This window comes from Saimiri boliviensis, chromosome 5, assembly GCF_048565385.1.
Source record: "Saimiri boliviensis isolate mSaiBol1 chromosome 5, mSaiBol1.pri, whole genome shotgun sequence".
NCBI classification, from domain to species: Eukaryota; Metazoa; Chordata; class Mammalia; order Primates; family Cebidae; genus Saimiri; species Saimiri boliviensis.
Window position 1 is genome coordinate 74,663,719 of NC_133453.1, and position 121,896 is coordinate 74,785,614.

Sequence of the window (121,896 nt, forward strand, 5' to 3'; positions counted from 1 at the left end):
TAATTGGAGGTGTTGTGCTATGAGCCCTGTAATTTCCTTGACATTATCTACAATTCAACCTTAATGGTCTTTCTAAAATACTGTACCCTTTTCTAAGTCAACTGCATCTAAAATGCTGCCATTCTTATGATCATCTAATAATATCTTACCTTCTTGAGAATCACATTTAAACATCTAACTTTGAATATCATAAATGTCATGATACATGATTAAAAGTTCCTAACTTCTTAATACCATTCTTAGATCATTCTCTTCCTGGTGAGACTGGACAACATTTCCTCCAACTTTCCATTTCATGAACGTGAAGTTTCTATTAATTGAGTTGCCAGTACCTCAGCTAAGAACAGGACATAAATTGTGTCTATGATAATGAATTTAATTCTCTTTTCTATAAATTAAATTGATTGATATATAAATAATTTATGTAAAGAACATGGAGAAAGGCACATAAATTAATTGTGGTCAGAAGGTCTATATCTTTGAACAAATAAATGAAATGAAAATTCAGTTTTTGTAATACACTTATTGGCGCGTATCTGTGCCCGTAAAAATATTATGAGCATTATAAATTCAATATTTTTCTAGTTACACCTAAGAAAACTGAAAAGTTTTGTATGCACACTACAACACTAAACGGTCTAGGAGATAGAATAAATGAATTTTAAGCATCACATTCAATGCAAATGTCTAAGTTTAGTTCAAAGAACTATTTGTTCACAGCCTTTCTCTGACATCTCTACTTAATATGTGGCATGTGTGTACTATTTAGAAAATCAGAGGAATAAAAAAAATCACAAAATGAAAAATAAAATCATTGCAGAAGTTAATTACAGGACATAGTTAAACTAAGAATTGGAAAAGGTAAGACTATATATATATAAACACAATTCCCATTAAAATAATACCTTTGTATTACTTACTTTAATTACATGTACATTGATGGATCTTCAGAAAATTTTACATTTTCTAATTTTTTTGCAATGTTTCAAAGTTCTTCATATGTTGAACTATTAATTGGCATGGAGATGAAATGAAAGATTCCTGTGCATTTGCGAGTTTCAGACAAGCTTCCCACTCTTACCCAATATGCTATTTGCTTATTTACCTCTGCTGTTCAGCTGTTGGGTACTCAGGAAATAAAAGTTAATTTTAAAACTTACCTAAGCAAAACATATTGAAAAAAAACCAGCAAAATCATAAAGTATGTCCAAAGTATTTTAGAATTCTCTGCTGCTATTTTGAATTATTTATTTCAATATTTCTCAGAATAAGTATTATTTCTGCCATAAGACAATGGATCGCTTATCAAGATTTCAAACACTAATACCAGGTAATGTTTTATGTTTTAGTGGCTCATTTTATCAGCAAATCAGAACTATTTTCACCATTAGATCATAAAAAAGAAGATATTTTATGGTTTGCAGAGTTTGTATCATTACTTATAAACATGTTTTTATCAAGGTTTTATTCATACTTTCTTTTCAATATCTGTCATCTAAAATATGACTGAGTTCTAACTTTTTGCCTTCATTCCATTTGGGAATTCAGTAATTTATATGATATTTATCGATGTCACGTTAAAATGTTTAAGATAGTTAAAGGGTATTACTTTTTACATTAATCATGGCTTTTTATTTTCTGTATTTATGATGTTTTCACATTGTGAAGTCTTGCTGACATGGGAAGAGACTGTGCCTAGAGATAGCAAACAATTTGCCAGGGACATGCCTGTTTTTTTTTTTGTTTGTTTGTTTTTTTTTTTGAGATGGAGTTTCACTCTTGTTGCCCAGGCTAGAGTGCAATGGCGCAACCTCGGCTCACCGCGACCTCCGCCTCCCAGGTTCAAGTGATTCTCCTGCCTCACCCTCCCAAGTATCTGGGATTACAGACATGCGCCACCACTCCTAGGCAATTTGTAATTTTAGTAGAGACGGGGTTTCTCCACGTTGCTCAGGCTGGTCAGGCTGGTCTCCAACTCCCTGCCTCAGGTGATCTGCCCACCTCAGTCTCCCAAAGTGCCTGCAGAAGCCACCGCACCCAGCCGGACACGCTTTTCATATGCAACCAATCCAGAATTCACACTCTCAGCCACCTCATTATTGGTGTCTCACTCTCTGGGCCACTGTCTTGATCATCCCAGGGCTAGGCACCAGACAACTGGAGACAGCCTCTGCACTTCGGAGCCCACTAAAGTTACTCAAACTAGCCAATTCTAAACCTGCTTACCCTACCCGACCTGTTCCCTCCTACAGAAACTACAATAATGGCTCTGGCTTTCATTTTCCCTCACTCCCCCGATCGCCCCCAGTGCTTTCCTGCATAGTCCTGCACGGCGTATGCCCCTCTCTGGAACTGTGCATAACAAACTAACTTTTCAATGGCAATTGTCTTCTGATCTGTTGGCCTCACCATACTTGAGTAACAATCAGACATACATTTTAAAACACATTACATTCCCATGCAATAAATATTTTTTTAATAAAAATTCTTTAGTTTTTAAGAGGAACATAATGTGAGATCTTGAAAGATACTTTAAGGGGTCATTTTCCAATTTAATTCACTACCGTTAAAAACATTAGCATTGTTTGTACTCCCTGTCAAAACAAGTGATTCCTATACCGTGGAAAGACATCACGTCCCCACTCTAATTCAGTTCTCTGAACTAGAATTTCTCAACTAGCGCGCAGCAAATGGATTACAGCCTGAGCAGACAGGGTACATTCTTTAGCCCTCATGGCAAATAGATGGGACCTAGAGTGACCAGGACTCTTGTGCTGGACACCTCTGGCTGTAAACATCCTCCTCAGGCTGTCTCTGCTTGCTATGTAAATATTATTTGTTATGTGCACAGCATTTGGAAAAGGTTGAAAGCACTACGTTAAGCCAATAATTCTTAGAGTGTTTAGACCATGGGGTTGCCACTTTCAGGTGATCCCCAGGCAGGTATAAAATGCAGGTAACAACAGAGACTCCCATGTATTTCCCATTTTCATTTTAAATATTGATCCACAATAATGTTTACTTACCAACACAAATGCCCGGCCAGATTTTTTGTATACAGTTTAAAAATCTCTCAAAACTCCTTGAAACTCTATCATGGCTAAAGGGATTTCATGATATGTCTCCTAGTTATCTTTGCAGCTGTCTTCGGCCAAGTCCCAGCAGGAGGAGAGAGGAGGGGTGGGGAGGGGAAGGGAAGGGAGGGGAGGGGAGGCAGGCTGAAACTTAAGTGGGTCAGGAAATTCCTTCAACTTTACTAAACTCACTCAAAATTCGAAGTTTGTGGACTTCTAATCAGACTATTGGCACTGGTTATGTGGCTGGTGATACAATTTGGTTATACATATACATATATCTATTTTTTCAAATGCGGTCTCACTCTGTTGCCCAGGCTGGAGTGCAGTGGCATGATCTTGGCTCACTACAGATATGACCCTTCTGGGCTCAAGTGATCCTTTCACCTTAGCCTTCCAAAGTGCTTGGATTATAGGCATGAGCAACGGCGACTGGCCTGGTTTGGATGTCTGTCCCCTCTGAAACTCATGTTGAAATGCAATCTCCAATGTTGGAGGTGAGGCCTAATGGGAGGTGTTTGGATCCTGGGGATGGAACCGTCATAAAAGGTGTGGCGCCCTGCCCACAGTAATGAGTGAGTTCTCCTCTACTACTTCACACAAGAGCTGGCCATTGAAAAGTGTGGCGGTCCACTTCTCTCTTTCTTGCTCCCTCTCTTGCCATGTGACGTGCCCCCTTCACTTCACCTTCCACCACTGCCGGAAGCTTCCCGGGGCCTTAGTAGAAGCAGATGCTGGTGCCATGCTTCTTGTACAGTCTGCAGAAGCAGGAGCCACAATGAAGCTCTTTCATTTATACGTTACTCAGCCTCAGATATTCCTTTATAGCAACACAAAATGAACTAACGGAAGTGGCAATCCTGTGTCAGACCTTCTCCAGGATTAAATTTGGAAAAAAGAAACACACACACACACAAAAGAAAGTTACAAATATAAGACTCTACTATGTAAATCATATGGTAATATTTAGAAGAGAATTTTTTAACTCCCTAGTAAGATAACTACATTTCTCAAGTTATTTATACATTCAAGGCTTTCAGAATTTTTTAAAAAAAATAGACTGATACAGTATGGCTATATTAATTTGGTCATTAGCCTCCCAAAATCTGTGACATTATTACAAGATGAGAAAATAAAAGTGAATTGCAAATTTTGCTATCTAAACTGTCCAAGGATTTAAAAGGTTAAAAAGTTAAATACACAAACCTCTTAGTGTCTAAAGGACATTTGCGGTTCTGAGAAAGATAGTTATTTTGTATTGGTTTTGGAAGTTTAAAGTCTAGCGAACCATGTATAGGTTTATCAGATATATACAAACAGTATGACCTATCTACACTTAGTTTAAAAAAACTATATTCATTAAATATTGGTCCTTCTTACTGACCACCCACTATATTTTATCATTATGTAATACGCATTAAGAGCAATAGGCTAGGTGCTGGCCAGAGCTGCAAATCCAAACTAATTTTTTAAATGGAAATTAATTCAGCAGTCTAGGAAAATACTATCACAAACAATGCCCTGCTGAATCTCATTAAATTAATTTGGAAAGACATATAGTTGGAAAGGTAAAAATAATAGATCAATAAGATTAAAAGGAAGTCTATTTCTTTACAGGAAATACAAGATTTATATTAACTGGTTGTTAAATGACAGGATTTTAAGTAGGACTGATTTGTCTCCCTTATACAGAAAAGCAGTTTTGAAGACTAGAGCAATATACTGTTTGCACATGGTCTGATTTGTACAAATTGCATTTCCCTCGGCAAGACTTCACTCCATCTTTAAAGATGGAGATGAGCTTCCACCAGAGGAGCCATTGCCTAGCAACAAGATGCTAAGAAAGCGAAGGCGAGCTGAGTCCTCTCTACAAAGAGCTCCCTCTCTCTCTCCCCACCACACTGCAATGATTTCCAGCACAGACTGATGCCCTTGAGGGAGTCACCTTAACAACCAGGAAGCTGTAAAAGAAGAATTTTGCTAAGATCACGATAAAGTCTAAGCTTCTTTTGTTTTTCAGCAGACATTCGGTGCTCACTCCTCTGTGCTTAGCCCTACACAAAGCATTTTCACAAACGCGTTTTTATTTTTTTTAAGCCCCTATCTGTCACCAGTATTGAGTCATATGACTGACTAGCTGACTAGCTGCAGACCTAAGGTCTAGCTGGTCTTACCTGAGACTGTCAAATATTTGCTGAGAAGCACTGATCATCATCTTTGCTATTGCCTCAAACGTTAAACTCCTACTCCTACGCAAAAATAGGCAGGGTGGCAAGTCCTCTTTTAACGTCTTTTTCACAGTTTAAATAGTTCTCTGCTCCTCCTACTCCCCACCCCCACCATCTTGATAAAGATTTTAATATTTATTGTTTGGTTTTCGGTGGGCTTCTGCTAAGTACATAGTACTAGGTACTAGAGATAAAATTAGGAACAAGAAATAGTTCCCATAGGAGCCTATAGAGGACCCTAGGTGTAAACAGGAGAAGCACAGAATGGCCAAGAAAATCAGGAAGCGGTGGAGAAGGCTGCCCAGAGATGCTACCTCTGTCCTGAGACCGGCAGTATGCCCAGAGGTCAGTCTTGCAAAAGGATGGGCATGGCTGGAAAGTGACCTGGGATGATGATGGGGAAAAGAACATTCTGGGCAGAGAGAACAAAGGTGGCGTTAAGTGATGGGGAGCCTGAATCTTGGGGAATATGTTACTGTCTATGCTGTAATTCCATAGTAATACTTTTTTCACAATATCCAAATTGACTCACTACCTTTTTATTGCAACCTAGAATACAGCCAAAGACCATTCACAATTATGATACAAAAGCTATTATTATCTCACCAACGTTTTATTCAAACTACACTTAATCAAAATGTGCTTCCATATGTAATAAAATGGCATCAGGGCGTGGACTATGCTCAAAGCAATTATTCTTAAGTATATAGGACAATATAACAGAGTGATTACTAAACAAATCTGTTGTCAAATGGTAACTACCCAAGAAAAATTAGAAAACATATTCTGGGCAAACCAGATACAACTCTTGCAAAAGTCTGTATTCACGTGTACTTACCTATTCTTGGATGCAGGTCTGATTCTTTTTTTAAAAGAACGAGTCGGAAAATCAATTGACTAGGATTGTTAAAAGAGATACAACATGGGATGTAATGTTTGAAGAGGTGTTCTGAAAACACTACGCCCAAAATTTGAGCTTCGGTCTCCCTGATTTGCTATTCAGGGGCTTCTACGCTGCCTCTCTGCTGCCCTCACGTGAAATGACGGAGTGTAGCAGCATAGAAAATACCTTAGAAACAAACTCACAGGGACCTCGAGGAAGTACTACGAAAAGGGAGAGATGACGTGATGAGCACAAGCCTTTCTCACAGATTCCAGGAATCTGGATTTGTTGTGACTCAATCACTGTGGGTTTCTACTGAATAATGTTTTCAGACCTTGTTTCAAAGACAGGACAGTGTTTTCAACATCAGAAGAGAGCTCAAAATGTGTATTTAGAAAGAGGAAGGTGGAGACACAGGATTTAATTGGCTAATTAAAGCTCCAACTTGTACAATTACAGAACAATTATTACTCAGCCAAAAACTGAACCTTACTGTATTTTTTTTTAATCTTAGAAGTGTTACACCATTCTCTTGCTAGTGGAATGATGTACATCAGGGACTTCATCTAACCTTCCTTGTTTACTGAAGCTAAATGTACCTACTTCCTTTAAAAATAAGCTTAAAAAGCCAATTTGTATTTCACACAAAATGTAAAAGAAAATTTCCATTATTGAGCTAACTTTTTTAGAGTGCCCTTCAAATATGCCAACCCTTTCTTTTTAAAAAATTTCTCTTCCATGACTTTGAGATTGTAGTCACTAGTCTCATATATTTACACTTCTGAAGACAATTTGCAAATGGCTTCCCAGCTTCTCTTATACTTTCAACAAACTTTGAATGTCTCTTCACAATTTGAAAATAAAATATTTCCTCCTGTCCTGAAACCTGCTTCCATCTTGATTTTTCTATATTCTTGAGCAGTCTCATCATTTTTCCAGGCTTACCACTCAGAAGTTATTTTCTAATCTCTTTTTTTCCTTTCCTCCATATTCATTTTCCAGCTAGTCAATGCTGGGAAACTTGCTATGAATTTACAACACATTGGAGGTTCCTGGTGAAAAGCAGAGGCTTAATACAGATTTACAGCATGTGTGACTTGATAGATGAATGGAAAGGAGCAGAGAGATATTACAAAGGTAATCATAATTTTGAACAAAGGCTAAGAGGGTAAGTGTGCTACAACAGGGAAATGGAATCTAATTCAGGGCAGGAGTGCAAAAAGGATAGGCTTCCATGATGAAGTGATTTTACGCCAATGTTTATAAGACAAGAAATTGGTAGCTAATAAGAAGGAGAAAGAAAGCATTCCAGACAGAGGGATTGGTCGGTTCTTAAACGCTGAGGTAAGAAGGAGCTTGACATTATCATAAAACTGCCGCATGGGCAGGGGGCCAAGGGAGCATAACGATTGGCCAGAGTGGAGTGCTAGTCGGAGTTCTTCTTTCCCTTGTTAACATATTTTTAATTTTGTTCTGTTTCATTTTTAATTGAATCTGAATTTCTTTTAACAGGAAATACAGATATCAAAGGCCCCACCATATTCTATAGTTTTACAAGTAGATGGATCATTCATTCATGCCAACTGCCTGTTTCCATCGGTATTAGAGGTTAAAATTATGTCTTAGAGTCCATGTGATAAGATTTTTATCCTAAGAGCAAAGAAAGCCACTGAAAAGTTTTAATGGGGAAGTGACACATTTTGATTTGAGTTTACAAAATACAGTAAAATTCTTTCAGAACACAGTAGGTGTAGTCCAGAATTTTTCACTACCATTAAATGTGGTGTTTTGTTATGGTAAAGTCAACGAAGTGACCCAGATGAGCTTACAAGCACAACGGGTTGTGAGTTACGGGAGTCCAGAAGAGCTGCCTAAATTCCTCCAAGTCAGGGTCTGGGTCCTGGCTTCAGTCTGGCACCACCTAGTGGCAATTGTCCACTCTAGGTTAAACACTGGTAGATTGGTGGGGATGATTCTGGGCTGTGTGGCTGGGATTTCTAAGATCACAGCAGCAGTATTGGGGATCTCTTGTTTTGTTGGTACTATGTAGGGAAATTGGACTGGAAGAACACTAGTGGAACAGAACTTCTTTATCCATTTCCCAAGACCGGATTTTCTGAAATTTCCTCAATGACCCTTGCATTCCCCCCTTTGCCCTCTTCCCCCCAACCCCCCAGCAAAGAATAAGAATTTTAGCTCACTCTTATTTAGAATTGAGGAAAGATGAGAAACAGCAACCAGTCACAAATCAAATTAAATCCAAGTTATCTTACTTACTGGTGTTGCTGTGGTCTTTTAAGGTAACAGAGCAGCTGTCACGAGGACACTGGATTGTAGGTGGAAGAGAGGCTGTTTCGTTAGCAAACATTAGGAAGCAATTGCAAAAGCTCAAATGAGAGATGGAAGTTTTTCAGACTAAGGTGGGCAGAAGCAGAAATGAAGTTAAGAGACAGTTTTAAGATACTTACGAAGCAAAGCCAGCTTCATTCTGTGATTGATTGGAAACTGGGGAATAGAGTAAGAAAGTATTGAGAGAGATTTGTGATTGCCCAGGTTTCTAACATGGAAAAAATGAGTAGATGATGGCTTTGTTTATTGAAATACTTGCGGGGAAGAAACTTTGAGGAAAAAGTCATGAACTCAGTTGTTTTGACCATGTTGCATTTGAAGTCTTATAAGATGTTGTATGTTCATTGGTTAAACAAATGGATACGTGTATCTAGAGCTCAAATACAGTGATGTGGCTGGAGATGCAAATTTGTTACGTATCACTATAGAGATGGTAGCTGAGGTAGTTATAAAGAACATGGATTTGGGAGGAAATAGGGTAGATTAAGAAAAAAATGAGTAGGACTCAAGAATGTGGAAAATGAAGAGAATATTGTAGTATAGAAGTCAGAAGAAGAAAGTTTCTAAATAGAATGGTGAGCAAACTGTACTGCAAGCCATTCAAAGGTCAGACAAGTCAGGATAGAAAACCATCTGACTTATTGATCTGGATGGCATTGGTGACCTTAGCAGGCATAGTTGTGTGGAGAAAGTGAAAGTAAAAACCAGAACCGAGTAATTTTTTTATTTATTTTAAAAAACATCATTCTCATTAAACTAACACAGGAACAGAAAACGAAACACTGCATGTGTTCACTTACAACTGGGAGTTAACAATGAGAACACATGGACACAGGGAAGAGAACATCACACACCAGGCTCTGTTAGGTTGGGGGGTGGGGCTTGAGGAGGGATAGCATTAGCAAAAATACCTAATGTAGATGACGGGTTGATGGGTGCAGCAAACCACCATGGCACATGTATACCTATGTAACAAGCCTGCACATTCGGCACGTGTATCTTAGAACTTAAAGTATAATTTTTAAAAAGTAAAAAAAAATCATGAAATCCAAAATGTTTGATTGTATATAATTGAAAAGCTGTAAGCAGCAAGCCTAGATATTTCTTTCAAAAAGCTTAGCTTTTGTTTTTAAGGTGGCGGAGATTTGAGAATATTTAAAGAAAAGGGTCCAAAGTGAAGGAGGAAGTCAGCATAAAAGACAGAGAAAAGATTCAACGTGTAATATTCTTGAGAAAGTGAGAAAAGATGATATTCAGAACAGAGGAGAGATAAGTCTTTGATTGGTGGAGGAAGAGTCTGCCATTGCAGTCAGAGGAAGAGAAGGGTGCAGATGGTCGGAGTCTCAGAGTTTCTGTGCTTGGCAGTTCAGAACATTCCTGTGTAATGGCTTCTGTTGATTCTTTGCAATGCCTTCATTCCCACTGTCCTCAATATTTTGGGTTTAGACTATTTTCTTCACCTTTTGTCTGCTCACCTTTCATCTAGACTCTCTTCAAAATCAAATGCAACCCACAACATTCAGCACAGTTTGATAAATAAAATATCATCAAGAACTAATTTAATAATATCACGTCTTCACTTAAACATCTTCAGACAAGGATACTGAAGAAGAAGCACTGGGTAATAAGAGTTAGAAACAGGTCAAAAGGGAAGATATGCCCTTCGCCCAGGTTTGGAGTTACCTAAATTCCTTCATCTTCTGTTTGTTTCTGTTTAGTCAAACTTTTTTAATATATGTATGCTTTCTTCCCTCAGCTGATGACACTTATGTCATGACATATCATCAATCTTCAAGGTTCACTTATTTTCTTATTTATTTTATAAGATACACTGATGAATCCTCATACATAGGGAAGTCCTGCACCACCCATACTTCATGTATTAATTTATACTGGAATTGAATTTCTTATGGCTTTGCCCAAAGCCTTCAAAGACAGTCACCACATTTTAATTGTTTGTTATATATAAGAGAAACTAGAAGAGTACCTTTTATATTACACATGCATAAGAATACATGTAGTATTTTGCAATAGTCACCAAGATAGGAAAACAGAAAATGAAACAAGGAGTCTTCAATAAATTACTCCTGCAACAGCATTTAAACCTCACAGCCACATTTCTGTAGAAGTGTTCAATGCATATTTCCTGATTCATTCCATGCATCCTTCTTTTGAGTGCACTTCCTCTTTAGGAGTTAGAAAAATTAAATTGCATTTAGTCCTAGTTTAGCTCTAATTAGTTGTTTGACCATAAGCAAGTCACTCCCCTCTGGGACCCAGGGTTTTCTCTTATACTGGAAGGGGAATTGTCTATGAAGCTCTCATTTTTCGGCCGGGCGCGGTGGCTCAAGCCTGTAATCCCAGCACTCTGGGAGGCCGAGGTGGCTGGATCACGAGGTCAAGAGATCGAGACCATCCTGGTCAACATGGTGGAACCCCATCTCTACTAAAAATACAAAGAGTTAGCTGGGCATGGTGACGCGTGCCTGTAATCCCAGCTACTCAGGAGGCTGAGGCAGGAGAACTGCTTGAATCCAGGAGGCGGAGGTTGCAGTGAGCCGAGATCGCGCCATTGCACTCCAGCCTGGGTAACAAGAGCGAAACTCCGTCTCAAAAAAAAGAAACTCTCATTTTTCTTCTAGTTTCTGACTCTATATTTTTTAATGATTCTGGTTGAATAGACATTTTATATTGTAGAGATGGTTCCCATAGGGTAATGGTCCTAAGAATTTATTGTTTTTTCTTTGTCATTGGCTATAGAAGTGAAAAAAATAAGAAATGCTGAGTGATGCTTTAAGTTTTGCCGTGAGCCATTTTGTCCTTACTGGGGAAATCCTGTTTCCACCTTTAGACCGTTGGACATGATGTGGTGAAACCACAATACTCTCTACAGCTTGCTAAGAAGTGATATTTGATGGTGATTATACAGGTAGTCCCGCAATATTACCTAATAGGAAAGAAATCTGCTTTTAGATTAGGCTCTAAGGAAAAAGCAATTCCTCCCACACAATCATAATAACAATGACATTGTTCTTATTATTGGATAGTAAATAATGACTAAAATCAATTATTTAGCTCCTCCAACTTGTAAAGGTTTCTATTTGTATAATCAGCTAACATTTTATAGAATTTATTGAAAAAAGCAAAACTTTTTTTTTCTTGGCAGAGAATCGCTCAGTCACCAGGCTGGAGTGCGGGGGCTTGATCTCGGCTCACTGCAACCTCCGACTCCCTGGTTCAATCAGTTCTTCTGCCTGAGCCTCCTTAGTAGTTGGGATAACAGGGATGTACCACCACGCCCAGTTAATGTTTGTATTTTTAGTAGAGACAGGGTTTCACCATGTTGGCCAGGATGGTGTCAATCTCCTGACCTTGTGATCCACCTGTCTCGGGCTCCCAACCTGCTGGGATTACAGGCATGAGCCACTGTGCTCGGCCAACAGCACCACTTTCAATAAAATAAATGGGTAAGATTCAGTTTATTCAGTGAATGAATGAATGAACTAATGGAGAAATAGAAAGAGCTAAGCCCTATTCATCAATGAATATTGAAGCAAAAACCAGGATTAGGAATTCTGTGGTCAGAAATTAAAGCCCTCAACCAAGGTAGCAACGTCCCAGCTGAGAGTGAGTGACACAAGGAACAGCTCGGCAGTGCCTGAAGAAAGGTCATTCTGAGAGTGACAAACATAACAATGGCCCCAGCAAAGATGTCCACAGTCTAATTCCTGGAAACTGAGACTGTGTTACCTTACATGACAAAAGAGACTGCAGATGTAACTGAATTAAGGGTGTTGATGGAGAGATTATCCTGAGTTATCCTGTGGGCCCAGCATTTTCACAAGGGCCTTTGCAGGAATGAGGCAGGAGGGTCAGAGTCAGAGAAGAGGGGATGAACGAATCAAGAGGTCAGTGGTATGAGTTCAAGAGACAATCACATGGTTGACTACAAATTGTTGTATTCTTCTTTGATGTCAACTTACACACAGCCTAAAAACAGTGAGGATGCAAATGCTGAATTGTGTGAGTGTATTTGTTTTACACTTTGGATGACTCTGATGTCTTTTCATGTCTCGTTGTGGTTTATTTTTAGATAAATGTATTAGTTTCCTATTGCTGCTGTAACAAATTACAAACTAAATGAATTATACATACTGATAAAGATTTTCATACAGGAATTAGTGGAGTGTGTGTGTGTGTATCTACATTAACTGTGTGGCAAGTACCTAAAATCTTCACTTCTCAGTGTGGGTTCAGTCCACCCGAACAAATTCTTTTATCAATTTTATAATATATTTTGAGTTAAAGACGTCCTGTAGAAGTTTTAAATAGAGCATCATGGCTGTTCATATCCATTTATCATCAAAAAATTAGAAGTGATGTTTTTTCTGAATAGAAATAACTTGCAGCTATCAGTATTAGGTGGGAAATTATATTGTAGTTGGTACTATTCTCAGCCCTAGGAATTCAGAGACAAAAATGTTGGGATCGCTACCTTGAAGGAATTCAGGTCACCCTAGAAAAAAGGAAGATTTCAATTGTTTCACTTTTTATTAGGCTAATGTTTCTGAATATTTTTTCAAGTTTTTTTCTACCCAGCAACTAGTAGTTTTATCTACCTCAAAATATTCTGGCCGGGCACAGTAGCTCATACCTGTAATCCCAGAACTTTGGGAGGCTGAGGTGGGCAGATCACCTGAGGTCAATAGTTCAAGACCAGCTTGGCCAACATGATGAAACCCTATCTCTACTAAAAATACAAAAATTAGCTAGATGTAGTAGTGTGCACCTGTAGTCCCAGCTACTCAGGAGGTTGAGGCATGAGAATCACTTGAACCTGGGGCGTGAAGGCTGCAGTGAGCCCAGATCGTGCCATTGCACTCCATTCTGGGTGACAGGGCGAGATGCCACCTAAAAAAAAAAAATTGTATGTGCCATTATTTCAATAATACATAGCCACCTAGAAAACATTATTTGGAAATACATTGTGTCTTTGAATAAAAGATCATCGCACCTAATAAAATATGCAATGTGTATATAACATTACTTTTCCTAATGCTTCCTAACACGGTATAGCTTACCCATATGACTAAACATGGAACTTATGTTGAAGCCTCTTTTGGTCTCCAAATACAGTGAACATTTATTCTACCTTTCTTTTTACCACCAATTGAGCATCGTTAAATGTTGCTGCTAAAAGATTCCATTTAACATATCACCTAAAAACAGGAGTCCTTTCTCAGTTTCATGAAACAAGGAATGTTATTCTGGAATCCATGAGTCAGCATCAAAAGGACCTCAAGGAATTTGTTAATTGCTTGAAAGTGCAAGTGTGTGTGCGAGTGTACATGCATGCCCATGATTACACGTGTGTATATTCTTTTAGATATAAGGTCAATAAATGTCATCAGTGCTCAAAAGGATCTATAAAGAGAACTACTGTCCTTCTGTAGGCTAATTACAGTAAGTGAAATGTTAGGTATTTGGAGTGAGTTTCCATTTTTATCCTAAGTATATCATCCAAGTTGTATCATGATCACATCTTTTCACCTTTTACTGCTTCAGATTTTTACTCTCTAAAACAGAGCTAATGATTATTTTCTTATGCCCCGTATTATTCTGAAAACAGAATAAATACACAGACCTCACTCTTTTCCCTCTCTCTGATTACATGCCAGTGCTCCCCATCAGCTAAACCTCACTGTAAGCTGTCATGCTAGGTTACCTGTTGATGTTGTCCATACAGCTCTTCTCCTATGGCAGAAAAAAAGGGTGAAGAAGGATGGAGGATGATTAATGGATCCAGGGGGCTGAGAGGTAGTGGGTAAAAGGAATTTATCTGGCATACGGCTTTGTGTAGGAAGTTCTTAAAGCTAAGTGTACTAAAATGTGGTCTTTATATTTGCTCTTCTACCTGCCTACCTCACTCTTTCACCTCCTTCAGGTCCTTCAGGTCACCTCTTCAGTGAACCTTCTCTCATCACCCTATTTGAAATAGCAACCTGCCTTCCTCCTGTCCCTGACTCTCTATCCATCCCCATTCCCTGCTTTGAGCCAGATGGCAGCATTATCACCACTAGACAAGGCTATGCTCTTCACTGACTTGTTTTACTTGCCTCTCTTCCAGAGCCAATTCGCTGTAAGAGAACAGGAAATCGTTTTTCTCTTCTGGAATTTTACCATATCTTCATCGCCTGTATTAGCAATGTCTAATATTTCCTTCATTCATTCAATAAGCCTATATTGATCATCTCCAGGTGCTCATCACATCATGGGGTAACTGACATAAATGTCAACATTGGGAAGAAAATGTCTGTATTAACTATGTTTTTAAAATGGAAACCTGCTTATGCATGACAAAACTGTAGTGATTTTTCTGTTTCTTTGGTTTTTGAGATGGAGTCTTACACTGTCTCCCAGACTGGAGTGCAGTGACGCGATCTCAGCTCACTGCCACCTCTGACTCTCGGGTTCAAGCGATGTTTTTCTCCCCTTTCAAATGTCTCTTGTCTTGGTAGTTTTCACTATGTGAATGTTACCTCCTAAATCTCTCCTTTTCCAAATGTCACTTTCTTTTAGGCTCAAATATTCTTTTCTGTTAGGTTTCTCCTATTTTGTCCAAAGTAAGTGCCCTCTCTGACCCACTTCATATCATGTTATTGGTGCCATTAGGAGTATTAAACTCCTCCCATTCACGCCAGAGTTATTTGTGTACATATCTTAACAGCAAAAGTGAAACCCATGTTCTTTGGGAAAAAAGGGCGGGGGGGGTATGTGATTTATGTTATTTCCATGCTCTACAGCACTAAGCACAGTTCCTTGCTTGTTATGTGTTGAAAGCATCAGGACTGGAGTCGGAGTCCCTGCCTTCAACTCCTGCCTCCACAGTCACTTGCTGAGAGACACCGGCAGGTCATTTAAGGTCTCTAAGCTATGTCATGAGTTGGCTGTAAGGGTAAAATAAGATGACACACTTAAATCAATAGCTAACAAATACTCAATAAAGTGATTTGTGACTAATACGGTGTGTGTTCAGTGTTTGTTAAACAAAGGAGTTTATAGGAAATTTTGGAAGAATGAAACAGTGCATGATGAAATTGTTCCATGTCTTTGTTTAATGATGTATGATGTGAACCAGAAAATGACTCAGTGGTAAGAGAACAGGCCCCTGAGTCAGACTTCTAGGGATCAAATGCATCCCTTACTACCTGTGTGACCTTTACTAAGTATTGAAGCTTTCTAGTCCTGAGTTTTCTCATCTGCTTAGCTTATAGAGAACAGAGGCTAGGAAGAGTAAGTGATCAATATCACCAATTATTATAGATACTAAAAACCAAACTAAAAGAAAATTTAATCTGACAGGCTGCCAGACACTCACAAATTTTAAGAATTTAGTTTGCATGCTAATAAAGAGATATAATTAATCTTTTCAAAGATTCTTTTGCCAGGTTCTTTTCTTTTCAAGATAGGACTAAACCATAGACATTTAGGAAAAAAAATTATTTCAAAACAAGCAACATATCAATCAGAAAAAAAATGTAACTTTAAAATTCCTTTTATGTGTTTGTTAAAAGTGAGTCTCAAAGCAGCTGTTATTGAAAACTTTCAACTTTCTGTCATCCAACAGTGCTTTTTCACAATCATTAATAATTAATCATAGGTCTCTGATTCATTCTTGTACACTCTAAAAATAGGATACCATGAACAGGCTTAGATCCTTAGCAACAGAATATTGAATATTCCACCAACCTAACCTGGGTATCTAGTTACACTTTGCAAACAGCTCTGTCTCAGGATTGCTAAGTTGGAAGACATTTAATGGTAAAGTCAGACACATTTTTTCTATTTGCAGTAATTCGAACTGATCTCAGTAAAGGCCTCAACATTTATTCTCTCTATTTGCCTAGTGATGGAAAGCGAAAAGCTTGTACAACCATCTTGAGCCCTGGAGATGAAGGCTAACGGGCATAAAGCCTACTAGACCAGCAGCAACCTGGTTGGTTACTTGATGGGCTTTTTGTTTGTTTGTTTGTTTGACAGAGTCTCGCCCTGTCACCCAGGCTGAAGTGCAGTGGCATGATCTCAGCTTATTGCAACCTCTGCCTTCTGGGTTCAAGTGATTCTCCTGCCTCAGCCTCCCAAGTAGCTGGGATTACAGGTGTGCACCACCACGCCCAGCTAATTTTTTTGTATTTTTAGTAGAGATAGGGTTCACTATGTCTGCCAAACTAGTGTTGAACTCCTGGACTCAAGTGATCCACTCTCTTTAGCCTCCCAAAGTGCTGTGATTACAGGCGTGAGCCACCGTATCCAGCCTAATGGGTATTTTTGATGTCCAACATGTGACTGATATTTGTACATGTTCTGATGAAGGAGGAAATGGCATAGATAACAGGTAGCATCTAATCTCTTTTAAAAATTTTAAGGTTAATGTGTTCAATAAACAGTGTAGGACACTGTTATATATACTTTACAAATATGGGGAAACTTAACACTTACAAGTGTTAAGTGTCTGTCTAAGAATTGTACATCCAACAAAGGAGGTTCCAGTATTCAAACTCAGGAAGTCTGGGTCCTATATCCTAGCCTAAGCCCCAGGCAACCTAGCAGACAAGTAAACCACAGATGTGGTTAACAAATCTGGATAAAGCTCCTGGCTTAGCAGCAGGACACATATGGGGATGGACAAATATAGATTTAGTGTGAACGCATAGTGTATGGGTCCCTTAGCTTAGCATTCAAAATATTCAATTCACCAAGTAATATCCTATGCATGAGTTTCACTAATATGGAGTAATAATCAAGAAATAGTAGATATGAGCATAAATGTGTATATTGGAGCCTAATACAAACAGCAGAGGCAACAAGTGAAGGTCTTTGGCAGTTTGTACAAGTAGTCCTGGGCTTACCCAAGGGTAAGAAAGTACATTCTCTTTCCACACCCCCAATCAAAAACCAGTCCCTCTCTTCCTTTCTCAGATGGATAGATGGATAATAGATGCATATAGATAGATATCCCCACTTCCTCGTTCCCCTCAAATTCCTCTTTTATTCTTTTTCTCTCATCCATACTAGATAACTTCAAGCCTGAACCCACGAATGTCCCTCTGGACACTTGCAGTGTTCAATACAATAGCCGTGGACCACATGTGGCCACATAATTTAAATATAAACTAATTAAAATAAGCAAGTTTAAAATTTAGTTCCTTAGTCCATTCTCCACATACGGCTGGTGGCTAACACTGGACAGCCCAAATATGGAACACGCTCATTACCACAGAGAGTTCTGCTGGCTACCACTGGGGAGCCCAGACATGGAACACGCTCATTACCACGGAAAGTTCTGCTCTGAAGGGTGCTGGGAGCCACTGCTAGCTCTGTCCCCTGAAAGCGGCACTGATTCCTCTATTCTGAGTTACTCTGTTTTTGTGTCATCACAGATCTACACAATTAAGTTTAAGAAAACCATCTACCATAAACATAGAAGTTATTTGGCAACGTTTACTTTATCACACACTTCTCTCAGTCTGCCAACTTTCCTTGATAAAAATCATTGGCAAGTTTCCATGCATTTTTCAAGTTTTTTTCTTACATGACATCCTTCCAAGTAGCTAAAAGAAGACAGCTTAATATATGTGAATTTTTAATCGAAGAAATACAACTACATAGCTTATTCCTTTCTTTACATAATTTTTTTATCTCACCTCATGAATTATTAAGACAATCATCTTTACCACATTGTTTTCTATCCTGACATGGACTCACCTCACTTTATCCTCTCAGAATTTTATCCAAATGAATTAAACCATTTCTGTATTCAGTTTCTGTAATATTATATCACTGGTAGACTGTCAGCAATTAATCCACTGAGTCAGCAACTAAGGAAGTTTAGACAAGAAAAAGATGACTGTAATTATTTTACTATAAGGATTAGAATAGCTCCTCCATACTCTCTTTTGCTAAAGCAAGGTGAATTATAATACCTATTAATTGATTTACCCACTAGATACTTGATTATAATTTGCTAAAACCTGACACCACCATAGAGGTGCCCTCAAAGTTCTTACAATATAATTGGCTCAAACTACCGAAATAAAAAAGTGATGTCTGTTGCCCTTCAACATCCCACAGGATGACAGTGACTACCTAAACTGAAATCTCTGTTCACATTCTGCCCCCCGACAAGAAAAGCACTGATGCAAAAACAGAACAAATAAAACCACCTTTAATCCATGTCTACAGTGTACTGGAGAGACAGGCAGTGTGACACACTTCAGTTTACACATGAGGAGAGACTCAGAAAAGCTGTGTGGCCACTCCAGGGCCCATGAGGAGAGGGTGGTGAAAAACAAAGAGTCACTCCCAGAAGAAGGAAATTCTGCCTGGCATAGAGAAATACTGAAAAGAGGGACGCGACTTAGTGGATCAGAACCCTGGCTCCTGGAGAAGTGAAAGGAAGGGGCGGACACAAACGTGTGGAGTATCAAAGGTGACAGTCTTAGGAAAATATGGCCTGGGAGAGACAGGGCAGTGGATTCCTTGGAGACTTAGTGGTAAAGAGAATGTAGAAGGAAGTATTAGAAATAAAGGAAGATGAAGAAGAAACCAACGAGAATCAGAATCAGAAGATATACATCAACTTTCCTCTGAAAAATGTGCCATCTATCAAAGAAACTATACTTCACTGTACAGTAGGATAAGGCATTCTCAAAACAAGAATCCCAGTAAGCAACCCAAGTCTGTCACTTCTAAATACAGACAGTCAAGGTGATAGAAGAAAATTTTAAATATGCAACAACCCAGGAATACAGTACTTGTGAGAGTCCTTCTTTAGGAATCTGCAGGAGGGAGAGTTTCATCCCATCAGTTACAAATGGAGAAACCAGCAAAAAGAAAGCCATCTGGTAGCACTGAATATATTTAATAAATATATTAAATTGTAGATCTAAGACTAGAAGAAATTAGAGAACAAGGTAAAAGAATAATATGTAATGTACATATTCTGACAAAGTAACAAAATGCACACTACAAAATGGAAGCATAAAAGAAAAAGAAGGGAAAAGTGAAATATATGTAATGAATATAGCATAGTGATAAAAGAAAATCATTTTAAACTTAACAACTGAACAGTAGAAGCCTAAATAAGGCATAAAGATACTAAGGGCAACATAAAAGGTATTAGTAGAAAGGTAATCACTAGAAAAAGACAAACTTTCCTAAATATTAAATTAAATACCACACCCTCTACCTCTCTCAAAAAAAGCAAGGAAACGGCCGGGCGCGGTGGCTCAAGCCTGTAATCCCAGCACTTTGGGAGGCCAAGGCGGGTGGATCACAAGGTCAAGAGATCGAGACCAACCTGGTCAACATGGTGAAACCCCGTCTCTACTAAAAATACAAAAAAGTAGCTGGGCATGGTGGTGTGTGCCTGTAATCCCAGCTACTCAGGAGGCTGAGACAGGAGAATTGCCTGAACCCAGGAGGCGGAGGTTGCGGTGAGCCGAGATCGTGCCATTGCACTCCAGCCTGGATAACAAGAGCGAAACTCCGTCTCAAAAAAAAAAAAAAAAAAAAAAAAAAAAAAAAAAAAAAAAAAAAAAGCAAGGAAACAAACCACATAAAGAAACATCGTAACTATAATGATACAGTAAATAAAGCAAGTAACATGACACATTGAGACCAAACATATTATTCATATTAACATATGTATATGAGATTAACTTACCCATTAAAGAGATTTTCAGATTGGGTCACAAAGTAAAACCCAACTCTATGCTACATACTATAGACACAAAAAGACTCAAGAATGCTAAAAACAAAGGGATAGACAAAGATATACTAATCAAATGCAGGCAGTAAAACAGCAGGGTTGATGATCTTGATATTGAGTAAGTTATTAATGGGGTCAAAAAGTATTAAATGAGACAAGGAGGGACATGTTAAAATGATAAAGATCATATTTGTTCATAAAGAAAATTGTGTATTTTAAATAGCCATGAATACAACCACCACCTTTATAAAGCAGACACCACAGGAAATGTCAAGAGAAATGGTCAAAAACAAACCAATAATATGAAACTTGAATTTATCATTCCCTGACCAAGAAAATCAAGTGGACAAAAAACAAGGAAGGGTATAAAACCCTTATCACATAGTGAATAGGGTAGATTTTATGGATATATTTTGAATTTTATCACCAATAATATTTTATATACTTTTATCAGAAATAATATTCTTATATAGAATATTTACATAAATTGACCATATATAATATCATATAGAAATCTTCAATAATTTCCATGAAAGTAGAAATAATTCAAGCCACATTTTCTGATCAAAGTACAATATAAACAGAAATTAATAAGAAAAACAAAAAAACGAAATACCGTTTCCAGCTGAAAAATGTAAAAACTAGTTTAGTTTTCTTTAAAAACTAAAAAAAAACAAAAACAAAAACAAAAACAAAACCCTTTGGTAAAAAAGAGAAATACTAAATGAAACTGCAGATTTCTTTATATAACAATGATGAATATATTGCATCTCAGAATACATGGGTTATAATTAAAGCCATGAGCACAGGAAAATGTATAGTCTTAGCACTTATATCAATAAAAATAAAATAATTAACATTTTAGCCCCAAATCCTAGGAAAAACAAACAAAGTAATACACAGAAAGGGCAAGAAAAAACTGATAATAATAAAATCAGAAATGAATTATTAGAAAAAATAGAATAAAAAATTAAAATATTAGTTATTTCAAGGGTTAATCGCTTGGTAAATCATGTGGGGATTAAAACAAGAGAAACTTAAATACACACAATAGAAAATAAAGAGAGGAAATTAAAAGACAGAAAATCAAAACGTTTTCAGAGACTATTTTGTACAGCTTTATGAAAATAATATGGTGATAAAAATAGGAATTTCTCAGTAAATGTAATTGATCAGAATTGATCCCATTAAATATAGGTAGCTTAAGTAGACTAATTTCTTACGAAAAAAAAAAAAAAAATCAATGAAAAAAAAATCACTTCTTAAAAGGTCAACAGGCCCAGATAGCTTCACATGGGAATTCTACCAAACCTTCAAATGCCAGATAATCCTAATTCTGCTTAAGTTGTTCCAAAACATAGAAAAGGAACACTTCAAAACGTTAAGTATAACATTGCTAACTAAACCTAATGAAGATGATACCAGAGAACCACGGATGGTTTCTGGATGAAACTCTTCCATCATGAGTTATATTCTATCAGGAGTGCGCAACCTGGATCCCTGACATGCGCAGTTCCCAATAGGGCTCGCGCTCCTGAGACTCTAATGACAAGGCCGCTGTGACAGGAGGCACCCGACAGGAGGAGGAGCTCAGGCGGTAATGCTCCTTGGACCCCGCCTCACCTCCTGCTGTGCCACCCAGTTCCTAACAGGCCACGGACCAGTACCGGTATGTGGCCGGGGATTAGGGCCCCTGTTACCGAAAGATCAGTCTAGTGATATATAATAACTTAGGTGGCTATTGCAGTATCCTAGAGACCCCGGCTACTCAAAGTATGAGCAGCAGAACAACAGCACCAGCGTCACCTGAGACCTCGTTAAAACTCCATCTCTCGCCGGGCGTGGTGACTCACTCCTGTAATCCCAGCACTTGGGGAGACCAAGGCTCTCCCCACACTCCCCCCACTTGAGGTCAGGAATTGAAGACCAGCCTGGCCAACATAGTGAAACCCCATCTCTAGTAAAAATGCGTAAGTTATCCGGGAGTGGTGGCACACACCTGTAATCCCAGCTACTCGGGAAGCTGAGGCAGGAGAATCGCTTGAACCTGGGAGACGGAGGCTGCGGTGAGTAGAAATAGCACCACTGCACTCCAGCCAGCCTGGGTAACTGAATGAGACTCTGTCTCAAAGAAAAACAAAAACGTAAACAAAAGCCAGCATCTCTGAGTCCCCACTTCAGACCCATGAGATCAGCATTTCCACTACAACATGATCTTCAAGGGATCTGTGTGCACATTAAAATATAAGAAGCAATAACCTAGACATCATACGATAGTACCTGAAAAATAAAAGATGGATGCAGGAGAAATTGTGCTTCAAAAAGTCGTAAAGCTCCGAGAAGACGATACGTTTTCACTATCTGGTTACTGGGGGTATGTGAAAACTGGCTCCGCAAAAACCAGATTGATGAGTCTGATTATAGTTACTGGCTTACAGCTACCTTGCTGCTTATTCTCAAAATAATTGAAATTGTTAAATCATAGTAATATTTCAATTTGGAAAAAAAAAATCAATAGAAACCCTGCTATTATTCCTTGAGCTCTCAAAAACTCTACATGGCTTGTTTTTAATGAAGCTATCCATCTGATTTTTCATTTTCTCTCTTATAATGTGGTAGATTTAAGAGTCTTTTACCAAAGTTCCCTTTGTCACTAACCTGGGCATTTCTCCAACCCCAAAGAGAGTAGTGAAAATTAGAGGCTCTTCCTACATACTGTTCTTTTTTAAGCAGCTAGATCTGGTTTCCACATTAGCAAGTCTCAACCTTTCCCTATTTGTAGGGGTTTTTGTGCTTTTTCTTAAAAAATGCAATCGCCTCCACATCCCGATCAAAACAGAAAGCTTTCAGAAGCTAAACTCAGTGTGCAATTGAAGGTGTTGCTTTATATAGTTTATATAATTCCTTACCAAATATACTTAAAGTTTTATAAATATCATGCTGGAATTAAGGAGATGTGAAAACATCTAAACACATCTTTAAAATGCCAGCAATCATTAATGTGGTATTGTCAATCTGGTTAACACCATAGAAATAATGTAAATAATATGTAAAGAATTAAATAGAAAAAGAAACCACGCTCACGTTGAAAGTGAGCTCCTCTGTGTAACTCAAATGCACCAACACTAGTCTCAGAATGCATTACCTTCATAAGAAGGTTAAAACTAAGAATATTTAGTTGATTTTAGTAATATTCCAGTTCACTTTCAATAACAACAAAAAATTGACATCTACTGTCTAACAATTAAATATTTAATTAGAAAATGAATGGTGATACAAAAATCACTGTTTAGAAGTATCTAAGCATTTTTTAAAATGCCTCTCAGATGAAGAAAATACATAGCCTAATAATTTTTAAATTGACGTTTCAATAATTATATAGTCTCTCCCTTTGAGCTCTTAATTTCACTGTTAAAATTTCCAGTCTTTTTCTCTGAGGCTCACCTATTGCTTCCACACTCATCTTAAGCCTCCCATGTCTCTGTTTTTTTCTTCTTCTATGTTCGTGGTCTACGGAAATATATTTTCATGAGTATCTCCAATTGAAAACTTAATTTCCAATTTTTCTAGTTTTAAAAAACTCAAATAAAAATAAGTGCATAGAGAGCATTCAGAGATTTTGTTGGTCTTTGTGATTTTTCTACATAACTTTATTATATACCTGAATAAAATAGGACACATACTTTCTCCCTGATGAGTTGAAATGCACAGATTCTTTCTTCATCCCATAATCATAAATGTTTCTCAAAAGTTTATCTGTGCACATTCCTTCAGGATATATTGGTTCAGAGCAATTATGAAGACTACATGGAATATCTCACTTTCCCTTATGCGGATTGTTCAGATTTTAAATTACTTTTTGGACTATGTTAATGTCTTTGCTTCACAAAAATCTTTGTGGTAGGATCTTAGAGATGGAAACTAACAATTCAAACATCTGTATTAGACCTGCAGTCTTCTTACAGAATGACAGAGACTACTCAGAAAATAGTTTTAAAATCACAGACAATTGCTACCAGAACAGATTTTGGTTCCAAATTATGCAAAATAATTAACTACACAATATGAAAATCTCAGTGTATTCCAGAATTTGTAACAGGTCAAGGGAAAGAAAAAAATAAATGAGTCAGTATATCCTAGATAGCAGTCTGGGACTTGCCTGTAGAATAATTAATTTTCGATTAAACAGAAGGCCAAGAAGTGCTATTGAAATGAAACTAGGTGAATAAGGAAAGATTTCCAAGGTCTACATTTATGATGAAATAGTTTATGGTCTTGAAGGATGGGTCAATTATGAGTGGGCCATTTTGTATGGTCCAATATGTAGATATTTCATAAACAGTTTTTATGTCTCAGTGAAATGGATCTAGACAGAAGTCAATTTCACTTTCTACTCTTATATCAAATGACATATTAATCTCTATAACTCTGTGCTTACAATGAAATATGAATGGTTTTACCCCCATGTCAGAACAACATAAAGCTTTCCTAGTGGGTTTAGTTTCCCTGGTTTTGCACTTTAAAGATACTGTTTCCATAAATTATGGTGATATAATTCCTTGTTTGGGTTGTTCTTTTTTTTTTTTTTTTTTCCAAAATTGCTTCGTGGAAATTTTCTGGTGTAGAGAGACTTTCAGCATTCTTTCTTAGTGGAAATAAGTGTGCCCCTTTCTAGTTCTGCCATACATGATTTTTAGGGCAGAAATGAACTTTGAACAAATTTCATTTCTACCAAATGTAATATCCCTCAAAATACTTTTTTCAGCATATCAAAGGACTTATAGTCAAATAAATGGCATTTAAAAATCTTGAAGATAAGGTAATCTGCCTACTATTTGAACTATTCCATATAACAGAAAAAGAAAGTTTTCTAATTATTTCATAAAGTTATGATAATCCGAATTTTAAGATCCTGAAAAAATAGTTTTTAAATGTGCAGATAAAATTATCTTATGAATATGGATGCAAAATTATAAATGATGCAATAACAAGTCAATTCAACAGTTACGTTAGAATAATAATATGATGACAAAGTCAAATTTTCATTAGGAATAAAAATATTGTTCATCATTGGAATATACAATATCTGTATACAATATACATAGATAAATATAAGTAAAAAGTCATATAATTCTGTAATTAGATATCCAAAAGTCCATTAAAAAATCCAACAGTTAGCCCTGTGTAAGAAACTCTAAGTAAAATACAAGTAAAAAATAATAATAATAAGTATGCTAAAGAATAACTCACTTGGCCGGGCGCGGTGGCTCAAGCTTGTAATCCCAGCACTTTGGGAGGCCGAGGCGGGTGGATCACGAGGTCGAGAGATCTAGACCATCCTGGTCAACATGGTGAAACCCCGTCTCTACTAAAAATACAAAAAATTAGCTGGGCATGGTGGTGTGTGCCTGTAATCCCAGCTACTCAGGAGGCTGAGGCAGGAGAATTGCCTGAACCCAGGAGGCAGAGGTTGCGGTGAGCCGAGATCGCACCATTGCACTCCAGCCTGGGTAACAAGAACAAAACTCCGTCTCAAAAAAAAAAAAAAAAAAAAAAAAAAAAGAATAACTCACGTAAACAAACTGGCAGGGCATAGATAGTGGCTGTAATCCCTGCTACTCAGTAGGCCAAGACAGGAGTATCTCTTGAGGTCACAAGTTCAAGACCAAACTGTGCAAAAGAACAAGATCCTTATCTCTAACACGATTTTTTTTTTTTTTTTTATTAGCTTGGTGGGTGTGGTGGCATATGCCTGTTGTCCCAGCTAATCAGGAGTCTGAGGCAGAAAGATTGCTTAAGCCCAGAAGTTTGAGACTGAAGTGAGCTATATTTGTTCCACTGCACTCCAATCTGGGCAGCAGAGCAAGACCCCTTCTCTAAAAAATAAAAAGTAGCTAAGACAGAAAGGTAAAATACTGATATATTTAGCTGTATCCCCACACAAATCTCATCTTGAATTGTAGCTCCCACAATTCCCATGTGTCATGGGAGAAACCCAGTGGGACGTGATTGGATTATAGGGGCGTATCTTTCCTGGGCTATTCTCTTGATAGTGAATGAGTCTCACAAGATCCGATGGTTTTGAAAAGAGCAGTTCCCCTGCACGAACTCTATTTTTGTGCCTGCTGCTGTCCATGTAAGACGGGACTTGCTCCTCCTCGCCTTCTGCAGTGATTATGGGGCCTCCCCAGCCATGTGGAATGGTAAGTCCATTAAACCTCTTTATTTTGTAAATTGCCCAGTCCCAGGTATGTCTTTATCAAGCAGGGTGAAAATGGACTAATACAAATACTGAAGCCATTTTTATTAAAATCCAGAACAATGGAATACCCACTAAGACCATGATTATTCAACATTCTTTTGGAGTTTTTAGCGATTGCAATACCATAAAACATAAAATATTTGCTATGAATGTTGAAAAAAAAAGACACAAAATCATCTGTATTTGTGGATATAATTATAATGTGCCTAGAAAACTGAAGAAACTCTATTGAAAGTCTATGAGAATAAGAAATTTTTATAAAAGCCACCTATGAGATAAATATACCAAAATCAGTACTTTAACTTTTCGTGAATACAGCTAGGAATGGAAATGAAATCAAAACTTTCTTGTAACAATAAAAGTTTGGCATTCCTGGAATATGTAGGGGCTATACAGAGAAAACAATAATATATTATTAAACAGAGAGGCACAAAATGATACTGAGTGGGAATACACCATATTATATTCAGATTTTAATCATTCTAAATTAATATACATGTTTAATATAATTCTACAGCCATTAAAACTTGCTATGAAGTTGTTAGAAGGGTACAACAGTGACACGTGAATAAGCAAATCTGCAGAGCAGAGTGGGGAATCTAGAATTATATCCAAACACATATGAGACCTTTTATGTGACAAAATGAGGTTTTAATTCAGTATCTTTCCACTAAAAATCCCATGTAAAAATACAAATTTAGACTAGTACTGTATACATTTTTTATAGTCCTGGTGAATTAACTATTTTTAAATAAAGCAAGAAAAATTCCAGAAGGAAGCCCTTGGTGAGGATCTTCTCACTTAAGCAAGACAGAAAACAAATCACCTATTTTAAAAAATGACAGGAATCTCTAGCTACATATACCATTAACAGAAAGACAAACTAAAGACTGGGAACAATATTTACAGTATATATAATATCTAAAAATTGATAATTTAAAAATGGACATATGCAAAGGCTATGAATTGCTAATTCATAGTAGAGAGCATGCAGACCCATCATTTGAAAGGATGTAAGTAGAATTATTTTTTCTTGTTCTAACAGAATCTAGAGAATTCAAATTAAACAAAAATGGCATCATTTTTAGCCTTCAAATGAGCAGTAGAAAACAAAATATTAACCCAGTGCTGGCAAAAATACAGGGAAATTGACACTCCTTTGCATCCTAAATCACCATAAATATTTTAGAAATAAATCAGCAATTATCTATTAAATTATAACTGCATATACCTTTGACCCAGAAATTCTATTTTCAAAAATGTATCTGACAGAAAAAAACAAAAACATCAGCACATAGTGATACTTCTACAATGATGTTTACTGAAATACTATTTACAGTGAAAAAATAAAACCTGAAGACATTCAGATGTCTATTAGTAAGGAAACACATCTGAATAACGGATATTTTGTTTTAGTTTTTGCAGGCAAGAAAACGTACATACATTTATTTTTGTTTATCTATGTTTGTGCATGCCAAAAAGGATGATAGAAGGATGTTCACTGCATATTACATTGGTTACTCAGGAGGGTGAGGGGGTAAGGGGATGTTGCTAGTTCTTCCTATATTTATCCTGGTAATGTCTCACTTGTTAAAAGGAACATATACTGCAAAATCATGAAAATTCATGTCTAGAATAGACTTTAAAGATACCTTGTCCATTCACCTCATTTTGCAAACAAGTAAACTAAGCCCAATATTAAGATACCTAAGGTTATGCAACCATGGCTCAAAATGAAGAGTTTTCGACTCTCAGATCAGCATTCTTCCAATTCAAAATATAAAATCAAATTCTGAAAATAAGGAGCGTCTAACTCTATAGTAAATTCCTAGTTGAGCCTAATAACTTGTGTACCGAATGCTCGTATGGTTTACATGCACACATATACATATTCTTTCCCTAAAAGTTTTGACTAGCATATGATGTGTTTAAATTCAAATAAATTAATTTTTAAAATCAGTTCCTCTTTAGGTAAATGAAGCTATCTCTGTTGTCAAATGATCAAAGACAAGCTACATATTTAAATATTACATATTCAAATTATTTAACAACTGTTATAATACAGGCACCAGTCAAAATAGGCAACAGCCATCTGGCGTAAACATCTGTGGGAAACAAAAATGTCACCCCTGACCAAACCTTCAATACGCTGACATGTCTTGAAAAAGATTAGAATATCTTACCTGAAAATCTCATACTACACTAAACTCAATTTCTTGCTAATGAACTGTTCAACAAACACATTTTGGTTTTTGCTAAGGGCCTCATTGTTAATGATATGACATTATAATATTAATCTGACATAATACATCAGAATTTAACATTTTATAATAAGTGGGTTTTTTTCACATACAGAACAAGAAATATATACACTCACTTCACAAATGTTTACTCAGTGCTTTCTACTTCCCAGATATTCCCCTAAATGCTGGGTGTGCTTCAAAACGGATTTGATTCTTGCTTTCATGGAGTTCACGATCTATGAGTGAGACAGACATTAATGAAGTAAGAGGTGAGAATACAATTATAAATTGGTAACAGAACAAGGTGCTGTAAAATAGAATGGGTGAGGGGTGTTCAGTCTATAGACTAGATGGTCAGGAATGGCCTCTCTGGTGAACATGACATTTTCATTTGATCAGATTGAGAAGTCAACCTTGTGAAAGTAGGGAACAAGTTCTCCTGGCAGAGCAAGCTGTTTCTCATTAATGTGACTGGTTTGTTTTACCAAAATGAATCACAATCTTTAATTGATACTTCCTCAGTACTCAATACATATTGACTTATTGAATCTAACAATTAGATTCTGCATGCTATTCCGTCTCTCTGATAAAAGGGCTTCGTGTTGAACTATCATGCAATTGAGCACTTTAAGAAACAACAAGATATTTTGAAAGTAAGTTCCACATAATTATTTGCCACTAACACGCTGATTGGAAAAGATCTGAAGCATATATACAAAATTTAACATAACCAAATATATATACAATTAACCTTTTCCATCTTTTCTCCCCCCCCACCACCTCTGAAAATGTTTACAGTTTGTAATCTCCCTCTCAGTATTGCCTCTAATTATATGGAATGATACCCATCCAGAGGAAGAAGTTGTAAGGGATCACAGAAGTTTGCATTAGGAGTAAAGTTTGATAAACTTCCCGGACATTCAGTGATGTCCTTTCTAGGGCACATCCTTCCCCTCTTCATTTAAGAATTATTCTGGTCTTTTTAGATGTCATACTTTTACAAATCTTCAGACTGTATATTCTATTCATGTATCTCCACTAGCAAAAAGTTCCACATTTTATATTAATTTTTATTTACTTTTTTTTTTTTTTTTAGAGCTAGGGTCTTGCTCTGTCACTCATGCTGGAGTGCAGTGGTACAATCACAGCTCACTGTAACCTGAAACTCCTGGGGCCAGAAATGATCCTCCCACCTCAGCCTCCCAAGGAGTTGGGACTATAGGTACATACTCCCATGCCTGGCTAATTTTCTAACTTTTTATAGAGACTCGGTCTTCCTATGCTGCTCAGGCTGGCCTCAAACTTCTAGCCTTGAGGGATCCTTCCACCTCGGCCTCCCAAAGCACTGGGATTACAGGTGTGAGCCACCACACCCAGCTTACATTAATTTCTTCAAATAAAAATCTATTTTCATAGGGGAAAAATTATCATGGCATTTTATTGATATAGGAGTTAAGAATAAATTAATTAGGCAGATAATTAGGGTACAGGAGTCCTTGGTAGGGTTTTCCTTTTAACGAAAAGCAGCCCTCATTTCTTTTTTCTTTTTCTTTCTTTTTTTTTCTTTTTTTCCCCCGTAACAAAGAGCAGTCTGTAAAATGAAGCTCCAGACATGGGCAAGGAAGCTGGAACCTTCCACAGGAGAATTCCTGGGGTTGCGCCAATAGGAAAATACTACCTGGAACTAGGCAGGTTCAAAATGACAACTCTATCTTTCCTTCTCTTTGGCAACCACGTGTAGTAAGAAGTAGACAAGACGGCACTGAGCAAGCAGAAAGCCTCCTGCATAAGATTAGGTTGGGGCAACCAGCCTTGTCCGCGCCGGATGAACGTCGCACCTGATCAAACCGATCCCGATCCACTGCCCCACGGAAATCAGACACCGCTTCCTCACGCCTGCCTGTGAATGAGCTGCTACCGACTTTTCCCTTTTGTGCGAGCTCTCTGTCGCTCTCTTCCTCTCTCCCTCTTCTCTCTTCCTCTCTCTCTCCTCTCTTCTCTCTGTCTCCCACCCCTCTTCTCTTCTTCCTCCCTCGTCTCTCTCATTGAGGAATTATTCTGGTCTTTTTAGATGTCATACTTTTATAAATCTGCTGACTAGTCTATTCATTCAACTTCACTGGCAAAAAGTTTCACATTGTGTATTAATTTTTATTTTACTTTTTAAGTTTTGTAGAGCTAGGGCCTTGCTCTGTAGAGAGAGATTGCCTGATTGTCCAGTGCAGTTCAACAAGCTGAACGTTTACTGTGTGCCTTTTACAGGTTCCGCACTGTGCCAGCCCCTGCGGGGATGCCCAAAGCAGAAAGCAGACGAGTGGCATGGGACGCGCGGCAGGCAGCGCGGGTGCAGGTGTGGTCCGCACACAGGTGACGCGAAGGGAGACGGAGCCCGCACTGGTGTGGTCACCAACAGTTTTCTGATGTGTATACATTTCTGGAGGCAGTATGGTTAAATAGGGGCATTTAAAAGAGCCTCCTCTCAAGAGGGTGAAAATATAGATCAGAAAAAAGGTTCGTTAAAAAGTTCATTAAAAAACAAATTTTCACTAGTGGTTCTGTAACTATGAATTCAAAGTTTAAATGTCCTGATAACTTCTCAACCACGAAGACTAAGAGCTTGGCCACATTATTTGGTTCTCTGCCCAAAGATTGGTAAGAGAGTCACGTAGAATAATTTCTTCTCCTCTTCAAAGATAAATCAGAGGATGCTGTGTTTCCCTGCATATTTCTGAAGATTTTCCACACCACAAAGCCCTCCAGGCACGACTCAGCATTTTGTAGAGCAGCATTAAATCCTAAAAGAAGTAAAATGCTGCCCTCTCGTGGCGCATGTACAAAACTGATGAAAACAGTATTGTTCCTTCGCGTTACTGAAAAGCAGCCGAGTCCAAAGCAGAGAGCAGTTTTTAGATTTTAAATGAGTTTGCAAATAAAAAGACTAGAATACCTTGATACGACATAAGTAAACATTTCAGGAAATAAAATTCTGAATCAGATCATATTAAAATGTTCCAAAATGGGGCCTAAGATTGTGATTACCGCCATGACTCTGCATATATGCAGATTTTCCTCCAAGGAGTTCAAACTTTGACTCAGAATCCAGTAATCTTGAATCCTGGTCCAATCCTGACCATCTACAGAAAAGCACACTCATTTGGAATAATCGTTCAATAGAAAATTTATCAGCTCCTTCCTCATCCTGCCCCCAGCCAGACATGTTCTCTTCCGGCTCTGAATTCCAGTAAGACATAATGTTACATGTATACGGGTCTCTTTTTCTGTCCGCAAGTAATAGTTTTGGAATCTTTGTGGCCTCTAATATGGGCATCACACATGTGCATGCTTAAGAAATGTTTGAATGAATTAATGAATGAATGGAAATTGAATGATGAATAAATGGACAGCTATGATACATATTCCGTTTCCCTTATTTAAGCAGAAAAAAATACTATTTGTTGTGCAAATACAAATGCCTGCAAGGCTCGTTGCACCGACTCAGAGGCCATGCAACATATCTTTGAAAACAGTCAGGAAGTCAAGAGTGGCTCCAGATCAAGCCTGGGTGCACTGCTGCACTTTGTGGACATGAGGAATGGGCACTCTGACTCTGCCTACTCCTGTATAGGCCCTACAAGGATTATACGGGTTCTGAAACATAGAAGCAGGAGAGAATACCTGAGAAGCAGATTAAGGCAGCGTTCCTCATTTCATTGCCCACAGGAAATTCTCTTCAGTGGGCCACAGTGCTAAATGTACAAGTCAAATGCTTCCTGAAAGGTTGATACAGATGTTGTAAACAACAGTACCACTGAACCACATCAGTCTCGGGGTTTCTGTTTCTGATTCAGGCACTGTTCCCAGGTCAGGTGCTCTGTGCGTGCTAGCTGGGAGTGGCAGTGATAACGATACGTAAAAATATCAGATGCCTACTAGGTTCGGGCTCTGCTATGACTCCTGCTTGCCCTTGGAAGAGCAAGCTGGGGAGCTGTGAATGTCAGCAGTGGGTATTTACACTGGGTTCCAAACTTCTCCAGTTTCCTACCTGTTCCCTTCCACTGGTGGTTGTTTGAGCCTTTCTGCTCCTTAGCCTCATTACTTTAAACTGTGGACCCCGATTCCTGTTTTTTATATTTATGGATAACTTGATTCAGTTGCAATGCAACAGGCTCTAGGACAACTTTTTCTGTCTCTATCTCTGACTCCCAGCACTACAGCATAAATAAATAAATAAATAAATAAATAAATAAATAAATAAATAAAAAGGCTCCCTGCTGTGCACTTCTAAGGTGATTTCTTGACACCCCATTAAATTATCATCTCTCCTCATTGATCTGATCACCTGCAAACCTTTCAAAGATACCGATATTCTACCTGTACTTCCTAAATTGTCATAGTTCCCTTCCTCCCGCTTTCTACCACTACAAACTTTAAACTTGCTTATGAACATCATTACTAATCACCTAATCCCCAAATCAAACCACCTTTTCTCTCTCTTTATCTCAGTCAATTTAATCAATATTTGATCCTATTAATGTTCCTCCTTTTCCTTGAAATTTATTTTTTCGGTGTTTTATTCCTCGCTTATCCTCCACATTTCTTTCTAAAGCTCATTTTCTATCTCTACCTCTGCTACACACTAAAGGCTTTTCTTTGGTTCTGACTTTTTCTCTTATTCACAACTGACAGTTCACCTGACCTCGTTCTGTATCTTCCATCTCATTTTCCCAGGCTTAAACACTTGGAGAAATTTTCTCTTACCACTCCTCTAAAAATGTGAGTCTATCTAATGTGAATTTAATAAAGCAAATGATCTCTCCACAAAGTGATATCGTTGGACCTCTAAAAATTCAAAAATGTTCTCAACTGAATTTTCTCCGTTTGTATTATTACGGAAGACTAACTTAACACAATTCTCCACAATGACAACTGTACTCACAGATTTGCTTAAGAAAATTAGCTCATCTATTCCTAAAATCTAAGGGATATTTAATAACACAAACATGAGTGCAACTGTTTTCTCCTTTAGGATATATACAGGAACTTTCATTCAAAGTCAAGGCAGATGCCTAAAACATTGCAGCAAGACAATCTTCTCATTATCCAGAGCAGATACAGACACAGCTTACTTCTTCCCCAAATTCATTCATACGATATTAAACTAATGCTATGTTAAAGCAGAAATATGCAAGAATGTACTCTTAATAAATAAGGTCCCTGCTTGGTTATAGTGGTATAATGTGAAGGGAAACTCAGGCAATAAACAAGATCAAAGGAAAAAGGAGGCAAGACAATCAATTTTGACAACGTATCTGTTCTTAGTGTCAGTTCTGTCCCCAGTATCCCAGAAACCCGGAAGCCAAGATGTATGGCTAATTCTACCTGAGAACTTCAGTGTAGCTTCATTTGGATGCAATCAAATCTTGAACTCATCTTCCAAGACTGGAAGCAATAGTCCACCTACATACTACACACAGGCTGTCATTGTCATTGTCATTTCCCTTGAAGTCATTTCATCATCCATTGTATGTTCTATTTGTGAAAACCTTGCTTGGTCCATGAATCTCTATCTTCAAGCATCGTATTTTTCTTCAAACCTAGAAAATATGCTCTTAAGAACTGAGTAACTTCATTCAGGATATGGCCACTACTATAAAGATGACTTTTAGACAAAAGGCTGGTTCCAGGAATCCTGAAAGTTTCTTGGAAAGCTTACCAGTCTTATTTCTGCAAGACATGATGACCACACACTTTGTAGCTAAACAATTGCTGTTCCTACACTGTAATATCATCATCTTGGCAAGTGGAATTTTCATCAATATGGGTTGTTCTTTCATTCCCTGATATCCCTAGACTCAGGATTTTATTAATAGACTAGCTCTTCAGGCTTTGGTTCACTCTTAGATACCTATGTTTTATGTTCTCCTGGGATGGTTAATTTATCTTGAGCATACCTAAGTATCCCCCCAAAATGCTCTATTTTTTTCACATTTTTAAATGACTGTCACAGCAGCATTATTCAGAATAGCTAAAAAGTAGAAGTAACCCAAGTATCCATCAGCGAATTAGGAGTAAAAAATTCTGCAGGTGACCAAACTTTTATTAAAATGAGAGAAAATCAGAAAATGTAAGGATCCATTTGGCATTTATGGGGCAAATAATTTCTTTATACTTACTTTATACTTGTGAAAATACTACAACTGACTAAAAGAAAAAATAAAATTATCAAATCTCAAGAGGTAATATAATATTAAAATTATTATATGTACTGTACCCATTAAAATTCAAATTACTCAAAAAATACTAGTTTTTAACACAGTTGTATTACATAGTTCTTATATCAAAAATATTTCTTGGGAAAGAAAATACATAAAATAAAAAATAATATTTTCAATACCAAGAATTTAACCTAAAAAACTAATTAATTAATACCTATTGTAGAGATGAGGAAAGTGAGAGTGTGCTGTCTCTTATACAAGAGAATCAGTAATAGTCTTCTATTCTTATCATTGGTTGAAAATTATGTATACATACCAATCTGTGTGTATGTATATTTTATATACATATAATAAGCACATGTGAATATAATATATGTATATATAACTATAGAACAAAAATGTGCAGATAGGAATGTAGGCTATAGGAATATAGAATAAAATTTGTAGGCAAAAAATAACTAATAGGAAAAAAGAAGAGCTACAGTGACATATAATTTATAGGGAGGAGGAAAATAGTAAGTGTAAACACAAAGAATAAAATAAAATGGCAAAATAAGACCATACCTGACTTAGCACAGTAAATATAGATGACTTAAAAGATAACAGTAAAAGGCAAATGCAATCAGATTATATCAAGAGGTAAAAATCTAAATTTACTAATTATAAGAAGCACATCTATAAACAAACTGACAAAGGAATGTTGAAAATAAAGGTGTTCAAAACGTTTCTCTGGTCAAAAGGAATATACAAAAGTTAGAGGAATAAAGAGGTGGAAATATTAGAAACAGACACAGCATCATGTATCCTGGTTAAAAAAAAAAAATGTGAAATGGATGAAATGACTATCACATACCTGTAAAAGTTACAACGTGTAATGAAAACATAAGCATCACAAACAATCCATGCACTGAGAAAATGCATGAAATAAAAACTGTGAGGAAGGAAAGGAAACTACGTAAAACTTTAACATAAACTGTAACAGATACATCAAGGAGATAAAAGAGAATTTCAAGAATGACAAAATATCTTTAATAGGCATGTCTACGCTTTATTCTATACAGACAATATGCCTTTTTCCATAAAATCCACAGTCCAAACAGTAAAAGTCACTGTAATGGTTTTAATAAAGTGTGAGCATTTTGAGTCATCCACCCCAAAAGGGCATATTCCTTCCAATTCCGTCCTGTAGCCGGGATGTTAGGAATTACCCAATGTTCTTCAGTCCTTAAAAGATCTTAATCTTGAAGACATTCAGAAACAACATGCAAATAAAACCCACACCAGCCTCTCTATGTGCTTTATCTGATTGTAGTAGGCTGAATAAAGACCTCGAAAGATGTCCTCGTGCTAAGCCTTGGAACCTAGGAATGTTACTTTACATAGCAAAAGAAACTATGCAGATGTGACTGAGAATCTTGAGATAGGGAGATTATCCTGGGGATTATCTAGGTGGGCCTTAAATGCAATTTCAATTGTCCTTATAAGTGGGACTGAAAGGGAGACTTCACCACAGAACAGGAGAAATCTAGGATCCATGGAAGCAGAGGTTGAAGTGATGTGGTCACAAGGCAAGGAACGCTGGCAGCCAGCAGACACTGGAAGGGGTGAGGAAGAGATTCTCCCCGGGAACCTCCAGGGGAGAGAGAGTCCTGCTCACACCTTGATCAATCCAGTGATGTTGATTTCAGACTCTGGCCTCTGGTACTGTGAGTAGATAAATGTGTGTTGCTTTAATCCACTAAATGTGTGTTTTAAGCCACCTACCACAGGAAACTAATACTCTGACCTCCACCTGGTTTCTCTCTCTGGGACTCCCACGGTGTCAGCAATGGTACCATTACTTCCCTTGTCACCCAATCACCATGGACTTCTCCCCTTTTTGCACCCATACCCAATGTAATGGGTGGTGTGAATAGCATGGATTTTCATCCACCTCTTTTTTGAATGAATAAATTAAATAAAAGAGTATCAACACAAGTTCGTCTACCCACCATTTTAAAGTAAAACCGCCTTAGCTTGATGGTTGACCTCTCTGGTGAAACTGCTAGAAATGAAGAAACTATCTTACCAACCTAAAGGAAATGGAGAAAAAAGAGTTGGAGGAGAAGCATGATCCCTAAGCCAAGTCTTTTAAAAAGAGTCTTTTTACATATCTTTCTCTTGCCAAACTTTAGGTTGCTAATGCATGTATCACTGTAATTTTATTTTTAATTAATATTCCTGGTGAAAAATTGGCACATTTGATAGATGCAGAGGCTGTAATAAAGCCATCTGTCCTAAGAAGCAAGGGGTACACAGCGTGATGTAGTTCGTTAAAGGTTTCCACCACCTCGATTTACATGGGCCTTAACTTTGTTTTAAGAGATTCAATGTGGCAGCTCTAATAAAAAAAAAAAAAGTTAAAAAAAATTTAAAAAGAGGATCTTGCGTGTCCTTCAATCGTCGACTAGAAGTGTGGCCGACCAGGTGTCGCTAGAAGCTGAATAGGCAGGCCTCCGTGATAACTGTTTCAGCACTGACTGAGTGGTTAAGTTAAATATTTAAAAACTGATAGAGCCAGCATACAAAGGCTGGAATGTGACAAAAGTCCACCAAGAGTTTTGCCTAGGTCTCTCCTGGGCCTTGAAGCATGACAAGATAATGAAGGAATTCTTAACAGGACCCGTTTGGGATTAAACAAGTTTTACTGGGGGTCTGAAGGAACTCCCTAGACCTCCAGAAACAAGCTTTACTGGGAATGAAAGGAAAACCTCCATGATTTAGCAGGAGACAAGATAAGGGTAATCCCCCCTCCACCCCCCACAGTCCCCTCTCCTACACCACCCCCACCCCCCACCCCCCGTCCTGGACCCATTTAGATTAAGTAAATTTGTTGACACTCCAGAGGAAGTTCTTTAGGACTCAGATCTCAGTTATAGATTAGAAGTTGATTACTTATGTCTTTAGATAAATGCACATTTACACGTAGACATATAGCTTAGAAGATACATATAAGCTCTGGAAAACTTTGTATTTTTTTTTTTTTTTTTTAAGATGGGGTTTCACCATGGTGGCCAGGTTGGTCTTGAACTCCTGACCTCAGGTGATACACCCACTTTGGCCTCCCAAAGTGCTAAGATTAGATTACAGGCGTGAGCCACCGTGCCCGGCCAAACTTTGTAATTTTGAGTTGGCCTGACATTCTTTCCCAGCCTTCTCTCTGTACCTGGTTATAAAAATAAACGCTCTTCTGTCCCAGTTCATCTGCATCTTGTTATTGGGCTGTGAGAATAAGCAGCCCGATCCTAAAAGGAGCGTAAAACAAACCTTCCTTTGATGCTGGTATCCAAGCATCAAACGATGGCTACAAGCATCGAAAGAAGGTCTTCTTTCATTTTGTTTGGACACAAGGAGCTAGTTTGGGTCTGCCCAGTTAATGTATCTATGCTCATATTTTCCTTCCTCAATGATAGAATAAATGAGAGGCGAACACTGTGGTCAGCCATAGATTAACCAAGAAAGCAGAAATCATCTCAAATGTTCACAGGAGAAAAAATGGAAAGCACAGGTGGGTCCATGAAGAGTGGAGAGGTTGAGAATTAAACGCTGGGCTCTAACATCGTCCTGGGAGATTAACAATAGCAGGAAGTCTTCATCACTCTGGGGCTGGCGAGACAAAAGGAAAACATGCAATTACTGGCACCAAGAGAACCACTCCAGGAGACTGGAGCTGTGGTGGCCTCGATACAATGGGGGCTGGACTCACAGAGAAGATAAAGCCACTGAAGAGGCCACCCCAGGCTGAAACAGGTGGGAGTGTCTGATATCTCCCTCCCCCCTAACCAGTCCTCACCCTGCCCTCTAATCTCCCACGGTTGATATAAACCCGCTGCCCGTCGACTCAATCCTGCCAGAAGTTCTCTGGAACCTAAAAAAGTCACCCTGCTGAGAATCAACTGCTTCTCCCCAGAACACATCAGAGCAGAAGGATGGATCTGAGGGCAAACAGGTCCAGGACCAGCACACGGTACGGTAAAGTGATTTTATGGTGTTATGTAATAGAATATATCGTTTAATTCAACGATTCATTTTACAGAGAGGAGCTAGGGTACAGAGAGATCAAACTGTTTACCTAAATGCACACACAGAGCAAGCGTTTAGGTCTGATCGCACAGCATGCTTTTATTAGGATGTGTTCATTATGGCACTGCTTAAACCCCATTATGAAGTGCATGGGAGCTGAGTCATTTCATAGGCACCCCTAATACCGAGTATAGTCATCCCTATTACCCGATGCACAGAACCTGGTGCAGTTCATTTATTGAACTGATACAGATTGAAAGAGAAAACATCCTATCAAACTGATCTAAAGCAGCTTTAGACAATTTCGAGTCATATAAGAGTTACTGAGCAAGTTAAACAAAGAAGACTGCCAAAATTATGCCTCTTAAATATCTTTAAAAGAATCATACATTCTCACTGGCCGGCTGACAGTTTAAGTTTTCTACGATTCAAAACAAGAACAAAGATATGTTCCTTTTAACTATCACACTAAACTATCATCTGAAGTAATAAAAAGGACGTCAGCAATGAAAAACTGTACAGGTTGTACAGAACAGATTGATACAAATAAAAATCTAATAAATATTTATGTGGCCATGTGTGGGAGGTGTTGCCTGGAGTGTTTCCCCCACAGCCCTGACTATGGAGTGAAAAAGGAAACTTAGGAAAAAATATATCCAAAGTGGGATATTGAAATAGCACAGTGGGCAGCGGGGGAAGTGATGACTAATATTGCTGTTAGTAGTGGTTTAGAAACAAAAGAGGCAAGTTGGCTGGAAACCTTCTGCTATCTTCTGCTAGGGCTCCTTGCTAGAGCTGATGCTGGAAAGGAGGAAAGAAGGAAAGAAGGAAGGGAAAGAGGGAGGGAGGGAGGAGGAAGAGAAGAAAGGGAGAGAGGAAGAGAGGGAGGAAAGAAGGAAAGAAGAAAGGGCAAGAGGGAAAGAGGGAGGGAAGAAGGAAGGGAAGACATTAGAATGCAAGCCGAACACCCATTTCTTGCTTTTGGACAAACAGTAATACACATGTTCAGAAGTTAATTTTGGTGGGAACCCAACTTAAGTAGAATTAATGAAATTCCTACTGAACTTGAAATTCACTTTCTAAAATTATTCATTAAAAACTTAACATGTATTGAATTAATGTAGCGACACCTGAAGGAAGTCGAAGAAACTCGTGTTTGAATTTTAGGAGAAAACAAAGTATCATATGATTTGAAATAAATGAAGAAGTCTTAAAAGAGCGAATAGCTAAGTAAGTAGAGGAGGTTTTGGCAACCTATAATTATTGGGAGATTTTTTTCAGGAAGCTTCAGGAGAGGAGACTCTGACCCTCAGATTAGTTATTCGTCACCCAATCACTGGCTGCTAAATTAGAGGTCAGGAAAAAGAGATCAAACATGTGCAAGAAGGAAGAGGAAGAAGGAAGAGAAGGAGAAGGAGGAGATGGGTGAGAAGGAAGAGGAAGGAAAGGGAGGAGGAGCAGCTGTTGCTTTTCTGTTTCAGTGAAACCATGCAAGGCAAAATCCCATCAAAGCTTTTTGAGAAGTCATGTCTGGGACAGATCTGACGGTAGGCTTGAAACCTCTAACAGAGTCCAAGAAAAATCCTTTTTTTTCTTTTCTTTCCTTTTCTTTCTTGCTTTTTTTTTTTTTTTTTTTTTTTTTTAGAATTTAGAACTATTTTTCTAGGTGGCTGAAATTTAAAAAAATTAAATAGTTGAAATACTAAGTAAATTTGGTTTCAACAATTTACAGATTTATGTCAGAATATATGTTATGTGATTAAGCAAATAAAATAGTAATATTAAACATCAAAGTAAGAACAGTGTGGGAGATGAATAATTTAAGGCAAGATCAGTTGCAACAGGTTTTTTTTTTTTTCTTATGAATAAGAATATATTATTCCTCTGCAATAAATAAATACTTTGAGAGGTAAGTAAACTAGGAGAAACACAAGAGGGGAAATGCAAAACATAATAAAATGGAATACATTCAATTTTGAAAGAATGTCTCTATTTCATTTGAGTGATGGCCAAATGATAATGGGATTTCTTCAAAGAAAGGCAGTGATCAGAATTTAAAATTTCAAAAATGTGTATTAGGAACACACATAATCACTTACGAAGTATGTCCATTCTTGTCAAAAATATTTTGTCTAAATCTAATTATGATGAAACAATCAAGAAAAATCCAAATTGAGAAGAATTTGTGAAAGGAATAGTCTTTGTTTCGTTACATATATACCTACACGATGTATGTAAATATATATCCCTGAAGCTGAGCTTGAGAAAGAAATTCACTGAGCCATTCCTTTTTTTTTTTTTTTAATTTTATTTTATTGCATTTTAGGTTTTGGGGTACATGTGAAGAACATGCTACTGAGCCATTCCTTACTAGTGTTTCCAGGAGAAACAGGAAAGTGAAAAGTTAAGTCAGTCTAAGAAGAACAGGAAGGCCAAGGCCAAGTGCGTATCAGCAATCTCCAGAGAGCCGCCTCAGTCCCTCGAGGGCAAGTAGATGACCTCAGAGTTGTCCTATCGGTTTTGCTGCTTGGGAGTCACACTTTCAGCTCGTCCCTGCACTTCCTGCCATCTGTGAGCCTCACAGGCAGAGCAGGTTCTGGCTGCCTGAGGTTATTCCCTGTGAGAGAAGCAGACTTAGGTTCCCACAGCAGAGTTTCTGCTGTAACTAAAAGACTTCATTCATGATTGGATTAAGAATGGGGGAAGGGCAGGTAGCTGTGAGAGGTATTACTCAGACGACGAGAACAATTTTTAAGTGAGCTATACATTAAATATTCAATTTTATTGTTGTTAAATTTTGACTTTGATAATTATGTCATGCTTATGTAGAAGAATATCCAGTACTAATAAGATACATACTGAAGAATTTGCGACAGAAGTGCCATGTCTAAACTTATTCTCAAATAGCGTCACAAAAGGGGTAATACTGATGTGTTTGTGTGAGTACGTGAATGCATATACATACATTTAGTGTGTGTATTTATGTATGTACGTAGAGAATTTTAATAGAGGAAAATATAGGAAAACATAAACAAATGGTGACTCTAAGTAAATGATATATAGATATTGTACTTTTTTTTTTTTTTTTTTTTTTTTTTTGAGACGGAGTTTCGCCCTTGTCACCCAGGCTGGAGTGCAATGGGGCGATCTCGGCTCACCGCAACCTCCGCCTCCTGGGCTCAGGCAATTCTCCTGCCTCAGCCTCCTGAGTAGCTGGGATTACAGGCACGTGCCACCATGTCCAGCTAATTTTTTGCACTTTTAGTAGAGACGGGGTTTCACCATGTTGACCAGGATGGTCTCGATCTCTCGACCTCGTGATCCACCCGCCTCGGCCTCCCAAAGTGCTGGGATTACAGGCTTGAGCCACCGCGCTCGGCTATTGTACTATTATTTTAACCTGTAAGTTTAACGTTTTTCAAAACAAATAGTAGGAGAAAAAATTAGCACTTATCATGGTAACTTTTTTCAAGAAAAGTTGTATTTAAGATCAAACCAGGTGGGGTGGCTCACTCCTGTTATCCTGGTGCTTTGGGAGGCCAAGACAGGAGGATCACTTGAGCCCAGGAATTTGAGACCAGTCCTGATAACATAGTAAATCCTGTCATTACAAGAAAAATTTAAAAATTAGCTTGGCATGGTAACCTGTACTCCCAGCTACACAGGAGGCTGAGGTGGGAGGATTTCTTGAGCCTGTGAGGTAGAGGCTGCAGTGAGCCACCGTCATGCCATTGCACTCCAGCCTCACTGCTTATATAAATGCTCTTATATAAGCAATAAATAAATTATATAAACTCTTATATAAGCTATTTGTTTATTTTTTTTTTAAGATCGAGTAAGTAATTCTCTGGTAATGAACCATTCCCAGATCTCAGTGACGGCATAAATAACAACATAAAATCATTACATTATTGTATTAAGTTGTGGTGAAAATCCAATAAAAAAATTTGGTGTAAATAAAATGAAATAAAAATGAGGAAAATGAAGTTCTTAAGATCATTATATTAGAAAAAATTGTCTACTGACTTTCTGACAACTGGACTTATTTATTTATTTTTTGAAACAGTGTCTCTCTGAAGCCCATGCTGGAGTGCACTGGCATGATCTCACGTCACTGCCTTTCATCCACCTGGGCCTTGCAAATGCTGAGATTACAGGTGAGAGCCACTGCGTCCACCAGGACTTCTGATTTCTTTGCTGTTCATTAGCAGGTGGACCCGATTCCCTCCAATCATAACTCACTTTTTAAAGCAGTGATTCTTAGCCCTTTTGGTTTCAATTTTTCTGTGGCATATTTAAAGAAGAGGTTTAAGATACCCAAAATATTGCCAATCAAGTCTTGAATCATTATGGTGCACACACTTCCACCGTATAATTCTGTCCCAGAGTGTCTGAAAAGTATCCATAACAATTGGTCAGCTCCATGTAACTAATTGCATCAGTGGAAATGATTATTGTCTTAACCTCATTCATTTGTACTTAAAAAGACAAATTTCTCATATGTTCCAGAAAACATGCCATCTTTATTTAGCACCGTGCAGCTCATCTCTTACTTGCAGCAAGTTGTACCCAGCCTACATAATTTCTATAACCTACTACTCCATCCAGCAGTTGTTTTTGACCAGCATTGCTGCAATAATACATATACTTGTTTAAGCAGAGATTAATCTTACACATTGGTTTTGACAATGTGGCTGTTTCACAGATATTTCCTGTTCTGCTCCTTACATACAAATGGTACATGCTGGTCCCCTTGTGGTGGGGTTGGGTGACCAGTTCCAGCATTTGTCTCCCGTAAGTGATAGGTAAAAGTGACAAAACACTCCTGGGTCAGAGTATGTAAATGTTGACGGCAAACCTACCACATTTCGCTCTTTTGCTTCCAGCGCAGTGACCCATGATTTTCTAGGTGGCAGCTGTCTTACCAGATGAGTTCCTGAGCGACATTAGGATAAGCAGAGATCTCCTAATTACCCATGATGGGTAGTATGAGCGAGTATAAGCCATCTAGTGGAGCAAGAAATAGTGCCTATGGAAGCACTGAAATTTGGGGATGGTTTGTTACCAGAGAATTGCCTACCTTACTTATCCTGACTGATAAATTAATCAGATTAAATAATATACCTTTGACTTGTGTTGGCTCCATCATACACCAGGGAAACAGCTGTTGTCTAGCATTTACATTGCTTAAACATTTAATACAAAACCTCCAGTTTAAATGAACTCCTGAGTGCATTATGAATCATATTTGTATAACTGGCTTTTTGTAAACAAGACATTTCTATAGTTCTTTACAGGGTCATGCTAATATTAGATAGATTGTTCTTCATTTACCTTGATCTGTTCTGAGCAATTGGAAGAGGAAAGATTTGCTATGAGAACACATGTATATAGTTTCATGAAAGGAAAAGAGAAAGCTCTGTTTTGTGGAAGGCATTAGTCCACTGTGTTAGTCAAATGAAGATAGACTATTCATTATTCTTTAAGCTTAAGTAATCCAAGATTGCTAAACCAATGGATAACATGTGACTAAAGAACAAATTAGCTGAACTTGATTTTACGAGTTGCCACCATGAACTGTGTAATTACAGCCAGGTCTTTTAAATGCTTTGAATGTTTTTCATGTGTAGATAAGATTACTTCAGACCCACCAGACCTTAAAGGATCAAACTCTTGTCAGTCCTTTTGCCTAAAACTGAAAAATATCATCTTACTTGGATTATTTATTTATCCCTGCACCTTGTTTCAAAAAGGATTTAAAGTAGATTGCATATTATTATTTTATTAACACATTCAAAAAACCTGTAAGAGGATTATAGAGTTTTTCTATATCCTACTTCTCAGAATGTTTTAAACATATTGTAGAATTTATTCGCTCATGAATTTGATACAAACTAAATGAAAATCTCTCTTCTCTAGAATTTCATAATACTTAGAAAGCATAGCAACACTTTCAGAGAAAGAGGAAGATCAAATTTAGAGAAAGTTCTGGTTTGAGTTTCTGCCACAATAAGTTTCCCATTCTAGATATTAAAATAATAGTATGTACCCCCCAAAAATACTCAAGTTTCTGTAAATTAAGGATTATGACTTCATTATATATATTTTAGATTTAGAGTATGCAAAAATTAATGGTATATTTTTTACCAGCTAATAGAAAAAATTCAAAATAATGTTATGATTTTAATCTTCCATGATATGTATATAAGCTAAAATAGCAAAACATCACTGACTTTGCATTATAATTAAACATAACAGGTGAGTGACTTAAGTCAAGTTAAAAAAAAATTGAGACAAGGTCTCACTCTGTCACCCAAGGTGGTGAACAGTGGTGCAAACACAGCTCACTACAGCACTGACGTCCTGGGCTCAAACTCTCCTCCCATCTCAGCCTCCCAGGTAGCCAATATCACAGATACACACCACTACACCCAGATAATTATTTTTTTAATGGAGACAAAAATCTCACTATGTTGTCCAGGTTCCAAATACATTTTAACAGCCTAATTTTAACTATTCAGAAACTAAGCAAATAAGTGAAAATTATTTCTTTTGAAAAACACATACTAAATTAAAATCTACTATACTTACAAATTTTCAAAGGTCTTCATAAATATTAAATCATAAATTCTTGTGACTTTTTCCATTGTCACATGTCTCCTTTCATAAGATATTTTATAAATTTTTACTATAGTATTGGACAGAGCATGAACCTCAGAAGTTCCCAAATCTGAGTTCATCAACTTAACCAAGCACATATTATTAATACATTACCTTGAATAACTTGTCAATTTAAACTGAAGAGCTTCATCTTCACCATTTCTAAATTGTAGGTGTTATAAACAATAAATCAGGTTATTCCATTACATTTAATAGCTAGCAACCTCCACTGTGATAAGTGTCAGTAATGCAACAGTACGGTAATATATAGGCAAGTGCCAACCAGAAATTACGTATCTGTTGCATTTGTTTCTACTTTCCTTTTCCCTCAACCAATTCCTGAATCAACGCAGGGAGAAACAGGAACATTTTAAGAAATCTTCTTCGACTAATGTGAGACAGGATATCTGAAGACTCACCCTTCTATCTTCCTAGTTTACAGTTTGTTCCACAGCTATTTCTGTGACTAAGGGTACCAAAATTAGACATTACTTTTATCTCTGAATTTCAAGGCAGTTGTTAAGAACTATGATTAAACTACCGAAATAAAGAAACTTAGAGGAATAATGAACACTGACTACAGACTAAACTGATTGTCACATATTCTATCTGGTGATTTGAGAGACTACTTATACATTGTAATTCAATGAAAAAAAATACCATATACAAAATGATTAATTAATAAGAAAAATTCAAACTTAAGATGAGTTGTCAATGTGATGTGCCATGTTAAAAATGAATAATTAAAATGTGTTCCAAGGGCCAAGTAAGGCATTTTCCCCCTTTTTTTCTCTTTTAAAAAATACTACAAAGGAGCAGTTGTTTGGATTAAAAAATTAATCAAAATTGCTAAACCAATGATGCTTTCAGGAGTTTTCTGTTTTTGACATCAGAGTCATATTATAATGCTCTATTTCCTGTTTCCTCTCCTAAATAGAATTTTGCTTCAGGCAATGTTTTTATCTGAGCTTCTGTGTTTAGAAACCAGGGACTTTTATTGAATTGATTCTCAGTGGCTATTTGATCTTAACAAAGCATTTAAATGATATTGAAGCCCTGGCTTGAGCAACGGAGCATCCCAGCCTATCAGTTAGTTGCACACAGCACACATACAACTCATTTGAGTTACGGTTAAGTGCAATTATAGACCTCAGAGCTAATACATACATTGCTTCTTATTTAAGGCAATTCACCTTTTAATTGGTTAACCCTTAATTGTTTATACAATAATAAAACGGGAAACAAAGTTGCTACCTAATATGGTAATTTTCCCAAATAAACACTTATTATAAGGTTTATTTATTAATTAAGTATCTGGAACGTGAAATACATTTTTATGAAAGGACATAAATTTTAGGTAATGGTTAGGTTTTTATTATGAGCCGAAGTTTTTGATAATGAACAGGGAGAGATACTGTGGCAAAACAGTAATTGAATAAAACATAAATTCAACACAATAATATTAAAAATCAATATTTTACATTTATCCTAAGTTGAATATAAAGAGAATTACATTGAGAATGATAAAATGTGGTTTCTAATCATTGTTCCACCAATATTTGACCTGGAGCAAATCGCCTGGGGGTCATATCTGGTAGACAGAAGAGAATGTACAGTTTCTTTTAAATACTTGAGAATGAGCTTAATTGCTCTCATTTGATAACTTGCTCAGTATTTCATAACAATTGTATAAGTTCAACAAATATTTCTTGAGAGTCTTCCATATGCTGAGTATATGTCTTAGCAACATAGTTTAAAAGTACATTATAAAAGATCTGATGCTAAATAGTATATCACCAGTGAACTGCAAATTAAATATAAATGAGATATCACTATATATCCACCAGATTGTCTAATATTTTTAAATTGTCAGTATTAAATATTGGGGAAAATGTGGAGCAGCTGGAACACTCATACATTTCTAGTGGGAGATTGAGGTGATTTATAAAGTGCCGCACTTTGTAAAGCTAAACATACGTTTTCCATATTACCTAATAACGCCTAAGTATTACTAAGAGAAAACAATTGTCACACAAAGACTTGTTCATGAATGTTCACAGCAGCTTTATTTATCATAGCTAAAGACTGGAAACAACTCAAAAACCTATACATAAATTGATGAGCAAATTGTGGCATGTCAATTTAATGAGATACCATCCAACAATTAAACAAATCAACGAATGATAAAACTGATTGATATAAATGAATCTCAAAATCATTATCCTGCATTAGTAAAGCCAAACACAAATGAGTATTTCTTATATTATTTCATTAGCATAAAAATTTATAACAGGAAAATCTAATCTATGACAGTAAAAAGTAGATTTGTGGTTGCCTGAGATAAGGGGTAGAAGAAGACTGACGGACTGTAAAGTGCAAAAGAGAACGCCTTGGGGGTGATGGAAATAGCCTATATCCTGATTACCAAGATGGTTACATGCATGTATATCTTTCTCAAAACTCATAGAACATACATTTAAAATGTGTAGTGCTGGCTGGCCACGGCGGCTCTTGCCTATAATCCCAGCACTCTGGGAGGCCGAGACAGGCAGATCACCAGAGGTTAGGAGTTCAAGATCAGCTTGGCCAACATGGTGAAACCCCATCTCCACAAAAATACAAAAATTATCCAGGCATGGTGGCAGGTGCCTGTAATTCCAGCTACTCAGGAGACAGGTGGGAAAATCACTTGAAGCTGGGAGGCAGAGGTTGCAGTGAGCCAAGATCATGCCATTGCACTCCAGCCTGAGCAACAGAGTGGGACTTCATCTCAAAAATAAATAAATAAATAAATAAATAAATAAATAAATAAGATGTGCAATGCTTTGGTTCTCCAAAGATTTCCAGGAGCTTCGGAGAGATTAAACAACCTTTGAGGTGATGACAGGAATTTGAGTTGAGAAACCACCAGGGATGTCAGAGGGATTTTCTGAACCCATGAAATCAATTCACAAGAGAAAGAAAACACTTTCATCTTTTAAGAAGCCTGCTTACAATAATACCAATCATGTATGAACTTGAAAGAGAGGCTTTTCCCAGACTTCAAATGCTAGAGCTGCCAAAATCTGAGTTTGGCAAAAATGAGGAGGGCAGAGGGGTTAAGGAAGAAAAGCAAAGCCAACCAGTCCTCCCACTGCGCTGCTAGATCGCAGGTTCCCACCTGCTTCTGTGCAAAGCTTTAATTACTAAATTGAGACCCTTCGACTATATTGCCTAGCGGTTATGGGCGCTGTTGGAAATGTCATTCAGGAGTAGTAAAACATTTCCGCACTGAATAAATTTTAAAGGGAAAAATGAGGGAGAAAAATAAAGTCGTGTCTTAATTACAGCATGTTTGCTATGCCAGTGCAACTTCCAGACAAACAAGTAACACCACCAATCACCGCCCTCCCTCTGGTTCCAATCAGATTGCCTAAAAAAAAAAAAAAAAAAAAAAAAAAAAAAAAAAAAAAAAATCTTGGCGCTTCCACTATCTCAACCAATTTCGTAAAACTGCAAATGCTGGTGCTCCTTCCTTTGAGGGATGTATGCGGGGAGAGGGACATGCTACAAATTAAAATGGTGAGAAAAGAGTTTTAAAAAGAGCAAATAGAAACTGTGTGCATGTTAAGGCATAAGTAGCAGTTAATAATGTTAAGAAGCATCAGCCTTTCTTTGTGCCATTGAGCACAATGATAAGGACCTAAATCTCCTGACATGAAATAGTAAAGACTCAACACCACTCCATCCAAAATGGAATCCAGTCTCTGGGAAGAAAGAGGAAGAAAGGATAGATTAAGGATATTGGTGGAGGGAAGGGGTGTAAAAGGATACTAGCAAAGAAAGAAAAAGAAATTCCTAGATTTTCATCTGAGACAGATCTATTTGGGCTGGCTGAATGATGAAAAAGTTTTTAAATGTTTGCACCATTTTCTGGACCCCAAATGCCATTCTCCAGAGATACTGTGTAACCCAATGAACCACCCAGAAGATTTGAGCTCTTTGCAATATCAGTCCTGGAACCCAGATTTCCTGTTTCATGAAGGACCAGAACATGATATTACGCATATGTATTATGAAACTTTTAACTACTAAAGACCACGTGTCTGGTGAATATTTTTATTATTGCTGAAATCACTGAAGGAGTTAAGTTGCCTCCCTTGAACATTATCAGCTGACACATCCCGCAAAAAAAATATGCCAGTTAGTAGCTACCAGAAAAGTAACTAGAGATAATTTGAACCAACACAGAACCTACAACAAATGAATAATGAAACAGTAATAATTCAAGAGTTTGCCGTGGAATAGAAAATCACTTCAAAGGAAATTTCTAAGAGGAAAATATTTCTTCTAAAGAGGGCATAGAAAAATATAAAAATGAAAATAAATATAGTTTTTTTCCCTCTAACTGAATCTAAAAGGAGTTACAGTGCCTTGAGAGCCACTGGCTGTTTAAGCTAAAGGGAACAGTGTATGCGGTTTATTTTCAGTCTTCTCAAGCATTTGAAGTCTCTGTGAATGTGACTGTGTGTGTGTGCACATATGCACGTGTGCATTCAACTGTTAGATTGCTCTTATTTTCCCCAAAAGGTATCAACTGTTAAAATGTACAGGCTTTTCAGTAGGACACATCACCTGATTCTTACAACACACACACAAACACACATACACACACACACACACACACACACTCTACGCTGTCTTCATATGGTTTAGTTTGGATTTTGCAACTTGTAAACACTTCCAATCTTTCAGTCTGTGGCTTCTTTCCTTTAGATAATTTACATTTTATTTGCAATATATTTTACATTATTTCATCATCATTTTTTAAAGTCACTGTAGCAGGGACATTTAAGTCCAGGTCAAGCCCATGCATAAAAAGATTCAGTAAGAGATTTGCTGTCTTGTGCTTCCCACCACATCTGGGTCAGTTCCCTGCAAAGCAAGGTCATGGGAACGTGCCTGCTGTCTGAGCTGTTCCTTTTCTAGCCCTTAGGGACATGATGGTGCTTTTGGACATTGAGTTGAAGAAGGTAGTAGTATTTATAACAAATCTAAATGGATTCATATAATTCTTACCCACACTATTTTCAGACTTCTTTTAAAAGTCAGGCTGAGCTCCTGGGTCGAGTGTTCACTTCGTTCATACTGACGTTTTTTAGAAAATACCTTAGGATCTTATGTTAGTAAGAAATAGATGCAAGCACTCTGAGAAATGAACACAGCTAAGGAAAGGGAAAATAATGAACTGAAATTAAAAACGTTTTTTGTAAAAATATTTTGTTAAAAGTTAGAGATACCAAGAAATCAAGGGGGAAACACGCCTTGCTGCATTCTTGCTTTCACTTCATTTTCTCACATGGCTGATACAGAGAAATCAACCACTAATAAGAATGAAGCCACTTATTATGACATATTATTTTTAACTCATGAAATGTTCATAGTGCTTCATATCTCAAAACGTATTTTATATCTTTAGCAGTCGAGCACCTTTGCTACTGTTTGTCTAGCAATAGGCCTATGGTACCACCAAAGCTAACAGGAGGAAAGTATGTAATAAAAGACAATATTACAAACTAAAAAGTAATGAGAAATTCTAATAAAACTAATCGGAACCTACCTTTATTTGGTTCCAAACACTCCTTTCTCCTTATTGTTTTATTTATGCCAATAATGCATGTTTCTGTCTTATTCTCCATATCAGGTATTGACATATCCTCCCTGAAATGGTTAGGCTTGTGTCCCTACTCAAATCTCATTTTGAATTGTAATCCCCATAATCCCCACATGTCATGGGAGGAACCAGTGGGAAGTGATTGAATCATGGGGCAGTTTCTCCCATGCTGTTCTCATAGTAGTGAGTAAGTTCTTATGAGATCTGATAGTTTTATAAGCTTCTGGCATTTCCCCTGCTGTCACTCATTCTCTCTCCTCCCATCTTGTGAAGAGGTACCTTCAGCCATGATTGTAAGTTTCCTGAGGACTTCCCAGCCATGTGGAACCGTAGATCAATTAAACCCTTTTTCTTTATAGATTACCCAGTCTTGGTTATTTCTTCATAGCAGCATGAAAATGGACTAAGGCCTTCCCCTTATTTTATTTTCAAACATAAGGTCGAATTCTAATTTTACTAGCATCATGGAATTGAGGAATTACAAGTAGGAGAGGAATTTTAACCCCATCTAGTGTTTCCATTTTTAGAAACCATAGTGCAAGCCACTGCCGAAACCCACCTTCAGCTCAAGCTCTTTTCTCCATTCCCACTCCCCATTGCTTTGTAGGGAAGCCACTGTAGCTGGCACAATGGCCCATTGACTGGATGAGGGATGGGTGACTAGCCCAAGGAGAGCTCATCCCTAGGTTGTGTTAAAATAATTAATTGGAAAACCATCAAACTGAGGTGGCTGTAGCCTCTTTATTTTATACATGTGAACTCAAACCGAGCTCAGAGAAAAGGGTCATAGCCTAGAAAAATGAAACTTAAGTTTAACCAATCAGAAATTGCCAACTAACCTCTAACTAGGGACTTTAAAGCAACTTTAACCAGTGAAATATTTTCTTTGCCTTGCTTTTGAGAACAACTTATAAAAGTTTTCCCTTATTCCCCTTCAGTGGAGTCCAACCTGTTTGCGGTTTGGTACTGCAAATTCATGAATCACTATTTGCTCAAATAAACTCTTTAAAGTGTTAATGTGATTAAGTTTATCTGTTAACAGTTGGCAGCCTCCTAAGAGGAGGTGTGGCTCAACAGGCTGCGCTCAGTGGAGGCAAAGGTGTGTAGCTAAGCCTGCCAGACTCACTTGCTCTGGAATTTTCCCCCAAAGAACTGAGTGACTAACCAGTCAGTTGCAAGAGAATAATGAAGTAGACCTACAGAAAAAAGCTAGGATTCCATGAGAAAGAGATCACACTGGCCATGATAGCTAGAGAAAAAAAAATCTAGGGATACCTGGAATCTTGACAAATTTTCTAGTCCTACACTGATTACAAAAATTTTTCTAATCACCACTTTCCCTGTTCCTAAACAGGCTCAAGTAAGTTTCTATTTACCCACAAGCAAAGGAGAATACCTCACACCCTTTCTATCCTTCATCATCCTCTACAACATCCTTGCCCAGTGGTTATGCTTAGGTTTAAATATCTCTAGTAACAATTTACCACTCAGTTTAACCCAGGACATCTCTAAGTAATTAGGGTATAAAGCCATTGGTTATATTGAGTGAGCCTTTCCAGCTTTGAATCCTTATTCTCTGGCTACTTAAAGCACTGTGAGACGCAATATCCTCTCATCATTCTGATCCCTCTCAATTGCAAATGTCTCGATTTATCTGTACCTTTCCTCAAATTACGGCTTCCAGAGCTGAAAACTATAGTCTATGTGTGGTGTGACCAACACAGATGGCCTGGATAATCATCACCCTTGTTCTGTGTAATTTACTACAAGTATTTACCTATGACTGTGTTAGACTTTTATGACGTTTTTCTCAGCCCTATTACATTGTTGCATCATTTAAACTTCTTGTTAATTAAAAGCAGTATTTGAAATGAGTTGCAGAAGTTAAAGAACTTCTTTAGGTCCTGTTATAGAGAAATATCTAGATGGAATGAAGAAACCTTCTTGATTATTAGATTGGTCTTGGTACCCAGCAGAAGTGTATTAATCTAGGTAAGATTTGTCTATAAATGACAGAAAACCCCAAGTGACAGTTATTTAGGCAAAATTGAAGCTTATTGTCTTCTCATATCACCATGAACAACCCAAATTTGGAATATCCACCAGGGGCCCAGATCCCCTCTGTATTATTACTTAGGCATCTTCAGCATGAAGTTTCCAGCAGGTGGTTGCTTCAGGGAAAAGCTCCATCTTCAGCCATCACATCTCTGCATTCTGGCTAGTGAGAAGGAGCAAAAGAAAGGTAAGGCGTTATTTTCCTTTTCATTAAGGACAGTTCACCTGCATCTTCTTAGTCAAATTTAGCTCTATGACCACAACCAATTATAAATTAGAATGTACATTTCAGTTCTCTTTCCAGGTAGCCATAGTCAAGAGTCTCTCTCAGGGTGGGAGAAGGAAAAATAAATATTTAAAACCAAATAGCAGTTTCTCTTGCAGTGACCAAAATTCCCTCTACCTTATATGATTTTGGTCTAACAAAGTACTTTTCTGTTTGAATATATGAGCAGAAAACATCAATAAGAGCTTATTATGAGCCAAATAAATAAATGTTTTAAAAATAGCATTATGGGTTAAATTGTGTCTCCCTGAAAAGATATGTTGATGTCCTAACCCCTGCTACCTCAGAATGTGACCCTCTATGGAAACAGATGTAGGTGCAAGTATAGTTAAGTTAAGATGAGGCCATTAGGATGGACCCTAATTTAATATAATAGGTATCCTAATTTTTGAAAAAATGGTGGGGGTAATTGAACTCAGACACAGATAAGACATGCACAGAGGAAACTGTGTAGAGACACAGGGAAAATGCAGGATGGAGATGGGGGATTGTAGTGTTGCATCTACAAGCCAACCATGAGAAGTTAGGAAGGATTCCCCCTTACAGGTTTCAGAGGGAGCATGGCTCTGCTGATGCCTTGATTTGGGACTTTTAGCCTTCAGGACTGTGAGACAATAAAATTCAGTTGTTTTAAGTCACCCAGTTCATGGTGCTTTATTACAGCAGCCTTAGGAAACTAAGAGAAGTCTAGGTCATCTCCAAAGTTACAGCTAGATAGAAGAAATAAGTTCCAGTGTTCTATCATGCTTTAGGGTAGACATAGGTAACAGTTTATTGTCTATGTTCAAAAAGATAGAAGGGAAAATTTTAAATGCCCATAACACAAATAAATAATCAATGAGGTGATGGATATTCTAATTATCCTGATGTAATCATTACACATTTTATACATGTATCAGATATCACTCTACACCTCATAAATATGTACAATTATTATGTGTCAACTAAAATTTCAAGTTATCTCATTTAATTTCCACAACTACTTCTTTGAGAGGGGTACTCTTCATTTTCTGTTTTTACAGATAAGTACTTTAAGGCTCAAAGAATGAAGCAACTTGCCAAGATCTCTTGAACTTTGATTCAGACCCAGTTTTTTTTTCTGATTCCAGTGCCTGAGCTCCCAATACACTATACTAACTAAATAACCCAAAATGCATGTTTTTAAAATCTGAATCCTCTCTCATCCTGGATTCCACAAGAGATAACTGTGAAGTGTTATGTACATACTAGGTGAGATTATTGCCCCATAGATCCCTTTGTAGCATGATATTGTAACCTCTCAGCCCAACAGGGACACTTCTGAGAATGACAAAGATGCTTGATATAGTTTGGAGGTGTGTCCCCACCCAAATCTCATATTGAGATATTATCCCCAGTGTTGCAGATGGTGCCTGGTGGGAGGTAACTGGATCATGGGGGCAGATTTCTGATGAATGATTTAGCACCATTCCCCATGGTACTGTCCTCATCATAGTGAGTTCCCTTGAGATCTGCTTGTTTAAAAGTGTGTAGCAACTCTTTCGCTGTCTTGCTCCTGCTTTGCCTTCTGCCATGACCTTAAGCTACCAGAGGACTCCCCAGAAGCAGATACCAGTGTTATGCTTCCTGCACGTCCTGCAGAACCATGAGCCAACTATCCTCTTTTCTTTATAAATTACCTGGTCTCAGGGTTTTTTTTTGTTTGTTTGTTTGTTTGTTTGTTTGTTTTTGAGGCGGAGTTTCGCTCTTGTTACCCAGGCTGGAGTGCAATGGCGCGATCTCGGCTCACCCCAACCTCCGCCTCCTGGGTTCAGGCAATTCTCCTGCCTCAGCCTCCTGAGTAGCTGGGATTCCAGGCACGCACCACCATGCCCAGCTAATTTTTTGTATTTTTAGTAGAGATGGGGTTTCACCATGTTGACCAGGATCGTCTCGATCTCTTGACCTCCTGATCCACCCGCCTCGGCCTCCCAAAATGCTGAGATTACAGGCGTGAGCCACCGTGCCCGGCCTTCTCAGGTATATTTTTATAGCAATGCAAGAATGGATTAATACAATGCCACTTGGGACAAGAACCCTAAATGAGAACTGTCCTGGGCAAACCAGGGCTTACTTACACTAACACTTACCTTATTGCTTGGCGCCCCATCCACTCTAACTCCTAACCAGAAATGTCACTGTAGCAAACTTACAGATACAATTGGAAAACATGGAAGTACCTTGATTACACAATAATAATAATATGGTACCACACAAATAAGGTATTATTTCATGAGTAAGGTATGTAATACAGAAAATATTTACAAAATATTCACAAAAAATATTTACAAAAATGATGTTTAAGGTGATTAATCCTAAAAAAAGGATATATTTTGATTATTTAGTTGAACATATATGAGAAGACTTCCCAGCAAAGACTGAGGACTCCTACATCTGGGAAATTTAAAAAGAGAGAAAGGAAGTAAGGTCTATCTTGTATGAAACTCGGCATATTGATGCTCTGTTTGTTACAGCAATGAAGCCAATAACCCAATACTGTGTAGAATGTCAAGCATCCAGTTTTTCACACACACACACACATAAAAGTACTCCTCTTACAGATTCATTTCTAAGGTTGAGGAGAAAGTAACTCTTTCCCAGGGATATGGATTGAAAGCTATTATCTCTAGTCTCATTCAAGTTTGAACCTTAATTAATATCAGAAAGGAGTCAGATTAGACATCAGAGAGAGCCTTCTAAATTCAAATTTCTGCCAAGTTAGAGTCTTCTTTTATTATTTCTAAGAGAGCTAGGTACTCTCGGAAGTCGACCTCATCTAGACTGTAACCAAATAATGATGAAACATAATAATCCTACAAAGGCTTAGCATATGATCTGCACAATTATATAATTTGATGAAAAGCTCAAATTAAGCCTCTCTGTATTTGTGAAAGTCAGGTTTCCATAGCCTCTGCCTGGGGCTAAGACAGACTAAATAAAACTATTTTTGCACATGTGAATATATACTTCAACAAACCAAATACTGTGTAATCTGACAAAACTGTAGGGTTCTAAAAGGATAACTTTGTTTACTTCCACATGAGAGAATTGTTAGTGATTTTATGTTTCTCTTTTTTGTTAAGTTTTCTCATTGAGAATATAATATCTTGAAATTATATTAAATAATACTTATGAAATTAAGAAACAGTTCTTTAAAAAAAAAATCATCAAAAATATGTATAGAAAGGGCCTATATCAGTTATCTATTGATGAATAACAAATAATGTCAAAACTTAGTGGCCTAAAAAAAATAAATTATTATCTCACATTTTTGTGGGCCAAGGCTTTGGGAGCAGTTTGGTTAAGGGGTCCTTGCTAGAGTCTTTTTTGTTTTGAGACAGACTCTTACTCTGTCACCCAGGCTGGAGTGCAGTGGCACTATCTTGGCTCACTGCAACCTCTGCCTCCTGGGTTCAGGTGATTCTCCTGCCTCAGCGTCCCAAGTAGCTGGGACTACCGGCATATGCCACTGCACCTGGCTAATTTTGGTATTTTCAGTAGATTCGGGGTTTTGCTATGTTGGCCAGGCCAATTTTGAACTCCTTACCTCAGCTGATCCGCCTGCCTCAGCCTCCCAAAATGCTGAGATTACAGGAATGAGCCACCACACCCGGCCGTTGCTATGGTCTTTTATGAGGTTGCAGTTAGGATACTGGCAGGGGCTGCAGTCATATGAAAACTTGATTGGGGATAGAGGATCCCCTTTTAGTATTTCTCACTTATGCGGTTTTGGGAAGAGGCTTTACTTCCTCACCATGTGGGCCTCTCTCCATAGGTAGTTTGAATTTCCTCGTGACATAGTGGTTGGTTTCTCCCAGAGTGAGTGGTCTGAAAGAGAAGAAGGCAGAATCCACAATGAATTTTATGACTTAGTACACACATCACTTCTGTCATATGCTGTTCATTGAAAGCAGGTCACTAAATACTACCTACACTCAAAGGAAAGGGAATTAAGCTCCACTCCTTTAAGAGAGGAGTGTCAGAGAATTTGTGGACATATTTTAAGATCACCACAGAGCCTATATCTACACACACACAAAAAGAACAACACATACATACAGAGACACATATAATATTAGGCTGGTGCAAAATATTAGGCTTTGTCTTTACTTTAACGGCAAAAACTGCTATTACTTTTGTACCAACCTAATACATTCAAAAAAATATTTAAAATAAAGTTATAACTGAGAGTGGAAATAACTGAACATTTAAAATTTCTCCTTTTTATTTTCTACTTTTAAAAAACAAACTTTTTTCTTTTGTAATTAAAAAAAGGAAAGTTTGACAGAGATTTGTGGTCAGTGTGGTGGTAAGACTAATTGTATTAATCAATAGATCAACTTGGTCAGATTTGATATCTTTAGAATATTTTTTCTGATTAATAAATATGGTATGTTTCCCAATTTATTTAGGCCTTCTTTTTTTTTGAGACGGAGTTTCGCTCTTGTTACCCAGGCTGGAGCGCAATGGCGCGGTCTCGGCTCACCGTAACCTCCGCCGCCTGGGTTCAAGCAATTCTCCTGCCTCAGCCTCCCGAGTAGCTGTGACTACAGGCACGCACCACCATGCCCAGCTAATTTTTGTATTTTTAGTAGAGACGGGGTTTCACCGTGTTGACCAGGATGGTCTCCATCTCTTGACCTCGTGATCCACCCACCTCGGCCTCCCAAAGTGCTGGGATTACAGGCTTGAGCCACCGCTCCCGGCCATTAGGCCTTCTTTAGTATATTTTGATTGCTATATTTTTCTCTGAAGAGACCGTGTACATTTTTCTCCTTGGTTGGATTTATTCCTTAGTATTAAATATTCTCTGATGCTATTATAAACTTTTTAATTATAATATCTAGTTGTTTCCTGTTGCTGTGGAGAAATTAATATATTCTTAGTCTAATCTTATACTAATCAGCTCCCTAAACTCTCTACTTATTTCTAATTATTTTCTCTCAGATTATTTTGGATTTTTCTATACAAACAATTGTATCATCTAAAAATGATGACAATTTTATTTTTAGCTTTCCAATTCTCATATCTGGTTTCTCTTTTATTTCTTATTGCTTTAAACCAGGAAAGCCACTATCAAGTTAAATGAAAGTTATAATCATTGATTTTTTTTTAACTTCTGATTAAATGGAAATGCTTCCAAAATTTCCCCATAATGAAAATACTTTGCTATAGTTTATCACTATAAGAAGTTGTATTGTATTTTTGATTTACAAAGAGTTTTTTAAAATCAAGAATTCAATATTATCAAGGTTTTTTCCTGAATCTAGTGAAATAACATGTTTTTTTCTTACCTATTAATGTTGGAAATTATATTTATAAACTTTATTGTTAATTAAGCCATTCTTTCATAGTTGGGCTATATTCAACTTGGTTATGATTTCTTAACTTTTTCATGAGCAGATAGATTCAATTTGCTAATATTTTTCTTGGAATTTTTGCATAAATACATTTTTGAGTAAAATAGGGTTATAATTTTTCCTTCTCAGTGCAAATCTTTCAGGATTAAGATTACTAATATTAAAATTGTAACTTCACAGAATTAATACATAAAACAATTTTAAAAGTGAGAGGCTGGAAGAATACATGTACAAAATATATAACTAAAACAGGGTTGCTACCCCAAATATATAACTTATGCTTACAAATCAACAGAGAAAATTCACAACCCAAATCGAATGGGCAAATAAAATTCACAAAGAGAACAATGCAAATATTTAATTGCTATATAAAATATCTTCCACCTCAATGTAAATTAAGACACTGCAAATTTATACAATAATTATACACCACCTAAAAATCCAGCAGAACAATGAAACTTAAAAAATAGACTAAGTAAGTCCTGATGTTGCAGGCAATGTAGAAAAACAAGAATTCCACCTCTGTCGGTAGAAGTGAAGTTCATATTTCAATTCGCAAAGCAATTTTAAAATATTTAATGAAGACCAGGCGATGTGGCTCACACCTGTAATCCCAGCATTTTGGGAGGTCGAGGTAGGTAGACCACCTGAGATCAAGAGTTCGAGACCAGCTTGGCCAACATGGTGAAACCCCATCTCTACTAAAAATATGAAAAATTAGCCGGACATGGTAGCGGGCACCTGTAATCTCAGGTACTCCTGAGGCTGAGGCAAGAGAATCACTTAAATCTGGGAGGTGTAGGTTGCAGTGAACCAAGGTCACACCATTGCACTCCAGCCTGGGCACCAAGAATGAAACTTCATCTCAAAAAAAAAAAAAAAAAAAAAAATTATCAGGTTGAAAGTGTTCATGCCCTACTACCTAACACTTCTACATCTAGAGAAACTGTCACTTTTATGCTCTGAAAGAGAGTAAAATGAGAAACAACCTTAATATCTCTCAGTAGGTAACAGTTAAGTCAGCCATACTTAATTGTGTTAGATAAAATGAAAGAAACGTATCTGCATATATCTATATCATACATGCTGAAAACAAAAATGCCAGTGGAAAAATAACATATTCAATATGGTACCATCTTTGTAAATCTTGAAAACACAAAAGCCAATGTTACGTATTGTTTATGGCTATAAATGAATGAATTAAAATAAGAAGCAAGAATAGCAAAGATACCATTAACTTGATGAACCGATGACTCTAGGGATGAAGGCCTGGGGAAAGGCATGGAGGAGTTCAAGGGGATTCCTATCGGGACATTGTGTTTACCTTTACAATTTGAAAAGAGTATGACAGTATGTTAACATTTGTTAATTTGACAGCAGAGTGTACATAAAGTTTACAAGTCTTTTGTCTTCCCATGGTTTTTAAACATTTTTCATAATTGTAAGCAAATATGTATGAAACAGAACCTCTTTAATTAGGTACGGTTGGCCCCATATCCCTAGTTCCACATTCATGAATTCAACCAATCCCAGAACAAAATTGTAGTTAGGGCTAGGATGGATGTGTCTATACTGAACACATACGGACTTTTTTCTTATTTCCTATATACAGTATAACAACTAGTTAAATAGCATTTATGTTGTTTTAGGTGTTATGCATAATCTCGAGATGATTTAAAGTACGCTGGAGGATGTGCCTGGGTTACATGCAAATACCATGCCGTTTAATGCCGGGGACCTGAACATTCCTGGATGTTGATATCTTCAGGGGTCCCAGAATTAATCCCCTGTGGATATCAAGGGAGGACTGAATTTGGTAAGTATGATGGCATATTCCCGCTCTTATTGGCCCTGAAGTTCTTCTTTCATGCGTTCTGTCTCTGATACTGAATACTCTCTGGGCTTGTTGCTTCATCTGTAATGTAAAAGGACCGAATAATCTATGTCATCGAAGATGGTCATTGAAGATTCTGTCTAGCTCTGACACTGTGGGTGCCATCCCTTTCCCAAGCCCTTGTACTTCTCTTTCCGTTTTCAAGGTTCATTTCCAGAATCCAGTAACAATCCACCTTCATTATCCCTATGGCTCCTTTCTCTAAAAAGTTACCAGGAAGCCTTCGACCAAAGCATGCTCAGAGGTCAAGTTTGCTAAAACCCTAGGAAAGTTTTTTGTTTTGCTATTCATTTTCTCACGAGTCTTTCAATTGCCATTTATTATAAAAGTCCTGAATTTTCACCCGTCGCCTCTGCCATTAAAGAGGTGTAGCGAGGAGGAGGTGCTAATAGGGAAGATGTCCCAGGGGCCAAAGGCTGCTTCTGCGCTCTTACCTGGGCTTCAGAACCCAGCAAAGGAGCAGGTAACTTAGGAACGGACTGCAAGGAGGTCGTCGTAACTGTGCGATCTGGGCAGGGCAGCGTGGGTGGAACAAGGTGTCCCCGCAGCTCCGGGGAAGAGTAGCTCTCCCTGTTCTCTGAGGGAGGCGGGGGTGTGGAGTGGGGAGGCGGGGAGACAGAGCTGCCCGGATCAGAAACGTCCTGCAGCATCTCCTCATCCGGAGGAAAAACACGTCTGGGCGAGCTCCGGTGGAAAAGCGCCCCAGGCTGCGATAGCCTAGAGATCTTGGGGCTGCAGCTCTCGCTGCCTGGGGAGGGGGCCCGGGGGCGCCTGTGGAACCGGCTCCCTGCAGCTCTGCGGCCGCGCAGGGACCTCGGCTGTGTGCAAGGTGGCGGAGGAGGCTGGCCGGGTGCGAGCGGGAACCCAGCCTCAGCATCTCCCACCTGCTCAGGACCACCGCGCAGCCATGGGCTACCAGGAGCAGGAGCCTGTCATCCCGCCGCAGGTAACACTAGAGACTGGGCAGGTTCTGAAGCCAGTTTTCTGGAAATTTGGTTCACCTGGCAACAGGTCAAGTCAGCTACCTTCACCTGGGGTCTTAGTTTAGCACCGTGTAAAGTTCTCTGGGATAAAAAGTTTTGCTGTAATCCGAGGTTTTTTGTTTTGTTTTGTTTTGTTTTTCCTTAGCATGCACTTTAATTTCACATAATCACATCACTGAATTCCTAACCGATACTGTACTTAGCTGCGGCAGCTGTAATGTGGAAATTTTAGGATGGAGTTTGCTTACCAAGCTCTGTTGAATTACCAGCTATTATTGTTATTTTTTATTACTGTTTTTTGGCATTGTTTTATTTTCATTAGTGACATTACTTATTATGACTAGAAATATCGTGCTAGTATCCTACGTATTTGTTACTTTTCTAGTTTTTAAGCTAATATTTGTTTATAATTGCTATTTTATCTATTGAAATAGAGAGATCTAGATGACAGAGAAACTCTTGTTTCTGAACGTGAGTATAAAGAGAAAACCTGTCAGTCTGCTGCTCTTTTTAATGTTGTCAACTCAATTATAGGATCTGGTATAATAGGTAAGTGTATTTTGTTTTCTTTTAAATTTTAAATGAAAGGACAAAATTTGAGACTCACTATGCTGCTAGTGTTCATTAATTATTTTTAAAGAAAAAAATACTTAAATAAGAAAATTGGTAATTTTCTTTCATAAAGCCCTTTTTTTTTTAATGTAACAGTATGTATGGGTGTCTTTTATATTGAAGATGTGGCTGCAATTCATACTCTTTCCACAGTTGAGAGTATCTTACACATGTGGTGGATGAAGATGAAACTGCATATGGGTGGTGGTCAATCTTTTTGCTGTAGGCTTCGTGGTTGATTGCTAGTGTTACCTAATTACTTTTTCCTCATACTGAAGTGTCAGTCATTTGAATCATCTTTCTTTAACGTTTTAGAAGTATAGAACTTCCAGATATTTGTAAATATTGGAGGTGGAAAAGTTTAATATGAAAACATACCAATCTTATGAAAAATTAAATTCATATTCTTTATCTATCTATACAATGTTAAATTTTAAAGTACAAAATTATTATGATATACTAATTTTAAATATGATTCCGTCAGCAATGCAAATTTGTTAATTGAAAATGCATATGATTTTCCTACCAAAGGAGCCATGCAATCAGAATTAAAAGAAATAAATAGCTCATATTTTCCCATTGTATTCGAAGCAAGGGAAATTTTCTGAAAAAAGTTGAGTGCATTGCATTATAGTAATAAAGGCAGCCATGTTTTCAGTGGTTATTATTCTTTTTGGTATCTGAAAACACTCTATCTCAGAAAAGACAAGACAAAAATAAAACAAAATCCTGCAAAATACAATACATTTTGAGAATTCAGTGTTTTATAAAGTTTTGACATTTTCCTCTGTTATCATATTCTGAAAACTAAACATTTATCTGGATTGAGTTACTTGTCTTACTTTTCACAAGTTAATATGGTTCTTGATTTTACATTTTTCTATGGATAGTCTTCCCCCCTAACCCCGCACCAAATCGTACATAAAATAGAGTTACCTGAGGTAAAGTAGAAGGAAGCAAGGGCAAAGACTTGTTTACAATTCTACCTCCACGTACCATGAAGGTATGGGCAGCTGTACTTAGAATTCTAGAGCTAATTCCTGATGTGAACATGTTAAACTGAGCCATGTCAGCAATGCTAAACAGTACCACTGAATTCTCAGCAGCTTGTTTTCTTTTCTTTAAGGGAAAACTTTTCAGAGAATAAAAACTTCGAGTGGAAATATTTCAACTGTGTTTGTTTTCAATATTTTATAGTCCATAATCTAAAATTGTCCATTTCCCCAAAATTATAAAAAATAATTTTGTGTATCCCTTTCAGCGTTATAGAAAATATATTTGCCTTCTCATTTTCCTCTCATTTTTTCCTACGTAATAGCCCTGTTTTGACTCCATAGTCTGTCTTTCTTAATATTTCATAACCCTTCTGTGCTCTTTATTATCCGGTCTGTCTGCTTTCTTGGCTAGCAGGTAAGGAAGGATTTGAGGTAATGACTTTCCACATATTCCAGGGCTATGTCACTCTTATTCTAAAGTCAACGTTATTTGTGTGAACTGGCTTTTGTTTTTCATTTGCTGCTAAGTCTTATTCCATCACCTCATAAACTTGCTCTCTTGTCTTGTCCCTAAGCTAATAACAATTTATTCCAAAATAAGTATTAATACCTAACATTTAATATTAATGCTGTCTTATGTGCAACTTACAAATATTTCATATAAGAATATACATTGATTTTTACCTGTTATATGCAGAAATTGAGGGGGGGAAATTTCTGTATTTCTAGCTTCTAGCTTTCTTGTTAATGTGAGGGGTGGGGCATTTTATGTTTTTTTCAGGATTGCCTTATTCAATGAAGCAAGCTGGGTTTCCTTTGGGAATGTTGCTTTTATTCTGGGTTTCATATGTTACAGGTAAAATACTATATAATTTCTTATTGCTGTGACTTCAGTTGTGCAATGACTACACACACACACACACACACACACACACACACATGCAAATGCTGCAACTGAATTTTCTCATTAATTAAAAAGTGCATCAAGGAATCCTAAAGAATTTAAACATTTATGCCTGAGGAGATTTACTTTTCTTACTAATCCTTTAAACAGATTAGAAAAAGTAGAAGAGCATTATATATTCCAAGCCTAAATCCTTTTCATGTGCCTTTTTCACTTCATGCAGAAAGTAGTAGATGGGGAAGTCATTTTAAAGCTTCCTGAAGGCTAAGAGAAGAATGTGCTCTCAAAGTGCAGATGGCAGGGCTTCGCAGGCAGGTGCATGTGAATGAGCAACCTTATTCAACTGTTGTTTGTGCAGGCAGAATTGAAGCCCTGGTGATCAATCAGCAGGGCTCACCACCTTTCTCCTCCTGGTTCATGCCTGCCCATACTCGTTGCCTGCTACTATCTTTAAATGCAGCAATAATTTGCTTCTACATTACATCTTCTCTTCTGCTTCCCCCTCTTCATGTAAACAGTTCATTCACACCCACATTTTGCCACTCTCCCATTTCAATGCAGGCTTTACGACTCATAATCATCTCCTCTTTTTGTTGTCCTCGTCCTCGTCCCCACTCCGTCAGCCCCCATCTCACCTTATGACAAACACTGCGTCTTTCCTCTGTCTTACGATCACTGTAAAAGAGGTGGCAATGATTAAAAATAGACACAACTCACAGGAGTTGCTGCTGTAGTGGATTCGATGCCCTTTTACCAGCTAGTGCAAAACACCTCAGCTGCCCTCTGGTCTGGAGTGTTGGCTTGGGCCTCAAGGGGGCCTCCTTGCCTCCACGAGGGACCAATGTGTGGTACAGTTGGAGCTCCAGAGCTCCACCACCTTGCTGAGCTCTTTCCCCTACCCTGTCTTCTCATTCCCCTTCCCCAGGGAGCACTCCATCCACAGGCCCCTCACCCAAGAATCTAGATCTCAGCTCTGCTTCCAGAGACCCTGCCAAAATGCCATCCCCCATAAAACCTCAGGCTTCCAAGACCTGCCCAAAACTCAGCTATTTTTTTCTCAGACTGACGAAGATACAGTAAAGCATATAATAGGTTGCAAATTCAAAGCCAGAGAGGCATTGAACTCCCTTCTTCCTATCACCCCCACCCTCAAGACCTAAACTGCTTCTAGTTCTTACAGTTCTTTATTTATAACTTAAGGCCCATAAATTAGCAGCATGGGATGTATAACTTTGTGATTATGAAGAGTTACTGGTGTTTAAAAATTGCACTCTACTTATTAGAGCATTTATTACACTAAAAAACAAAAATTCTCGGGAGGCTGAGGCAGGAGAATCGCTTGAACCTGGGAGGTGGGGGTTGCAATGAGCTGAGATCGAGCCACTGTACTCCAGCCTGGGCGACAGAGTGAGACTCTATCTCAAAATCATCATCATCATCATTATCATCATCATCATCATTATCTCATTCAAGGATTTGCCCTTGTAATTCTTAAATTTCCTGTTTCCCAATCAACACTGACAAATAATTAATTTCCACCCTAATCACTATGGTTTATTTAAGTGCATTGTAAATATTTATACACATTTTAAATAGGTAGGTAGAACAAATTTAAAAATATGCATCACCCTAGAGTTCAGAACTTGAGGAAAATGAACAGTATACTAAAGCCAAATCATATTACACACAAATTATAATGTGAATAACTTCTTCAACTAATCCTATATGTAAACCTCTAACAATAACTGTGAGAAGTTCTTTGTAAATTCACATATTGCAAATTTACTTATTAGTGGAAATTACTAACTCATAAATTTACTTGCATGATCTTAAATAACTGATAAATAAAGAATGGCCCCACAAAAGCCAAAAAAGTTATAGGCTGATTCATTTTTTTTAATCAGGCTTTTAAGAGCAAAATCTACATGTAAGGCATAATACTGAATTTTTCTTTAGATTGGAACTATAATTAATCAATGGTTTGCCTCTAGAATTATTATTTTGCCTTTCAATGCCACTAATGAGGCATGTTCAGTTCAACAGGAAGCTTTTCTAAGTTCTGTTTTCATGTTTGTGAAATGTTGGGGAACAAAACAAATTATAAACATTTACAGCAAATAATTGCAATTTGCTTTAAGATTTTCAAATTTTTGATTAATGTAAAACAATTTTTATTGTCCCAGCATATAATATGATTTAAAAGAAAAGCCCTCTGTTAAGTAACATAGATTCATTCATGATTTTTTTAAAAAGTTGCATACGATATATTTAAAGGGAGATCAAAATATTATAGTGATTAATACTTAAGATACGTAAAACTTTTAAGGGAATATATTTATATCCTGTATTTTACAAGCAGATGAAAGCATTTGTATTTATTATTGACTAAATTCTTAACATATTCTTAACTTGAAGAAATCATTTTGAACTTTTACAGAATGTTCTCTGTTCTCATCCCAACCATACCCTTCTTCAGCAAGCCTTCCTGTCATCTATGAAATTGGTTGCCTCCTCTCTGTGACAAAGCCCTCATTGGTTCCCCTTTTTGGCCAGTGAGCTGCTGTTCAGTTTCCCTGCCTCCAGCATCTGTCTACTTTCTGATCAGTCCTCCATACTGTGACAAGTGATTTTTATGAAACCTCAGCCTGAACTCTGTAAACTCCCCCGATCGAAACATTCCGAGACTCTGTAAGGACAGCAACAACAACAAAATATTACATTTAAATGCCTTCGTAGTTTGGCTATAGTCTGCATTTTTAGTCTCATTCCGATTATTCTAACTTTTCTCTCACTCTGTCGCCAACAGTCATATGCAGACGTTCTCAGCCATTATGGAGAATTCTGTTACCCACAGATAGAATAAGCTTTCACACCGTCTTCCCATTCGTAGTCCTCTTGCCTGACATTCCTTTTTTTCTGTACCTGGTGAAACCTTGTTTTTCCTCAAGACATTACTCAACTTTTTTGTGAAGCAGTTTTTAACTGAAAGCAAAGGAAGTAGAATTTATTGCTATGTCTTTTGTGTTTGCAGAATATTTTAAAATCTATTAATACTTATTAGGGCTGGGCACGGTGGATCGGGCTTGTAATCCCAGCACTTTGAGAGGCTGAGGCACATGGATCACTTGAGGTTAGGAATTTGAGACCAGCCTCACCAACATGGTGAAACCCTTCCTCTACCAAAAAATACAAAAATTAGCTGGGCGTGGTGGCTCATGTCTGTAGTCTCATCTACTCAGGAGGCTGTGGCAGCTGAGGCGGAAGAATCATTTCAACTCAGAAGGCAGAGGTTGCAGTGAGCTGAGATCATGCCACTACACTCCAGCCTGGGCAACAGAGTAAGACTCAGTCTCAACAATTAATTAATTAATTAATTAAAATAAGAATCTATTTATTAGGTCATTTATCACATTAAATTAGACAGGTGGGTAGACATATAGCAACCCTGCTATATTGATCATTGATTCATTCAACAAATATATACTGATCATGACTGTGCCAGATATAGCAATAAGAAACATTATCCTTGCTTTTTTAAAGCTCCCATTATAGTGTGTCAAGCAGAAAAAAAAATTATTATACTACTTTATTAAAAAATACCATAATAAAAATATGTACATGATGACTGAGACTGGCATTTAACCTAGCCTCAAAAGAGCAGGAATGTTCTAGGAGGAGATACTTCCTCTGAGTATTTATTAAAAAAAAAAAAAAGTGAGTTAGCAGAGGAAGCGGAAGCAGATGGAAATGTGGAAATGTAAAATGCAAACGAACAAGTGATTCAGTCTGGCTAAACTGTAGAGTTCTTGTTTGCAAATGGAGAGGGGAAGTTGGAGAGGTTTGCAAAGGCAGATAGGAAGGCTCTCCTGTAATGATAATCATTACACTCCCTGAGCTAGATGCTGAGCATGCTGTGAAATCTTTCTGAGGTAGATGTTCATGTGTTACTTTTTTGGAGGAGAAAATTGAGATTTCAGTATATTAAAATGACCTAGCCAAGGTCTGAAGTTACTGGCAACAGAGCTGGGATTTTAATTAAGCACATGGAGTCTGAGGCCAGACTACTAAGGCCTAAGTCCTGATTCTTATTTTACTACCTCTATAGAGATCAATTTACTTAAGCTTATGTGCCTCACTTTTCTCATCTGTTAAATGAGCATGATAATAGTGCCTACCTCTGGTTGTTGTGAAGATTTTAAAAGAATAGTATTTGGAAAAAGACCTATCACGCAGAAGAGCCTTGTGTTAAGCATTTGCTAGTAGTTTGTGGTTGTTATCACTATTATCTGACTCCAAATACAATAGTTTTCCCACCATCACATGCAGCTTTTCAAAAATAAGTAGAAATAGCTTAAGTTCTCACTCAGCCTCTATAATACAGTAGTCATTGTGGTGGACATTTAAACACCATAATCCTCACCCTGCCCTTCAAGGGTGCCATATTGCCTTACTTTACAGATGAGCTCAGGAAAGTCAAATCTTTTACCCAAGGTCATACAGCTAATGAATAATTTGTATCCAAAGGCATTAATGGGTCTCCCTGAGATATTTTAAGCAGAAGACACAATTAGATTTATGGTCATCTATGGCCAGATCCACTTGGTGGCGGGAGAATGCTCAGAATGTCTTGGTAGGGAAGGGAAATCAAAGGTGTCTTGGTGAGGGCCAAGGATTGGTGGATAAAAGAACTAGTAGGGGATTATTGCAGTACTCCAGAGAAGAAATTACAAAGGCCAAAGCTCTACCATAAGGCAAGTAGAGATTACAAATTGCAGGCTACATTTTAATATTTCTGATCCAATAGTTAATAGACTTGGTAACCACAGGAATATAGAAAGTAATGAAATAATTTAATGAGCAATAATGTAAGTCTAGAGAAATTCTCAAGTTTCTGTGGAAACTAATCACAGATCGGAGAAATATGGATGGAGAATCAAGTTCCAGAACCAATAACCAAATTCGAATGTATGAATCTTAAAATAAGGCTGCCTATGAGATTTTCAAGGCAAAATATTTATTAGGCAACTAGTGGTGGAAGTCTGAACTTTTGAAAGTGCCCTGAACTGGAAACACAAATTTAGAGGTTACTAACATCTAAATGAAAATTGCAACCACAGCATAAGTGAGATCACAATAGTACATCTTGAAGGGTGAGAAAAGAGGCTGGGCGCAGTGGCTCACACCTGTAATCCCAGTATTTTGGGAGACCTAGGCAGAGAGATCACCTGAGATCAGGAGTTTAAGATCAGCCTAGGCAACATGGCAAAACCACATCTCTGCTAAAAATACAAACATTAGCCGGACGTGGTGGCACATGCCTGTAATCCCAGCTACTCACGCGGCTGAGGCAGGAGAATTGCTTGAACCTGGGAGGCAGATGTTGCAGTGAGCTGGGATCATGCCTCTGCACTCCAGTCTGGGTGACAGAGCAAGATTCCATCTCAAAAAAAAACAAAAAAAAAGTGGAAAAAAAAGTCCAAGAATCCAGGGGTTTCGCAGAGTAAAAAAATAAAAATTAAAATTAAAAATTAAATAAATAAAAACTGTGAAAAATTGAGTATAAATGCCCAAAAAAGTAGGAGGAAAACCACAAGAAAGAGATGTCACAAACGCCAAAGGAGAATGGTTTAGAAAAAAAAAGAATGATAAATAACAACAAGAAAAAACAGTTCTCTGAAAGAGTGAGTAAGGGTAAGGTTTAGGAGATAACAACTGGGTTTATTCACTTGAAGATTATTGATGATCTTGTTTCACTGACATGGGAGGGAATCTTGGGGAAACGATATTGCAAGAGCTTGCATTTTAATGCATTTGCTTATTACTCAGTAGATAACAATGAGAAAGAGGGAAAAGAAAACAAGTATCTCACCTTGTGCGTAGTTGTGTACCAAATAAAACTGCAACGTCTTTCTGTAAAAAGCATTGAGTTAAATGGAAACAATAAGAGGAAGACTGACTTTTTGTTACATTATTTCTGTATATGTCTATCTTTAACTTCAATTCTAAAATTGGAATGGAAGTTTCTAAAAATGTAAATTTCTTTTTTTCCTTCTTTCTTTTTTTTTTTGAAACAGAGTCTCACTGTGTTACCCAGGCTGGAGTGCAGTGGTGCAAGCTTGGCTCACTGCAGCCTCTGCCTCCCGGGTTCAAGTGATTCTCCTACCTCAGCCTCCCAGCTAGCTGGGTCTACAGGCATGCACCACCACACCTGGCTAATTTTTGTATTTTTAGTAGAGATGGGATTTCACCATGTTGGCCCAGATGGTATCGATCTCCTGACCTCGTGATCTGCCCTCCTCAGCCTCCCAAAGTTCTGGGATTACAGGTTTGAGCCACCATGCCTAGCCAAAAATGTAAATTTCAACAGCAAAATTTCATAGAATGTCTCTTTCTTAACGATAATAACTATAAAATAAAGTTACTAATTTTATTTTATTATAAAACAAATGCTCCTAAATCTATTATTTTCTAAATGCTACCACACCTTTCATTCTCTGTCTTTACACGTGGAATACCTATGAAATATTTGATTACCCTACTTCTTGACATTTGAGCCTCACCTGGTAACAGTTGCTGTGTTGGTTTCATCAGGAAAGTAAAATGAAATGCTGGCATTTTGACTCTAGTCTGTTTTCTCTTCTGTCCTGTTCTTAGCACGGGTATGTTAAGTATATATTTGCATCTTGATGAAAAATATGTAACTGGAAACATTAGTTTCATAAAAGGTAATGTTTTACGAAAAGTAAGTTAGCTTTGCTCTGCTAGTACTGTAGCGTTAAATTAAATGCTTCTTTAGAATTTCCCTTTTTCTCCATGGTAATTAAGTTAAAACATGACAAATATTTGTATTTCATGTAATATGACATTTATTTAATTGATATTCTTGCCACAGATTTTTCCCTTGTTTTACTGATAAAAGGAGGGGCTCTCTCCGGAACAGACACCTACCAGTCTTTGGTCAATAAAACCTTCGGGTTTCCAGGGTATCTCCTCCTCTCCATTCTTCAGTTTTTGTATCCTTTTATAGGTAAGTTGACTGTGAAGATAAATATTGCAATTATGTACATAAGCATATAGTCATTTCTGAATAAAATAGTGATAATAGTCATTAAAGATATTATTATAGCTGTTGAAATCTTTTCTGAATTAAATGTTTACTTCTTTAATCATTTTCTTCATTATTTTCTGGTCCTTTTGGTTTTTTTTCTGACTATTTCTTTTAAATAAAATGAGGGTCATTTTCACAGGGTTAATGTTTTGTGCTTTCTGTATTTGGTAAAAACAAAAAAAGTGAAATGATCTAGAATAAAATGTGAATAAGAGAACACATTTCTTGTAAGGCTTAATACTTTTTTTTTTTTTTTTTTTTTTAAAAAAGCTAAGGATTTGTGGAAGCCATGTACTAGGCCAATGTGCTATTTAAAGTTTATACCATAATGGTGAGATTGTCACCTAGCACTTCTTAAAAAATGAAATGTTAATGTTCACCAATGGCCAAATGGATTTTATTTTCAAAATCTGTACTACAGAAGGTATTGTTCAAACCAGTAGGTCTGTATGTCTTCACAGAAGGCTAATGACATATTTCCCAAAAAAGTCTTACTTTTTCAATGGAGGGGATATTTTAGTGCCTTCAAAAGTTTCTATTATTATTCCTAACTTTAGGCATACATGTGTCCTGAAAAGGGTGTGTTGGAAACTGAACTTTAACAAAATAAATTGCATTTTAAGTAACTACCAAAACTTGCTACTTAAAGGTGTTCTGTGATGAATCAATTTGTAAAGAGAAAATTCTTCTTTTAATACAAATTGATGCTCTAGCATAGATCTGTTGTCCAACTATCTTTAAAGTTGTCCAAATTGGTAATCATAATATACATTTGAAAGTAGTAGGATTATGTCAATATTTGGGAAGTGATAATTGATCACTTTCACAATATTTAGGATAAAATATTGTGATGGCTTTTTGATGACTCTTATTTTAATTATGTTTTTAGCAATGATAAGTTACAACATAATAGCTGGAGATACTTTGAGCAAAGTTTTTCAAAGAATCCCAGGAGGTAAGTCTAAATAAAAATTCTGAGGATTTGAATGTATTTATTTTATATTGTTATTTATAGTTAACATGATTCATAATAATTTATAAATAAAAAAATTGAAAGTGAAATCACTGGATTACTTTAGGTATCTCACAATTTCCATGCTCCATTCTGATCTTAAAGTTTTGATCTACTTTTGTACGTAATTTAGTTCTTATTTAGCTGTTTGAAAAAATATTGTTACTATTTATATACTTAGAGTACTTTATATTTTAAATTCTTTATGCTTCATATCACCAGCTCTCTGTGCTAACATTTTTTCATGTACTATTTAAACTATATGATTTCTTAAATAAGCAAGAAGACTATTTTCCCCATTATTTATATTAAGGTGTAATTTAATACAGTAAAATTAGCCCTTTAAAATCTATATTCTGTGGTCAGGGGTGGTGGCTCATGCCTAATATCCCAGCACTGTGGGAGGCAGAGGAGGGTGGATCGCTTGAGCTCATGAGTTCAAGACCAGCCTGGGCAACATAGTGAAACCTTGTCTCTACAAAAAGCACAAAAATTAGCAGGACACGGTGCATGCACCTGCAGTCCCAGCTACTTGAGAGGCTGAGGTGGGAGGATCACTTGAGCCAGGAGGTAGAGGCTACAGTGAGCTGCGATCATGCCACTGCCCTCCCGGTTGGACAACAGACTGAGACCTTGTCTCAAAAAACATATTAAAAAAAACCTATACTCTGTGAGTTTTGACAGAGGAATATAGTCAAATAACTACAGCTGCAATCAAAATAAAGAATGACAAGCCAGTCACAGTAGCATGTTCCTGTAGGCCCAGCTACTCCGGAGACTGAAGCAGAAGGATTGCTTGAGCCCAAGAGTGTGAGCCACATGGAGATTCTATCTCTAAAAATAATAAAAATAATGCAGAACAATTCCATCACTCCCTCCAGTTTCCCCATTTCCCTTTGCAGTCACACCGTAATCTTCAGCTCCCCCTTTCAACCTCCTGATGCGATTTCTTTTCCTGTAGTTTTGTTTTTTTTTCAGAATGCCAGGTAAATGACATCATACTGTATGTCGCTTTTTTGAGTCCGGCTTATTTTATTTAGAAAGGTGCATCTGAGATTCAGCTGTGTCTTTAGATACATCAGTAGTTTACTCTTTTTAACAAATTGCTGAGAAGCATCCCATTTTATGGATGTACAATGGTGTTTCTATCACCCAGTTAGGGACATTTTTGTCATTTCCAGTTTAGGGTAATTACAAAAAAAAAAAAAAATCAATGTGAACATTCTCAAGCAGACCTTTTCATTATATCGCTACAACTTCACTCCCTGTTCAACTTTTCACTATGTCATGGTTTTTAGAATAATTCAGAAATCATGTGTCTTTTTGCTTTGAAGAGCTTCTCATCCAAGCTACATAATCACCATTTCACTGTGACACTCTCTACAGGTGCCATTACAGTTGAGATTGATGCAAAGACGCCTTTTCGCCTTTTCTCTTAGTGCTTGTATCACTCATTCTAGAGACATACAAAACAAAATGAAACAAACCTAGAGCTAGAAAGTACAGCTATTCCTCACACAGGATTTAGTGGAACTTGAGATCATGGAGACATAGCTATCAAATCACAGACACACTAATGACCTGCTGTATGGCCCTGAGAAGGTTAGCTGTCCTCTCTGAGTTCCAGTTTCCTCATCTCTAAATTATGAATCATAATATTATCTGCTTCATAGAATAGTTGTGTGAATCAAAAGAGGTGAGACAGGTAGTGCCTACCACACAGTAGGCTTATCCAGTACTGTTAGCTATCATTAATGTTACCCTGGACTGTCTGCAGCTTCTGTGCCAGCCCCCAGATTTCAGACCACGAATGCATAAGCTGAGACCACATGAGTGGGTAGAATGCTAAGAGAAAATGGGCAGAATATAATACAAGACATATAATATAATGTATGTCTTATTTTTTCTTGTGTATGCACATAGAAAATTACATAAATTTTCTATGTGCATACACAAGAAAGAAAAAATAAGAAAGAAATATATTTACATATAAACTGTGGTTATCGTTTAATCATAAGATCCATGGGATTTTTGTGGGGTTTGTTTATTTTTTCAAGGTTTTTCTTTCTCTCTCCTTTTTTTTTTTTTTTTTTTTCTTTTTGAGATGGGGTCTCACTCTGTTGCTCAGGCTAGAGTGCAGTGGCGTAATCAGCTCATTGTAGTCTCGACCTCCCAGGCTCAGGTGATCCTCCCACCTCAGACTCCCAAGTAGCTGGGACTACAGATGCACACCACCACACCCGGTTTTGTAGAGATGGGGTTTTGCTTTGTTGCCCAGACTTGTCTCGAACTCCTGAGTGCAGAGGATCTGCCCACCTCAACCTCCCAAATTGTTGGGATTATAAGCATGAGCCATCTCACCTGGCCTCTGAGGTTTTTCAAAAGAAAATTACTAATTTCATATGTATATTTTTCAAACGGAAATTTGCTCTTGTTGCCCAGGCTGGAATGCAGTGACGCAATCTTGGCTCACCACAACCTTAGCCTCCAGATTCAAGCGATTCTCTGTCGCAGCCTCCCGAGTGGCTGGGACTACAGGCATGCGCCACCAGGCCTGGCTAATTTTGTATTTTTAGTAGAAACGGGGTTTCTCCATTTTGTTCAGGCTGGTCTCGAACTCCCAACCTCAGGTGATCCACCTGCCTTTGCCTCCCAAAGTGCTGAGATTACAGAGGTGAGCCACTGTGCCCAGTCAAAAAAAAAAACATATTTTATTACTGTATTTTCCTATTCAGAAAGTAGCATCTATTTATTGGAAAAGTATTAGAAAACAGAGACAAGTAAAATGGAGAATATAGAAAGTACTAACAATCTCTTCCTCTTGGGACAATCAGATGGAAACCACCTTTTCAACCCCCTTCCGTTTTTTCTTTCTTCCTTCCTTTTTCCTTTTTAATGCATACTTTCAGAGTTTTAAGAATACATGTAATTTCAGATATTCATATGAATAAGATAATATATATCTTGTTTTATAACACACTTCTTTCTCTTAGTAATATTTTAAGAACATATTCTCATATCAAAATATAAATATATATATGTATTAATGGAAGTTCAATATTCTGTACAGTATCTATTGTACAGTTGGAGTGACCCATGATTAATTTTGGTACGGTATACCTTTCCCTGATATAAACATTTTGATCGGTAATTTTATTTGCAATTATACAAACGATGTATAAGTAACACCCTTCATAAAAATAAAACATTATAGAAAAAACTAATGATCCGTTGAAACCCCCTTCCTGGTTTTCAATTTTGTGATAATCAAAAATGACTTTTAAAAATGTAGGTCACATGACAAAGAAAACAACTTTATTCTTTCAGCATTTTCAACATTTTGAGGTGTGACAGTTTACAACGTTCACTTTGCATATCTTGTGAGGCATATTATCCCAGAGCATATTTAGATGTACGTATTACAAAATTCTTAGCAAAGCTTTATTTTTTTTCTGAAATACATCACTAATGTCTAAATTGGCAAGTAGGCAATTACTTATACTTTTCTCTGGTAGTCAAAACCTTGATTCTTGATATAAGTCAAAGCAGCAAGAAATGTTGGTATAAAGAAATAGTATGTTTACATGCTTTTAAATATTTTCAGAATTTTTATTTTCAAAAATTTCAATGTTCATCTTTCTTTACTGTTGTTTAAACATTTAAAATGCATGCTTGTGTGCATTTTTGATAGATCAGTATAGGTAATATACCTCATCATTAGATCATTAGTGAAAAACGTCCTTTATGCAACTCCCTTTAACCTCAGTTATTAGGCTCCTACCTGTTGATCCTGCAGCACTCTGTGCCAGCGTTTATCTAGCCCTTAGCAACTTCTCAATGAAGCAAAAGGTTTCAAGGGTAAGTAGAAACAGATACACAAATAATTTGGTTCAAATTATGTTCACCACAAATATGTAAATAGTGAGTTCAGGGATTTTGGAATTAATTTTCCTGTTTTATTGTTTTAATTCTTACTTTTATAATGACTAGTTATGGCTGAGTTCAACTATTCATGATTAAATATTCCAATCCATATATATGTATAAATATATACACATACACATATATACACAACATATACATATATATATATGTATATACTATATAGAGAGAAAATACTAATAATCTAGTAACCATATATAAAATACACATACGTGGTAAACATTTATGTCATTTTGAAATTTATTTCTTGAAAATTTCTTGTAAGTTTATTAGCCATCTAAGAAAATTAGTGTCACTCTTTAGGGTAATAGCTTTTATTTTCTTACCACAATCATTCACTCATTTTAGACTGGATCTCTATAGACTTTTGAGTTTGCAGAAACTGATGCACAATGACTTAGTACTACTGAAGACACTGTTACAATATAATGACACGATCTCTGAGTGAAATTTAATATAAGCTAAAAATATGAACAATAGTGTCTTCGTTGAAATAGATATATAGCTCCTTAAGTGACTGTTTTAATTAGCACAGCTTTTAAAATACGTAAATCCTTGTATGTTTTATTTTATGCTTAAAACTTCCATTTCTATTTGATTATACACACATTGCATATAATTATGTGTAATTTTCTATATATGTATGTGGAAATTTCTATATATGTATATGGAATATATATGTATATGTAATTTTTATGTGTATATTTCTATGTATGTATATGTGTGTATATATATATTATGTTTATATATATATATATATATATAATTTTCTATTTGTATTTACACATGACTCTAGCCAAGAATCTGCAGTGTCTACCAGTTGCAGCAGCTTCCCTGTGACTTCCGCCCTTCCAATAAGCTGCTTCTGCCACTCAGGGAAACCACTTCTTTCTTGACAGAAGTATAGAACTGTATCAAATATTTTTATCTAAATCTTGATTTTGTAAATTTTGTTAAAATGTTACTGTCCAAGACTCTTGGGTATAGAAAAAAAAAAAAACTCATAGAAAATGTGTCATCCTCCTATAGCTTACTTTCTACCTGAAGCATTTTGTCATTAAAGGGTTTGAGCAGGGAATGACATAATGTTTTTTATCTTTGAAAAGGAATTCTGTAGTTTCAGGTTAAGAGTATACTCTAAGAAGACAAAGGTAGGCAGAAGCATGAAAACTGGTTAGGAGGCTATTAAAATAATTACAGTGTGAAATATTACAACATCATTTGAAGTATAAGTCATCCTAAAGTTTTTTTGTATTTTTTGTATTTTTGTGATTTATTTTTATTTTTACATGTTTTTATGGAGCATATTAACTCAAAAGCATTGTCACTGAAGTAGTATATATGTTTAAGTAATTTTTATAAATAAATGCTGGGCTTTTCAGTGTGTCACCAAAGTGCTACTTAAACCTGTAACATTTAATAATATTTATTATGTTTTAGTTGATCCTGAAAATTTGTTTATTGGTCGCCACTTCATTATTGGGCTTTCCACAGTTACCTTTACTCTGCCTTTATCCTTGTACCGAGATATAGCAAAGCTTGGAAAGGTAATTTTTTACATGTTAAATGGGCACAGAAATGTGCCTTGTTGCCTGCATTAATCTATTGTTTACTTGGCAAAGTTCTTAATTACAGTATTTATCTTTAGTTTCTTCTAGTTTACTTATAGTTATGCTAGAGTAAACTGTGTTTGAAACATTAGTTTGTGAGAACTGATAAATAGTTGATGAATATGAACTAATATATTCTTCCTTTTTCTTTTTTAAGGTAGATACCCTAAGTGATGTCAGACAGCACATTTTAAATTTAGAAAATATAAATAACTATATTTAAAGCAATTCTAATTTATTGGAAAAGTGTTTCATCTTTTTTGTAGGTAGTTTAAACAATTTAGAGTTAAACTAAAAAGTAACAATGAGATACTTCAATGGCTTAAAATATTTTTATTTGTAAGTTACAATTTCTATTGTGCTTATTTTTCATCTAGTGAATTTAGTTTTCAATGTGTTGATTGGTCAATTTTTGAGAATCTAGCCAATATTTATAATTTGTATTATCGAAGAGAAATACTGAACTCTTCTAATGAAAACAATTAAATAATTATTCAGTTCACTATAAATCTTCATTTGCACTTACTCTCAAGGAATATTTGTATTTTACCCAAAATATTATTGGTACTATGTCTACATAATGCCAGTGGCAAACATTCTGACAAGATATTTTTGCAAAGAGTTATTTATAGAATATTTTTATATTCTATTTTGAAAAACCCAACATTTGACTGAATTTTGCTTTTCGCTATTATGTTTGACATTGTGTATCCAGTGATGAAGCCCATCCTTCCAGGTAGAGCTGATGGTAGACATAATACTGTAACGTATTCTGACCACCCCTAATAGTCATCTGGAAACAAACAAGATGGTATCAAAACATGCTTTTTGGTGAACTATATAAAATAATTGAACTATTTTCCATTTCACATATTCAATGTAGACACAAATGTTATCTTCTGAGCAGACAGTGAGGCATTCATAAAAGGAAAGCTATTAACATTATATCATATTATTAATACCTGAGCATGTTTTCCCTAACTATCCCTTAAAAGTATCATATTGAGATATCTAAATAAATCCCTCAATGAGTAAAGCAGAGTGGTTAGGAGCCCTAATCTGGAGTAAGGCTGCTTGTATCTGAGTTCCCTCTCTGCCACTTTCCAGCTGTGTATCCTTAGGGATGTTGTTTAATCTCTATGCTCCTCAGAAGATAAGCCAATTCATAACAGAAACTTCTTTCTAGTTAAAAATTAACAACTTAGAAAACAAGGTTAATAAGATTCACATGAAATACAAGCAGTTTTATATTTATTTTTCCTTATCAGAGAAAGGAAACATAATGTGCTTATTCATTTAAAAAAATTAGGACCGGAAACACAGAACTAGCATAATGAGTTCACAGGACACAGACACACACAGACCAGTTTATATTTTAACCAGTTGACATAATGACAGAACAGAGAGCAAGAAGCAAAACAGGCCTAGAAACACAGACCGAAGGGCAAAACCATGTAGGAAAAGTAGAGCTGGAGAGCAGAGAGGAAAAGCTGAGGTACCCGCTCCTTAAAAATAAATAAATAAATAAATAAAAATAAAAAATAAAAAAAAAAAGGAGGGGGAGGAATGTGTGTGCTCTTGGAAGGGGAGAGTAGAGTAAAACAAGTAGAAGCAGCAACTATAGATAGGAAAAAAGCACATGTTGACACTAAAGTAGGACGTGAAGAGAAAAGAAAACATAATTTCACTTTTACTTTCATAAGTGAAAATCACCAGTTTTGTGTTCCATGCAGAAGCCACCATAAATGTTGAAAGCCGTATTGCATGGTGATGACAGTCATATATAATATTTGCTCGCCTACTTGGGGTGGGTGCGGGGAACCAAGACTATGATCTGATAAGAAGTTACCTGCTTCACATTGTCAACACCAAGATGCAAGAATAACCTACTTAAGAATTAGGCAAAAAAATCAATGTGTAAATTTACCCAATTAAAAATGAGAAAGATTTAACATTCTAAATAAAATAATCTCTGTCCTAAATTGGCGATACCCTTGTATTTTCTTTTACAGATCTCCCTCATCTCTACCGGTTTAACAGCTCTGATTCTTGGAATTGTAATGGCGAGGACAGTTTCACTGGGTCCACACATGTAAGTTTTGTGGTTACACTTGTTAGTCTTTGCTTTATGGCCTTTACATAGATATTTATATGGCATAGATGCAGAAATATAAAGTAATCATGGTATCAGAAACATCATTTATAGTTAGTATTTGACAAAATGAGATAAAATAATTACAGGTAAGTAAACATGCATTTTTCATTTAAGGCTGGTAGAATTAAACCAGGTTTACCCATTATTTTAATGGCCAGCCCAAAGAATTAGAAAAAGAAAAGAATTTTGAATAGTTGAAAAGAGGAACAAAGTTTCACTAGTTTAGAGTGAAATGAGAAGAATAGGGGGCATAGTGGATGTTTTTATCCATCAATTAAAATGTGAACACTGAAAAACACCCTTTATTCTCTTCTGATTATTTTTATTAATTATTTTGTGTTAAAATACTCCATCATTTGTGAACTACTGATAACAACTGATAGTGCTATTTGTTTCTTTTTAATGTTATTATTTGGTCAGGTAAAATGTTGACAAATTGGCATTGGTTCCCCCAATTTTAAAAATGTTACTCATTCATTAAATTTTATAGTGTGTGTACTGTCCATCTAAACTACACTGTTTATATGCTATGCTTATATGGTAGATTCCCCAGGTAATGACTGGGCAGTTTATAGTCACAGTCTCAAGAAAATGCTAAAATGAAATCAGCTTAGATTGGCTTTACATGCTGAATTGGGTTTCCACAATTCACAATAAATGTTAGCCAAATAAATAAATAATATATTGAGGAGTGTCCAGAGTACCTTAAATGTTTTCTCCAAACAAAACAAAGAAAAAATAATTTAAGATGTAATATCTAGCACAATGCAAGGAATACTAGATTTTTCATGAATGGCATCTGTAAGTAAAAACATAAAAGGAAACCTAACGAAGAGTCGGAATTGTTAATGTAGTGGCCAAGGTAATTTATGTTTTCTCATTGATTAATTGTTGCTCTGCAAAATTAATTCATTTTCCACTGATAGTCTTCTTAGTTTACCAGGAAAATACCAAAATAAGTAAATAAATAAATAAAATAAGGCCTCAAGTTTATTGGGGAAAAAGCATGAAATATCTATGAAATATCCAGTCTAAGTGCATTTGATATAGCCTTTTCTTTCAAAAAAGCAAATGCCCATTTTGAAAGGATTGAAAAAAAGAAAGCATAAATATCTGTAATGTTTATATTAATCTTTTTCCTCAAATAACTTAATCCTGATTCGTATTTGTATTGGTCAACTCAGAATGTCATAGCAAAGAAACATAAACTGAATAATGTTAAATGACAGTAATGTATTTTCTCATAGCTCTGGAGGCGGGAAGTTAGAGATCTGGGTGCCAGCATGGTAGAGTTCTGGTGAGGGCCATCTTCCTGCCTTATTGAGTTCAGTCTTCCTGCTTTGTCCTCACATGGAAGAAAGACGGCAAGATTTCAGGTGTCTCTTTTTATAAGGGCACCAGTCCCATAATGAGGGCCCCATTCTCCCTCCACGCACTTATCTAACCCTAATCATCTCTCAAGGTCTCCCAAAGACCTCAACTCCAAATGCCAGCACATTGAGAATTAGGGTTTCAACATATAAATTTGGAGGGACACAATTCAGTTCACAGCATTAGTGGGCTTTTTGTTTTTTGTTTTTCTTTTTTTTAGAGACAGGATCTCATTCCCTCACCCAGGCTGGAGTGCAATGGTGAAATCATAGCTCACTGCAGCCTTGAACTCCTGGGCTCAAACAGTCCTCCTGCCTCAGCCTCCCATGTAGCTGGGACTGCAAGCATATGCCACCAAGCCCGGCTAATTTTTTATTTTATTTTTTGTAGAGATGGAGTCTCACTAAGTTGCCCAGGCTGGCCGCAAACACCTGGCCTCAAACAACCCTCTTGTCTCAGCTTCCCAAAGTGCTAGGATTAACAGGTGTGAGCCACCATGTCTGACCTACACTAGTGGTTTTGAAATGCACCTGTTTCACTTCAATATGGCCATTTATTCTTTCACTTTAGTAAACACTTACTGAGTTTCTATTGTTTCCAATGATTGTGTTGCGCCCTGAGAGAAAAAAAAGTAGAGAGAGGCCGGAATTAGCAAATTGTTTGCAGTCAACAATGAAGAAAGGGCATATTCTAAACACCCCAGACCACAAAAAAAAAAAAAAAAAAAAAAAAAAAAGAGGAAGAAAATAAATGACAGTACCAGCTAGTAAGTGCAAAACAGAAACATGAAAGAGGAAGAGACAAAGCAGAGGGTGCTTAATGATCTATCCCTATCAGGGAAGGTTTCCTGGAGAAAGAAAAATATGATCTGTGTGTTTTAAAAGATGAATTGAATTTTTTCCAGATACATAGAGGGTAAAGGTATTACAGACTCAGGGAAAGGTATGTATAAAACGTATGCTTAATTCTACTGATTAATATCATTTTGTGCATGTATGCACAAAAACATATACTTAATTCCACTGATATTAATTTAGTGTCTATTATGATGGTACCATATTCAGCTCTGGTTTTCAAAGCTGAATTCACAGTGACAGAAAGCTAATAAGTATATTAAACAGAATACAGTAAAGTATAATTTGGGCTAAAAGTTTTAACTGCGTAAGGCCAGTTTTAATTGATATATTTTACTATAAAAAGTGTTCGCAGGGAAAAAAATAATTAGGTTATAATAAGTTTGGTAAATATAGTATTATGAGACAATAATGAAGGGAAAATATAGCTAAAGTAGAAATTAACTTAATCTCCCAAATTGCACCATGGGAGAACAGTGTAAAGCAATGATTCTCAACACTTGTTTCACGTGGAATTATCTGAGTAGCGTTAGAAAATACTGATGCCAGGGCCCCACCTGTAGAGATTATGAAGGAATTGATTTAGGGGCCAGGCAATTGGATTCATTATTTTTCTGCTGGGGATTCTATGAACAAAGATTCTAGAGCTTCTTGGTTTAAAGAGATTAAAATCATGAGTACATTTTTTTTTTTAACTGACACATTGTTTCTAAAATTAAACCAGAGATTTTGTGTTATTTTAGTTACTGTTGTGTGATCATTTTTCATGATTCATTCTCCACTGTTTTTTTTTTTCAGTATTTTTTATGTGCAAAATGTCATGCGAAATACTGTCATGAATACATAGAGAAATAAAATATCTCTGCTTTCAAGGGGCTCACAGTTTAGTGAAGAAGACAAAGCTAGGCAAATGACTATCATATAGGCAGTGTACCTTAATACAGAGAAGAAAGGAAGGGCAGTCCACTTCCTGCTAGGGCTCAAAGAACTGAGTTTATGACCAAAGAGCTATTTAGGTCTGTTGTCAACAAAACATGGCCTGTATCTGTCTGACCTTCCTTTAGTAGTGATACAATATTTTATCTGAGTCTTTGAAATTTAATAACAAGGATTATTTACTTAACACTTTCAATATTTGGATGTTAAAGAAGTATGTTTTTTAATACTGTGCCACCTTTCATGTGTTTGAATACTACTGCAAACAACTTCTGTTCATCCTGATTTACAATCAGGCTAATCAAATCCCAAGTTCAGGAGTTGGCATGGTAGCTAGTCAGGCAGGCTTCTTTCTGAAAATATGACAGCAATGAATGCTTGGAATCCATAAAACATGAGAAATTCAATACTTCATGTGTGGTTTTCTTCATTTTCGGCTTAGATGAATGATCAGAAAACCTGCGATTTTTTCCATAGGTCTTTTAAAGTGATGTTTGAGAAAGATCTTTAAACTCACTATCAGAAAAGGCGAAGGTCTGTAATGGCTACTGGTGTTGACCTTGTTACTATGGAAACACCATTTTAGTGGTTATGTTTTAAAAATAAAACACAATTCAATTTCCTTTTCCATAATTTATAGGGCCATAAATTCTGCTTTTTGATACGATTTCAAATATCTCACAATCCAATGACTTTCAGGTTTTTTTTGGAAATTACATTCAGTTTTACTGTATTTTCTAACCTTTTGCTTTCTAACAACTGAGGTGGCAAAGAAATTTAATTGCTTTTCAGAACGTGTGCTGGTATAAAAATGCACTAACAGTTCTCCCATTTTTTTTCTAACTAGAATCAGAGGCATTATCACTGTGAAAGACCTTCATTCAATGCCTTACTAATAATTAATTATTCAACATTCAGAATGAAAATTATAACATACAGTCCAAATTTACAACAATTTTCCCCTCATATGACATCTTTCTTACAGCATTTTAATCATGTGATATTCTAAACAAAATTCCAAAAAGTGAGTCTATACTTTCAATAGGCATTTTTGCATATAAAATGTGTCTTCCCCAAGGATCTCAATGCAATTAGTTTCCTTACACCTTATCCATTCTAACCCTGAAATTCTACAGTTTAATGCTACACATAAAGAACTAGAGGTAGGGTTAAGAAAAGGATTTTTAAAAATCTGTAAAGACAGAGGAAGGCTACATATTTAAGGAAAGAAACAATTCATTCTGACAAATATTAGCCATTGAACTTTTGTTTAAGTTCAGAGGGACATGTGCAGGTTTGTTATATAGGTAAACTTGTAACATGGGGGTTTGTGGTACAGATTATTTCATCACTCAGGTATTAATCCTAGTACCCATTAGTTATCTTTCCTGATCTTCTCCTTCCTCCCAAGTTCTACCCTCTGATATGTCCCAGTGTGTGTTGTTCCTCTCTCTGTGGCCACGTGTTCTGATCATTTAGCTCCCACTAATAAGTGAGAATATGCGTTCTTTACTTCTCTGTTCCTGCACTAGTTTGCTAAGGATAGTGTCTCCCAGCTCAATCCATGTTCTTGCAGGTGACATGATCTCATTCTTTTGTATGGCTGCATAGTATTTCATGGTGTACATGCACCACATTTTCTTTAGTCAGTCTGCCACTGATGGACATTTAGGTTGATTCCATGTCTGACTATTGTGACCAGTGCTGTAATGAACATATGCATATACATATTTTTATGATAAAACAATTTATATTCCTTTGGGTATATACTCAGTAATGAGATTGCTGGGCCAAATGCTAGTTCTGTTTTTCAGATCTTTGAGGAATCACTACACTGTCTTCCACAGTGGTTGAACTAATTTGCACTCCAACCAACGGTGTATGAATGTTCTTTTTTCTCTGCAATCTTCCCAGCAGCTGTCATTTTTTGATTTTTTAGTAATATCCATCCCGACTGGTATGAGATGATATTTCATTGTGCTTTTGATTTGCATTTCTCTAACAATCAGTGATGAGCTTTTTTAAGATGAATGTTGGCCACATGTATGTCTTTTGAAAAGAGTCTGTTCATGTCTTTTGCCTGCTTTTTAATGGTTTTTTTTCTTGTAAATGTGTTTAAGTTCCTTATAGATGCTATATATTAGACCTTTGTCAGATGTATAGTTTGCAGAAATTTACTCCTATTCTGTAGGCTGCCTGTTCACTTTGTTGATTGTTTCTTTCACTGTGCAGATGCTCTTTAGGTTGATTAGATCCTATTTGTCAATTTTTGCTTTTGTTGCAATTGCTTTTGGAATCTTCATCATGAAATATTTGCCCATTCCTGTGTCTAGAATGGTATTACCTAGATTGTCTTCCAGGGATTGTGTAGTTTTGAGTTTTATATTCAAGTCTTTAATCCATCTTGAGTTAATTTTTGTATATGGTGTAAGGAAGGGGTCCAGTTTCAGTCTTCTACATATGGCTAGTTATCCCAGCATCATTTATTGAATAAGGAATCCTTTCACTATGGCTTGTTTTTGTCAGATTTGTCAAAGATCAGATAGCTGTAGCTGTATAGCCTTATATCTGGGCTTTTTATTCTGTTCCATTGGTCTATGTGTTTGTTTTTGTACCAGAACCATGCTGTTTTCGTTACTGTAACCCTTTAGTGTAGTTTGAAGTTGGATAGCATAGTGCCTCTAGTTTTGGTCTTTTTGCCTAGGATTACCTTGGTTATTTGAGACTTTTGTTGTTGTTGTTGTTACCATGTAAATTTTAAAATAGTTTTGTTTTTTTTTTCCTAGTTCTGTGAAGAATGCCATTGGTAGTTTAACAGGAATAACATTGAATCTGTAAATTGCTTTGGGCAGTATGGCCATTTTGATGATATTGATTCTTCCTATCTGTGAGCATGAAAGTTTTCATCCATTTGTTTGTGTCAGCTCTGATTTTTTTTTTTTTTAATCAGTATTTTGTTGTTCTTCTTGTATAGATCTTTCACCTCCCTGCTTAGCTGTATTCCTAGGCATTTTTGTGTGTGTGGCAATTGTGAATGGGATTGCCTTCCTGATTTGGCACTCTGCTTGAGTCCTGTTGGTATGTAGGAGTGCTAGTGATTTTTATACATTGATTTTCTATTCTGAGACTTTGCTGAAGTTCTTTATCAGCTTATCCTTTTTGGCTGAGACGATGAGGTTTTCTAGATATACGATCATGTCATTTGCAAATAGGGATAGTTTGACTTCCCCTCTACCTATTTGCATGCCTTTATTTCTTTCTCTTTGTCTGATTGTTCTGGCCAGGACTTCCAGTATTGTGTTGAATAGGAGTGGTGAGACAGGGCATTCTTGTCTTATGCTGGTTTTCAAGTGGAATGCTTCCAGCTTTTGCCCCTTTAGTATGATGTTGGTTGTGCTTTAGTCACAGATGGCTCTTATTATTTTGAGGTATGTTTATTCAATTCCTAGTTTATTAAGAGTTTTTAACATGAAGGGGTTATGAATTCTATCAAAAGGCTTTTTGGCATTTATTGAGATAATCGTATTTTTAGTTCTTTTTTTTTTTTTTCTTAATTTAGTTCTGTTTATGTGATGAATCACATTTACTGATTTGCATACATTGAACCAACCTTGCATCCCAGGGATAAAGCCTACTTGGTTGGGGTGGATAAGCATTTTGATGTGCTACTGGATTTGGTTTGTCAATATTTTGTTGAGGATTTTTGCACTGATGTTCCCCAAAGATACTGGCCTGAAGTTTGTTGTTGTTGTTGCTGTTTTTTGTTGGATGTTGTTGTTAATGTTGTTTCTCTGCCAGATTTTGGTATCGAGATGATGTTGGCCTCATAGAATGAGTTAGGGAGGAGTCCATCCTCCTCACTTTTTTGGAGCAGTTTCAACAGGAATGGTACCAGTTCTTCTTTGTACAGCTGGTATACTTCAGCTTTGAATCTCTCTGGTCCTGGGTGTTTTTGGTTGGTAGGCTATTTATTATTGATTCAGTTTCAGAGCTCATTATTGGTCTCTTCAGGGAATCAACTTCTTCCTGGTTCTGTGTTGGGAGGGTACATGTGTCCAGGAATTTATCCATTTCTTCTAGAGTTTCTAGTTTACATGCATAGAGGTGTTCATAATATTCTCTGATTGTTATTTGTATTTTTGTGGGGTCAGTGGTAATATTCCCCTCGTCATTTCTAATTATATTTATTTGGCTCTTCTATCTTTTCACCTTTATTAGTCTAGCTATCTATCTATCTTCTTTTTTTTTTTTTTTTTTTTTTGAGTCTTCAAAAAACCAGCTCCTGGGGTCATTGATCTTTTGAATGATTTTTTGTCTCAAATCCTTCAGTTCAGGTCTGATTTTGTTTTTTTCTTGTCTTTTGCTAGTTTTGGGGTTGACTTTCTTTTGGTTCTTTCATTCTTTTATTGTAATGTTACATTGTTAAATTGAGATCTTTCTAATTTTTTGATGCGGAGCCACTGAATTTTTTGATGATGTATAAATTATAATCCTTTATGTTGCAAATGTAAACAAGCACAGAACCTTAACTGGTTGAAGCAAAAGAGATTTACTCCCTCAACTGTAAGTTCAAGATTAGTCCTATTTATCAGGTATGCTTGAATTTAACAACTCCATTAATAAAATCAGACATCATTTCTCTTTTATCATCTCATGCCTGTGATTTCTGTTTTGGCTTTAGTTTCTAAAAGCTTTTCTCCCTGACAAGATAGTAGCAGCAATCTCAACCTACATCAATTCAAGTTCAAGTCCATAGAAAGAGAAAGAATGTTCTCTTCGAAGGTACCTCCAACCTCACTCATAGAATTAGTTCTGATTGGCTCTAACAAAAATGCTTGATGATTACAGGCCCTATCATCATGGCCTATGTTGAGATGTTTGTCTTTAGGTTACATGCCAACCTGGATTTAGGGATGGGATGAACCCAACTAAAGCATCTGAAATAAAAATGGGGAAAAGGGTGTCCCAAAGGACAGTGATGCCAGCAGAAGTGGGAGTAGCCTTTGCAGGGTGCAAACTATGGATGTCCACTTCAGGTGATGAGAGTTTCAATCAAATGGGATAGATAGAAGCCAGGTTAGAGAAAATTAAGACATAAGTGAGTGGTAAGAAAGTGAATTTGGGGTATCCTTCCTCTTATTTTTCCCCTTCCCTGTCCTTCTCTTCTTTTTTTGTAGATAACATCTATGAATGAAAGTGACATGACAAAACAGTGTCTTGAGAGAGTAAGAGCTCTAAAAAATACCTTCTTTATCATGGGATATATTGAACATGTGACATAGATCAAGCCAAAACATAGAACCCAAAGTCCTCCATGAGATGATGAAAGGCTGGACTTCAAGATAGAGTTAGGGTGATCTTGGAGAGGAGCTAAAATACTTTGTCCTTTTGAAACAATAGGATAAGAATATAAGGAGCAAATTATGAACAAATTCTGAAGATCAGTGAAGGAAATTTGAGTATTCATGCCTGATAACCTATATTTTTTCAAAGATGAGATAATTATCTGAGACTGTGGTAAATAGAAGTAGGTTCAGAACATGAATATTCTGGTCGGTTAAATTTCCTCTTGGTTTCACCATAGGAAGTGAGAAGGGATCTACACATAGGAATAAAATCGTAATGTGGTTGTTAAATTATCTTTAGTTACCTTCTGCGTGTGGGTTTTTTTTTTTTTTTTGTATGTATATTTTCTGCCTCTCACTATATTGGAAGTACAGTGAGAAGAGAGATTACAATTGCTTTGTTCATACTTTATACCCATTACTCAGCAAAGTGCCTAACAGAGGAATTAGAATTCATCAAAGAATTGCTAAATCATCAATTGGATGCATGAATGAATCCATGTGCCTTCTTGTTTAAGTCCATTCAACTTGGGGATTAACTGACCAAAATTTTGAAATAATGAGACAATAAAACATTGTCTTGAGGTAAATAAACATTTCATACAAACACTGTCAAAGAAAATTTGCCTAAGCCTTCTTCCATACCAGTAAAATTTGCTAACTAATTTGATAACTAAAATACCATTTGACTCCAGGCTCTGCAGCACTCACTGTTAAAGTTAGTGGTGTGTTTTACCAGGAAGGTTGCCTACATGAAAGATACATAGAACAATTGCTTTACCTGAGTCTACATAAAAATAGAAAGGACATTTGCAAGACAATATCTGCTCAGGGAGGATTAGTCTAGTCACTGTGTTAGTGGAGCTGGAGGAACAGCCTAGACTACTCAATATTAAGTACTTATTTCACCTACCATTAGTTATAAATAGATGCCTTACTGGGGTTTACCACCTGTCTGTTATTCTAGTTAGAAGCCAGACTGGTCTCTGGTACAGATTCACAACCAAATAGCAAAAATAGAAAGAAAAAAAGTACCTGTTCTTTGAGCCAATAACACTTCATTAAATGTCTAACTGATGCCAGTCACTCTTCGAGGTACTGGGACTGTAAGATGAAGGAAGCATAGTCCTTGTCCTAGATCCCTATAGTTTGTGTAACAAACTTATGAAAGACAATCTCAGCATAATAAGTAATAAAATTATGAGTAAGTGCGATGGAAACAGAAGAAGGGCCCTTAGCCCAACCTATGCAGGCAGGTAATATTACAGGATAAGAAAATACGGCCGGGCGCGGTGGCTCAAGCCTGTAATCCCAGCACTTTGGGAGGCCGAGGCGGGTGGATCACGAGGTCAAGAGATCGAGACCATCCTGGTCAACATGGTGAAACCCCGTCTCTACTAAAAATACAAAAAATTAGCTGGGCATGGTGGCGTGTGCCTGTAATCCCAGCTACTCAGGAGGCTGAGGCAGGAGAATTGCCTGAACCCAGGAGGCGGAGGTTGCGGTGAGCCGAGATCGCGCCATTGCACTCCAGCCTGGGTAACAAGAGTGAAACTCCGTCTCAAAAAAAAAAAAAAAAAAAAAAAAATACATGGGTTTTGCCTTAAAAAATAAACAGGCATTAGTTGCGTCAAAAAGGGACACAGGGGATGGGTAGCTGGTAGGGACAGGTTGGAAGATATTGTTGGGAGAAATGTGTATGACCCAGAGATGGGACACATATAACAGCAGACGAAGTTTGAGGTTTTAACATTAGGAAGAACTTGGAGAAGATGAATACTTTGCCATTCGCTGGGGGAACTACCATATAAAAATAAAGGCCTTCCTTTGATAATTTTCTCCATAACTCTTTTTTTTACATTGCTTCTCAAATGCATTTTATCATAGTTTTAATAAGTGTCATATCTCCATATTATCTCTCTTGAAAAACTGCTGAAGATGGTTCTGTTCTTAGTCTTTTTGTGTTATGATAACAAAATACCACAGACTAGGTAATTTACAAAGAACAGAAATTTGTTTGTCACAGTTCTGGAGGATGGGAAGTCCAAGATGAAGGCACAGGCATTTGGTGTCTGGTGAGGGTTACTCTCTCTGCTCCCAAGATGACACTTTGAACTCTGCTTCCTCTGGAGGGTACAGATGCTACATCCTCACATAGAGGAAGGCATGGAAGAACAAAAAGAGGCTGAATTCACTTCCTCAAGCACTTTTATAAGGATGCTAATTTTATCCATGAGAGTTCTGCCCTAACGGCCTAATTACTTCCTAAAGTCCCCACTTCTTCATATTGTTTCACTGAGGATTAAGTTTCAACATGAATTTTAGAAGAAATGCAAACATTCAAACCATAGCACCCATTGATCCTGACTTCCCCATCACCACAAGCTATATAGCTTCTGCATTTAGAAAGTAACTAGGGTGTTGGCGATTCTGAGCTGAAAGTTGTGCCAGTGTATAAAAGGAAATGAGCCTAAAGAGTTTGGCAGAGACCAAGATGAAGGAAAGTTTTACATGTGGTGGTGAGAAACTTGAATTTGTTCTTTAGTTGATAGGGTATTGAAAGTTCTTAAACAGGTGAGTAACTAGATCAAGTCAGTTTTAATTGGACTTCTCTTGCAGTGGAGGCAAGGACAGATGGGAGTATAAAGACCTGGAAGGAGGCTATCTATAGCAAGCCAAGCATCCAGGCAAAAGGATTCCATTTGCCAATGGAAAAGATATAAGGATAAGATTGGTAGTGAAGAGGAAGGGAAATTCAAGTAATTTTAAGCTGGTAAAATCAGGAGAACTTAGTGACTGATTGAATGAAGGCACTAAGGGTACAGGAGTTACCTAGGGTGATGGCAAAGTTTCCAGCTTGGAGAACTATATGGGTAGATGGTCCAGAACTCATTGCCAAAGGAATAAAATAGAAGAGTCTGCCAGCAAACTAACATTTATTAAATACCTACTGGGTAAGTTGCTCTTCTCGATACTGGGGCTATTAAGCCAATATATCATGTACCTTTTCTAGAGGTCTCTTACAGCTTAATTGAACATTGGGTATGGCAAAATCACATACAGGGGTCTACCTTCTTTTATTTACCAGGATAGGAGGGGAAGATGATTTGGAAAAAAAATATAGTACATTTTAAATATTTTATATCCTCATTTTGTGGGATCCTTGTGGGAAGAGGAGTAGGAGTCACTCAAACTTTTGGAAATGCCAAGTCTGGATCTTGGGGAGGGTGATAGGGATGAAACTGCACAGGGACTGCATATAAGGTAAAGAGAGGCACAGTCCAAGCAGAAACCCAGTGACAAAGAATTATCTGGACATCACATCTGAAATTACATTTATTTTTAATTTAAATTTACATGGTATTTTAATCCTGTTTTATGAAAAAGCACAACAAGGAACCAAAGAGACACCCATAATTCTGATAAATGTTCATTATATTAAAAAAGTGAAATCCTGCCCCCTCCCACCCGTACTCTGCCCTTTTAATCTAAACCCTTAGAAGTAAACACAGTTAACACCAATTTTAGAGAGTTCACAAAGGAATGAGAGGCAACCCAGTAGGTGACAGAATAAGATTCAAATGAGACTAGTGTCTCAAATGGAAAAAAAATGAAGTATTTGTGATGTTTATTGTGCCAAGCTATGCTACCTTTCTCTATTATTCATATTCTAAAAATTTATATTTCAGCAAAAAAAGCATAAAGTTTTATGTAAATTTTCACTAGAAATCAGCTTTTTAAAAAATTTATTTTTGAAGCGTTTATTTGGGTTTAATGAAAATTTGATCTATTAGAAAATATACTTTTTAAATAGTTTCAACTTTTATTTTAGATTCAGGGGCTACATGGGTAGGTTTGTTACATGGGTTTGTTGCATGACACTGAAGTTTGGAGTACAAGTGATCCAGTCACCTGTACAAATGATCCCGTCACTACTATGATAGTGAACATAGTACCCAAAAGGTAGTGTTTCAACCTTTGCTCCTCCTTCTTTCCCCGCTCTACTATTCTGTGTTCCCAGTTCCAGCGTCTGTTGTTCCCATCTTTACATCCACATGTACCCAGTGTTTAGCTCCTCCTTATAAGTGAGAACATGTGCCATTTGCTTTTCAGTTTCTGCATTAATTTGGTGAGAATAATGGCCTCCAGCTGCATCCATGTTGCTGCAAAGGACGTGATTTCGTTATTTTTTTATGGCTGCATAGGATTCCATGGTGTTTATGTACCACATTTTCTTTATGCAATCCACTGTGGATAGGCACCTAGGTTGATTTTTATGTCTTGGCTATTGTGAATACTGCTTTGGTGAACATACAAGTGCACGTGACTTTTTTGTAAAGTAATTTATTTTCCTCTGAGTATGTACCCAGTAATGGGACTGCTTGGTTGAATGGTAGTTCTATTTTAATGTATTTGAAATCTCTCCAAAACGCTTTCCACAGTGGCTGAACTAATTCACATTCCCACCAACAGTGTATAAGTGTTCTCTTTTCCTCACAGCCCCACTAATATCTTATATTTTTTATTTTTCGAGACAGGGTTTTGCTCTCTCATCCAAGCTGGAATGTAGTGGGGCAATCATGGCTCGCTGCAACTTTGGCCTTCTTTCTGGGTTCAAGCAGTCATCCTACCACAGCCCCCTGAGTAGCTGGGACTACAGGTCTGTGCCACCATACCTAGCTAATTTTTAAATTTTTTATAGAGATGGGGTCCCAGTTATGTGGCACAGGCTGGAGTATCTGGTTTTGTTTGTTTGTTTTTACTTTTTAATTATTGCCATTTCTACTAATATGAGATGGTATATCATTGTGTTTTTGATTTGCATTTCTCTGATAATTAGTGATGTTGACAGGTATTTCTTATTGGCTGTTTGTATGTCTTCTTTTGAGAAACGTCTGTTTATTTCATTTGCCTATCTTTTATTGGAGTTATTTGTTTTTTGCTTATTGAATTAAGTTTCTTACAGATTCTGGATACTGGAACTTTGTCAGATACATAGTTTGTGAATATCTTCTCCCATTCTGTAGGTTGTCTGTTTAGTCTGTTGATAGTTTATTTTTGCTGTGCAGAAGTTTTTTCATTTAATTGGGTCCCACTTGTCAGTTTTTGTTTTTGTTGTGATTGCTTTTGAGGAATTAGCTATAAATTCTTCGCCAAAGCCAATGTGGGGAGGGCCTTTCCTAAGTTTTCTCCAGGATTTTTATATTTGAGGTCTTACATTTAAATATTTAATCCACCTCAGGTTAATTTTTGTGTATGGCAAAAGGCGGGGGGTCCAGTTTCAATCTTCTGCATATGGTCAGCTAGTTATCTCAGTACCACTTACTGGATAGGGAATCCTCTCCCAATTGCTTGTTTTTGTCGACTTTGTCAAAGACCAGATGGTTGTAGGTGTGTGGCTTTATTTCTGGATTCTCTCTTCTGTTGCATTGGTCTTTGTGTCTGTTTGTGCACTAGTACTTTAGTTAGTGTAGTCTCATAGTATAGTTTGAAGTCAGGTAATGTGATGCCTCTTGTTTTGTTCTTTTTGCTCAGGGTTGCTTTAGCTAATGGGACTTTTTTTGTTCCATGTGAATTTCAGAATAGTGTTTTTCTAAGTTTGAAAATGATGTTAGTAATAGTGTTGAATTTGTAGATTACTTTGGGTAATATAGTCATTTTAATGATATTGATTCTTCCAATCTACAAGCATAGAATGCTTTTCTCATTTGTGTGTGTGTGTGTATTTGTGTGTGTGTGTATTTTAATAAATCAGTTTTAATGGTTCAGAGTGATTTCTAAGAATAATTTTCCTGAGCAGCTTTATATATTGGTGTAAACCACGGTTGTGTATAGAACATAATCAGCATACAAATGAGCTGGGAGTGAGAATGTGGCAGAGCTTTCGGTGGTTGCCGGAGCTGGGGGAAGTGGTCAGATCTGGTTGTCATTAATAGCTTGTGGTGTGACAGGCAACATGGAGCCTGTTTTTTGTCCTCCAGAGCACTTACCTCCCGGATGTGTCTGGCTGAAGAGGCTCTTACCACATAAATGCAGCCTCTGCCAGAATAGTATATTTGAAAGTGCCTCTGTTTAGTTGAAAGAGGTTGGGCAGGTACCATAGAGAGGCATGATGTTTTTTGATCCTCCTGATCTAGAGGTTTAAGTTCTGATGCTCCTTTTTGTCAGTCTGTGAAGACTGGAGCTCCCTTTGATAGGACTTGGTACCTATTACATTGCCTTATTGTTAATCACCTGTTATAAAGATAAGAGTTTGTCTTTCAAACTAGGATAAAATTTCAGAATGCAAGAATCCAAACTGAGACAATATTGCCGCATGCATTTAACTCCCCAAAGCTCTCCACCTCCAGTCACAACCCCCATAAACACAAACGGTTTCTTAAAAATATGTAATGAAGCATTTGTTTAGATTTACCAGGGTAAGAGAAGCGATTAATTTTAAAAGGGTATGCCATGCAAAGGCTACAACATGCTATAAGCCAGTCCCTATTTTTGTTAGTATTAAAATATTTTCAGTCATTTTCAAAACATTGCTGTTAAAATGATCTAAATTTTATAGTAGCCTTCATTATTTGTCTAGATCATTTTAAAACTTTCTAAGGTATATGGAATCCTGCTTCTTTTCAATGTTGCTTTTATTTGCACTTATTCAATTCATTTGTTTTTCTCAAAAGAATACATTCACAGGCTAGGTGAGGTGGCTCACACCTGTAATCCCAGCACTGTAGGAGGCCAAAGCAGGAGAATCCCTTGGGACCAAGGGTTCACGACTAGCCTGGACAATGTAGCAAGAACCCCATCTCTACAAAAAAAAAAAAAAAAAAATTTTTTTTTTTAAATAGCCACGTGTGGTGGCATGTGCCTGTAGTCCTAGCTTACTTGGGAGCCAGAGGCTAGAGGATCTCTTGAAGCCAGGAGTTTGAGGCTGCAGTGAGCTATGATCACACCACTGCTCTCAAGCCTGGGGTTAGAGTGAGACGCTGTCTCAAAAATGAAGTAAAATTTATTAACCTGATTGTATAAAATCAAATATTATGAATGGCTTTTCATGAAATAGAGTAGCCTCCTACCAAACCCTTTTTTAAATTTCAACCCTTTAAGCCTTATCTCTTGGCATTCACATTTCTATTTCTAAGTAATATGATTGTAACTGCCTTTTTTGGCATCTCACTGTTATCTTCTCTTATAGTAGATGAAGATTTAGCTCTCTCAAGCTGTCTTTCCTCCTCTTACATACATGGAGAATACTACAACTTTTAAAATTAAGTTCATGTTTCTCTTCTTGTACACTCCTCCTTTCTTTTCCCTACAGTTACCACTTAATTTTGGTTTCGCGTTTACCTGTATGTCTAGTTTAGCTTTTGAATTTAATCATTTTTGTTACTTCTTTTCCAGATGCTCAAACATATAATCCATTCATTTTATTATTTTCTTCTGAAAAACTCTGTCCCAGAGCCTTCTGTCCTGTCCTCCATTCTACAGATTGCTTTCTCACTTCGCTCCCCACAATCGTCCTAGGACTTCCTCTTACCTCCTTTGCATGTTGTATACACTCTATCCATGATCCCAGATCTTCCATTTTTCTTTACTTTCTCCTTTTGTTGAAGCATCCTTGGTAGCTTTCTAGTATCTCTGAGTCCTACACATGCCAGGGTTTTGCAAAATGAATCATCTCTTTCTCATCATGGGCTCCCTCTACATGGTTGCAACATCTACTCTCAATAGTCACCATGGAAGTATCCAGTTTCCTTTTCACAGAGTGTCTTCTCAGATGTCTCTTCTAACACTATTCTCTCCCTCACGAATTCATTCCTCTTTTAAATTTCTTTAGTAGAAGTTTAGTGGGATCTCAGGAAAGAAAAAAGATAAACTTGTGTGGCCCATCTACATACGTTTCATGGGGTGTCCAAGTTTAACTTTTGACAATTAATTTGCATGGAAGGTTAAGTAAAAAATGAAGAATGTTATTTAAAATATATTTTCTGCCTTAGGGAAGTTATTTCATTTTGGTGGAGGGTGTATACTAGGCTATAATAGGATAGCAGGATAGGGTATATGTTCCAAGGCTATGTCTTGGAGCATATGCCCTGCAGAGAAGAGGGGAGTACTGAGCATACACTGAATACTGTTTCTTGATCTTGGTTAGCCCTCTGTATTCACAGCTTCTGTATCTGTAGATGCAACCAACTGTGGACAAAAATATTGGAAAAAAGTTAAAAATAACAATATAATAATAACAATAATAAATACAATAATCCTAAGCTATTTTATATTTAAAATTTTAAAATATTATATGATGAGTATTTACATAGCATTTACATTGTATTAGATATTGTAAGCAATCTAGAGATAATTTAAAGTATATAGAAGGATATGCTTAGGTTATATGCAAGTATTAAACCATTTTATGTCAGGGACTTGAGCATCCATGGCTTTTGATATCTAACAGGGAGTCCTGAAACCAATCCCTCCCACATACCAAAGGACAACTGTGTATGAATGACCAATCTCATCTTCCAGTTTTTAGCTTACCTCTATATTTTTAAATGTGTATATAAAAATTTTTATTATACAGATGTTTTATAATTACCTTCTGTTGATTTTATTAACTTTACTGTAATTTTTAATATTATGGTTTGGGTTTTTTTTTTTTTTTTGAGTTTTAAATTTCTTTTCCTCCCTCAATATTTTATTTATTTTACTTTATTTATTTTGAGGCAGAGTCTTACTCTATTGACCAAACTAGAGTGCAGTGGGGTGATCATGGCTTACTGTAGCAGCCTCAGACTTCCAAGTTCAAGTGACTTTCCCACCTCAGCTTCCCAAGTAGCTGGGTGCATAGGGGTTCACCACCATGCCTGGCTAATGTTTTCATTTTCTGTAGAGGCTGGATCTCCCTGGGTTGCCCAGGCTAGTCTTGAACTCAAAGCGATCCTTCTGCCTCAGCCTCCCAAAGTCCATCGTGCCCAGCCTCAATATTGTATTTTATTCTTTTATTTCTTTTTTTTCCTGTTTTTTATTACTTGAATTTAAAAATTAATTTGGGGTAAATCGATGTTTATATGATATTGAGTCTTCCCCGTTCGTGTGTATGGGTATGGTATATTTCTCCATTTATGTGTGGTTTTCAATAAAAGTATAACATGACATTAAAAACATGCACATCTTTTAAAGTATTTAGTGTTTTTGTTGTCACTGCCACTTAAAAAAATTTTTTTAATTAGTTGTTATTTGTGTGCACCAACCCTCTTGATTTTTTGTGTATATTGAACTTGTATCCAGTAACCTTGCTGAATATTCTTATTAATTTCAAGTGCTTGTCAGTAGATTTCCCTGAATTTTCCATAGACGTAATTATATTGTGTAAAAATAATTTACACAATCTTTCCAATGATTACACAACTTTTTATTTATTTCATTGAATTAGCTAGGAATATCAATAATATATTCTGGATGCAGTGATACTGAACATCATCTCTAGTTTCATCCTTAATTATAATATTTCTAACTTTTCACTTTAAATATGTCATTTGCTATAGGATTTGGTGAACATTCTTTATCCAATAAAGGAAGTTCTATTTTATTATTAGTCTGCTCAGCATATTTTTCAAAATGAATACTGAGTTAATATACTTTTTTATAAATTTTGAAATGGTCATAAGCTTCTTTCTTTCATTAATCTGTTAATGTGGTAAATTACACTAATATCTATCAATATCACAGCTATTAATAAATACTGATTACATTAATATTTTGTTATTAAACTACCCTTGTGTTTATTGAAAAAAATTCTTAGTCATGATTCCTTATAAATTGCTTGATAGCATTTGAAAATATTTCATTTCATATTTTAGCACTTACAGTTCAAAGTCAAAAGGTCTATACCTTTATATTTTCATCCAGGTTGAGTATCAAAGTTTCAGCAATCTCTTAAAATATACCCAAGCACTTTCCTCTCTCTCTCTCTCTCTCTCTCTCTCTCTCTCCCTTTTTTCCCGTACAACTGGTTGTATCTGGAACTCAATCCCAGGCTATTTTATAAATGATTGGAAAGCCATATTCAATATCTGTTTCTTTCTCTCTCCCTAGATTTAGACATATGCATTTTCCTGTCTGTAACATCTTTTTTTGGCACTTTCTGTCTTATAAAATCATCATCATTAAGATGAACAGAGAAAATCCAAAATTATCTCTAGGTATTGTTTCACACTCCGGGTATGTACTTAAGGAACCATATGGACCCGGGGAAAGATTTAAATGGAAGAGAAAAAAATGAAAATGAAACTTCTACATTTTATTACTAATATAAGATTTAAAAAGTAGGACACCACCGCAATCTGTACTGGGATTGGGGAGTAGGGGTGAATATTTTCCAAGTGCAAAAACCATAAGAGGGAAAGCATACCATTTAAAACATATTGCAAAGTTAGAGAATCAAGTTTCTACAACTGTTGGTGCTGCCTGATCTAAATCATTTTCTAAGGATCATGTACAAAGTATATATTTTTTTACATTAACATTGGAATTTAACAGGTATTCTGCTTTTAACGTCTCCTGCATTCCGAGTAGTGGAGGCAGCAGGTGGCAGTAGCTCCCACTCCAAAAACTGGGATTTGGAGCAAGTCTTGTAATAATCCATGGCCTCCCTTGCAGGCCAGCCTTTCTGTAAAGTTTCTTTGTGTCTGTAACTGCTCCTTTCATATGTGGGAAAAAGATGATATAATGCATAAATTCCACAAAGTGTGGAAAACAAACAAGAATTTTATGTGTGTGTCTTCTTTACATAGAGAATGAATAAACAAACTTGTGAAAGAGATGGGTCTTCAGCTTTAGAATTCCTCTTTTTTATTGAAAACACCCAGTGCCTTTTCATGCTTCCTAGGAATTTCCCAGTTCTTTTCTTCATGCACTACTTTGAGTCTCACTCCAGCCTTCTCTTCCCTGGAAAGTTGACCATATTTTTAGACTTTTTTGCTACCATCATTAATAACACTGGATAATGATATTAATACTAATGATTGTTTATTGAACATGTGCTATGTGATAAACTCTCTTCCAGAAGCTTTACATATTTTATCTCACTTAATCTACACAGGAACTTAATGAATTAGACACTACAATATCCTCAATTTATAGATGTTGAAATTGAAGTCCTGTAACCTGCCTAAAATCACAAAGCTAATCACAAAACCATTCGCCAGAATACTGCAAGCAACAGCTTAAAACTCAAAGGACTTGGCAGTGCTTTATATCCCTTTAGAGGAACCTATTCTGTTATCAATAAACCCTGATACACCTCACCACCTCTTGCCCCAGGCCGATATACTGCCATCCTTCAGGAAGAAGGCCGGAAGAACAATGGAGGCTAACTGACCTTAGAGCCTTTGCTATTCATCATGATGCAGGGTGTGTTAGTCAGGTAGACCTGTCATTGCCAATACCAAATATTTTCATTCCACTGGGATGTAGTTTGTTTCAAACTGTTTAAAGTGCAAATAGTTCCAAAATTCCCTTGAGAAATACATCTACAGGTGGGAATTTGAGGCCACTGTCTGTTGGTTCAGCACGGAAAAAATATGGGAATGAATAAACCAAGAAGATAAATCTCAACTTCTTCACTCATTATCTGCGAAAGCTTGGCGAGTTATATCACCACCCAGAGCTTGATTTACATCATGTGTTAAATGGTGATAATAATACTTGTGTTATTGTGAAAATTAAATGAGATAACACAGTAGAGTTTCCAAAAGATAGTACATCCACAGTTAGTTCATGTTTCCCTCCCTCAATAAACTGTAGTGCTGATGAAATTTTTCCCGGGTAGGTTAAGCCTGAAAAAAGAGGGGAATCAACAGCAATAATTGGGCATTATTAATTTTTATATCTGCCTCAAAAAGTATCTCAAATGGTGAGTGCATAATAAATGCTTACTATAAATTAATGACCAAATAAACAAATTCACAAAATTACATAGTCTGGATATTTTACATATGTAAAAATAGAATCTGTCCAAGTATTGATGTACATTTTAGAGGACTGGGGTTAAGAGATAACGATTATGCTCCTGGGAAATTTATTTATGATGACACAAGATAAATGGGAGCCCCTTATTAATTTCTGGCTTGAGGACACTCAGTTTATATTTGTAATATCATTTCTTGTTATCTCATATACTGATGCTTCAGTTTATTTAACCATTTATCAAATTAACTGATTCTTCTTCTAGACCAAAAACAGAAGATGCTTGGGTATTTGCAAAGCCCAATGCCATTCAAGCGATCGGGGTTATGTCTTTTGGTGAGTATGTGGTTTCAAAGGCCCTTTCTTAATGTGGAGTTGTCTGTTTCATGAAAAAAGTGCTGTGTTTCATATTTATGTCTGGATAGCAGATGTCCTAAGTTGTAGACTTCCTATTAGCAGCATATGATCTAGTTTGTGCCAATATAAAATTAGGCTCAAACTTTTCTCACTCATCACTAAAATTTGCTTCAATTTGGAGAAATCCATTTCTTATGCAGAAAACTCATTACAGTCATCTTGTTTCTTAACTTGGAAGGCTAACAAGTGTTATGGACTTCTTCAAACCTTGCACACAAAGTATTATAAATTGGCCAGATGTCTAAAGCTACTTTATTATGTCCCAGATGGCAAAGGAAGCCACAGAATGAAAATTATGGTATTTAAATTTTCCTTAAATGGAAAGGGTCATTAGGAAAAAGAAAATGGGAGAGAAGGTTGGACTGGCTTGGTTTATATCAAGAATGAAATGAAAAGATCATATAAGCCTGATGTGAATGAACGGTCTCATTTTTAGAGTTATTAGAAAAATTATTTTCTGACATATTAATAAATTCATATATTTAAACTTCATTTCATTGGCATCTAAAGTAGCACATGTCTTTGAATTTCAGAACTAGAAAGAAAACCCTAGTGCTTGCTTTAATAATGCTCTCTTTTTTTGTATTGCAGCATTTATTTGCCACCATAACTCCTTCTTAGTTTACAGTTCTTTGGAAGAACCCACAGTAGCTAAGTGGTCCCGCCTTATCCATATGTCCATCGTGATTTCTGTATTTATCTGTATAATCTTTGCTACATGTGGATACTTGACATTTACGGGCTTCACCCAAGGTAAAATGAAAGGTTCAGTTATAGCACATTTTAGTGCTCATGTGCATTGGTACAGGTATACCCAATGTTCTACTTATTATTGGTACAGGTATGCCCAGTGTTCTATTTCAAAGATTACTCTCTTTCACCCATTCTCTCTACTCTCCTGCCTCCCTGCTGACGGTTTGCTAATTTTTACCTTTTTAAACTGCTCAGTTTAGTTCTGTAGCCCATACGCTCTCCTTCCACAGTGTCACTTCCCAACACTTGATTTTTGGCTTTTCTACAGGGCAGCTTCATTTTCAAAGGTACCAGTGGCCTCCCAATCTTCAGAGCAAATAATCTTCTCTATTTGGATTCTCTTCAATCTCTCTGAATCACTTAACAATACTGAACTTCCTTTCTTTGCTCAAATTTTTCTCCCTTAAAGGAAAGAACATTACTATATTATCATCGTTATTCTTTCTCTCTGTTATTTTTTTTTTCTTTCTTTTCTTTTTCTCTACCGTCTCTAATCCCCCACTCCACTCTGTCCCATGCCACCCAGATAATGGTCTCAAGCATATTGTTTGCTCTTCTCTCCACAAATTTTCCAGATACTTTCATTGTTTTAATTCTAACCCAGACCTTTCTTTTGTCTCCAACCTACTGCCTGTAGGACATTTCTACTCGATTGTTCTATATTTGTCTTAATCACAAAACATCATGTTTCCCTGTAAACCAGACCTTTTCTTCCTCCCTCTAAAGATATTTCTCTGTTTTTGCATTCACCCAGCAGGCCCAACCACTGAGCAGCCCTCCCTTCTACTTCCCTGAACTCTTAAATTCAATCATTGATGTAGTGTAATATTCAGAGCGGTCCAGCAATAGGCTGTGATTTACATATTTCATAGCTCTTGCAGGTCTATTATCTCACTGACCTTCAGTCAACCCTTCGAAGGGAAGTGGAATAACTAGTTTTACTACCTGATTAAAACACAAAGAGATGAAGTAACTTGCTCATGTGCTGTCTGGTGACAAACTAGAAAACAAGTCTTCTGACTCTCAAGTTCAGTTTTCCTTCCATTCTCTTTCTGCATCCCCTATTTTGGTCAATCATGACCCTCTGAAATTTGTCTCTTTGCCTCTAGCTCTCCTTAGCTTAGTTTTCTGAAAATGCTTGGGTGCTCTTGGGAGGAAGGCTGCCTTGTTTTGAACAGAGATTACAGATCACTATGATTTTGGGCAAATATTTCTTAAAATGAAGAAAGATGGCTTCAAAAAATAATGACTAACAAAATTCCGATGCAGCCAAAAATATAATACATTCATGTGCCACTAGAGTGCAGTAACAAAGTGACCTTGAAAGTTCTGATAAGAATTGTGCTCCAAAACATTGCCATGTATTGCTATTGCTACATAGTTTACCAAGCCAAATGACCTATGGACTCTGGTCTTTACAGGACCTTGGTTTTTAAATGCCTTTTCTGTAAGACATAAATCTTTTTTGTTAGTCAATCTTCTTGGAGTTTTTGTCAGTGTAATGGCTCATATATAACTAAATCTTTATAAAACAAAGCTGACAGGTGTTGGACATTGATTTCCCCCTAGTATTTTAATTCTTTAAAATACATTTAGATTCAAGCTGCCATAAGCTGGCATTGTTTCTCCAGGCCACTTCTCCTTAGGGAAATCTAGTCTAATTTGTGCAAACTGCGTTTTTCTTTTCTAGCCTCTTTTAGTAGATAAATTTCAACTTGTGAGGCAGTGGGAACTCTGGATTCTCCTTGACATTTCCAGTGACGTTTGAAAAGACTCTAGGGCTCATTTTTTTAGTGGTTAGTGAACAAGGAACTTCCATCCTTTTTTCTTAGAGAGCTGGAATCTTTTCAGTCAACCTTAAAGCAGGTTTCTGCCACCTTTGCTTTGTGTTTTAGTGCCCTCCTGCCCAAAAGGGGGGTTCTAAAGTAATGTACATTTGTTCTAGTTGATGGGGGAAGGGGAGAGAGTCACTTAGAGTAAATCTTGGGAAGAGGCAAATTATTTAGGTTATTCAGCTTTGTAATGAAAAAACAGTACGGAGGTATTATAGTTTTTCTTCTTTTTAGATAGTATAGGATTGAGTGACTTTTATCTAATTTTCAATTAAGTGTAATTTTAAAAAGTAACCACAATTTTAACATTTAAGCATGTTATAGTCAGAAAATAAACAAGCCCAAATACTCTGTTTCAGCATTCATCATTGTTTGTTTTTTAATATTTTTTATTTTTTCCATGGACTACTGTGCAGTTGTAGGTAATTGTTTTTTGATATATGACATCTGTGCCCTGATTACATCCCTGTATTTCTTCATAGACAGCTGAGAAATACAGTCTCTAAATAAGAATTGTTTCAAAGTATATTTAGTCCATCTTCTAGTCTAGAACTTATTACATGTAATGTTCTTTCTGGGAAATAGTTGTATTTTCACAGTTTTGAATCAATACATTTACCCTTGGGCTCATGCGATGCCATGAAAGGCAACGTATGTATGAAATTTCTTTCGTGGCCCCAAGGTTGTAATGAAACCCTATAGCATGATACACAGGAAATTCAGCTCCCCAGATGTACTGGTCTACTCTTCCTTTCAGGATTGTTCTTGATCTAAGAATAGCATTTCAAAAGGAAATTTGTTTATTTTAACAGTCTTTTTTAAAAATAATGAAGTCACTTACTCACCAGAAACAAAGACCAGAAGCCAGGTTACAAAGCCAGTGCACAAGAATTTAGGGAGTTGATTCTGATGTAAGAAGACAATGGATAAAGTATCTTTCAGAATTCAATAAAAAATTTGCAGCAAATCTACCAAAAACAAATAATAAGAGAAAAACTAACGGTGATGGATTTTTGTTCATGTGGAGCATGTACTGGTTTAAATCAGTGAATAACTACATGGTTACTGAATTCAAAAACTTATATTTAGACCCAGTTATCGATTCACTTAACTAAATGAAATGAAGTTTATGGAGATTCACTTATAAGTCATGTGTCACTTAATCACAGGGAAACATTCTGGGAAATGCATTGTTAGGTGATTTCCTCATTGTGCAAACATCATAGAGTGTACTTACACAAACCTAGATGGTTGCACCTATTACACACCTAGACTATATAGCATAGCTTATTGCTCCTAAACTATAAACCTGTACAACATGTTTCTGCCCTCAATTCTGTAGGCAACTGTAACACAATGGTATTTATGTATCTAAACTAGAAAAAACAACAGTAAAAATACAGCATTGTAATCGTATATGTGGAGCATTACACGATGTGTGACTGTTAATACCTAATATATCAATTATTAGATAGTTGTCTCAAACATTTAGTATCTAGTAAATAAACTTATTTTATATTATTATCTAGGAGATTTATTTGAAAATTACTGCAGAAATGATGACCTGGTAACATTTGGAAGGTTTTGTTATGGTGTCACTGTCATTTTGACCTACCCAATGGAATGCTTTGTGACGAGAGAGGTAAGCCCGGTTTCTTCTCAACACTTTACCCAGATGATCTCTCTGCCACATTTAATTTAGGAAGATTTATAAATACTGCCGTTTGGCAAATTTCCAAGGGCATGACAAATGGTATAACTTGTAAAATTTTCTTTTCTGACTTTAAAATGTCAGAGTTTAAAGATGAATTTAAATTCAGATGTTTACAAGACAATTTTTCAAAAGTTGGATTTGAAAATTAGGTTCAGCGGATTTGACTTATATTACCATGAGCACAAATATTTATACAACTGCATTCCAAAGTGACTGCCAGCCTTTAGCAATAGCCAAACTAAAGTTGCTGCCTTTAACGCATTCTTACAAAGAAATTAAGTACCAAGGTCTAAAACAGGTGTCCCCAAACTACCGCCTGCGGGCTGCATGCTGCCCCCTGAGGCCATTTATCCGGCCCCCCTGCCGCACTTCAGGAAGGGGCACCTCTTTCACTGGTGGTCAGTGAGAGGAGCACAGTATGTGGCAGCCCTCCAATGGTCTGAGGGACGGTGAACTGGCCCCCTGTGTAAAAAGTTTGGGGACGCCTGGTAAAACATGTTTAACAAAACTGTCTTTTTGCTTAGATGTTTTATCAGTCAACATGTGCTACGGATTCTAACTCGTTTTGTTATTTTTCAAAAACTAAAATATCTTATATTCCATGGAGAACCAAAATTCAGCTGAAACTTTTAGTTTTACAGATATATTTTATTTATATATTTATATATGTAGATATATATATTTACAACTAAATTTAACATATAAGTAATCACATGAATATATAGAATGTTATTTACATATAAATATCTTTTATTGTCAAAGCCAGCTCTAAATTGTGTTATATATTCCACCTCGATTTGTAGAGAAAGATTAGCCAAGAGATAATCATTCTTTTGGTGTAAAATTGGATAACATGGCCTGTCAGGAATCCCTTATGCTGTCAGCTAAAACTCCACCATACCAGTTAGCAGTAAAACATGATCCTGCTTCATAGTGGGTCTTTCAGGGACCACACTGAAAAGGGCTCAGTCATAGGATCTGTTCCTAGATGCTGTTTGTGCAGTGCACCATGTGAAAAGGGTCTAATGTGCAAAGTGAACTATCTGCAGAGCTTTAAATACACTCAGTAATCCGCAGGCTTCTTGAGGCAGGCCAGGGCTTACCGTAAGCCAGTCCCAGAGATAAGGAATTGACCACACAGGGAAACAGAAGAGGGAAATGTCCAGCACTGTGTATGTCCTTTGCAACGAGCACTCCCCTCCCTTACACGCGTACATCTCACAGGCCAGTTCACTACCTTGACTATAAAGGAGAAATAGACTGAACTGAACTATTTTTTTTTTAGTGTAAGAGCCTTTCAAAACTATACTAGCTATTGTTAGATGCAGGAAATGGCATTATTTTAGCTTCTGCCCAGTACTTAGGTTCAAATCTGATCTCTAGATCAGTTAGAACAGATGGTGTATTCTCACGTGGTTTCTAGTAAACTGCCTGTAGGCGGTCTGACTCACTTCACCTGCACAACTTCTGTCTTTAGTACTTGAAACTTGAGTTTCCTTTCTAGCTGCTGTGACAGGAAGACAGAATTAAATCAAAATCTCTGCCATGATAGCAAATACTCAGCAGAGCAATGGTGTCTATACCTTTTCCTTCTCTTGCTCTTCATTCTGCATGCACACACACACACACATACAGACAAAAATGTACAACTGACAAAAATATAACCGAAACGTTTCAATTCATAAAAGCATTGAAAAGGCTCTCTACCCTTAATAAATCTTACTGGCTGCCTCACTAAGTGATTTTTCACTCTCACAATTACATCATAGAGGCATTTGTAAAAATGGATTTTAAATAAGATAATATTTGGAGAGACATTACAACTTCTGTTACTAATACCACCATTAAATTATTAGCAACGTCTTGGCAGTATGTGACATATGGGAAGTGTTGCATATCCAGGCAGCACAGCTTAGAGAGATGGCTTCTTTATGATACCGCAGCGTGTAACCCTCTCCTGTCATTTCCAACTCTTGCTTTACTGTTATTTTGCACAGTGTCACTAGTCATTCAGACTATCTTCTCTTTATCCTCCATAGATATCGTTCCTGTTCTTATCTCTTTGCTCTTTTACATGCTCTTGCTTCAGCCTGTAATTCTGCTCCAAATCCTACCAAGGTAGGTCAAGCACTTCAGGGGTGCTGTAAAGGAGATTACTCTAAGGATATAGCTCTAGATACTTAAAGCTCCTTCTAGTCCTAAATTCCGTTTGATCTTTTTTGTCCTGTTATAAATGGATCTCAACTTGTTTTTTTTAAGTTTGACTGTATACCTCCAAGAATTAATTCTTGAGAATAGGAATCACTTCCTTGGCATTGTATCTTTGCAAACCATATCATAATGTGGGACACATTGTCAGCCACTTTTTTATTGCTTTTCTGATCTGAGTAGTAATGAAAAATGGTGATGAACTCTTCCTTATTTTCAGTGAGAAAAGACAAGATAAAATAGACTTAAATTGTAACAAATAGGAATTTCTTTATATAGGATTAATTTACTGTTATTAAAGGATATTAAACATCCAGTGCTCTTAAAGGAAATGTGATAGCTACTTTTCAGAGGCTATGCAAATAATCTAAATAGTATGTTGAGTTTGTTTTAGCAGTAACCTGTTGGACTTAAGAAAAAAGGATAAGATAACTTTCCAAAGTTTCTCTTACACTTGAAAGACATATGTATTGAAACATTGGTATGCCACACTATAGGTCTGTAATATAATCCACTAATAGTTCAGGAAGGAATACTTGTTATTGATATGTGTGTCTATATGTAAGTACTTTGGAAAAGATAGAACATTCCTAGTGACTTGAGATTTGATTAATATCCTTATTGGTAGTACTTTATATAGTCCTAAATGCTATTATGAAATACTTCCTCAATAAATCCTGCATGCCTTTCAAAGTCCCTCTCATAATAATCTGTTTATTCGGCAGGTGATTGCCAATGTGTTTTTTGGTGGGAATCTTTCGTTGGTTTTCCACATTGTTGTAACAGTGATAGTCGTCACTGTAGCCATGCTTGTTTCATTGCTGATTGACTGCCTTGGGATAGTTTTAGAACTCAATGTAAGTACATTTAAAGATTTATCTTTTCACTCTAAATTTTTCCTTAAAAGATGATGATTACATTTAACATAAGATGTATTTTCCTTAACAAAAGTGTCATTTTTTGAAGTGGAATGAAAATATGTTTGTCATAGTAAATATTTTCATTGATGATTCTGTGCACTTTATGGGACTCTGCACTTTTAAAGCCATGGTTGTTTGGAGACACATGGGGTCGTCACGACTGGGTAGACAGTGCTGTTGGCCTCTAGTGGGTAGAGGCCAGGATACACATCCCCCAATGCGCTGGCCTCTCACAGCAAAGAATTATCTCATCCAAAATGTCAATAGAGCTGAAGTTGAGAAACCTTGGTTTAGAGTACTTTCACATATTTCATTTACTATATAATACACAGTTGTTACTAAAAATAACTATAAATTAAGTGGTTTTTGACTTTGCTTTGCTGAATAATAATACATCTGGTGAAATTTATGAAAAATATGAATGGATTTGAGTTACAGCTATTCACTTGCTATAACACAATTTCTTTTTCTTTAAATATTTTTCTTTCTCCAGACCTTTCTTTTATAGTCTGCACTGCCATGATTTAAACAGAAGACCTCATAATACCACAGTTGAATTCATCCCAGCTCTGTTTCAACTATCATATGTTTAAGTTCGGCTTTCAGTTTATCGGCATCCTGCTAAAAAGTTTCCATTTTCCTACTAGAGCAAGTATAAATTCTGTTGCCTCTACAGGCTTGTCCTCTATGTAAAGCCATTTTTTTTTTTTTTTTTTTTTTTTTTTTTTGACACAGAGTCTCGCTCTGTCTCCAGGCACCAGGCTGGAGTGCAGTGGCACAATCTCGGCTCACTGCAACCTCCACCTCCTGGGTTCAAGCAATTCTTCCACCTCAGCCTCCCAAGTAGCTGGGACTACAGGCGCACGCCACCACGCCTAGCTAATTTTTGTATTTTTAGTAGAGAAGGGGTTTCACCATGTTGGCCAGGATGGTCTCCATCTCTTGACCTCATGATCCACCTGCCTCGGCCTCCCAAAGTGCTGGGATTACAGGCTTGAGCCACGGCGCCCGGCTATGTAAAGCCATTTCTTAATTACTTCCCAAAATCTTTGCTCAGCTCTAGTCAGTCTCATTTTCCGGCCTGTGAATAACTCATATCAATTCTTTCCATTATTCTTTGTCTTATCTGCTTTTTATTTCCTATCATGATTATTTTTCCTTCATTTCTGTCCAAATTTTATGAAGACCTTAAGATCCAGTACAACTTCTGGTTCTTTTATCCACCGATCATATATTTATTGAGTAATTAGTATGTGCCACATAATAGAATATAAGGATGAATGCGATAAGAAAGGATCTATGCATTCCCACAAAGAAACATAAAAGTTCAACTGCAATATAGATGATGAAGACAGAGGAAGCCAGGCACAGGGGCTCACACTGTAATCTCAGCATTTTGGGAGGCCAAGGTTGATGGATCACTTGAGCCCAGGAGTTGGAGACCAGCCTGGGCAACATAGCAAAACTCCATCTCTACAAAATATTAGCCAGGTTTGGTGGCACTGCTGTAGTCCCAGCTACTCGAGAGGTTGAGGTGAGAGGATTGCTTGAGCCCAGACGTGGAGATAGTGCCACTGCACTCCAGCCTGGGCAATAGAGTGAGACCCTATCTAAAAAAGAAGAAGAAGAAGAAGAAGACAGAGGGAAGTGGATGGATTCCCAAAACACATTTTTGAGAAAAGATTGGCACAATTTCGCAACACAGATTTCATTGGGAAGACACGGGCAGAAGGACTTCTTGGTAATCTTTGTTAACTACAAAGTGGTTAATCTTCTAAAATCCATACAGAAGTTCTTATCAGAATCACCCACCATTTAGCATTTATTGGTCATGCATCACAGGGAAGGGAAACCCGTATAGTTGGGATCCCAAGTCATCATTTACTTGAGAATTGAGGCATAGATGAAGGTATTATTGTCAGTTCCCAAGTTACTACATCTGCCAGATGCCATTTTGATTTGAAACTCCATACAAAGGCAGGCAGGAATTCCGTCAGGGATCCTACTGGGGACTTTCTTACAAATGGAAAGTAGAGCGCAGGCAATTTTCAAACCCTGAGGCAACTGGAGAATTGTCTTTTCCACCAACAGTGGAAAGACGGAAAGCTCATAGGAAAGTAAGCAAGTACCAGAGTTAACTTTTCCCTTCTTCCCAATTTTGCATAGGCCAAATACATAGGCCAATTTTGTATAGGTCAAATGCCATAGAAGAATACATCTTATGTTAAATGTAATCATCATCTTTTAAGGATGATTACATCCTAAATAATTTTTAGTAGGGCCACTAAAAATTATTTCGCATACCAACCTTGATTTGTGTAGATGGATCACTGCTACATTAATGTGCTGACTTATTTTATGTATTATCTCATGTAATGTATTGTTGTAATGGTCTATAATCTTGCCTTACCTAACAATTGGTAAGCTCTTTGAAGAAAAGAATACTTAACCACCTCCTCCTTCCTCCATAGTATTTGGCACAGTGCTAAGAACACAGTGCTCAAAGTATTGCATGGGTGATTGCACCTTGGGACTACAGTTCAGGATCTATGTCTATAAATATTCATAGACATAAGATACTTTCTGTAATGTAGTGCCAGGAAATGAAGCGTTATAAAAAATGGTTGATGTTGACAGTCATAGTAATCTTTCAGCTATGCTGTGGAGGTAATCAACATAATGATTTCCAAACCCTGTTGTTTCCTATTTTATGAATTATCTTGTTTGAGTCCATAAATTTGTTTGTTGATATTTTAGGATTTTGTTGTGAGACAAAATATGTTTATTATCTGCCTGAACAGTCACTACATCTTGATAGCACAAGAAATTTTTTTGTTTACAAGTTAATCAAGTGCACATATATTGCTCATTTCTCAGGAATGGTATATTTTTTGTAAATCTAACCATTATTTTCTGTGAAGTTAATTGCTGATCTCCATGGCATTTGCACAGCAAAATTGTAGGCACATAATCATATTAATTATTCTCTATTATACTCACACTGGAAACTTTTTTGGTTAAGATAGAATTCTGGTATTACAGAGTAGTCATAGAAGAGTACCTTGTGACTATCTATTATAAAGTCAAGAACTGAGCTGGTCCTGGAGGACTATTTTTAAAATTTAAAAAATGATTCAAGATTTTAGATTTTTTAAAACCTGATTATATAGACGTACATTAAAAATTAGAGTGCTAAATTGTCTGTTACGACATAAGAATCCAAGACAATTACGCTAGCTGTAAAACACTTTGTAAGAATTAATAAAATCTAGGCTCCATTCTCAGACCACTTGAGAATATGTGTTTTTCACCTCAGCAAGTCTTTTGGTGTGCACAATAACATATTCAAATCTTACTCAACTCCTTTTTGTGTGGGCACTTTCCATGTCTAATAGAACCAAATCAAGCATCATGTCTGTCAGTAACTAATACACTCTGGATCACGCAACACATTAGAAGTGACAAAGCATGCTGTGTTCCACTTCATAATAATAATGTGGGCTGGGAGCTGTGGCTCATTATATGTAATAATACAATAATAACATTATCATCATCATCATCATCATCATCATCATCATCATCATCATAATGTGGGCCAGCACTTTGGGAGGCTGATGCGGGTGGATCACCTGAGGTCAGGAGTTTGAGACCTGCCTGCCCAACACGGTGAAACGCCATCTCTACTAAAAAATCCAAAATATATTAGCCAGGTGCGGTGTCATGTGCCTGTAGTCCCAGCTACTAGGGAGGCTGAGGCAGGAGACTCACTTGAACCCAGGAAGCAGAGGTTGCAGTGAGCCAATATCACATCACGGCACTCCAGCCTGGGCAACAGAGCAAGACTCCATCTCAAAACAATAATAGTAATAGTAATGTGATCTACCATATATTGAGTACTTACTCTGTACCAGGTACTTTGCATGCATCATCTCCTTTTATCTATATTCAGTGGACAGGTGAAGAAACTGAGGCACTGCATGATTAAATAATCTGAGGTCATTCTAGTTACAAGTAAAAAAATCAAGATTTGAACATAGATATTTGGACCGTAAAGCTCACATTTTAAATCATTATACTGCTTTGAGATTTCCTAAGCATAAGATTTTAAATTATGTAAAATTATTATTCTCATTTCTCTATCTACTTTCTTAAGTTATAAAATCTATGCATTATCTGTAAGAAAGGTTAAGAGTAATCTATGATACATAGATATAGACTTTAATAATGTGTTAAAACATACCAGGAGATGAAATAAAATGGGACTAAAAGGTTTTTGTCTTAATAATTTTTAGATAATAACTTTCATCTTAGTAATTGTAATACTTTAGTAATGTAGTTAATAGCTTTTATTTTAGGTAACAATTTTAGGACTTTATTCTTTTTCATTTTGGCTTCTGAGCTTCACAGATGAGATGAATAATGAGCTTCACAGGTGAGATGAATCAGCTCTTGCAAAGTTAGGGAAATGCTACTATTTAGTGTAACCAAATAATATGGAAGAAAATGATTTGAGGTTGTATTAGTTATTAAATTTAAAAAATCAGAACTTCACTTTCCTTTTGTTTTTTTGTTTTCATGGCAGTAGACAACAATGAAATATTTTTCCAAAGCAAACACACACTGTTTTAAAGGTTTTATTTTAGAAGCAAATCAAATAAACGTAAGTACTATTCTTGGTAACAAGAATCTGGAGTCTAAGCACTAATGTTGCTATTGGAGAAAAGAGGCGTCCACAGTAATTGGGTCCTATGGGTTTCTGCTTGCAGCAGTACAAAGAGAGAAAATGAAGCAGCTGGTGCCTGTGGCCAGCGTAACCAGCTCATCAAGCATTGTGTGCAGTTTGCAGTGGAAGGAAGAAAGCAAGACAAATGCCAGCAAGAACCCAGATAGAAAAATACAGTCTTCGGGGTGAGCGAGCCGTAGTCCCAGTTGACAAAGATTTCCTGAGCAAGAGAGACTTTCTTTTTAAAGTATAGGAGTGAATTTCATGAGTTTAGATTGATTACAAAGTAGAAATTTAAAAGATGCCTAAGCATTATTTTATTTAGTTTCCAGCTTCCTTGCATCATTTGAGAGATTTCTATCCAGATAGGAAAGCTCAGACACTTTTTCAATCTGTACTGGCAATAAAAATCTTCAATAGCTTCTGTTCTTTCTCTCCAGCAAGTTGCAAAATGCCCTGGCATCCATAGTGTTATTATCAATTAATAAGTACTGTCCCACCTTCATAACTTAAACTATATTTTGTTGTCTTTTTAATAAGCAGTTATAGTTTTACATCCTGTCAAGCAATTTCAGAAATTATTCCAAAGTCAGTGGTGTATCCTTAAGCAAGTCTACATTAAATAGAGCAAATAAGCTAGACTAGTTCATAGGGAATAGATCAGTTGCAACCACATTATCATTTTATTGATGATCTTGACTTCTAGCAACAACCTTTAACAAGACTGAGCTTTTAAATATCAAAAAAGTGGCTGGTATCTAAAAAGATAATCAACTGGACTTCTTCCAGTACAAACATGAGCTATACAGTTTTTCCTCTAATTGCTACTTTCTCAACACTTACGAATCATAACATAAACAGAATACCCATTGCTTTGCACTGCCCAGCAAGTTAAGTTGGGTAGAGTACCAAAAGGCTGACTGATGACAACTTCTTAGCAGAAGCTGGGGGCAGTTTTCATCCTGATAATACCTTCATAATCTGCAGTTCCAGATGAATTAGCTGAATGTTTGTTCCTATAAAGAGACCACAAAACACACACATACACACACACACACACACACACACACACACACACTCATACATATTTGTATTTGAATTACTTTCTGCTGTTTTCATTAATTGTTATTTTAAAGAAATCAAGGGGTAATACTTTTTGTTATAAATACAGACCAAATTTTACAGTATTTTCCATAACTTAGAAAGCAATGTTAATTCCAAATAACAGGATAGAACCTATGCAATTCATAGTACATTTCATTCTAGCTATTTGATAACTAATCTTTTATTTTTTGTGCCCCTTTGTAGATATTCATTTGAATTCAGATGCTATGAATGGCAAAAGTATATTTTCCATATATTTTAAATTAGAACATAATTTTGTTTTGTTTTTTTTTTAGTATTTTCTCATTCTTAAGTCTCTGACTTTGGAACTATTTTCCATGCAGTGAGATCTCTACTGTTCTTTCTTTGGACACTTTTGTTTTTGTAAAAATTCAAAAAGTTGTAGCCGGGCGCAGTGGCTCAAGCCTGTAATCCCAGCACTTTGGGAGGCCAAGGCGGGTGGATCACGAGGTCAAGAGATCGAGACCATCCTGGTCAACATGGTGAAACCCCTTCTCTACTAAAAATACAAAAAAAAAAATAGCTGGGCATGGTGGCACGTTCCTGTAATCCCAGCTACTCAGGAGGCTGAGGCAGGAGAATTGCCTGAACCCAGGAGGCGGAGGTTGTAGTGAGCTGAGATCTCACCATTGCACCACTCCAGCCTGGGTAACAAGAACGAAACTCCATCTCAAAAAAAAAAAAAAAAAAAAAAAAAAAAAAAAAAAAAAAGTTATATTATTGGAATAATAGTAGTAGTATTTCTGGTGGTATGGAAATACTGCTTTGTATAAAACACAGAGCAATTTTATTAACTGGTGTGAGAATATAGTTATTTTAAAGTTATTTTTAAGGTTCAATTTATAATTTTATATCATCCAACTTCAAATTTATTTTGCTGTTATTTTTCCTGGAGAAAATTTACCAAAATAATGTGTCAAAAAGCTTTTAAACCATAGGTGATAGTTGCATTGGGTTTCAGTATACTATTCTTTCTACTTTTGTTATACTTACAAATTAACTTTTAAATGTAGAAAAATACATTTTATGAAAAGCTTGCATTTAGTTGTAAAGCAGTATCATATTTGTTACTGATTTTGTACATTAAAAATTTATATTTTATTATTTCAGAGAACAACATTTGTGAAATGTTATATTAACAGAATGAAAAATAAAAACTACATGATTGGCCGGGTGCGGTGGCTCACACCTGTAATCCCAGCAGTTTAGGAGGCTGAGGTGAGAGGATCACTTGAGCCCACAAGTTAGAGACCAGCTGGGGCAACATAGTGAGACCTCATCTCTGCAAAAACTTAGCCAGATTGTAGTATCAACTCAGGATGCTGTGTCTCAACAACCAGGATGCCTGTAGTCTCAGCAACTCAGGATGCTGAAGTGGGAGGATCACTTGAGCTCAGGAGGTTAAGGCTGAACTGTGATCATGCTAGTGCACTCTAGCCTAGGCAACAGAGTGAGACCCTGTCTCCAAAAAAAAAAAAAAAAAAAAGAGAGAGAGAAACAAAAAGTACATGATTATCTCAACTGGTGCAAAAAATACATGATTATCTCAACTGGTGCAAAAAAAGTGTTTGACAAAATTTAGCATTATTTCTTGACAGCAATTCTTTTAACAGTTTATATATATAGAGAGGAAATTTCTCAACATAATAAAGGCTGTTTATGAAAAATCCACAGCTAACATCATAATTAATAGGAACAACTGAAGGCTTTTCTACTAAGATCCAATAAAAGGTAAGGATACCCACTCTCACCACCTGTCTTCAAGATAATACTTGGAATAAATTTAACCAAAGAGGTGAAAGATTTTTATACTGAAAACTATAAAACCTTGAGGAAGGAAATTGAAAAAGACACAAATAAATGGGATGTATAAATGGAAAGATATCCTGTGAACAGATCTAAATAATTAATATTTTTAAAATGTTTATACAACCCAAAACAATATACAAATTCAACCTAATTTTTATCAAAATTCTAATGGCATTCTTCACAGAATTAGGTAAAACGAATCCCCAGATTGCTACAGAGCCACAAAAGACCTAAATAGCCAGGGCAATACTGAGAAAGAGAAATGAAGTTGAAGGCATCACACTTCCCCATTTAAAATGATTTTATAAAGCTGCAGTAATTGAAACAGTATGGTACTGGCATAAAAACACAAATATAGACCAATGGAACATAAAGGAGAGCCAAGAACTAAATCTAAACATATAGTCAACAAAATTAGAGTCAACTAGTTTTCTACAAGGGTACCAAAGGGATACAATGGGAAAATGACAGTTTTCAGTAACGATGCTGGCAAAACTGGATTCCTAAATGCAAAAGAGTGAAATTGGACCCTGATCACACCATACACAAAAATCAATTCAAAACGGATAAGATGCCTAAATGTGAGGCCCAAAATTATAAAACTCCTAAAAGAGAACATAGAGTAAAATCTCCTTGATGTTAGCCTCGGAAATTATTTTTTTGAATATCACACTAAAACCTCACACCATAAAAGCAAAAATAAATAAGTAGTACTACATCAAACTAAAAGACCCCTGCACAGAAAACAAACAAAAACGAAAACAAAAGCCGCAACAATGACAACCTACAGAAGACTGGGAAAATATTTGCAAACCATCTGATAAGGCGTTATGATAAAAAAAAATGCACAAATAATTCTTCTAACTCAATTGCATAAAAACAAGTAACTTGATTAAAAAATAGGTAAAGGACCCCAGCGGATATTTCTCTAAAGAAGATGTGAAAATGGCCAAAAGGTATATGAAAAAAAGGCTCAACATCATTAATTATCAGGAAAATGTAAATTAAAACCACTAGGCAATATCACTTCAGGATATTGCCTGATATCCTGATACCTAATACCCTTTAGGATGGCTATAATGAAAAAGGCCAGAACTAACAAGTGTTGACAGAAGTGTGGGCAGAAGGGAACCCTAGTATATTGCTGGTGGGAATGTACATTGGACTAGTCAATATGGAAAACAGAATGGAGGTTCCTAAAGAAATTAAAAATAGAACTTCCATATGACCCAGGAATATCTATTCTGGGTATATACCCAAAAAAGACGAAATCACCACCTCATAAAGATATCTACACTCTCATGTTTATTGAAGCATTATTGACAATAGTGAAGAGATGGAGACAACCTCAGTGTTCATTGATGTATGAATGTATCAAGAAAATGTCATCTAGATCTGTTTATAACATGGCATATTATTCAGCCTTGAAAAAGGGATATCCTGCCATTAGTCACAGCATAAATAGACCTGAAAAACGTTATGTTAAGTGAAATGAGCAGGACACAGAAAGCAAAATATTATATGATCTCTCATATATGGAATAATTTTTAAATGCCTAATATAGAGACTTAGATGTAAAAGAATAAAACTGTGATTACTAGGGGCAGGAAACAAAGCGAGGAAATGTAGAGAGGTAGGTCAAAGAATTCAAAGTAACAGGTATGCAGGATGAACAAGTCTACAGATGTACAATATGAGGACTGTAATTTATAAAATTGTATTATGTTTAGGACTTTTGTTAAAAGAGTAGATTTTGGCTGCTCTCATCACCAAAGTAGTAACTATGTGAGATGATAGATACATTAATTTACTTCAATACAATAATCATTTTATTATCTGTATGTATTCTATAACAGCATGTTGTAAACCTCAAATATACACAATAAAATTTATTTTTTAATATCTGTTTTATGGCTTAAGAGAATATTTGTCATAAAATTTTGATGTATTTTATTAATGTAACATTTTTAAATATACTATGATTAAAATTTAACATAATTAGATAAATATATTATGTAAAATGCATTAAATGTTAACATTTATATTATTTGCTAAGTTTTTAGTGTGAATTAGCCTATTTGAGGAGAAAGTCTCTTCCTCTGACGTCAATAGCTGTTGGTATTTTTGTAACAGACAATTCTACTACTCATTATTTTAAATCTGACATTTCTTCTTAATTGGGTTTATTCCTAGCTAATGTGGGGAAAGGCGAATGAGTTATAGTCATTTAGCTATGCTGTCAGCTTTCTCGGTAATTGACGTGCTTAGTTTTATTTGAAAGAGGATTTAGAAATACTATTTCATGTTAAATGTCTTGGGGTTATAGTTTTTCTTTCCCACACAGATAGGCACAGCTTCCACACAAGCTCAGGTAAAGAAGAAAGACATTACACCCACTTTACAATTTCCCCAAATTTCCCTCTTATATACAAATAACAAATAGACTATTCTTTTTTTTTTTTTTTTTTTTTTTTTTTTTTTGAGACGGAGTTTCGCTCTTGTTACCCAGGCTGGAGTGCAATGGCGCGATCTCGGCTCACCGCAACCTCCACCTTCTGGGTTCAGGCAATTCTCCTGCCTCAGCCTCCTGAGTAGCTGGGATTACAGGCACGCGCCACCATGTCCAGCTAATGTTTTGTAGTTTTAGTAGAGACGGGGTTTCACCATGTTGACCAGGATGGTCTCGATCTATTGACCTCGTGATCCACCCACCTCGGCTTCCCAAAGTGTTGGGATTACAGGCGTGAGCCACCACGCCCGGCTCAAATAGACCATTCTTGTTTGAAGTACATAGTGGATACACAGTAATTTTAAAAGGAGAATGTAAGGAAATGTGATGAACTGAAAATATGGGAAATTTCAAGAGTACCAGAAGTCGGTCCTATCATCTGCTTTATTTTCTATATTATTTTCTGATAATATTTTCTTAAGTCTGATATTGTGATGCTGTTTCATTATTTTCATTTGTAAATATGCCAATGGAAAAGGCAAAACCTATTTCTAAGTCTTTCTTAGAATTATTTTCTTTCCCTTCTTTGATTCAACTGAACATATCAAATGTTTAACATGTGCATGAAAGATACATTTTGTAAATGCTTTAAAAAACTGTCCAAAGAATGTTTCCGTCTAGTAACCTTATCTTGTTTCTTGTTTTCATCATGCAGGGTGTGCTCTGTGCAATTCCCCTCATTTTTATCATTCCATCAGCCTGTTATCTGAAACTGTCTGAAGAACCAAAGACACACTCAGATAAGATTATGTCCTGTGTTGTGCTTCCCATTGGTGCCGTGGTGATGGTTTTTGGATTCGTCATGGCGGTTACAAATCCTCAAGACTGCACCCACGGGCAGGAAATGTTCTACTGCTTTCCTGACAATTTCTCTCTCACAAATACCTCAGATTCTCACGTTCAGCAGACAACACAACTTTCTATTTTAAATATTAGTGTCTTTCAGTGAGTTGACTGCTTTAAAAAAAAAAATGTATGTTTTCATAGAATTTAAACCACGTAACATTTACAGATGTTTTAGTCTCTATTTATGTTATAAAATTATTATTTTGGCATTTATCAAGACTTGGTTTTCATGACTCTTTAGTGCAATATAAAACATAAAGTAAAGAAAAATTGAATGTATTTTACCTTTAACTGGAAGAAAATAAATGTTTTGTTCTAATGACTGCACTACACTACAGCTAATTGAAGAAAGGGGAGTGAAGCATTTTGCATTGTCTGCCATCCCCCATTTATTTAATATGCAAACCAGAATACTGTGCTTCAAAATAAGTAGGTGATTGTGGGTTGGAATTCTGTGTAGGTGTCCTTTGGTGGGGGAGGAGGGGTGGATTTTTTTCTTTGTCCTTAAGAGTCTGTGGAATTGAAGGGAAGGAAAACCCAAAACTATTGAAAATACTATATAAATTTTAGCAGCATTCCTTGTTTAAAGGGAAGTGGATCCCTGGAGAAATGAGCAAAGGACATTCCATGCAAGGAAGCCTGAAACATAGACTGGCCGTGAGGAGCAAGGTGTGTGAGGAATCAGATCACCTCCCGTCTTCTGATGCCGTGGGAATACAATGGTAGTGCCATTATAAAATGGGGGTTGGGGGGCAAGACACAGTTGTTCTGTGGCAAAAGCCAACGAGAAAGGTTACACATCAGATTTGGACCTGTTGAATTTGAGGTGTGGTCAGGAATGTACAACCGGAAGTTTAACTTTGAGACTAGAAGTGTGTAAGAAGAATCCGGGCTATAGCAGAAGGATTCTCAGTCCACTCAGCGTTCCTCGGTGAGATTTCTGGGAGCTCTTGTTGACTGGGTCTTTGGAAGCAAATACTGAGGCAGAGTCTGTCATAACTAACAGGAGGGAGGGGAAAGCAGGACTGGTAGGGAAAGGTAACTGCAATGCAGGCTGACCTCAGCCAACCCCACGGGGAAGCTGGTGCCTACATGACCCATCAGAATTGTCCCTATTTCGGGGAAACTAGGCAAGTTTTGATACTGCAGCCTCCATCAATCATCGAATATAGACATCTGGAGAAGGATGAGTTCTTGGGCTAGGCAGCTCTTTGCAGCAGAGCAAACCTTAAAGAAACTGAGAGCTGGAGGTGGTCTGCTGATAGTTTTGTTACCACGTGCTTCCTTGCAGGGGGATCTGGGAGACACAGCTGTGCCCACCACAGATGCCCTCCGTTTTTACTGAAGATTTTTGAACGATTTTTTAATGAAGGTTTTGTGTCTTCATATCTATGGCAATCTTTAAAAAGTAGCATGAAAACTTGGGGCCATCTGGATGGCCTCCTTGCATCAAGTATCACCTAAGATTTCCATTTCATTTATATTCCAATCAGGTTGTCCATCTGTGGTACTATATTAATTGTTGTCAAATAACGAGACTCTATCACAAGTAGAGCTAATACATATATGATGAGTTTGTACAAATCAAATGTATTAAGGGTAGGTTCACAGTAGTTTGAATAAAGTGGTGAGAGCTGAGTCATTGTGTGACTCATACTGAGAGAAGCCTGTTGAACACAAAGGAAGATGCATTTTAGAAGGTAGAACCATGCTCAAGGTTTTAGTGGTGATTTGCTTTTTCAATAAAATATTATTCTTGCCAATAAATCAATTTAAATTCTGTTGGATAGCCTTTCTGTATTTAACTTATAAATTTGTTTTTTTATAGTTAAGGGTCACAAAGCTAAGCATTTTGTGCCTGTTTATAGATTGGTACATGTTTAGGTAAAATATAATAAAAATGCTTTCATTCCGTGTAAGAAATTTTTGCCACAGTCTGTCCTTAACACTGCTCAAGACTGAGAAACACTGACCTACATAGTTATTAAATAAAGTCATGAGGGATGAGATCTCTATGCGTGTACAAAGAGAAGCATGTCAAGGATAACACGATGTAGCACGTAAACATCTGTTATCTTGTACTTTGATGTTGCTTCATACTCTTCAAGTAGATGAAAGCTCCTTGTAGGAACTGCATGCAGCATTACTACCTAATAAATATTTGTTAGTTTATTTGTTTTTAATCAGCTATAGAACCAGACTGCTTATGACCCAGTTATTAGCTGCATGGATGAACAGTA

The 121,896-nt window shown here is 36.7% G+C and overlaps 1 protein-coding gene across 4 annotated transcripts; it reads left to right on the forward strand.

Moving 5' to 3' along the window:
* Window positions 1-61,737: 61,737 nt before the first annotated feature.
* On the forward strand, window positions 61,738-121,433 carry SLC38A11 (solute carrier family 38 member 11). Of its 4 annotated transcripts, XM_039470270.2 has the most exons (12): window positions 61,853-61,958; window positions 62,430-62,544; window positions 64,384-64,458; window positions 71,399-71,533; window positions 72,504-72,569; window positions 78,009-78,115; window positions 80,191-80,270; window positions 101,066-101,136; window positions 101,809-101,970; window positions 105,332-105,444; window positions 108,450-108,581; window positions 119,466-121,433. In XM_039470270.2, exons 1-12 carry the CDS (start codon window positions 61,920-61,922, stop codon window positions 119,757-119,759), a joined length of 1,389 nt encoding a protein of 462 aa, XP_039326204.1. In that variant the 5' UTR covers window positions 61,853-61,919; the 3' UTR covers window positions 119,760-121,433. The 4 variants fall into 4 exon arrangements, with proteins under 4 accessions (XP_010327779.1, XP_039326204.1, XP_074255680.1 ...); XM_010329477.3 differs by lacking the exon at window positions 64,384-64,458 and having other exon boundaries at window positions 61,738-61,958; XM_074399579.1 differs by lacking the exons at window positions 61,853-61,958; window positions 62,430-62,544; window positions 64,384-64,458; window positions 78,009-78,115 and having other exon boundaries at window positions 71,516-71,533.
* The last annotated feature ends 463 nt before the right edge of the window (window positions 121,434-121,896 follow it).

Coding starts and splice junctions, on each gene's coding strand:
- SLC38A11 (XM_039470270.2), top strand. CDS start 61,920: ATGGGCTACCAGGAGCAGGAGCCTGTCATCCCGCCGCAG. Junction 62,545..64,383: donor TATAGGATCTGGTATAATAG/GTAAGTGTATTT, acceptor TGTTTTTTTCAG/GATTGCCTTATTCAATGAAG. Junction 101,137..101,808: donor GATCGGGGTTATGTCTTTTG/GTGAGTATGTGG, acceptor TTTGTATTGCAG/CATTTATTTGCCACCATAAC.